General features: G+C 36.4%; 6 protein-coding genes and 1 non-coding gene across 9 annotated transcripts; 1 reads left to right on the top strand and 6 right to left on the bottom strand.

The window, feature by feature from the left end:
• Positions 1–3,364: 3,364 nt before the first annotated feature.
• LOC136251929 (uncharacterized) lies at positions 3,365–4,514 on the bottom strand. The gene is made up of 3 exons (XM_066044318.1): positions 3,936–4,514; positions 3,643–3,876; positions 3,365–3,586 (listed from the first exon to the last, which is right to left on the bottom strand). Exons 1-3 carry the CDS (start codon positions 4,089–4,091, stop codon positions 3,422–3,424), a joined length of 555 nt encoding a protein of 184 aa, XP_065900390.1. The 5' UTR covers positions 4,092–4,514; the 3' UTR covers positions 3,365–3,421.
• Positions 4,515–30,576: 26,062 nt separating this feature from the next.
• On the bottom strand, positions 30,577–38,411 carry LOC136249465 (uncharacterized). 2 transcript variants are annotated; one of them, XM_066041477.1, is made up of 4 exons: positions 37,206–38,411; positions 31,236–31,583; positions 30,932–31,183; positions 30,577–30,872 (listed from the first exon to the last, which is right to left on the bottom strand). In XM_066041477.1, exons 2-4 carry the CDS (start codon positions 31,419–31,421, stop codon positions 30,696–30,698), a joined length of 615 nt encoding a protein of 204 aa, XP_065897549.1. In that variant the 5' UTR covers positions 31,422–31,583; positions 37,206–38,411; the 3' UTR covers positions 30,577–30,695. The 2 variants fall into 2 exon arrangements, with proteins under 2 accessions (XP_065897549.1, XP_065897550.1); XM_066041478.1 differs by lacking the exon at positions 37,206–38,411 and adding an exon at positions 32,383–32,424.
• A 20,685-nt stretch (positions 38,412–59,096) lies between these two features.
• LOC136249463 (formin-like protein 2) lies at positions 59,097–94,727 on the bottom strand. Of its 2 annotated transcripts, none has more exons than XM_066041474.1 (31): positions 94,583–94,727; positions 90,164–90,301; positions 89,555–89,716; positions 89,292–89,374; positions 89,145–89,237; positions 88,931–89,087; positions 87,209–87,285; positions 86,878–86,971; positions 85,032–85,109; positions 84,224–84,334; positions 82,872–82,952; positions 81,285–81,353; positions 80,296–80,344; positions 80,068–80,192; positions 79,685–79,883; positions 78,637–78,846; positions 75,675–75,743; positions 75,527–75,584; positions 75,404–75,473; positions 71,516–71,593; positions 71,091–71,177; positions 68,971–69,039; positions 68,762–68,842; positions 68,584–68,713; positions 67,385–67,485; positions 65,863–65,925; positions 64,894–64,995; positions 64,738–64,782; positions 64,639–64,686; positions 61,053–61,116; positions 59,097–59,349 (listed from the first exon to the last, which is right to left on the bottom strand). In XM_066041474.1, the coding sequence occupies exons 2-31, from the start codon at positions 90,278–90,280 to the stop codon at positions 59,189–59,191; spliced, it is 2,931 nt and encodes a 976-aa protein (XP_065897546.1). In that variant the 5' UTR covers positions 90,281–90,301; positions 94,583–94,727; the 3' UTR covers positions 59,097–59,188. The 2 variants fall into 2 exon arrangements, with proteins under 2 accessions (XP_065897546.1, XP_065897547.1); XM_066041475.1 differs by having other exon boundaries at positions 64,639–64,683.
• Trnan-guu (transfer RNA asparagine (anticodon GUU)) lies at positions 74,881–74,954 on the bottom strand. The gene has a single exon. It is a non-coding gene; the product is annotated as a tRNA-Asn (tRNA).
• A 20-nt stretch (positions 94,728–94,747) lies between the features above and the next one.
• LOC136249464 (integrin beta-1-A-like) lies at positions 94,748–132,521 on the top strand. The gene is made up of 25 exons (XM_066041476.1): positions 94,748–94,907; positions 94,961–95,040; positions 100,093–100,194; positions 100,279–100,342; positions 101,060–101,191; positions 110,574–110,673; positions 110,728–110,815; positions 111,019–111,108; positions 112,048–112,128; positions 112,441–112,533; positions 112,819–112,914; positions 113,053–113,142; positions 114,365–114,441; positions 115,573–115,615; positions 116,905–117,051; positions 122,500–122,570; positions 122,907–122,966; positions 123,189–123,261; positions 125,136–125,327; positions 125,538–125,639; positions 125,696–125,864; positions 128,624–128,734; positions 128,953–129,068; positions 129,125–129,181; positions 132,263–132,521. Exons 1-25 carry the CDS (start codon positions 94,850–94,852, stop codon positions 132,362–132,364), a joined length of 2,394 nt encoding a protein of 797 aa, XP_065897548.1. The 5' UTR covers positions 94,748–94,849; the 3' UTR covers positions 132,365–132,521.
• An 812-nt stretch (positions 132,522–133,333) lies between these two features.
• Positions 133,334–135,329, bottom strand: LOC136248341 (tripartite motif-containing protein 2-like). The gene has a single exon (XM_066040130.1). The coding sequence runs from the start codon at positions 135,327–135,329 to the stop codon at positions 133,467–133,469; it is 1,863 nt and encodes a 620-aa protein (XP_065896202.1). The 3' UTR covers positions 133,334–133,466.
• A 5,007-nt stretch (positions 135,330–140,336) lies between these two features.
• LOC136248339 (uncharacterized) lies at positions 140,337–143,919 on the bottom strand. Its single transcript, XM_066040129.1, has 6 exons — positions 143,774–143,919; positions 141,903–141,987; positions 141,521–141,846; positions 141,231–141,378; positions 140,782–140,986; positions 140,337–140,723 (listed from the first exon to the last, which is right to left on the bottom strand). Exons 1-6 carry the CDS (start codon positions 143,917–143,919, stop codon positions 140,401–140,403), a joined length of 1,233 nt encoding a protein of 410 aa, XP_065896201.1. The 3' UTR covers positions 140,337–140,400.
• Between the last annotated feature and the right edge of the window lie 260 nt (positions 143,920–144,179).

Here is a 144,179-nt window from a genome sequence, read left to right as displayed (position 1 = left end):
TGGCAAAAGTACATAACTGGGGGCACATTAAAAATGACAATTTGTGATTTATGCGTTGATGAACTATATAGGGAAAACCAGGCTTATTGCCTATTTTAAAGTATCGAGAAATGCCAGTTTAAAGTGTTTAGTGTGTTGTAGCTGTTGAAGCTATGTGTACCAAATTTTCACATGTTTTACACCAATTCCTTACCTTCCAGAGCATCCAGTGTACAAGTAGCCAGCTGCTAAGTTTCCTGCCATTTTAGATAGTTTTTTAACTATATCAGGCAAGCTCCAAATGGGGCGGGGAGGCGGGGAGCCAGAAGGAAGGCAAGAGGCTGTTCAAAAAATTGAAGAGGAATACATAGGGATGAACTAGGCCAAGTTATGGGCCATTCAAGCCTCAAAAATACGTTAAATAAAAGGAAATTCACGACACAGCTCTTTAGTCAACACCATGGAGCTGTATAGCCACATACAGCCATCCCCAGACTTACCATAGTTCCATTAAGGCCCACGTCACACGTACAGATTGCCACTGGGCTTGGGAAAAGCAGCCAGTAAAAGAAGACCACTCAAGTCTAGCTGATTCTGATTGTGAAATTTAATAATTTATTCGTGTAGCTTTGTGTTCTTGGTGAAAATTGAATCTGCTGACATGGGCGATAAGACTGGTTTTCCCAGATCCAGTTCAAATAGTGATGTGTGATACATATCAATATAATTATCGGAATATTGCTGGCTGTATCACGATACTAGTACTGATATTATGCTGATATTTTGGTTGTTCAGTTACAAAAATATGAAGATCTTGGTTTTATGCAATTTAAACAGTGTAGCTTGGTTGTCTACCAGTTCCCTAGATTCTGTAAGCTTGTTATATAACAGTACAGTGGAGTAATAGCTGGTTAAAAATTTAGTGATGTGCGATACGCCCGAAGGAGTGTATCTGTACCAAACAGCTGCTTGTGCAGTCACCGATATGATACGATACATGATTTCAAACACACTTTATGTAACAACTCTAAACAGGCTATAGGACCAGGTGTCCTTCAGACCTTCAGCACTTGTGCTGTAAAGCCTTAATAAATAAAAAATATATAAAATGATATGTTACTTTTTTCTAAAAGTGCAATTATATGTATAGGTTGCTAATAAATTTTCAAAGCTAAAGAATCTCATTGCACTGTTGTATAACAAGCTTTAAAAGAGTTCAGGAAAGTGGTAAGCAACCCATGCAGCTACACTGTTACACTGCAAAAATACAGAACTTCATATTAAATTTAATTAATGCATGAGCAGCCGACAAATGTAAAGCTTGTTATATATAACAGTAAATGAGAATGATATGTAGCTGGGACTTAGCTATGAAAATTTATTAGCAGCCCATGCATTTAATTGCACTTTTAGAAAAAATAATGTATCGTATCGGTGACTACCATTCTTCTAGCACTGAAGAATACCTTTATAGTATATAGCACTAATATTGAAGTTTTAATTGTGTCATACTTTTAATGTGTGCAGGTTCACCAGTCATAATAATGTTACAAAACAGTAAACAAACAAGTACAAGGAAACTTAGGAAATTAAAGTTAGATTACAGAAATCAAAAGTAGTGAAACATGGGACACCTGAAGATGTACCAGTGGACATTTAATCCCCATGCATGGATATAGACTGAAGTAGGGATTAAAAGTCTTAAGACTTTATAGCACATTTGCCAAGTGCTGAAGGTCTGTAGGACACCTGGTCCTACAGCCTACACTTCATTAACAAATAAACTAACAAACACATTAACTTCATTAAGTAGTTGGAGAAAGAAGAAAAAATCCATGGGCAGGCTTGAAGTCCGCTTGTATATCTTCAGGTATAGGTGACCTTTATTTCTTTGATCCGTAATCGAACATAAATACTTCTAATTTTTCCTTGTACTTGATATCAGGCAAAACCCGTATGGCAATGGTATAACTATTACATGTAGATCACAATTGTGTGGAACCACCTATACTAGTTGATTAGAATTTACATTAATTCAAGACTCCCATCTACTAAAGCAGTATAGAGGTCTCTCCAAAAGATCTATTAGAGTATCTCAATCAGCTGGACATATGTTGCATCATGTACTATATATGTGGTTGTAGAAACTGATTGCGGATTTGAGTAGTTTATACAAAGTATAGTATTTTAATACGTTAACTGTGTAGCTACATTACGATGTACCTGATAGTAAACGCTGTTACATTTGCAGACTTATATCATGTTGTTTTCTTGCAGTAATAAGTTAGAGTCCTGTGATTGTAATATACCACAATGGATATAAAATGTTATCATTATTGCTGAAGTAAATTTAAATATTTTATTTGTATACAAGGAGTTTCTATAGATTTAAAAAATCTACTGTATAATTTACCTCTATACAGGACAGTTTCTATTATCTTCGAGGTGCCACCTGACAGTAAAAGTACATATCACATGTAGACAGAAAGTGTGTCATAAAATCTTTTTAATCTAGTGGATTTTATTCACAACACAAGATGGCCATGTTATTTGAGGGAGTAATATACAGCTGCCTGTGGAGAAGTTGTTTTGGTTGATGATATTTCACTCATGAAGCAAGATATCGACCAGTATCCAATAGGTATGGGTATGAAGTGCAAATGAGTGTCATTTCAAAAATTGTTCAGCATGCAATGTAAATTGTTTATTGTATTGTCTTGTAACTGTACCTGTTGCTTAATGCTCAATATCTCCTTCCATAGGCCTCTTGTACATTAGTCCCCCAAATAGTGTAGCCATATTGTGCTCATGACATCATTGTGGATAAAGTCCATAGAAGTTCATTTTTGTTACTACGTGCATGAAGTCCCCATGCTATCATGGCTGTTGTGTCAAAATGACATCACATGTTGTAAATGTTTCATATTAGTGCTTACGTTTGCAGTTTTCGCAACATGGAACGAATGGATAATGAAGGTAAGAGCTAATACTAGTAAACATGTTGTGGCAATGTGAAATATAACTTCTGATATGGATACTTAATAGTGTGCTTAAGTAGTAAGTATGTATTCACCCTTGCTGTGATAAACTGTATCATAGCAAATTCCACCTCTCCCAATATCTCTCTGTACAAAGTCCCCACACTAGCTATCGCTACCATTTATATTGTGACGTAAATGCGGATAAGGTCCAGTCTATCAAGCATAATTATAATTTTTACATGGTCGCCTATTTGCAAGGGTTTTTATCTTCTATGGGGTTTTTTAACACCTGAAGGAAGCTGTTTATTTCTAAGGATACGTAATTACTATTTCACCCCACTAGTGTTTCTTTTATGAAATTATAATTTTCTTCTTAGTGAAATAATTATTGCTTATAAGAACTATATGTGATGACATAAAACAATTAAAGCTATTTAATAGCTACAGGATATACAGTATTGTTAACAAGTACTGCCTTGGGTCTTTAGCACTTGCGCCCATGCCTTACTGCTGTTACGAGCTATTTCTAGTATGGAAGTGTTGGCAGCATCATCAAAAAGTGTGTAGTAGATCATCCTGTATTCATCATGGCCAAACTTGATGCATTGCTCATTGCATTCAGTTTTCTAGAATGATGACAAGACATGTTGCTAAGTTTGGTTAATGTAATTTCCCTATCTACCTTGACTTCTTGAATAATATCTGCTAAGGTTTGAAGATAACTCAAAGTAACTACAAGGCCTGAAAGCACGCTGTCAATACTACATATTCCATTGAATATGGAATGTTGTAGTTGATGTTTAATGGCCATAATAGTGGTAAAATTTTTACAGGCAATGTCAAATTGATGCAGTGTTGAATTAATGTAATTCTTATTGAATGTATCACTCATCTCTACACTGTAAACTCTGGTACCCTGAAAGAAGAAAATGCCATGATGATAGGCACAACTGTGTATTTAAAATGACCACTTACATTCTCAATGCTTCCTAGATGGTTAAATAGATCACGTGATTTACAGTAAAATGTATTACATTGTTCGTTGGTATCCCGTCTTGCTGGAACTGGTGCACTATGTGCACAAAGTATCATCATTGAGAATAGCACACTGCACACTGCCAATTGAGACATTGTTGTTTGTTAAAGCTTTTCTGGTCAAATTAAACTGTTACTTTCTTCTGTGATACTGTTCTCATGTGGTGGAGCTTTATTTTATATGCAGCATAACATCACATTCCAAGCTGCTGTGTTTCATTAATCCTGGAGACATATAAGTAGCATTTTAGTTTCATTCAGTTCTGAGTATTGGTAGTATAGTTTACAGGATGTTGTTGCCAGATATTTCTAAACACTCCTACATAGTAGACCCCTATAGGAAGATGGTATAGCAGTTAATAGAGCATGTTTAGTGGTTTTTGCATTTATATTATGACATAATGTGGTATTGTAGTCATTGAGCCATTTAGTTTCTAGGTAGAAGCTTTTACAACTCCATTCCATATACAGCAAGTGTGTTTATGAACCAGCAAATGGGTAATTAGGAAGTCTCAGGACTCAGACCACTCAATCATCCGATTGTAGTGCATGTGGGTTTGGTAGATGCACAGAGTGACATCACCATGGGTTGCTGTACATGCACGCACAAGCCACTCTACAAGTTTATAAGTTCTTGACTTGGGTGAAAGTGAGGCTAGGAATGGTTCAAGGAAACCTTCCATCCAAGAAAAGAAAAGATGTCACATGATTAGCGCACAAATTATTATCTTATATCACCTGTTAGCTTAGTTTGCCATGTGTAGATGAACAAATTTTACAGTTTTGTTCATGTATACTCATAAAAGCACGTTTACCTATTATACATTTTGCTCACAAATCTCAGAAGTACATGTGTACGTACATACGTACATATACAGGTGTAGTATGTGAAGACTCATATTTCTATATAACAAAAGATCCAAATTGTAAATTGCTATACAAGTAAATAATATGTAATTATTACTGAGGGCCAGCTGCTAGCACTTTGGACATGTTGGTAAGATCTGTGCAGGCATCACGTATACTTGCAAAGCATTTGATATTGATACTAGCAACTCTAGGTAAAGATGCAGTGCCAATCTGAAAACTATGAGCATTAAACTGCTGCTTCATGAATCAACTTTCATGCTAGGAGTGTTCCCTTGGAAAAGAGAACAGGCAACACAAAAGGGCATTAACTGAACAAACTGAAGTGTTAAGATCCTGGCAGAAATGGTCTTTGTCCAATTGTAACTTGAACTATGGTCAGTGAAGACCTTTTGTCTACTGCCACATCACGGAACAGCTGCAGTGAAGTTCAAAAATATATGCAAAATGTTTCCCAGACCATATAATTCTGTCATGACTCGTACCAGTACATTTGCAGTGTTATATATGCAGACAGTGCAATTAGTAATCCAAAAAGTGGCAATCCAGAGGTAGCCTGCATCTTATGAATTTATACATATCAGTATCTGTGTCACTCATTTTGTTTGTTACCTGAAACTTAGACTAGGACAAGTTTGATACTTGGCTGAAAACGTGGTCTGTAAATCCTGTAGTGCCATGCTCATGTCCACGCTTGATATGAAATACAGCAATTATACGTGCCTGTAACATTGGCAATGCATGGATAGTAGTGAGCCATAATGGGCTTGTTTGTACTAATCAACACTACATTTCTTGTTTACATGCAGCTGTCAACTCAAGGTACAATAACGAGTTGTATAGTCTAAATAAGTTAGACGTCAAGAATCAATGGATCACAATGGGATTTAGAAAACCCTGCAGGCCCTTAGTAGTGCCTGAGCACAATGAGAGTGTTACAACCCAAGGCTTTAATGTTTTCTAAATCTGGTTCTCGACATCTAAGTATTATACATATAAAGTTCCAACATGCTTTCACAGCCATCTGCGATTATTCTCCACAAATAAAGCCATAAAAGTTACTGTAATTATAATTATCATCATACAAATTAATTTAAAAGGTCAAGGATATATGCATGCACAGTTACACTACAGAAAGCAGTCATATGGCATTGTAAATATTGATGCATACTTTGTGCGGTGCATGATTTTGTATTTAAAGACACATACCCATAGCCAGCATATCCATGTACTTACAATGATATGTGAAAGTGCATGGGTTTATTTTACTATAATATACATAGACTATGATGTAATGAACAGTCACGTTGTCTGTTAACTATTCCAGCTTCACACATTCCCCAACCATTAAAATGAAATGCAATCAAATAACAGATTACATAGTACTGACAGTCATGAAGCCATTGAACTTGTCTAAAGCATGATTCTGCAAAACAGAAGCAAGTTCTCGACCGGGAAGCATTAATTATTAAAGGAAGTACATAACTGTCCGCATTTTTTGATGGTAGATGTTATGCTTACACACAGGGAGTTATAGAGTGCATGTTTGCGTATGGTATAGTCATGTGTTCATCATGACCAAACTCGATGTACTGCTCATCATCTAGAATGATGAAAAGACATGTTACTAAGTTTGATTAATATGTAGCTATTATACTTTGACTTCTTGAAGAATAGCTAACTTGGATATGATTGCAAACTGCTGAAACCACTTCTGCTTCACCATCAATTATGCATGTATTTCCCAGGATTTATTCCTTCTCCTTTGAGGAATTTGGGTGCAAGCCATAGTTGGGTGCATGGCAGATGGTACAGCTAGTTGGTAGAACTTCATACATGAGTTGCAATGATGAAGGTAGTTATAAAATCCAGAATGGAACCAATCGGGCACACGCCAAGCAGAAATTTTTTTATAGCAGATTGTTCACCATTTTCAACTGTCACACAGTAATTGTGCTAGAGTTCTACTTATATACATGCTAAAAATCGTATTTAGTGCCTACTACAAGAATGCATTTTACAATCGCCTACACTGAAAAACGATCATTTAAGCTGCTGAATATATTTTTGTAAGCATGCAATTGCAATTCACAGCCACTAACATACACTGTGGTTGTGTTTACCTTTTAGAATGGATAAAAACGGATTAAACAGAATTTGATGGATTGTTAAGGACACAACATGCCACGTGGTAGGAATCAAATAGAAACTTTAATTGAGTGATTCCTAGCTACATGCTTATAAATAGAAGCAAAGTAACTCTAGCACAGTTATACTGTGTGATAATTGGAAATGGTGCACAATCTGCTAAAAATGATTTTTCCACTTGGTATGCCCCAATTGGTTTCGTTCATCAGTTCCATTTCATTATGGCTTTTATAGCTAACTCTTCATGTATCCATGTATCGTAGCTATGTGTTGCAGCCATCTTCTCCTATTCTAAGTATAGCTGTTATGTAATACTATCATGTTATGTTATTTTGATAGTAATTAGTATAAGCTGTTCTTATTCAGTCACAGTAAGCACACATTGCCACACAACATAATTATATAGGAACCTCCAGAGGTTCAAATCATGTAGTTATACACTATTATGACTTCCCACATACATTTATCATCAGGCAATGGGACAGATATTATACTTCCTTTGCTTACTCATTCACTGTTTACTTGTATTTTGCAGAAGTTTAAAACACATATATATGGCTTTCTAAACATCAGTGCTATGTAAACTGTTATGAGATGTAGCAGCTATTACATATATACAATATACTAGAATATACATTGCCTACAATAACACATGACATAGCCTGCATTACATCATAGACTATGTATCTTTCTCAGACAATAATATGATTGTAATCCTAAATTGAAATTTGTCACTTTGTATCAGGGATAATCAGACTTTAAGATTCATTTGATTTATAAAGTGCAACATACTAGAGGGATTTGGGTGTATGTATTATTAAACACAAAATCAAATTTAGCCAGTTTCCACATAAACTTCCATAAAGAAGCATGCACACTGAAATGCTGAATTTTTCATGGTGTCACTTGCATGCCCCTAATTTTTAAAGTAAAGGGATGCATGGGTACACAAGGCTAATAACGTATATTATGTGCTGTAAGCATGTTATTTTTACGGTTACCTATAGTGCAAAAAGCCTAAACTATGAAAGACAGATTACAGTACAAGGGGACTAACAGATGGACCAATAAATGGGTCTTGATAGCATATAACTGTTAATTGGAAGGAACACACCTTCATTTGACTATTGCAGAATCATGCAACTGTATCAACATGGCTTCATGACTATCAGTGCTATGTAAACTGTTATGAGATGTGTTAGCTATATATATATATATATATATATATATATATATATATACTAAATTGATTACTTTATTTACACTCAGTACTGCATGTATGGGAATATACTAATGGAAAAATAATGTGCATTGCCGACATAGTCTTCATTACATCATAGGCTATACATATGCACAGTGTTGGAACAGCCAGTTACTTTGTAAAAGTAAATAGTTACATATTACTTGCTACAGAACTATTAAATTAGTTACAGTTACATATTACCCAAAAAATAAAGTACCTATAATAATATTACATATTGTGTCCACAGCCTTAAGCTGTCACGTGTGAAACTACCACCTTATCACGTGACATGATTTCGTTGTCGGGCTATGTGCAAATCTTGGTTATAAGTAAGAAGCCGGTGAATAAGCTCCGCTTCAATACTTCGTTGTGCCGGGCTAGGCATTACTCAGTGGATTACTAACAAGATTAGTAACTTCGTTACTTGTAGTAATAATATTACATAATATTAGACTCGTTACAGAAACTATATTACTTAGGTAACGCGTTACATTTGTAAGTATAGTAACTTTAGTTATATTACCTGTTTTTGTAGCATATTTTGTTAGGTACCACAAAAGTAATATTACGCGCGTTACTCCCAACACTGATATCATATGTATCTTCCCCTTTCCAATGTTATTTGTAACTATCACATTGTATTCATTCAATACTGACTTTAAGTTATATATAGCTACTAGTGTAAAATTAATTTTAAAATTAAAACATGCATGTGGGAATAGAGTTCGCTGAAAAGAGTAAAGAAACAAGAGTCAAACAAGCCAACATGTTAAACACACAGAGTTCTCTATTTGGACTCAATGGATATGGTAGAAACTAAGGTAAAAAAAACAGTAGTTTCTCCATAAATCAGGGGCAGGTAAGTACTGAGAATGCTTCTATATAAATGTTTATTTGAGTCCAAATAGAGATCTGTGTGTGTTAAACATGCTAGCTTGTTTGACTCTTGTTTCTTTACTTTTTTCAGCGATCTCTATCCCCATGTTTTAAATTATTTTTACACTAGTTTGTTTAGTTTTTATAAATCCATTTATGTATAGCTAACATGATAATAAGAGTTGCTAAACATGTATATCAAGTTATTCATCATGTATAGTATAGCTGTTAAGTAGTCATCAGAGTTAGCAAACACCAGTGCAATGTTTCATTACTGCTGAATGTACTTGTACTATACAGCTTTGACATATCCAACTATAGTGTATAGCATGCTGTGGTCAGCAATAGTATGGTTTCTGAATTGTGCAGCTATGTGATCACAGTAAGTCAAGTACACAGTGGTACACAACAACATTGCTGCTCTGGTATGAACTTAATATACTGTGGTTAAATGTAGGTAATGATATAAGGTTTCCAAATGAACTAAATAGATTGGATACTTATTAACACATTGGTCACCCTTGCAGAAACTAAGTCAGAAGATCATGCATGCACACTACCAGAGAACATGGCCATGAAACACCCATGATTTCTTCAATGAAATGTTAAATGACCCCATGAAAATGGCCATGAAAACAAAACCATGGGGTACCATAGTCATTTTCATGGTATCTGCGGATGCCTTGAAATTCCCATGAATTTTTTGAAGTTTAAATTTCATGGCCCATGAAACCAATCATTTCATGGTGCATGTCTAAACTATAGTATTTTCATGGACCTTTGATTATAACATTACTGTATATTAAATGGTGTATGTCAAAAATGTTTACATGACCAACTATAACAGTACAGTTAGCATGCAGAATTGTCATGCACATGTATGATGGAGCAATCACAAATAAATATGCATATAGAGTAGCCATCCTCAGTAGACACAGAGATAGATATGGTTTAATAATATTACAATAACCATATGCATTAAATGTTTATTTGCATACTATTCACTTCACACAATTACCTTTAGTATACAGTGACATGCTAAATATCACCTATATCTAATTCATCACAAAATCATGGTCTATACGTGCACATGTTTCAGGATTGCAAAACACAGTTATGTATCATACTATTTTATAGTGCATTTATGTCACTTGTTTGTAAGGATATACAAGCGCAGCACAGTGGTGTTATTACTCCATACCATTTTCAGGGCTTTTTCATGGCCCTTGAAAATATTTCATGGCATCAAAATTTCATTGGTTGATTTTTCATGGTATAAATATTTCATAGACATACCATGGGTTTAGGTATCCATGAAACGTTACATTTCATGGGGTTCAATCCATGAAATTCCCATGAAATTTCATGGCAATTTCATGGAGACATCATAAGCATTTCATAGGGTTGTGTTTAGTAATGAAAGTGAACCTACAAGAAGCAAATTTGCCTCAGAACTATGATGGGTGTTAACATTGTAATATGCAAATAGGTCATGGACATGAAGAAAGACATAGGAAGGAAAGTTATGTAGTTTTTATCCACAAAAAGTACTCACATTTCCTCTAGCCCTGTAGAAAAAAAAATAAGATGAACAAAATGGCATATTTCAGAAAGTTAAAAAAGACTTTATTCATTCCTTTTGACTTCATATTATTTTTCCAGTGGACCTAAATTTCTTCCAAATTTACTTCTAAGGCTTCTTTTGTTGTTGGGTGATCTTACTAAGGTGGTGTTTAGGTATGCATGTGTTCTATTAGGATTTTGGCCAAAAACATAGGCAATCTCTATATGAACCACTACTGTGGTTCATGATATAATTAACATGCTAGGAATTTGGGTACAAATACAAAATTTGAATCTACTTCAGTGCACCAGTTTCCATAAACTTCCATGCAGCTAAAGAACACCAGGGTAGCTCAGTATGAAGAGGACAAAAATAAGGCTCCCTCATGCAATTACACAGAAATTTAACATTTCCAGAGTGGTGTAGTGAGAGAAGCATACACTTCAGTGTCACTGAAATCTAGTTATAGATGGGCACACAAGGCTACAATGTATACTAAAATATGTTGCGCTCTAAACAAGTAATTTTACAATTATCTATTTGCCTATAGTCTTACTAAGAGACATATACTACAAGGAACTAACAGATGGACCAATAGTGGGTATAAAACTGCCAACAAGTGGAGGAAACATGCCTCATTAACTGTCATACATGTTAATGACTATTCTAATTTTCACAACTGGCAATTGTGTTGCTAGGATGTAACAAGGCTCTTTGAGACACTTTTATTAATATATTTACTGCACAAGTGCTGAAGGTCGACTGTCCCATGCAGGCAGTGTACATTCAAAGCATTACAGTTGCCCACATACTCTATGGTGATGTGAATGGTTTCCTTGGCATAAGTTGCTGTGTATATAGCGTTTTTGAAAGAGAGAGGTATACACTGATCACACTGTCCCCATAGTATCATTGCTTAGCCACTTACTTGGGAGTTTGATAGTGCCATTAGCAAAGGTTACCCTACAATCTATAGTCCTTTGGTACATTCACTCTACAAGCTTAAAATTCTTGACTTGGGTGAAAAGAATGGTTTGAGGGAACCTTTATACCATAGAATAGTATAATCGTATAGTAGTATAATTGTAGAATAGTACAATCGTAGAATATAGCTAAGTACGTAACAGTGATTTTAGTAGCGAGAACATGAGTAGCTATACATATTATTTTGTAACACCACGCAATACACATTTAAAATGACTTTTGATATTCTGTTAAAATACAAGTAATGCATCTATAATATTTATTTTCATCCCAACACATGCATATATGGAGGCATCACCATGTTTTAAAACTTCTTAGTTGGCTAATTTGATACGTAATTTCAATGCTTAATTTCACAAACAGTATAAGCTGCTGGTATAATAACATTTGTAAAGATGATTCCATACTGTAACAATGATGCTTGCTTTGCATAGAGTAGACATGACATTAGATATCAATGTTATACTTTCAAATAATTATATGGTTGAATTCTAGTATGCTATAATTTGCTGTTACAATGTTTTTTGATGTAAGGGGGTGTTTAAGCTTCCTATCAAGATTTTGTATACTATTAAACTATAACTACAGTATATACCTTGATAATTGGTGTCCAATTTATAACATATCTATATATAGGCACATGTACTGGAAGTCACCATGAACTTGAAGTTCCTGTATAATTATGAACAGTAGCAACATCGTCTGAGATTAATTTTTACAAGTAGCTAAACTTTTCACAGTTAAGAACTATTGGCTGGATGTAGCCAAGACTGTTGAAACAAGAACGAGATGTGATACAAGTGTAAATAAGCTATACATGAGATTTGGACTCACAAGGAAAGTAAAGGATTAGCACAAGGTGATGTCAGGAGCTCAAACTCTTCTCACTGACATTCATTTGGGTGAATACATGACATAGTCTTCAGTAGCTAGCTACAACATAGACTATATATACATCTTCCTCTTCTCACTTATATCCTAAATATATAGTAAACTATATGTATATGAAATTCACTTTAAGATCAACTGATCATTCAATACCGACTTTAAGGTTCTTTTTGATGACAATTATAACATACTAGGAATTTGGGTATGAATACTAAATCAAATCTACATCAGTGTGCCAGTTTCCATAAACTTCCATGCAGCTAGAGAACACCGGGGTAGCTATGAAGAGGACTCATGCCCATATATGCTCCCTCATGCAGTTTCACAGAGTAGTAGTGTAGTGAGGTTAGTGAAGAAGCATATATTTCAGTGTTCCTGAATCTTGAATCTTTTTACATGGTGCCACCTTACCCCTTGTTTTTTGTTGTTGTTTTTTTTTGAAGTGAAGAGATGGGCACACATGGCTAAATGAACAACATATACAGTACATGTTAACACATGTAATTTTACAATTACCTAATAAGGGGAGTTAACTGATGGAACGATAAGTGGACTACAGTGTCTCAAAGAGTCTGGTTGCCTGGTTACATACCAGTTCAGAAAATTAGAATAGTCGTTAACATGCATGACAGTCAGTGAGGTGTGTTTCCTCCAATTGTTAACAGTTGGAATGTGACATGATACTGAAATTCCATTTGAGAATGGTACAATGAAAAGTGAAATCTCAATCTGAACAGTACAGCTTTATACTAGTAAAGAACAGCAATGTCTCTACAATTCGTTTTCACTGTACTTCTCTCTATGATGATTTTCTGTGTACATGGTGCACCAGCTCCAGTAAAATGAAGCATATCTGAAAATAGCAGTACTGAAACAACAAGCATCTGTCCAAGTAACGGTGGTGAAACAACATTCTATTGTGTATCATGGAATTTCTCCAAGCTTGAAGGTACAAACTATCTAACACATCTGTCATAATTTATTCTATGTATAGGAAAAGGGATTGGTTGTACAAGCTGAAATTGGTAGTACATTCAATAGAGATAACATCAGTTCAGTGCTCCAGCAGTTTGACTTTATTTGCAAATTGTATACTTAGCTAATGCAATGGCTATTAAAACTGAATTGCAGCATTCTTTATTCCATAGAAATTACTCCATGAATGGTGGCAAAGACTATACGTTCTGGAAATATTCAAAATGTTACAGAGGCATTGATGTATTTTCAAACTGTAGCAAGTATTCTTCAAGATGTGAAGGTATTTACATACAATGTACACGTGTAGCTGTGTTCAAATACTGTACTTGGCTACTTTTCCAGAAAAAATATCCAATGAACAATGTATTGAATTCAGTCATGATGAGTACAGAAAGATCTACAATTGCCATTAACAAATCTGTGTTAGAGGTAACTCATCAGCACAGTTTAAAAAAGACAGAAGACTTCCCTGAGATACACCACACAGCACTACATGCATGGCTAACTTTTAATGTATATTGAACAAATTGAATATGTATGTATGTATATATTGTTAACCTATTAAATTTGACTATGATGAACTATATATAATTGCAGCAAACTCTTATCTAAACCAAAACAGCCAAGCGATGAAAAGGGTGCAGCCCCCAAGAAGGCCAGGGTGAAAAAGTTGTGAAATCAAAAGTGGTGGCCAAGAAATGGCTGAGTTAATTGGTAGGTTAATTTTAATGATGACAATTCAGGTGAATTTGTGTTGCCTTCTCCAGGTTTCACTAGGATTTGACACAAACTCACAAACTTCACCTGAATTGTCATTATAATTTTTTTTTACCATTAACTACCAAGTCATTTTCTTGGCCACCACTTTTGATTTCACAACCTTTTTCACCTTGGCCTTTTTTGGAGCTGCACCCTTTTTTACAGCTTGGCTGTTTTGGTTTTTGGTTTAGATATATATCACTTCTTTTTGTAATTGCAAGCCACATAAGCTGGCCGTAAGCTGGCTTCCTTTTAACTTATTTTTTTCTTTACTACTGCAAGAATTGTAAGAACGACATAGTCTTCATTACATCATAGACTATACATGCACACATCTTCCTCTTCCCTCCTATATCCTAAATAATGTCATTTGTATATAGTAAACTGAACTATATGGAACCCACTCTGTATTGTGTATATGATCATTCATTCAATATGATTTTAAGATGGCAATTATCTAGTATGAATACAAAATCAAGTGTGCTAAACTTCCATGCAGCTAGAGAATGAAGAGGACAAAAATGAAGCTCCCTCATGCATGCAGTTGCACAGAAATTTAAAATTTCCCGAGTAGTGTAGTGAAGGAAAGATGAAATGTACACTTCAGTGCCATTGAAATCTTGAATCTTTCTGCATGGCGCCACTTGCCCCTGTTTATAAAGTGAAGAGATGGGCACACAAGGCTAAATATACAACATATACTAAAATATGTTGTGCTCTAAACAAGTAATTTTACAATTACCCTATTAGCCTATATATAGTCTTACTAAAAAAACATACTACAAGGCTAATTTTCACCGTGTTACTAGGATGTAACCAGGCTCTTTGAGACACTGTAGTTTGGAATGTGAAATGATATTGTATACAAAAGAAACTCCATTTGAGGATGGTGCAATGTAAAGTGAAATCTCGATCTGAATACTACAATTTTATAGCAGCAATGTCTCTCTGTGTGGTTGTGCTTACATAGTTACAGTCTGCAATGCTACTGCACAATGGAATTGTACTTTTTCTTGTTGGCATATCCTTCATTTTCTGGTATTGGATTTTTATCCTATTGAAGGTACTACCATCTTTCACAGTGATCAGCTTCATGCAGCTGTTTGTTCTCCAAAATTCAATTTCATCTTGTATATCATGTTATCATTTTAGGACATATGGCCCAACTCATATTAAAAAAAGAACTCAGATAACAGTTTCTAGTGAAAACCCTGCTTCTTTTATAATTGAGGTCTGCTCTTGGAAACTTCAGCAGCCATGCATGTCTTAATCCAGTACCCTGATTCATCCTCATTATACATTATAATTTTAGAACTGTTTAATGGATGCATAAGCTTCATTGCTTGCAGGCATGAGATTCAATACCGTAGATATGAGAGCATGCACTTGCACCTCAACTTGTGTGAATCATGGAGGAGGGGCGGTGACAATGCATTATGTGGTCTTCCATGGTCGGGTATTCAATACAATGTAATAGTAGTAGACCCTCACAATTGTAATTGCATGTGTCACTTAAGTTTACTGTATGTGCATCTTTTCCATCCACACATTCTGTGCTGGTAGTGCACTGTTGTACTTGCCCCATTTGTAGATTGCCCCATTGGTGGTTGTATGTGTCCCAGGCCTAGTTAATAATATAATAATAATAAGTTCTATATACTGTATAAGAATACGTAAGTATAGAGGAGGAAATGCAACAGGACGGTTCTCTGCTTTAAATATCTCTAATAGAGCAGCCAGCTACCCTAATACAGCATTCATGTACTTAAATAAAGCTTAATGTTGCTTGTCAGTTTAACCCGGTCAGCAGGTCTTACCCTGTTGTGAGCAGGTTGCCACCGTCAACAGATGGTGGTTGTTTTGGTAGGTGTGCAGGGTTCCATGGTTCTCAAATAGGCCCATTTTCAACAATTTTACATGATGTATACAACATGTTTTACTACAAAGGCTTGGAGGTAGGAATGCTTGGGGATTCTAACATTCTCTGAAGCCACAAGAATTTCCGCATGCCACAATGTTCCTAATAGAAACCCTGCACTGTCACACCCTGAGCTAGCCTCAAGATGGAAAAGACAATGGAAAAAATGGGGGGATTTACTAAGCTCCCTGTTGGGACTGTCTGTGGTGCATGCTTCACCTCCCCACACCCCCGTTATTAATTTTATTTATTTATTTATTATTTTTTTGGGCAATACATTACTCCACCGAACAATCCCTTTGTGATTATCATCTAAAAATACTAATATGAGATAGTTGGTAGAGGGGAGTGGTATGGGTGGGACAAGATTCGCTATGCCATGTAGCACCATGTGTTCTAACACCTCTCCACGCGCCTTTTTCTTGTAACGCATGCGCAATGTTATTCTCCAATTATTGCCAACCCTTCTCACATGTGTGCCTGCCCAATCTTCCCCCTAGTCATGGTGGAGCTTCGGGTTAGTCACTATCATAATACACACACGCATGCTTGACTGCAACATTAACCTAGTTTAACTAGTTAAACTCCATATTCACATACATTTTCCAATAATATTTAGTCAAAATTGTCATGCACCAAACTCAACACAGAAGGATAATTTTCTGTGAGGGCATACTCCCATACCCTCTACCCCTTAAAAGACACACTGCACAAATGTGGCTGAAGCAATAATTAAGTCTATAACAATAATCTTGTGCCTCAGTTGCAATCATGTCCTACTGGTTCATGATGGTAACTTTATATATAAATAAATAAATAAATGATTATATATATATAGCTATGGTACTGAGTAGCCTTACCCCACGTGTCCTTCATGCATATAGGTGTAGTAACAGGAGGGCTCTACGTTTAAAGACCTCTCTAATACTGCTCTACCCTAATACAGCATTCACGTACTCAAATAAAGCATTTTCAATCAAAAATTATCATGCACCAAATTTAATTTCATGCAGAAAAGCATAATTCTTCAAAATTTCTTGTGAGAACATGCCCCAGAACTCCCCCTTAAAGAGACACACTGTACAAATATGGCTGAAAAATACAACAATTTCTTTTGCCTCAGTTGCAATCTTGTCCTGCTGTTTTGTTATGATAGTAATTTATATATATATTTTTGTTAAGGCTTTACAGCACAAGTGCTGAAGGTCTGTAGGACACCTGGTCCTACAGCCTATTTAAAGTTGTTACATAAGTAGTATAGCAGCATAGCCCCAATATTGTGCACAATTTCATAAAACCATGAAACTTTCCACATAAATAGTACTCCTCAATACATGTATTTTTAGATATAGCGCCATCGCTGAGTTGACCTCTGATGACCTTTACGGCCATTTTTGTACAGAAAATTGATCATTATTGTCTTTATCTCCCCGAGGCAGTAATTAACTTGTTGAAACATGGTACCAAACAAACGATCTTGCTGATAGAAACAACTTGGTTTTTATTTGAAGTCAATAGGTGATTTCATTACAAAGTTATGATCATTTTTATTAGCTGCAAAATTTGATATATTTACCTGCCATTGAGGTGTGAATTACCTGTGGGCAGATAATTATACAATGCATAAATTTATCAAATTTTGCAGCTAATAAAATTATCATAACTTTGTAATGAAATCACCTATTGACTTCAAAAATTAGCACACATCAGGATGTTGTTGTTTCCTAACAGGTAAGCATTAATGATACAGGTAAAAGTCCATCAAGGAATAATTGAGGTACTTCCTACACAACACTGTTTCAAAAAAATTTTTTTTTAAATTACCCAGCTGATGTAATGTTAAATACTGAATAGTGAGTATAGAAAATTCTTACTTTTGCCTCTTTGTGCACGTGGTTGTTGCTATGGTGCATGGTCCTGTATAAAAATAAACTTGTTCTACTGCAAGGTGTACATTTATGTCACCAATGTGATCATATATACATGATATAGCTATACCTCGATCAGATGTAATATAATAGTATATACAATTATTGTATATAAAGTAATTATGTCTCCACCTTTCAAGCACACTTTCTGCAACAACTTTAACAGGCTGTAGGACCAGGTGTCCTACAGACCTTCAGCACTTGAGCTGTAAATACCTTAATAAACTAAAAAAATAAAAGTATGTGCATGTATGTACAGATAGATATGCACATATAAGGCAATAATATAGTGAGTAGAATTATTGCCAAAATTTTTGCCTTGATTATATCAGAGTACACACACTGTGTGAAGAAGTGGCATTAAATCAGTAGTTGTATGCTGGTACATGTGCACACAATGATCAATACCAAATCTTAACTGCAGTCCACACCGATACGTACACCACCCACTCTCTGCAGCTAAATTCTCATGCATCCATGTGCTGCAGCTATGTGTTGTAGTCTTACTTATTCTTCTATTCTAAGTATAGCTATGATGTAATACTATCATGTTTTGTTATCTTGATAGTGATCAGTTTAGAATGTTCTTATTTCACAGCAAGCACACATTTCCACACAACATAATTATATAGGAACTCCCAGAGGTTCAAATCATGTACTTATACTTCAGATAAACACTATATGACTTCCCACATGGTTAATGTATCATTTACCACCAGGCAATGGGACAGTTACAAATTACGTAGTTATTATACTTCCTTTGTTGACTCATTCACTGTTTGCTTATAACAGTCATGTAAGTTAAAAGGAATGCATGCATGGCTTCCTAACTATCAGTGCTATTATGAGATGTGGCAGCTGTTACATACAGTATACCAGAATATACTAGCTAATGGAAATTATGCAATGCCTACAATAATACATGATGTAGCCTGCATTACATCATAGACTATGCATCTTCCTCAGACAATAATATGATTATACACATATATATCGTAAATAGTAAGACTGTATAGAATACACTTTGTATCAGGGATGATCATTGAATATGACTTTTGATTTATAAAATGCAACATACTAGATAGATTTGGGTATATGCATTGTTAAATATAAAATCAAATAAAATCTAACCAGTTTCCATAAACTTCCAGACTTAAAAAAAACATTTTTAAAAAGAAAAAGTGTACTAGGGTATGAAGAGAACAAAAATAAACAGGCTTCCTTGTACAGTCAGTTGCACAGAAATTTAAAGTAATGTTGTAAAGAAGCGTGCACACTGAAATCTTGAATCTTTCATGGTGCTAGTTAGCGAGCTACTCAGTTGCCCCTATTTTTTAAAGTGAAGGGATGGGCACTCAACTTGAAGGCTGTGCTCTAAGTATGTTATTTTTCACAGTTACCTATCAGTGTAAAAACCTATACCAGGGGCAGTTCTAGAAGAATATCTGACTGGTTTCCAACTTTAGACACTAAGAGGTGGGGTCCATACAGTGGTAATGGAATTAGAACCTACTACTTATACATTTTTAGTTAATTAAGAGTGAAAATCACTTTAAAATGTAGAATCTGCTTATTATAAGCTTACACAAAGAGATTAATACCTTTTTTATTGAGCAGCTACAGAAGTTCTGGAATCAAGAATGATATATATTTTAGAGGCACTTAATGAGCTGGAAGTTGCAGAAGAAGCAATAAATTTTTTTTTGTGATGTAGAAAGTAGTTTGATTACTAATAAACTATCCAAGTAGTAAAAAGTTTGTTGAGCATTTAAATTATTTTTTCGATCTCAAAAAGCTGACTGGTTTCCGGAAAACATTGAAACCCCCTTAGAACCGCTAACTATGAAAGACAAATTACAAGGGAACTTACAAATGGACCAATAAATGGGTCTTGATTGCATACAACTGTCAGCAATTGGCCATGGAAGAAACACGCCTTAATTTGGCTATTGCAGAATCATGTAACATGGCTTCATGACTATACACAGTGCTACGTAAATTGTTATGACATGTGAAGGTTAGCTACTAAATGGATTACTTTATTAACACTCAGTATTGCATGTATGGTAATATACTAGCTAATGGAAAATGTGCAATGCCAAGATGGTCTTCATTACATCATAGACTATAATATGCATCTTTCAGTCTTTCCAATGTTATATGTAACTGTCACAATTATATTTTGTGTGATGATTCAATAGCTACTGACTTTAAGGTTCTTTTTGACAATTTTATATGTATAACCATAGATTATGTAGGGAATATATAATCTATGGTATAACATACTAGGAATTTGGGTATGAATACAAAATCAAAAAAGTTTTCATGAACTTCCATGCAGCTAGAGAATACCAGGGTAGCTATGAAGAGGACAAAAATAAGGCTCCCTCATGCAATTACACAGAAATTTAACTTTTCCAGAGTAGTGTAGCGAGAGAAGCATACACTTCAGTGCCACTGAAATCTTGTTATAGATGGGCACACAAGGCTATAACTAAACAACGTATACTAAAATATATGTCGTGCTCTAAAATTATAACTACCTATTAGTCTATAGTCTTACTAAAATACATGCTACAAGGGAACTAACAGATGGACCAATAAGTGCCTGTGGGTATATAACTGTCAACAGTTGGAGGAACATGCCTCATTAACTGTCATACATGTTAATGACTATTCTAATTTTCACTGTGTTGCTAGGATGTAACCAGGCTCTTTGAGACACTGTAGTTTGGAATGTGACATGATACTGTATATAAAAGAAACTCCATTTGAGAATGGTGCAACGAAAAGTGAAATCTCAATCTGAACAGTACAATTTTATACTAGCAAAGAGCAGCAATGTCTCTACAATTCGTGTTCAGCATACTTCTCTCTATGTTGATTTGCTGTGAGCATGGTGCACCAGCTTCAATAAAACGAAACGTCCCTGAAAATAGTGGTGGTGGCATCTGTTCAAGTAGTGGTGGTGAAAAAACATTCTATTGTGCATCACTGAGGCTCTTCAATCATTCTGTATGTTTGAAGGTAGTCATTATGAACTGTAACACGTCTGTCATAATTTATTGTATGTTTAGGAAAAGTTGTTTGTACAGACTGAAATTGATAGTACATTCAATAGAGATACCATCAGTTCAGTGCTCCAACAGCTTGACTCTATAGTTAATTGCAGAAATTACATTCATGCAATGGCTATTAAAGCTGAATTGCAGCATTCTTTATTCCATAGAAATTACACAGAAATACTATGTTCAGGAACTATTCAAGATGTTACAACGGCATTGATGTATCTTCAAACTATTACAAACATTCTGAAGGTATTTGTATAATAATGTACATAGTGGCTGTGAATATTGTACTTGGTTGTTTCCAGAAAAACATATCCAATGAACAATGTATTGAATTCAGTCATGATGAGTACAGGAAGATCTACACACTGTTGGATAATGCCACGAACATATCTGTGTCAGATGTAGCTCATCAGTACAGTGAAAAATGGTTGACCCTTAATAATTCGACATCACATTCAAATTAAATGTACTAATTATATACTGTACACCAATTTTCACAGCACCATATGGCTAGCACAATTTGAAAATATATGTATGTATCCTTAATTAACTTATTACAGTGTAATCTTTACTATGATGAATTATTGTTACAAAAAACTTTATACACTGCAATTAATTGTGTTAATGGAAATTGTTTGTGGAAAGTAATTATGGTTGCAAAAGCACATTGGGGCTTTAAGCTAAAATGAGTGTTAAAATTAATGGTTCACAAAGACTCAGGGTATCTCTGGATTACCACAAATTATTATGCACATCTGCCATATTCAGCATAATTATATTACAGTGTAAACTTGTGTCTCAGACAGCATTATAATTCTTTATGCAGTAGTGCATAAATTTACTGTTCTATCACAAGTTGCAAATGATCTTCCATTTTGCACAAGATGCTTACGACCCTAACATTCTCCAACCGATGACTGATATGACAGTATAGACAATTGCAACAGGTCTTTGCTAACCATTATATAGTTCAAGAGGCAATTGAATTAAGACCCTTTCTGCCAACCAGGGTCTTGGGTAAGACCAACAGCTCAGTCATTACCTTTTCACCCTACCTGCTCTTGCAAAGTAGCTGCTGGCAGTTGTTTGGGCTCAATCAAATTTTGGTAGTTTCTTAGACAGTGTATTGAATAAACTACACGTAGAAGCCATAGGTTTTAGATTGGTTCTTCAGCTAGCTAAAATTGCCAGTGTATCTAATCTCCAATTTCAACTGATTTGCAAGCAGTGATGCCTATAGATCTCATGCACCAACCTGTACAAAGTGCGAGCAGCTGACCCTCAACAATAATTTTATTGTATAACTGCATGTTGCCATGATCAGAACTGTCATGCACATAACTCTATGAAACCTGTTGATCCAGCAACACATACCAAACTAAGCTAACATTTTATGTCATATAAACCCCATATAAGCTATTTTTAAGAGTTTGGGTGAAAATGTTCTCTCAAACCATGCATTCTTTTAACTTGTGGAGTGACTTATGCATGTGTGTTGTATCTACTGTATATAATGGCTACAGATTGTGGATTAACCTGTGCTGATGGCAGTACCTAACTCGAATGGTCCTAAGAAATCAACAATGATGCGAGTGGCTAAACAATGACACCACAGCAATGGTGTGATCAGTGTAAGCCATTCCAGCTCCTTCAATATATATATACATACACCAAATTCTATGTCAACGAGACTTAACTAGAGATGGACCGATACCACTTTTTACCGATATTTCCGATACGAGTATTTGTACTGAAATTATTTGCCGATACCGATACTATACATTGAAGCCTAGACAAGTTTATTATAGAAATTTCATTGTTGTGATACATAGCTAGCTATTAAAATATCACAGTAATTGATTGATCTCAGTTCAATCAAGTTTTAAAATATTCATTGTATAACAGCTAAACATGATAAACATCATGATAGATTACTAATTTCTTGATTCGAGGTAGTTTTCTTGTAAGCTTATTGATAAGGCAATTAATTGCGTGGGCGTCCGATAATTGTACAATGTTTGTTACAGCTTATCAACCAAACCTTTTCATGAAAAAGCAAGCCAAGTAGTCATAAACTTATTTCTTGAGGAACAACTGCACAGCCATTTGATTACAAAGGATTCACATGTTCTAATATATTAGAATACACACGGAGCAATTGCAGCAATACTTGGAAAAGAGTAACAAAGGCTTTGTTTCGCTAGTTAGCTCAACTAAGTTACTGATTAGCTCAACTAAGTTATTAGCTACTGGAAACTTAGCTTAGAGATGGTTAAATAAAAATGGTGAGTGTCTACTGTGGTATCTGTACCTTGTATTACCGATACCGATCCAGTACCGATCCGATACTGGTATCGGTATCGGTCCACCTTTAGACTTAACTATACTTCCTATAGTATGTGATTAACCATTTGCTGGTTCTTAGCACACTTGCTGTATATGGAATTGAGTTGTGAAAGATTCTAGCTAGAAATTTCATGGTAACATATCAAGACTCACGGTAGTGAGTCGCGCGGCCAGTAAAGCAGAAACGCGCGCCGCAGACAATAAATGACGCGACCACTACGTGAGGATTTTACAGGAACGAACGTTGTCAAATTCGGCCTTCCTGTAACTCACCCGCCACTTACGCTATCCCTCTGAAACTCTAGAGTTGAACTCATCGTGTCACTAGTAACTACCACACAAGCAGTGAAGCAAATCCATGCCGATTGTTGAGATTGCCGACATCAAAGGGGAAGTTTCATTTTTTTTTTTTATCGCATGCGGTTAGACGCAACCGCAGGTGTATGCCTTGCGTTCCTTTGTGCATTCCAAACATTGATTGCCCTGCTATCGCTTCAGTATTCACTCAATCGCCTCAAGATTCACATCATCGATTTCACCATACATGATTACCCTACCGTCGTAATTTCAGCACCAAACGAAGTTTCAGTCGTCCTCAGTCGACCTAGAGGCCAAATACAAATCCCAGATTGTTGTTTTCCGCAATACTCGCTTGGCATGTAGGGCAATGTATCTTTAAACTGTTCTAAAAGTTTCGTTCAGATTGAAACATATGTTTTCGAGAATGACTAGTTTGAAATTTGAATTTAATCGCCCCCACGTAATTTGCTCTCTAAGAATTTTACACGGAATTTAAAGAATGACGCAGAGCACAACTGCGGTCACCGGGTATTGATGAACTGGTGCTCTATGTAGTTAATCAGTGCATATAGCCACAAAGAAGTGTGCTGCCATAGATTATAGTCCACAGATATAATCTATGGTGCTGCATACCATCGTTCGTTTTTAAATTTGAATTTATTTGCCCCCACCGTGACGTAATTTGTCCTCTAAGGGCGCGGCTTAAAGAACGACACAGAGTACAACTGCGGTTACCAGTTGTTGACACAAGCTGCGAGTAATTAGCACATGTAGCTAGCCAATTGTCACCATGCATTATTGCATTTTATAACACCCCCACACAAAAATTACGCTTGTAATTACAACATACAGAGGACACATGAATACCAAACACTTTTCACAACAATAATGTAAGAATTGTACAATAATGACTGTAATATAACTGCTATGAAAATGTTTTCCAGTGGCCCGCCATGGTAGCAAGTCTCACATGACGGCATGTATATTCATCCAAGCACAATGGGAGTAACAAGTAGGTACGATGACAAGTTAATATGACTCCATTTGTAGAATCCAGATGCAGTACAAGATGAAAGGCAAAGTGTTATTAAGGGTTTACTAGTTAAAATGGGTGGTAGTTGACTGCAGTTGCATGCCACTAACAGGGCCGTCCAGAGAAATTAGAGAGCCCAGGGAAAGAGTTAAAGAGGGGCCCAGTGGCAAGGAAGGGTCTAGATCCTGACTGCTCTATTAGAGTATATCGATCTTTCTTTAAACAGGTATTCAAGGGGCCCCTTTTGGGCTGGGGCAGGGGGCAAAATACCCCAGTTACCCCCCCATGTGGGCGGCCCTGGCCACTAAAATTACAGTTATATTTTAATATTCTGTCACTGTAATCTGGGGTTTCTGTCAAAACTATGGAAACTCACCTACTGTTATCAACAGTGCATTGCTTATTCTAACAAAAAGTATTGAAATCCCATCCAAAAACAGCTTATAGCTGTAAAAAAAAGTGCGCGTCCAAGTAAAGCAGAGTTAACTGCGACAAAAAGTAATGATATCATAATGCGGCCATGTGCGAGGTGGGCAAGTTGTAAAATTAATATTAGTTAATCAAATAATACAATGTTATTGTTAAAGTGTTAATGAGAACTATGTGATGCTGCTATTTTTAAGTGTGTGAGCATCTTCATAAATGCCACACAAATTTAATTCTCAATAAAGCAATGTGTATAGATTCTCTGATAGCAATAAATAGTTTGAGTTTGGCTGTCTTTCCTGTATACGGCAATGCTATGAACAAAGGAAAGGTGGCCAAACTCAAACTATTTATTGCTATCAGAGAATCTATACACATTGCTTTATTGAGAATTAAATTTGTGTGGCATTTATGAAGATGCTCACACACTTAAAAATAGCAGCATCACATAGTTCTCATTAACACTTTAACAATAACATTGTATTATCTGATTAGCTAATATTAATTTTACAACTTGCACACCTCGCACATGGCCGCATTATGATATCATTACTTTTTGTCGCAGTTAACTCTGCTTTACTTGGACGAGCACTTTTTTTACAGCTATAAGCTGTTTTTGGATGGTATATATATACATATATATATCATTTGTATATTTACTGATAAAACCAAGAATAGTTTAAGTATTAAAAATCTGCTTTAAACCTTTCTCTTCTTCCTGTAGTAAAGAAAAAAAGATAGGTTAAGAAAGCCCCAAAGCCAGCCTATTTGGGGTATACAAATACAAAAAAGAACTGATATCTAATCCAAAACAGCCAAGCTGTAAATATAAGTGCAGCCCCCAAAAGGGCTATGGTGAAAAAAGATGTGAAATCCAAGGTGGCAACCAAGAAATGGCTGTGATGGTAGGTTAATGGTAAAAATTTAATAACAATTCAGGTAAATTTGGTGCCAAAATCTTTTTTACAGCTTGGCTGTTTTTGGATTAGATAGTCATTAACATGCATGACAATTAATAAGGTGTTTCCAGACAGCTATATACATACAACCAAAACCATTTATTGTTCCATCTGTTAGTTCCCTTCTAATCTGTCTATAATTAGACTAGGCTTATATTACTAATAGATCCCAGCTGTTATGGCTCCTTTGGCGCATGCCTTGCTGCATGGGGAGCAAGTCACCACTGGTTCTGGGATTTTTTTCTGCATTCTTCACATTTTAGTGACATGTTTCTGACTTCCTGTATTCACAGACTTTAAGTCTTCTCACAGTTCCCTGGTGGAATAGCATTCACAGAATAGGTAATTGTAATAACATCATGATGTTTAGAGCACATAATATACGTAACTTAATTATTAGCTTTGTGTGCCCATTAAAACATAGAAGCAAGTGACACTATGCTAAAGAATTTAAGATTTCAGTGACACTAAAGTGTATAATATTATGCTTTTTTACTGCAACTGACTACCCTGGCATTTTCTATAGTAACACGGAAATTAAATATGGAAACTGACCAGATTTGATTTTGTATCTACCCAAATCAACTATTACTTACTATACATAGTTAAGTAATAAGTAATTGTAATGTAATTAATGTATAGCTGTACATGTACATTTCTGGCTATGGGCACAGGTTGCCCACAGACCTTTGATGTAGGTTCTCCTGCTTCAAAAAGCATTATAATAAAATAAATAAAATAAAATAAAATCCCTAGCTATATGATATGTTGCAGATCATACACAACACGAAGTGAATTCCATACAGCTTTCACTACAAATGACAATTTAGGATATAGTATTGTATGAGGAAGATGCATAGTCTATGTTTTGTAGGCATTGCACATACAGTTTCCAGTATACTGTAGCAGATTCCACAACTCATAACAGTTTACATAGCACTGATATAGGAAGCCATGTGTTTCTTTACATGATTCTGTAAAATACAAGTAAACAGTGCATAAGTAAACATTATTACAGGTAGTATAATAATTAACTGTGCCATTGTCTGGTGATACATTAACTATGTGGGAAGCCATATAGTGTTTATCTGAAATATAGCTACATGATTTGAACCTCTGGGGGTTCCTATATAATTATGTTGTGTGGCAATGTGTGCTTACTATGAAATAAGAACAACTTACACTGATTGCTATTAAGATAACATAACATGATAGTATTACATCACAGCTATGTTTAGAAAAGGAGAATAAGGCTAGCTACAATACATGAATGCATGAGGGTTTAGCAAGCTGAGTATGTGATTAATGTATGGTGTGGACTGCAGTTAAGGTTTTGTATTGATGACTGTGAGCAGGAATGGCATACAATTACTGATTAATTTTAATGCCACTTGTTCACATTGTCTATTTGCATACTAATAATTTATACTGTCATCAGTGATGTGCATGCACTAATCAAGGCAATTGATTTGGCAATAAGTCTATTCACCATAATTATAATTATATGTACATATTTGTACATACATGCACACATCACTATTTTACGTACATACATATTATAGGGTATATCATGTACGTATGCATCATATTAGCTACTGTATAAATATATTCAAAATGTATATAGACTTGACAGTGTTTATGTAGAATGTTTATTTTAGACAGAGCCATGCACCATATATAGCAAAAACCATATAGAGACAGAAGTACATGACACTGTGAATCATTAAAGAAATTTACATGCATTCGTGTACTTTTACATTCAGTATTCAACGCTGGGTTCTTAACATAATTTTTTGAGAGCTGTTGTTAGGAAGCACCCCATAATTATTCTTTGATGGGGAGACAACAACATCCTGATGAATGTTTAATTATTGTTCAGAACTGAGAAAAACTAGATTGTAGCTAGGTTGCTTAGACATGACTAGGTTCTATGAAGTCAGAAAGTGATATGGTACTGCAGTCTATGAATGGAACAAATCTGCATGCATAATCAATTATGCATGGTAATTGGGGTAGCTAGTTACATCCAAATGCTATACATATTTGTTTTAGAAAATTTCTATGCACTGGTATGGTCTCTGATCTGAGCCAGTGTATAATTGGCACACATTCGATGTATTGGACAACTGCAATTGAAACTATTGCACAGCATAAACAGCACAGTCTATGTAATAATCTTGTGCCTCAATTGCAATCTTGTCCTGCCGTTTTGTCATGGTAATTATTTATATTGTTCTATATACTGCCCCAGCCATATTTGTACATGGGGAGAGGTTGGGGTACACCCTCACAAGAAATTTTGAAGTTAGCCTTTTGAAATTAAATTTGGTTATAACTAAATATTATTGAAAATTCATTAGCTTTATTTGAGTACATGAATGGTCTGTTAGGGTAGCTGGCTGCTCTATTAGAAATCTTTAAAAGCAGAGAGCCCTCCTGTTGCTATGCCAGTGCCATAGCTAGTGAATAGCTATGCATCGTTATGCATATTAGCTAGCTACAGCATTTATGTCATAATTGGTGTACTGTATTGCAGAGCCAGAAAACGAGAGTGCACTGGACAAAGATTGAGGATAGTAGGGTTGTGAGCTTTGACCACACTCAATTCTCTGTAGTCAAAGTGAAATTACCAATCCAGGGAAAAATACTACAAGCTAAAGCCTCTTAAAGAAGAAAGGTTTTGGCTCCAGAGAACTTGCAAACATGGAGGTGCTGCCAATTAAACTGCAAAATCATCAGACACGCTTTATCCATCACATATATGGAAATGACAAAGAAGATAATAGATTTTAGTTTGCTTTGTGTGTAGAGACTGGAGAGATTGAGTAAGCTAAGACGATTTGGTAGCAAAGAAAAAAATCAAGACAGAGAATTTATTTCCCCTCCAAGTTATAGTTAACAGCAGTATAACAAAGACGAGAGTAGTAAAGAAGTGTTATGTAGACACAATACTTTGTGAGGAAACTGGAGGTTGGGGCAAAAACCACAATCTTATGATAGAGCTTTCTGTCTCTTAAACACTGACATACGCAACCATATGAAAGCAATGGACTTGCTCAAATTGACCAGCTATTGAAAATTAGCAAGTGGAAAGCAGCTCAGCCTGTGTCATTATTTCATTTCAGGTCATACCATTCAGCTTAGGGTGCACAATTAAGCATAGAAAACAGGAAAATAATTAAGCTCAATATTTTTGAAGTGCACCAAGGTGCTGTACTATCCATTAGTAAACTAAAGTAGTGGATATGTTATAAAATGTTGTAAGTGATGTTTAATAATGTGACCACTTACGTACATTCTTAATGGGTTAAATACAGCACATGATATACAGTAAAACATATCATGCTTTTCATTGGTACCCCACATGTGCACAAAGTATCATCATTGAGAATAGCACACTGTACACCACAGTAAGTTGAGACATTGAAGTATTCCTGGTCAAAATAAGTTGTTACTTTCTTCTGTGATACTATTCTCATGCGGTGGAGCTTGTTTTATATGTAGCACCACATCACATTCTAATGTTTCATTAATTCTATATATGTAGTTGTATATAGTTTCATCCAGTTCTGAGTATTGGTAGTTTACAGGATTGTATTGCCAGATAATTCTATACGCTCCAACAGGAAGCCAATACAGCAGTTAATGATGCTTTCAAAAAGTTATTAGCATGTGATTAATAAATAGCCAGTAATGTGACCCTTAAAAAATATTTAGTATGTTGCTCAGTGTTGTGTACTGTAAATGTGCACACATCTCTTCATGCTTAATGTGATGAAGTTTCTTGATAACTCCTGTGATGATAGCTAAGCTACAGTTTATTTTGATTTCTTAGTGATGACACTGTCCCCATGGTATCATTACTTAGCCACACCATTGGAATTTAGTAGTGCCCTTAGCATACGTTACCCTACAATAGTCCTTTGGTATGATACATTCACACAGAAGCCACTCTATAAGCTTGAAATTCTTGACTTGGATGCAAGGAATTGAGGAACCTTTCTACCCTAGAATAGTATAATTGTACGTATAAGCATTTTGTGATGGAATTGTAAATTTAGCTCTATATACTGCATAGAAACTTTCCGCAGATTAATGCTGTTGTCATATGTAGTAATATGCTGAACATGGCAGAAGTAATAATTCATGGGAATCCAGAGGTAGCCTGCATCTTTTTGAATTTACAATTGTAACACTCATTTGTTGATTAGCATAAAGCCCCAACACATTTTTGCACCAACTCCACGAACAATTGTCACAATTAATTAATTGTACTATTATTTGCAGTGTGTATAAAGTTTGCTTTAGCATCATTGTCAAATTTAATAAGTTACATACATATTCAAATCGTGCAATTAAAACCAGCCATATATGGTACTGTAAATTGATTTACAGTACATAATTTATTATGGTTAACTACATAAATATACTGATAAATCCTGAGGGTAATTTGTTGTGTTGGCCCATTTTAAACTGTGCTGACGAGCTACCTCTAACACAGGTTTTTTCATGGCATCCTTCAACAGTGTGTACATCTTCCTGTACTCATCATGACTGAATTCAATACATTGTTCATTGGATATGGTTTTCTAAGAAAAAGTATCCAAGTACATATTTAAACACAGCTACACATGTACATTGTTAATACCTTCACATTTTGAAGAATACTCGTTATAGTTTGAAGATACACCAATGCCACTGTAACATTTTTGATAGCTTCTGTGGAGTAATTTCTATGTATGGAGTAATTTCCATGGAATAAAGAATGCTGCAATTCAGATTTAATAGCCATTGCATCAGTATAATTTCCACAAGTAAAGTTAAACTGCTGGCGAACTTTTCTGATGCTATCTCTATTGAATGTACTATCAATTTCAGTTTGTACAACCAATCCCTTTTCCTAAACATACAATAAATTATCACAGACGTGTTACATAGTTCATAATGACTACCTTCAAGTATACAAGATGATTGAAGAGCCTCAGTGATGCACAATAGAATGTTGTTTCACCACCACTACTTGAACAGATGCCACCACCACTATTTTCACAGACGTTTCGTTTTATTGAAGCTGGTGCACCATGCTCACAGCAAATCAACATAGAGAGAAGTATGCTGAACACGAATTGTAGAGACATTGCTGCTCTTTGCTAGTATAAAATTGTACTGTTCAGATTGAGATTTCACTTTTCACTGCACCATTCTCAAATGGAGTTTCTTTTATATACAATATCATGTCACATTCCAAACTACAGTGTCTCAAAGAGCCTGGTTACATCCTAGCAACACAGTTGCCAGTTCTGATAATAAGAATAGACATTAACATGCATGGCAGTTAATGAGGCATATTGCCTCCAATTGTTGATAGTTATATGCCCACATAGTATGTCTTCAGTAAGACTATAGGCTAATAGGTAATGTACCACAACATATTTTAGTATACGTTATTTATTTAGCCTTGTGCACCCATTTCTTCACTTTCTATATGTACGTAAACAGGGGCAAGTGGCACCATGCAGAAAGATTCAAGATTTTAATGGCACTGAAGTGTACTCTTCTTCATCCCTTCACTACACTACTCGGGAAATTTTAAATTTCTGTGTAACTACATACATGAGGGAACATGGAAGTTTAGCATGCTTGATTTTGTATTCATACTAGTATGTTATATAATTGCCATCTTAAAGTCATATTGAATGAATGATTACATGCACAATACAGAGTGAATTCCACTACAAATGACATTATTTAGGATATAGACTATCGAGATGACATGATTGTTTAGGATATATGACATCGAGGTGACATGATTGCTGTCTACAATATGCTACATGATAAGTATGATATAGACTATTCTAATTTTTTTACTTTTTCACCCATTACCCATACCAGAGGTCATACATTTAAGCTATTTAAATATTTTTCAAGAACAGATGCCAGAAAATATTTTTTTACAAGAAGAGTTGTTGAACCATGGAATAGTTTACCCAAAGAAGTAGTATGTGCAGCATCAGTTGATGATTTTAAGAAATTGATTGACCAGTATTCATCTAAAACCATGTATAAATGTATGTAATTAGTCTACTTGTACTTTTTTACCTGTTGATCAGGTGTAACAGGCTGTTTATCCTTATAAATTACCTGTAATAAATAATAATAAATAATAATATAGGTGGGAAGACGAAGATGCATACATGTAGTCTATGATGTAATGAAGACTGTGTCGGCATTGTACATTTTCCATTAGTATATTCCCATGCATGCAGTGCTGAATGTAAATAAAGTAATCAATTTAACAGCTGCCACATCTCATAACAGTTTACATAGTACCATGATAGTACTGATAGTCATGAAGCCATATGTGTTTCTTTTAACTTGCATGATTCTGCAAAGTTCCTGAACCAGTGAATGGGTAAGCATTATTAAAGAAAGCATTATCTAACTAACTTGTAACTGTCCCATTGCCTGATGGTAAAACTTAAAATCATGTACATAGCTAACTCTAAATAATAGTTAGACGTCAAGAACCAGGGTTCTACGGGATTTAGAAAACTCGAAGGCCCTGGGCTGTAGCGCCTGAGCGCAGCGAGGGCGCTACTAAGGGCCTGAGGGTTTTCTAAATCCCGTAGAACCCAGTGGTTCTTGACGTCTAACTTATTTAGACTACAACTCGTTATTGTACCTTGAGTTGACAGCTGCTTGTAAATAGGAAATGTATGGCTAATTACTAGAAACAAGCCCTCTACACCTCCCGACATGGCGGGACCTCAGCGTGGCTGTTGCTACCCGTTTAAACGCCCATGCGTTGCCAATGTTACAGGCGCGTGCTATGTATCGAAGTACTGGACTCAGCGAGTGGACTACAACTCATTGTTGCTGTTGTTGTACCTCGACAGCTGCTTGTAAGCAAGTAATGTAGTGTTGATTACTACAAACAAGCCCATTACACCTCCCTCTAATTCAGTACGGCTGTTACTAGCCATTTAAATGCCCATGCGTTGCCAATGTTACAGGCGCGTAATTATCGTGTTTCGTATCGCCTCAGAGCGTGGTCTCTATTGGACATGACCGTGGCTCTACGAGATTTAGAGACCACGTTTTCAGCCAATCAAATTTCAGTATCAAACTTGTTGTAGTCTAAGTATGTAGAATTCAAAGTTGTATTGCAATGATCTGAGTAAGTAACAATATGTTATGTGTTTACTGTACTGCATGACAACAGCTTACACTGATTACTATCAGGATAATTGTCATGATCGTATTGTGTCATACTTAGAATAGGAAAATGAGGCTGCAACACAAAGCTACAGTACATGGATGCAAGAGGGCTTAACTGCAGATACCAGCTTAAGAGCACAACCTCAAATTTTTGGTATAGCTATGCAGTGTAAACTGTGGAAAACATATGAGTTTGGTGACAGAAGTTTGGCAATTGGCATATAAAATTTGGGAATTTTTTTTCAATTTTGTGTTTCTATAGCTATGAGCTGTTCAGGACAATTGTGGTGAATAAACTTCACAGTCTGTTTATGCAGTAATAAACTAATGAAGCATCTCGGACCTTTAACTGCATCATTACTTAACCACATTGCTTACATCCTGATGTGTGTTAATTATTGTTCTTCCAGTTCAGAATTGGGATTATAGGTTGCTTAGACTATGAAGCAAATGGCTCAGAATGTGATGTGGTACTACACTGTATGGAACTGAATCTGACAAACTTGCATGTATAAACAATTCCCCTACAACTATGTGGTAATTAGGTAGCTATCTCTTTTTGAAACTTATCATAGGTGATAGTCATCTATGAAGTCACCTCTAGGTGACTATGTCTGTTCACCTCTTCTTTCACTACGTCTGTTCACCTCTTCTTTCACTACGTCTGTTCACCTCTTCTTTCACCTCTAGGTGACTTTTCTATGTCTTTTAAAGCTTTTCATATGTTGATATGGTTTGTGTTCTTTTCTTGACTGCCTTTGCATATTATTGAGACTGTCCTTTTCCTTTTTCTTCAAATATCTTTGTTCTGACTTGAATCAGTGTAGCTATTTAGCATAAAATTTGATGTATTGGACAACTGTAATGAAACTATTGCAAAGCATAAGTAGCACTAAAGCTTCAGTCTATGTAGTAGTCTTGTGCCTCAGTTGCAATAATGTCCGCCATGTTAAAATGCATAATTGTGATAGTTGGCCAATTAACATCAATGTATACTTGAGAACCTTCTGATTTACAGAACTTTTGTCAACCCCACATGCACAATAACAGAACTAGAAGGGATTTTTAGGATGTGTACTTGCATGGTATATGCGCAGTAAATGCTACAGGACATCTAGTGTATAAGAACATGCACTTATAGCATTGATCCATTGCATGTTTCATCTTCAACTGACTACTTTTTTTGTGAAATTAAAAATGACAGTGAAAATCTAAAGAGTTCAAATCAGTGGCTAATTTGAATTAAGCAAATGCTGATGATGATGATGATTTTGAGTTCATTTCACATTTTGTTGGTGACTGGTGCAACTGTGAATGATTTATATCATTTCCTTACTTTCATCATCCAAGTACATAGGTTCAGTAGCAGTTAGCATAGCTACCATAGAGGGTAAAATGTAGAAAACTGTATTCGAATGAAAGGAATTTGGTACCGCAAAAATCGAGATACTCTAATAGAGCATTCACCTAACCATAATTCTAATAAAGCACCTCGCCTTCCAATATTTTGCCTTGGTTAGAGTGCATTATCTTTAGACAATGACAAGGTTACTCCATTTTACTACTAGTTATGTTATATGTACATGTTTATGTAGCTAGATGTTGTTCTATACATGCTGGCATCCAAAATCACACCACACTTGTGGGGCATCACACTACTAATTATTAATGTAATTTATATATGTAAAGCTAAGTCTGTTTTCTAGAAGGACTATTTTTCTGTATATAGCTTAGTACAAGTTATGACCTGTCACTAATGTGGCTTGGAGGTATTGTGCACAGCACACGTGCATACAAGAGTTGACTGGATGCTTCTTTATGGTAATTTCACATGATCATATAGCTAGTAAAAAATCCTTTGTGTGGCCTTCATTTGTAATTTCCCACAATTTCAAGTACTTGCAAAAATACATTTCTCATATGTACATAAAGTTTAAACCAAGTTAATGTGAGAGCTGCAGGTGTATGTATCAGCAAATCCCAAGCACTGTGGGATTACGTTTCTTGGTACTATTGTGAAAACATTCTGAGGAGTGCCCTTGTGACTGAAATGGAGCTGTTTTTAATACAGGTGAGTTCTATAACATTGATAAGCTCTAGACACCTGTCTCAATGTCATGCAATAGATTGAGCAATTAGCAGTGTAGTGCGTAGTATTCATGAAGTGGTATTCATACACGACAGTAATTTTATTCATGGCTATAATTTACGCAGGGCCGCCCAGAGAAATAAGGGGCCTAGGGCAAAGAGTTAAAGTGGGGCCCCAGAGGCAAGGAGGTTTCCATTCTGAATCACAACTTTACTCAAGCTGTAAGTTGAAGACAAAAAAAAAAAAAGTCATGACCTGCTAACAATGACAATAGCTACCCCTTACCATGCAACCATATCTCCTTATCTATAAGCTTACTACACTGCTCCTCCGAAGAATACTGTGACTGCTCTATTAGACTATTTAGATCTGACTGCTCTATTAGAGTATATCGATCTTCTCATTTCAATGTCCTGTGTCTCTTTGGTGGTCACTGTATAAACCCACAATTGAACCTTTTGTACGCTCATGTCATTACGCATACACTTGAACTCTTACCATGGTGATGCCTTGTTGTTTTTCTTATGCTGTTTTCAGTGTGTACTATCAAAATTCACATAAATTCGTTCATGTAGCGTGCCAGCAGTTTCCCACATGTTTAGGTGATTAGCCCACATGGCACATATTAGTTATACCATGGGCACTTGTGCTTTCCTGGTATATACAGACTTGCACTTGGGGCCTGCAACCCTCCAGCAAGTGTGTATATATACCAGGCAAAGCACTTGTACCTGTGGTATAGCCATTACACATGGTAGATATATAGCTATTGCCCACAAATCATCTAAAGTGCACAAAAGCATAAATATTTGTGACTTTCATATCCAGAAGTAGCCCAAGGTATTCGCAGTGTTGGGCAAGTTACTTTGTAAAAGTAACTAGTTACATATTACATATTACTTGCAACTGAACTATTTAGTTACAGTTACATATTACCCATAAAATAAAGTAACTGTAATAATATTACATATTATATTACTTTGTGTCCACAGCCTTAAGCTGTCACGTATGAAACTACCACCTTATCACGTGACATGATTGCGTTGTTGGACAATATGCAAATTTTGGTTATAAGTAAGAAGCTGGTGAATAAGCTTTATTCAGTAGGCCTCGTTACTTCGTTGTGGCTAGCCGTTACTCAGAGGACAACTAACGAGATTAGTAACTTCGATACTTGTAGTAATAATATTACGTAATATTAGACTCGTTACAGTAACTATATTACTTAGGTAACGCGTTACATTTGTAAGTAAAGTAGCTTGCGTTATATTACCTGTTTTTATAGCGTATTTCGTTATATTACTTTGTTACCACAAAAGTAATAATATTACGTAACGCGTTACATAAGTAACGCGTTACTCCCAACACTGGGTATTCGATTCCTTTGCTGGTTACTGAGTCTTTTTCCTATTATACTGAATGTGCAAGCATCTCAAAGCAGTTTGCATGAAGATTTTGAGTCACGCATTGTAGGCGTTGTAACCTCCATATGAGTCCTATGTGTTTACAATGAGGATAAGACTGAAGGGCAAGGCCCATATTTGTGAACATAAGCATGACATGTAATAAAACTTCGCTTCATCTAGTGACTGATAGTAAAAGGTAGCTACCATACCTCTTCTGACTTCAATACTCCAGCAATGTCTCACTCCCTTGTCCTGCCATTATTTTCCTTTGTGGTATCCACTTTTTTTTTGTCTCTTTTTGGCTGTCCAATATGACTTTGTCAACTGTGACTCAAGCCAATGGCAGAATGGACGTTCCTATAGTTTTGTTTTCCATATAGTTTAAACATGTAACATGTGTGAGCAAATTAACACTACCAATAATCGATTGATTTCCATTTGAAAGCTAATATTAATTAGTATGAAAGAGTGTTCAAACCAGTGACTGTACGTAAACTATATGTTATGTATTCACCCAAATAAATGTTACTGAGAAGAGCATGAACTCCAGCCATTACCTTATGCTTTACACTTGTATCACATCTCATTCTCAGTGACATTGTTTCATTAGTCTTGGTTACATCCATCCAATAGTTCTTAACTGTGAAACGTTTACTTGCAGAAATTATTTCAAAGGATGTTGCTACTGTTTGTAATTATACAGGAACCTCAATTATACAGGAACCTCAATTATACAGGAACCTCAAGTTCAAGGTGACTACCGGTAACAAGAGTTTATAATGTGTTCCTTACACCATTATAAACTCTTGCCGGTAACCATGTGCCTATATGCACACCAATTATCAAGGTAGATACTGTAGTTATAGTTTGATAGTAGACAAAATCTTGATAGAAAGCTTAAACAACCCCTTACATCAAAAAGCATTGTAACAAGCAAATTGTAGCATACTCAAATTCAAACATACAATTACTTGAAAGTACAACATTGATGTACATACACTGTCATGTCTACTTGCATGATGCTAAGCAAGCATCATCTTTGTTAATCATTTTACAAATGTTATTATTCTGGTAGCAGTTATACTGTTTGTGAATTGTGGAGCAGATTAGGCAGCTAACACTACAACATGGTGATGTCTCCATGTACATGTTGGGATGAAAATAAAATTATTTTTAGATGTATTTTAACAGAAAATTGAAAGTCATTTTACATGTCAATTTATGTGGTATTACAATAGCTACTCATGTTCTTCATTAAATGAAGTTTACATGAAAATTTAAACTAAGTTAATTTATGAAACGGATGATGTAATTGTGGTATACATATAGAAATAACTGTAGGGTATACGCATGCGTGAAGTAGGTGCATGGCCATTATTTGTCACTTCGACACAGTGTTGTCACTGCTTAAGCCTTCAGCTGGTTTCTTTTCACCCTCCCACCCAACCCACAGAATAGTATTGCTGATGTCCAATACCACTCCCAGCATGTGGGGTAAGTGGTATAGTGTACCCCAATCAGTACCACAAGTGGTAATGTATATTCACTGTGCTCATGAACAATTGCTTTTCACGGTAGACTAAATACACTTATAGTATGTGTGACAGTCAATTTAATGGTTACTATATTATATTTATATGTTTTTTGGGTCAGTAGTAATGAAACTGGTTAATACCATGCATCACAATAGTAAGAGGCCTGTACACAGGTAAGACACCTAACCACAAACAAATTGTATACTTTGTGAGTTACCAACAAAATTTCAGTTATACTTGGGCCATTGTCTGAATAGCTAAGACATACATTACTAGGATTTTTTTTACTGGATAAACACCCTTCAGGAATGATGTAATAATTACCTCAGCTTTAATGGTGATTATTACATCATTATTACATCATTTCTTTGGAGTTGTTTATCCACTGAAAATTCTAGTACTACATGTCTTACCTATACATACAATTAGCCTATCTAAGTTTCAAAGTTTGGCCTGTGTACATGTGGCTACAAACAATGCATAACTGTCATAATAAAGAATTAAAATGTTTGACAAACCAGGCCTCCACACACATCCAATTTTATGATTTTGAAGGACCAAAACTAGAGCTTCAACATTTTGTTCTAATACTATGGAAGGATTCATAGAATTTTAAATCAATAGCATGCTGAATGGTCAAGCTAAGGTCAAAGCAGAATTGAATGTCAAGCTAAGGTCAAAGCAGAATTGAATGTGTATGGAAGCCTGTTTTTTCAATTCAGTCACAAATGGTATAATAGTCAGGAGAAGGTAAGTACATGCAATAAATGATTCTTAGTGACTTGTTTATTACTATTGTTAAGTTGTTAATATAGTTGTTATTACTAGTAGCTATCACATCTCATTCTCAGTGACAGTCCTGGTTACATCCATGCATGCGACTATGACATTTACTTGTGAAATTTACATATCAAGATTTGTACTTATAGTATACAGTTCATGGTGATTAAACATGTGCAAATAATCCTAAACTGTGTTAAGATTCTTATATACTTAACTATTATAGTGAAACCAAAGTTGTGTTTAGTGTATTTGGAATGTCCACATATCATTATGACATTTTCTTGCTCAAACTGTTCTGTGCTAAGTATGTATGTATAATTCTTTTTTGCAGTAAATATTCTCCTCAAAACAAATTATGTAAGAATATTATGCATACATCCAGCACCATTAGTTTGGTATGCCAATTGTACTACTAATTTTGTGAATTATTAAAATCTAATGGCTAGCCTATCTGTATCATGACTGCATGGTGAAATGTATGAAGTATCACCTATCACACAGTAAGGACCATATACAAAATGTGCATTACAGTCTGGTGTACTTACTGTACTATGGCAGATTGGATTGTCTTCTAGAAAAATGCTATTATTTGGCCTATGCTTTGCCACAAGTCTACAAAGCTACTTTAGTTTATTAATACGGTTATGGATTCCATTCTGTACAACACACAGGAAGCACGTACAACTTGGCTATTTCCAACATGTGATATGACATACTATATTAGTGGGAAAGTATGTGTATATTTATTGTACCCAGTCACGGTATTAAAGTTAACAGAACGTATGTCCTTCCACGTGCTGGCAAATTAGTTCTTATTAAAGTTGAAAGTGTTTATGATGTAGCGTTGCATTGGAAGCATATCTAAATATGATGATCTATGATCTCTGAACACTATGATGATCTCTGAATGGATAGCAGCTGCTAGATAATCTGATGCAAAATGTTGCTATGACGATGATGATGATACTCAATTGGTAAACCTGCACCCAGTATACAAGCTCAATTTTACTGCATTACAAAACCATGAAGCTAAGTAAGCAGAAAGCATCATTGCTTAAAACCCGATGCACAAATGTTGTCCTTTATATAATCTATCACTCCATTAATCATGTTATATCATCAGTTAATATACAATTTGCAAACTGAAAATAATTACATGCAAATTGAGATCTGAATACACAACAATTACTCTGCTTTGTTGTTCCATATTAGTATATCATTTATAAGGTTAATGAATAAAGTTACTTTTTATAGTTTTTCTCAATTTATCAGCAAACATATAATTTAAATTCATTGTTGCAGTCTTATCAATTTATGAAGAGAATCAAAGCGGGGTTATAGTGTGTACATAATAGACCTCTATAGCTAGTTAAAGCTTAGTTTGCTATGTACCTGAACTCTCTGTATTGCTGGCAGACAACTTGGCTACCCTTGCCTACACACTGTCTAAAGCAATAACCACAAGGTTCTGTTGCACTTCAGAGGTAACTATATAGCTACAATCATCCTTCAAACTGCACAATTCAGTTTGACTTTTTGTAAAATTAATGTGTAATAATGGGGAAATAAGTGCGACAGTGAAAATACATGTGAGTACTATGGAAAACAGAATCATTTGGCCTTATACTTGAATAATGAGGATAGTTAGGCCAAATCAAATTGTTTAGTAGTTGTTTCAAGGCAAAAATCTCAAAATTATAGGATCAGAAGGTTGGCATAGACCTATCAGCAGAAAAGGAGTGCCAAAAATAATGAATCTACTGAAGAGGGGCATGGTCTTGATGGAACAGTATTTGGTCTTGTTTGCACTATAGCAGCACAAATATATTTGCAGCTACGTAAACAGTGAAAAAATGCATTGGAAAGAATATGAGGCTGATACCTATGTGTGGTATATTAGCTCGATTGAACTTTATTCAACTTTTCAATCAAAAATGTGGGTCGAGTGAACCTGCAAAATGACCAATCAACTTGGCTTGGCCTTATATACCTAGTAATTAAATATCTAGGACATTGCTTCAATGGTTGCACAAGTCCATTTTCAATGACTACATAACCATTTAAATAATCTCTCCTTATGTTGCCATAGTAACCTAGAAATGTTATGCAATGAAATATCAAAATAAAAAAAATATTCACATTATAATAAATAAATAAAATATGACAACTATCTGAGTTGAACTTACGCAAGCTGTATTGCATAAAATGTTCCCATTAAGTATGTACATAAGGGAATGAATTGCTGCTATCCTTTAGACCTAATGAAATGTTCTCTTTAGACCTAAAGGCAAAAATACACTACTGTATGTATGATCAGCAGAGGTCAAAGCAGCAGTGGTACGGTGGTAGTGCGTATTACTCCAAACCTGGAGGTTGGTGGTTTGAGCTCTGGTTTCGCCACCTCTTTTATTTTCTTATAGCTATGTTTATTTGTGTTTTTCCAAGAATTTTTTTTAATTGCAATGACCGGCCAAATATCAACAGAATCATAAAAAATGTTTAGTTCCCATGCCTGCTAGGCAAACCGCTTATAAGATTGGGCTGATTATTTAACCTTTCAGTGGTTTAGAATAAAAAGCACTGACCAACTACATGTAATCAAAATACTCTAATAGCACACTGATGAGTCACTCCGCTATACTGACTGAGTCACTCTATTAGAACATTCAGTAAGTAGCAAGTCACCTTGTAGAGAGTTCAACTACAAGTTCAACAACAAACAATCATTCTGTGGAGATTTCAACTGCATTACATTACAAGTCATCATGTAGAGAGTTTAGTTACAAACAATTGCAAGTTACCCTGGAGAGAGTTCAGCTACTAACAAGTCACCTAACTAGAAACAAGTCACCCTATAGAGAGTTCAGCTACAGTTCAGTTATGATAATGTGTCAGGACATTACTATTTTCATAGATTACCAACTCTCTGGAACGCCATAACCATCCTTAATTTGAACTTATCGTTTCATTGCTAAAATCAAAACTGAACAAATTTCTTTGGGGATCATTTTCTAACTAATTTTGATGATAATAACTAACAACTGCACATTGCACTATCTGTGCCTTGTTCAAGATGCTATCAGTCACATCCACCCACCTCAAATCTGAACTATCTGTAGAACTGTATGCATGTGTATATATAAGTAAATAAGTATAGTAATGCAAATATACAAAATAGCTGTTGGTACATGTTACCATCAGACCTTTGGTGTGCAATAAATAAATGTAACAAGCCACTAACATTGCACTTGTCTGCCTAAACATACCTTCTGACAGAGTTAGATATTTCCACGTATATTTGTAATTTGGTTTGGGAGGACCCTAAAGTTTTTGATTGGTGTCAATCCATTGGATTTTTACTCACTGTATTGGGCTGGGTGTCCCGTTATGCACAAGGACTGGACCATAAGGTTCTTCAACTGTTCTTATTAATGCATCTCTTAATAACACATGTGCACACTTACACAGTTAAACATAATGTTTAAACAAAGTCCATAGCTCCATTACATAACATCACTTCTGGTACAACGCATGCATTATCAGGCTTCCTCAGCATTTTTCTCATTAATTTTACAACTATTCATCAGACTCATCACCCCAACATCTCCAACATATCCACTACACTCCCAGTCCTTGAGTTCACGATCATTTATATGACACTTTTGAGTTTACCACAACAGTAACTGGTTATCATGCACTGTATATTTTGTAGCTCCTTGCAGTACACTTCCATAATATTTATAACAGAGTCCATAGCTCTGTTAGCTACATGACACTGTTTTTATACTGATGCCAGTGGCAGTAGAGTTACAAATGTGGCTCTTATTGCAATGTCATGAAATATTATATAACTGGTAGCTATATTTAAGAGCTTTAAACTATTCCATACTGTAAGAAATGTACACCTCATAGTGTAAATGTACAAAGCTATACTCCTGAAAATGCACCAATTCTTCACCTTATTACCTAAATGATAATCATTTTATTCAGTGTATACAAATAGATCAGACACAAAGCCATATACACACAAATAATTCTTTTTTTGTTCAACAATTCCTGCAGTGGTAAAGAAAAATAATAAGTTAAAAGGAAGCCCCAAAGCTAGCTTATGGCCAGCTTTGTGGCTTGCAATTGCAAAAAGAAGTGATATCTAAACCAAAAACCAAAACAGCCAAACTGAAAAAAAGGATGCAGCCCCAAAAAGGTCAGAGTGGAAAAGGTTGTGAAATCATGTGATGGCAGGTTAATGGTAATAGTTTTATAATAAAAGTGAAGTCTTTGCTGAATCCTAGCGAAACTTGGAGGAGGCAACACAAATTCACCTGAATTGTCACTATTAAATATTTTTACCATCAACTCAGCCATTTCTTGGGCACCAATTTTGATTTCACAACTTTTTTCTCTCTCCATGGCCTTCTTGGGGGGCATACCCTTTCCTCAGCTTGGCTGTTTTGGTTGAGATAAAAGTTTGCTGTAATTATAGTTCATCATAGTCAAATTTAATAGGTTAACATTCAAATTGTCCAATTATATTTTTAAAAGCTATATAGTGCTGTGCAGTAGTCTCCCAGCTGCTCTGGTCCAATTTACACTGTGTTCATAAGCTAACTCTAACACCGATTTGTTCATGTCATCATCCAACAGTGTGTAGATCTTCCTGTACTCATCATGACTGAATTCAATACATTCTTCATTGGATATGTTTTTCTGGAAAGTAGCCAAGTATGGCATTTAAACACAGCTACACATGTGCATTGTTAATACCTTCTTATCTTGATGAATATTTGCTATGGTTTGAAGATCGATCAATGTCTTTGTAACATTTTTGATAGCTTCTGTATAGTTTAGTTCCTTAGTGGAGTAATTTCCATCTGTGGAGTAATTTCCGTGGAATAAAGAATGCTGCAATTCAGATTTAATAGCCATTGCATCAGTATAATTTCTGCAAATAAAATCAAACTGCTGGAGAACTGAACTGATGCTATCTCTATTGAATGTACTATCAATTTCAGTTTGTACATCCAATCCCTAAACATATAGAATATATTATGACAGACATGTTACATAGTTTGTACCTTCATGTAGCAGCTAAGATGGTTTGAGAGCCTCAGTGATACACAATAGAATGTTATTTCATCACTTGGACAGATGCTTGAGTCAGTACCGCTATTTTCAGGTATGCTTCGTTTTACTGGAGCTGGTGCACTATGTGCACAGCAAATCATCATAGAGAGAAGTACAGTGAAGATGAATTGCAGAGACATTGGTGTTCTTTGCTGTTCTTTACTAGTATAAAATTGTACTGTTCAGATTGAGATTTCACTTTCATTGTATCTTTCTCAAATCGAGTTTCTTTTATATACAGTATAGCATGATGATGCTGGTATGTAGCCAGGCAACCAGGCTCTTTGAGACACTGTAGTTTCCACTTACTGTTCCATCTGTTAATTCCCCTTTCATTGTTAGACTACAGCTTATTACTATTAGGTAATTGTAAAATTGCATGTATTAACATGTACGTTGTATATTGTTCATTTAGTCATGCATGTGTGCCCATCTCTTCACTTCAAAAAAAAAAGGGGGGGGGGGGGGGCAATGTGACACCATGTCAAGATTCAGGAACACTGAAATGTATGCTTCTTCACTAACCTCACTACACTCTCTGAAATTTCTGTGAAACAGCATGAGGGAGCATACATGGGCATAGAGTCTTCTTCATAGCTACCCTGGTGTTCTCTAGCTGCATGGAAGTTTATGGAAACTGGCACACTGATGTAGATTTGCTTTTGTATTCATACACAGATTCCTAGAATGTTATATAATTGTCATTAAAAAGAATCTTAAAGTAGGTATTGAATGATCAGTTGATCTTAAAGTGAATTTCATATATAAACTAATATCCATTTGGTTCTACATGGGGTACGTTGAGATAATAAGTCACTCTCTAGAGTTCCTTGGATACATATACATGAAATTGACAAGGAGAAAACAGGAGAAAACATCCTGACCGCCTGGCAGACTCCTGTAAGCGTTCAAGCGTTAATTGGATGGCTGCAGGTTTGAGGCTGCCTAGGTCCAGTCATGTATTTTTTCTCCTTTCTCCAACTTTTCAAACACACTTTCTGTAACAACTTTAAACAGGTTGCAGGACCAGCTGTCCTACATGCTGTAAAGCCTTAATAAATAAATAAATATACATATAGCTTACTATATGCTTTAAAGTGGGAAGAGGAAGATGTACAAGTATGTATATATAGTCTTAGACTATGTTGTAGCTATTGAAGACTATATCAAGTATTCACCCAAATGAATGTCAGTGAGAAGAGTTTGAGCTCCAGATCACATTGTGCTAATCCTTTACTTTCCTTGTGAGTATACAAATGTCATATGTAGTTTATTTACACTTGTATCACGTCTCACTCTCAGTGACATTGTTTCAACGGTCTTGGTTACATCTGTCCAATAGTTCTTAACTGCGAAAAGTTTACTTGCAAAAATAAATCTCCGAGGATGTTGCTACTGTTCATAATTTTACAGGAACTAAGGTCATGGTGACTACCAGTAACCATGAACCTATATAGATATGTTATAAATTGGACACCAATTATCAAAGTGTATACAGTAGTTATAGTTTAATAGTATACAAAATCTTGATAGGAAACTTAAACAACCCCTTACATCAAAAAACATTGTAATTGTAGCATACTCGAGTTCGAACATATAATTATTTGAAGTATAACATTACTATCTAATGTCATGTCTACTCTATGCAAAGCAAGCATCATTGTTACAGTATGGAATCATTTTACAAATGTGACTATGCCAGCAGTTATACTATTTGAAGTTAAGCATAGGAATTACATATCAAATTAGTCAGCTAAAACATGGTGACACCTCCATGTATGCGTTGAGAAGAAGAAAAATATTAGATGCATCACTTGTATTTTAACAGAAAATTGAAAGTCATTTTAAATGTAAATTTGTATGATGTTACAAAATAATATGAATAGCTACTCATGCTCTTCATTAAATAGAAATATTTTAGCTACTTTAACTATGGAAACACTGTTATGTAATTAGCAGCTATAGTTCTTAGAATGTTATTAATTTATATGATCCATTAAATGATTTTAGACATTGGCACTCAGAGAATGTTTAGATATTTGTAAATTATGCAGGGTTTTTAGACATATACACAGGTGTCTTACCCAGTGTCTTACTGGATAAGACACCTAGCCACAACAAATTGCACATATTCACTCTTGCTGTATCCTAAATTGATTTCTTTTAACTCTAATTGACTGGTAATTTGGCCACCTTTTTTAATATGTCAGTGTATAGAACAAAAACGGCAGCCAAATTACCAGCCAATTAGAGTTAAAAGAAATCAATTTAGGATACAGCAAGAGTGAATGTAGAACACAGCTGAAAGATAAAGGTTCAATGTTAAACGTTTTGTTAATTTCAACTTGATTATAGTTGTATATATATATGTCAACATTCATTCTTGGCCGCTTCAGATATCAGCTATTTCAATTACAAGTTACTTTCATGGGTGCACTCGTTTTATGGGCAAGATGTTCTTGCATGGATTAAAAACTTTGGCAAATATATATATAGTTAGTTGAATTCTGGGCCACTTCAGATATCAGCTCTTTCAATTACCAGTTAATTTCATGGAGTTTTTTTCTACAACTGAGCTGTTTTTACATGGGGTTACAGATACTTGTAGTTTCTTGGACACACCATTTTTTTTACAGCAAAGGTGTTTTTGGGGGGATTATAGTTACAGCGGCCATTGTCTGCTGAATAACTAAGACATGCATTGCTAGGATTCTTCAGTGGATAAACTTCTCTCAGAAATGATGCAATGATTACCTCAGCTCTGTTATTACATCATTATTACATCATTATTACATCATTCCTTCTGAGTTACCCTGAAGAATTCTAGCACTACATGTCTTACCTATACATACAATTAGCCTCTCTAAGTTTCAAAGTTTGGCCTATGTATGTGTAGCTACAAACAATACATAACTGTCATATTAAAGAATTAACAAACCAGCTTCCACACACAACCAATTTTATGAATTTGAAAGACCAAAACTCAGTGTAGCAGAACTTCAACATTTTGTTTTGTTATTTCATATAATACTATGGAAGAGTTCGTATACAATTTTAGATCAATAGCATACTGAATGGTCAAGTTACAGTCAAAGAATTTAATGTGTGTGGAAGCCTGAATTTGGTCACAAATGTTATAATAGTCAGGAGAAGGCAAATGCATGTAATAAGTGATTCTTAGTGAACAGCTGCATGGATTAAGCTATTATAGTGAAACCAAAGTTGTGTTTAATATATTATTTGGAATGCTCATGCACATAATTATCATTATGTCATTTTCTTGCACAAACTGTTCTTTGCTTATATGTACAAATCTTTTTTGCAGTATATATTTTACTCAAAACAAAGTCATGCATGCATACAGCACCATTAATTTGGTATGCCAATTATACCACTAATTTTATGAATCATTAAAATTTAATGGCTATAGCTTATCTGTATGATGAAATGTTTGAAATGTTGTCTATCTGTCACCTATATCATGCAGTAAAGACCATACACAAAATGTGCATGCATCATGATTCCATTCTGTACAACATTGTCAACAAACAGGAAATAGCTACGACCCTGGGTATTTCCAACAAGTGATATTGCATACTATGTTGGTGGAAAATATGTGTGTGTTGTACACAGTATCAAAGTTAGTAGAACATCTCTCACTTAAAGTTGTGATTTACCATCATAGTACAGTTCCAAAATATTATTGATCTTTTCTGATTTGCATGAGAATTTTATTAGCATGCAATATACATAAACTGATGAACTCATCATATAACTGGGCTATCTCAATATAACATATTTACCATGTATATCCAACTAGCTAGACTCAAACTTTTGTTTGTATTTGTATACTGTTCTTAAATTAATTTTAATTTAGAGGCATATAGTCTCACATAGCCATACCACTACTTTTTCTATGTGTGTGGGCAGGAAAAGTACTTTCCCAACCCACACATAAAGAAAAAGTAGCGGTCTGGCTACGCTAGACTACATAGGTACAGCACACAACACTACATAATGTTCTAATATGTAGTACAATTTCTCCACAATAAGTATCAGTGGAGGATTTTAAGAGGGGGTTTCAGGTTTAGGCAACAGGGAGATATCTACATGTGCATTGGTGGAAGTCACTCAACAATTGTGCAAAGCACATCAGCATGTATGCATGCTCTAACTATAGGGGGTATGCGGGGCATGCTCCCCCAACAGGAAAATTTTGAAAAATTAGCCTTCTGAGGTTGAATTTGGTAAACACTATATGAATTACTGCATGCATGGTGTTATATATTATCATCTCTAGCAGCAATTCTAAAGCTGACATGCAAGGCACAAAGCAAACCAACTGAATGTGTTTCACAGCCGACATTTTGGCCTTTAACTGGATGAAAGTTGTTGAATAATCATTGTAAGTGATCACATGTTTGAAAGAAAGTTAGTAGCTCAGTATCAGTCTCTAATAGTGGAAATTATGAATCTGCATGATATGCAATGCATTGGGGAAATTACTGTAGTAACTAGTATGATTTCATATGTGTTTCCTACTTTCCTTCTATGTGCAACTGGAATGATTGAGCTTATAGGCATTGGTTCTATAGGCCTGTCAATGTAGCTATAGGTTTTGGAGAAGTTTCAGAATAGTTACCAGGGACAGATCCAGACTTTTAAAAAGGGTGTGGATATTGTGCTTTCAGTCATACACTGTAAACACCAAGGTGTCTCCTAGACACCAAAATGTCTCAATATGGACACCATCATCACCAGTGGTGTCTGTTTTGGGGACATCCTTGTGTCCTGTAGACACTTCAGTTTTTTACAGTCCATGATACTGCAATATATTAGTAATAGCTATTTCATAACAAAATAATCACTCTCCAGCAATGTTTCACTGTTGAATACCATTAAACCTTTAGAAAATGCAAGTAAAGTCTTTAGAAAAACATTAATTCACACTAAAAACAAGTGTATGTGCTATTATAACACGTCCCCCAGTTTTAGCACACTCACGTACACATGTGCTCATATACTGCACACAAATGTGTGCATTGAGCACAGAATGTGTTGAAATCCCACACTTAAAACACCACATGTGTGAACAGCACAATGTTATGTTCAACTTACAAGTGTGCTAAAGTAGCACACTACAAAACAGCACAACTAGCTAGCATGTCAGGTTAACACATCAATAATGTGCATGATGTTGAATTAACACAAATGAAGTAGCTAGCATGCACATGTGCTGAAACTGGGGACATTTTAGTGTGCTGTTTTAACATACACATGTTGCTGTCAGACCTTCAGTGCTGGTCACTTCAAAGTGTTAATAACAGTAACATACCAATTTTTAATGTTAAAACGATAATTACTTTTAGAGGCGCGTATTGCGTACGAAGACGTAGGTGGTACGGGTGGCGTCAAAATAATGTCAAAGATTAACTAGTTATAGCTACCTAGCTAGTTATAGCTACCTAGCTAGTTATAGCTACCTAGCTAGTTATAGCTACCAGTATACATATAGTGAACGCTTGGCTGCTAGTCTACAACCTAGGTAGTTTCACGGCCCGCTCTTTCAGGCGCGCGCCTTATAGAGGACTTGCAAGCGTGAAGCAACGGTTGCTAGGCGGACATGTTTCGGGACAACTTTCTATGGCGCATGTTGGGTTTGAACATAGGTAACGAGATTTATTCACTAAGCACTGGGTATAGTGGCACTGGGAAGCGGGGCTGGTTTCGAAGATCTTATCATTGGCTTTGTGAAATAGGTGGCTAATTAAATTTCGATACATTACTCACCAATTCTAACTTCTTCGCTGTTTTTAACGAGCTGGGTGGTATTTACAACACAACTCAACACTGATTCGCTTCATTACAGCCCGTACCAAATCATTTGGTACGGGCATTTGGTACGTAAAGGCAACATAACGAGCAAATGCATTTATGTTGCCTTTCAGCAACATAACACTGTCCCGAAACATGGCCGACAGCTGCGGTTGCTTAGCAATTACGATGATTTACGTCACGCTGCAAGCGGTCCTCTATTGTCAGAGGGGTTTTCAGAACCAATGCAACCCCCCTGTACCCGCCACTGAGTGTAATAGTATTGGACAAATAGTGACAGAAGTTGAGTTTAATGAATTGGATTCTGTAAATGTGTTATGCTGAGATTGCCAAATTCTAAGTTAGCTACTTGAGTCTATAAGATCATGCCGCAATGCATGATGGTATAGTTAACAAGCTTCTCATACGGTATGCAATTGCACCAGCAAAATCACGAAAAGGGAATAATTGCTGCTTCCTACAACGGGAATAATTATTAGACTATAATTATGGTTATTTCCTTGATGGATTTTAACTACATAAGTCCGGCACAGTAACTTCCATGTTGTTTATCTGTAATATAGTTGGAAGGATATCAACATCCTGAAACTGTGCAAGTATATGAATAGTTTAGAACTGAGAGAGACTAGCATGCATCCATTATAATAGCTAGTTGCTTAGATGTAACTAGGGTCTATGAAACATATTAGATGTGATAGTACAAATGTAACTGACTCTGACAATATGTGTATTCATAACTCCTCATATAGTATGATGGTGGGCGGCTATTTATGTAAATCAAAAGTGCAATGTAGCTAGGGGCCTAGCCTATGAGAAGGCTAAACCCTGCAAGAAGTCAGGATCTTGCCGCTCTGTTGAATACTATAACATTCCTTTTATATCAATGAATGAGATGTGCAAACCTGAATAATTATCAGAACTGTCAATTCCTCTGTACTGGATAAATCAAGAGTGGGGCTGTTACAATTATACATGTTTGATTAATAATAAGTAGCTTGCTTAAGCTACAGACAATTTGGCCTTAAAAATCCAATGAAATTTTCGATTCAAAAGAAAAATCAAAATTTCATTGGTGGCCCCAATGAATGTTTATTTTCATAGTATTTTCATTGGACAAATCAATGAATAACCAATGAAAAACCTATGAAAAATTATTTCATTGGTAAAATATCAATTTTCATAGGTTTAGTACGTGAAAATGTACTGAAATTTTGACTTTTCAGAGGGTTTCAAAATTTTCAGAGAGTTAATTGTTTTCAATGGGTTTTCATGAGAACCAGTAGTGTGTTGCTTCAACAGTTGGTTTCATTATCTTGAATCATTGTCATATATATTCTGCAGTCAAAGGAATTTCAAGTTAATCTAATAGACCCTGCTAGTGGAAAATGTTTATCAGGACATTTTGCAATCTGGAGACTTGGTATTCACTATTAGTCCCCATAACATGCTATATAGCTAGAGTGTAAAAAAATTGCCCTGAAGAATCAGGGCACCTCGATCGAATATCCAGGACACCTGTGGTTGGTCTTATACAGATTTCACTGTATACAGCCTTCTTGGGGGAACAATCCCCCACTTTAGCCTTTTTATAGACTCAAAAATACTTTAAATGTCACTAGCATTAATTATATTAATTATATTAATGCTGCTGTAAATGGAATTATTCTATATAGCCTGAATGTCAAGTTTGTAGCTCATACTGAAAGTTGTATGGTCCATGACAGTTGGAATTGTTTAACTAACACAACAAAATAGCTATCAGTACATCAATAACATCAACAGCTACAATACAGCAAGATGCTTGGTGTCCCCAGCTAAAAACCATGGAGAAGATTTAAGCACATAGTGGTATCTATATAGCTACACACTGCACGTGTCTCATCTTTCTTAGAATTAATGCAGTCACAGGAAAGCTATAGCTTTATATTTAGATGGGTATATACCCTGCCTGCATGATCAGCTATCTGCTCTAAACAACTATTTCCAGTGGGTTGTAACTAATGATGCAGCTAAGAATTGAACTTTAAAAACATAAACAATTAATCATTTTGTTCTTGTGCCTTCCCAGAAATCTGCCACAGATAGCTATAGCTACTACTATTAAACTGGATGTGATCTAGCTACTAGGGGGGGGGGGGGGGGGGGGGGGATTTTTCAGACTACTTCAAGGGGGGAAATTTTTTTTTGATTTTGTATGTGATTATTTTTTAAATTTATTTATTTAAGGCTTTACAGCACAAGTGCTGAAGGTCTGTAGGACACCTGGTCCTACAGCCTGTTTAAAGTTGTTACAGAAAGTGTGTTTGAAAAGATGAAGAAAGGAGAAATTACAATACTTTAACAATGCCATTTTAGTAAATGCCAATTTTTCCCTCAGGAATATCCACTATAATAGCTATATGGTTATTTAACACAAGGTATTGGATAAAACTTCTTGGCTGAAGTAATCATGCCATTATCTATGCTACTATTGTAGTTGTATATACAAAACATCGTATCATGTGCAACACGCATTAAATACAAGGGATACATTAATCATAATAAAACTTACAATTATAATAAAAAATTAGCATCAATTAGTTTAACCAAGGTCTGCTTGCAGAATATGGATCAGGAGGAGGTGTTTCTCTTTTACTGGAATCGGTGAAATCTTTATCACGATCTCTGTAAACAAATGATTTTCTGAAAACTTTGCTTTTTTGATATCCATCTAGTCTAAAGGCGTTTGACTTCATTAATACAGTTATACAGAATTACATGATAGTGTTAACATACATATAATATTGCTACTATCCTTAGGGGAAGAAGGCAGTTACTTCAACTACATTATGTTGGGTACCAACATTGAAACTGGGTCACTACTGCTGGCCTGGATAGTAAGCTGGCCTGGATAGTAATCCAGGTCAGACCCAGATGTGACCTGGATAAGATGTGCACCATGCAAGAGCTACAGTTTGGGCACTCGATTGGTACAATGGTAGCAATATGAAAACTAAACAGGTGAGGTATGTATTGCCAATCATTCAGTAGGCATGGTTTCACATAGGTCTACTACAGCAATTACACTCCCTGTAAGTGGGCATGGCATGCAATAACAATTGATTAGTGGGTGTGGCTCCATGTAAGCTTGTAGACAGCAGCAGATTTGTGAATACCTACAGACTGCAATACTACCGATAAATGGGCGTGGCTGCACATATTCCTACTAGTGATGCACCAATACCACATTTTCACTACCAATCCAAAACTGAGTACATTTTAGATGGAAAGGGCTGATACTGATCCGATTCTGATACTTTGTCACACTGAGGCATTACTCATTAAATGTGACCCAGTTGACCCAGATGACCTAACATGGTTTCAATGCTGTTGGAGTGACCATCTCAGCAAAAGCCTACACATTTTTTTAAAATTGTTGTTATTGTAAAAAATTATGGTAGCTATCCAATATGTAGCTATATAGATTACCAAAGTTTCAACCTATTATTATGTTGTTTTGAAACTTATACAGTACGATAGGAAAGAAATTGATTTGCCTATACAAAAAAAAGAAAGCTAAATTATAAGTTTTGTTTGCATTGGTCTATAGAGTTGGAATTTGGCATCCACAAAGATATATAGTTATGTATATTCACTTGTGCATACAAATATGAAGGTGTTTCAAATGAAAAAAAAATACAATGACGTTTTCTTTTACGTCTGCTGCATCAACAATGAATGTACATATAATTCATAAGTACAGAAACGAAACAAAGACATTTGAACTTTCCATGAACAGGCGAATAAGATGTGCTTCCCTAAATAATAGCCTGATCAAAACTTGTGTATATTTTCTTTATATAGCATGAGTTGTTTTTTTTAAGTTTGCTTTATTAAAAAAGTCAGGAGATCATTCTTGCACTAGCAGTCAAAATAAGGTCCTTAGCACTTTCAAGTCAATAACTGAATAGTTTGTGTGTCAACCCAAAGACAAACAAACTATCAACATGCTAACACAAACCTGTAATAATCTCATCAAATGTTCCATCACGAATCTGGTTCAACACCTGCATTGTTTCATTATCCTGTGAAAGGGAGTATATATATATTCTCACATGCAGTTTATACAAATGATAGGTTACTGTATAGTAAGCTATGTATCAATGTCATAAATAAACAATTAATCTAACTCTATGCTAATCAGTAAAACCTGTGTAATAAGGACACCTTGGGACCAACCAAGTGTCCTGATTATCAGGATGTCCTGACTTTCCAGGTCAGTTTACAGGTGTCCCCATTTTCAAGAATTCTGACTAACAAGATACAATAAAGAAAACCTCCATAATAAGGACAAAATTTTGGTCCCAACAAGTCTGGTTAATACATTTTTACCTCTGAAAGAGGAAAACCTCTATACTACAGCAAAAAGTGGCCAAAAATTCTGGGTCCCAAAATGTCCACAACCCAAAATGTCCGTAACTGGGTCCCAAAATGTCCATCCCACTGTAGCATAAAGTATAGCTACAATGTGTATAGAATCAGTCATTTTATGCATGCATAATATAAATTGGTACAGCAATCAAATTCATCCTGTACAAATTAATGTTTTGCATAGTCAGCAAACCGACAAGGTTGCTACACTATGAGGACAACGTGGGCAAGGCTACCCACAAACTTAATTACCAAGATTGCAGGCTGAAGTAATTAATTGTGAGTAGCCAAGCCCACATTGTCTGAAGGGCTCTAAATAGCGTAGAAACTGATGTCGGCTCGTTCTAAGTGACATTTGTTTTTGGCTTTACCAATTTTTATTTGATTATTGTAGTAAACAACTGTAAACAACCACTAGTAAAGCCACAGGTTGTTATTTAGTAGCCCCGCCACAGGTTTCTATTGGATATTTAGCAACCTCAGACATCAAAGGAAATGATTATTATGTAAAATTTTCTAAGGACACTTGAAGTATTTCCATGGATGATTGACTCAGTATAATTATGGTAATCCCGCTCCCTGTTTTTCACCATTAAAAGTATCATTTTACCCAAATTTCACACATTTGTAACTTCCAATACTAGTTTACAAACAATTTTACATACAATTTTACAGTCGTAACCATACCTAACAATACTTTATCATTTTAATAGCTACTGTAATTTGCACAATGAATATTTTTTCCAAAAGCGCATTAAGTTAATTTTATTGCAAACGTGTTACGTTCTAGTGCAAAATGCAAAGAGGACAAATTTAATCACATTGGTAGATATTTTACAGCATTTTTGAAACACTTACTTCTTCCTTTAGTACAACATCTTCTACAGAAGGTTTTTGTTGATACATTTCATGTAATATCTTATTAATACATAATAAACAGCCTTACCAAAATCTGTAATTTCCTTTCGGTTTGAATATCAGAAATCGCTTGCTACAAAGTAAAATAGTGCTACGTATCAAAAACATTTCCATTTACAGAGCAAGAGTAGTAGAGTAATAAATTATAGAGTATCTAAAGAATTAGCAAACATAGTAACGTACCCGGTATGCCTTTGAAAATCTGTGGAAAATACCAAAAAAGTTGATGGTTGTGTGTGTTTAGGATTTTCTCCATAAAATTTGACAACATTTTCAAAAGATTCCTGTCAACAGATAACTATGTATCTGTACACTTTGTGAGTACATGCTCTGGTACAGTAAGCATACAGAAATGGTATACTATGGAATGATTACTAGTACAAACCAAAAACACATTGGTGAACAGCTAACGTTTGCATTTCTATAAGTTGTACAGCAATAGTTTCATTCACTTTCTCTGTCTGAGGGTGGATAGAAAAAACAGGTTTATAGAGCAAAATATTTTGAAGTGAGCTATACATATATACTACCTCCACATAATAAAATGACTCCTCAAGATTCATGACAGCTTAGTATAGTAAGACATATAGTGCTAGGATTCTTCAGTGGATTACAACCCGGAGGAATGATGTAATGATGATGTAATAATCCCTGAGGCAGGCCGATGTGATTATTATATCATTCCTGTGGGGGATTTATCCACTGAAGAATCCTAGCACTTCATGTCAACAGTTGATTTCCCTCTGGACATATATATTCTGCAGCAAAAAGTGTAACCTGTTTATCAGGACATGTACACTTTACCATCTGGATACTTGGTATTCACTATCAGTCCCCAACACAGCTATATTTAATAGTTATACCATGGCCACGAGGGATTTGCCTGATATATATATGCCCAAGCTTGAGGGCTGCAGGCCCAAGGGCATGGGCATATGTATCAGGCAAATCCTGAGTGGCCATGGTATAAGTAATATATACCACTCTGGTATGCTCACCTAATGGGCGAAGGAAGACAAACCTGCGTTCACCACATTACTTTTATACAGAGGTTTGCAAACATTAACTGCGGGTTTAAATTGTGGGCACGAAAAAGAAATGATTGTGGGTTTCACTGGTTGTAGTGATACTATTTTAAACCAAATAACCACTTTGTGGATGAATAAAGCTAAAATAAACACTTAGACATATAGGTTGGGAATGTTTGAGGCATCTTTTCATGCAGTTGAAATGTACCAAAAACAATCCTCACATTGCCAAGACGATTGTTTAGTGATACCTAGTAACTGAATCATGACTCATTCAATTCTTTTTGCTTCACAACAATGCCTCTAACTAAACCAATATGTTAAACTCAAACCCACAATCCATAACTTTAAGCAGCTCTATTCAACCCCACAATACAAACCTTTAAGCAGCTCTATATAAATAATTAAGGGAAATGATCCTTTGTAACTACCTCAGCATCAAAGGCAGTTGAAGTCAGGGCTACATCATGATATCGCCCTAACCACAGGGCAATATCTAGTTATCAGACATTGCCCTGTGGTCAGAGCAATATGTGAAATATAACCCTGTGGTTTCCTTTGATCTGAGGTGTCAAAGTGGTATATAGCTATAGATAGCATGTAAAAAATTGACCTGAAAAATCAATTTGTGAAGATGAGACATATATACATGTACAAGTACACAGAATTTTCAACTAGAGTAGTGACCATAGAACATCGATAAAAAGTACTGAAACAAGATGGAGTAGTGCACGATATTAAATCACAGTAAAACAATAAGAAATGGTATATCCCTACTGTGTATTTTCATTATGATATCTTGAGCACAGTAGGGATATAACAGTTCTTATTGTTTTACTGTGATTTAATATCATGCACTACTCCAGTACTTTTTATTGATGTGCTATGGTCCCTACTCTAGTTGAAAATTCCAATTTTTTCTGTGTACTTCTTTGTTAACTATTTTTGTAAATAATTATTATGACTGGTGAACCCATGTATACCGCATCTGAAATGGTGCCGCGCACCCCAACAATATTAATTATTGTCTGAAAAGTGAATTATCCATTATGTTTCGTTGTCAGCTATGTTCAATCCGTTACACAGCATTTCGGATCAATAACTGTTCAAAAAGCACCTCTGCAATCCATGCATACCAAAACAAAGAAATGGTGCCACGTGTCCCAGTTACATCAATTATCATCTGAAAAGTGAAGTATCTACTACACTTCATTGTTGGCTATGTTCAACCTGTTACACAGCAGTACAAATCAATCAAAAAGCACATCTGCAATCAAATTAGCACATCTGCAATCAAAATAGCCACTATGAAAAATACGCTGTTTCAAAGGGAAGTCATCATGTGCTACCGCCAAATCGACACTTTTCGCTATCAGCAAAGATGAATGGGACACAAAGGAGGACACTGGTAAGTCTATGAAGAATGCATTGTATGTACTGCGGTATGCCAAAAGGCACCTCTTGGGCCAAAGAGACATCAAACATCGAAAAAATCAAGCCCGTAGCCTTAGCCATTATCAAGTTACACTTGTCTAAAGGCATTAGTCAGTTACTCAGTCAGTCAGTAGAAAATTCCATTGAATAAATTTTTAAAAATTCTGTAGCAACTTGTTGAAAGCATTTCAGGTTGATCTGAAGGCTTGTTTGGGCTTAGTTTTACCTAACCAATACTGCCTCATCATCATCAGGGAAAAATGAGGTTCGTTTTTGGGTGATGTTATTTCATGGGCCATGCCCACTACTTTGTGGTCCCTACTATACAGTACGATAGTTGTTCTGGGGACACAATCCCCCACTTCAGTCTTTTTATAGACTCTAATTAATGCTGCTGTAAATGAGAATTATTCTAGCCTGCTCATAGTTTACACTGAAAGTTGTACGGTCACAAGTTATATGGGAATTTTTTAATAGACACAACAAATTGCTATTAGTTAATGACCAGTACTACACATCAAGATGCTTGGTGACAGCCAGCTAATAACCATGGAGATGATTTAAGCACATGGGAGGTATCTATATAGCAACACACTGCATTTGCCACATCTTTCTTAGAACTAATGCACTCACAGGAAATTAAAGCTATATATATATTTGGATGGGTATATACCCTGCCTGATCACTTATCAGCTGTTTTCAGTGAGATGTAACCAATGATGACCACAATTTATCATTAATCACTTTGTTCCTTCCCAGAATTTTTGCTTATCACTGATGCTGGTAACTATACTATAAAACTGGAAGTGATCTAGCTACAACGGGGAACTATTTTGCATGCAGATTGATTCAAGGGGGAGAGGGATTTTCCTTCTTAATAACAGCACCACTTTGATCGAGCTGCCAATTTTCCCCAGAAAAAATCTGCTATATGGATACTAAATACAAGGTATTGGATAAAACCTCTAGGCTGAAGTGATCATGCCATTATCCATACAACTATTGTAGTTGTATATACAAAACATCATATATATTAGGTTGTCATATGCAATTAAATACAAATTAATATAGGGATACATTTATCATAATAAAATTTACAATTATCATAATAAAAATTAACATCAATTATTTTAACCAAGGTCTGCTTGCAGAATATGGATCAGGAGGAGGTGTTTCTCTTTTACTGGAATCGGTGAAATCTTTATCACGATCTCTGTAAACAAATGATTTTCTGAAAACTTTGCTTTTTCGATATCCACCCGGTCTAAAGGCATTTGACTTCATTCCTAAAATACAAATACAGAATTACATGATAGTGTTAACATAGATAAAATATTAAGATAGAAGGCATTTCTTCAACTGCATTGTGTTGGGTACCAGCATTGAAACTGGGTCACTACTGCTGACCTAGATGACTTGCTGACCTTGATAGTAATCTGGGTCAGACCCGGATGTGTCCTGGATTAATTGAAACTGAGGTATGCACCAAGAGCTACATTTTGGGCACTTGATTGGAATGTTACAAGGGTAGCTATATGAAAACTAAACAGGTAAGGTTTATAGTTACTAATTGTGACCCACTGAGCGAAAACCCGACTTGTTTGCATCTTCATTTTATGAATTTGTGTTGCCTAGAGGGAAAAATCAATGGGCTATTGAAGTTTCTGATAAGGAGTTATAGTGATAGACAACAAGAAGGGACAATCAATTTGCATAGTGCCTATACAGGAAGAAAAATTATGGGCACTTGTTTAATTGATCATACGTCCCGAGCGCAATGGATTGCAGAGTTGGGACTTGTATCATTCTATTTACCATGAACTAGGACATTCATTGGGGTATAGATTTGGCCTAAATAGCTATACCCATGTTATCAAGCTATACAAGCTTAGAAACGGTGACAATAAAGTTACATTTTACTGCAATGTAAACAAACACACATAACTTGTGATTGCTTCATGGTATAGAAATGAAACAACTATATTCTTACTCTCCATGAAGAGGCAAATCCATTGGTATATTGAATACTGCAATTCGTGTTTTACTTTACTGTTTACTGAAGTGACTAAAACTTATTTATTTAGTATGCATTTCAAATAAGTCCGATTTTCGCTCAGTAGGTCACAATTATTTATTGTGTGTGGTTCCATGTACGTAAGTTTGATACAGCAAAATGAGCTTCCTGTAAGTAGGTCTGACTTTGTACATACTTACAAACTTCCCTTATTAAAGTGGGCATGGCATGCAATAACAATTGATTAGTGGGTGTGGCTCCATGCAAGCTTGCAGGCAGCTGGATTGTGAATACCTCCCGGCTGACCTAACCGGATTACCTGATCTGGTTTCAGTGCTGTTGGGTGCATATGTGAACATCTCAGTAAAAGCCTGCACATTTTTAAAATTGTTCAAATTTTGTGGTGCCCAAGGAATATGTAGATTACCAAAGTTTCAGCAAATTATGTAGTTTTGAAATTATAGTGCATGCTAAAGGGTAAAGAAATTGATTTGTCTATACAAGAAAAACAAACCATAGGTTTGCAGTCAAAACTTTTGTTTGCATTGGTCTACAGAGTTGGAATTTGGCATCTACAAGGTTATATAGTTGTTCACTTGTGCATACAAGTATGAAGGTGTTTCAAATGAAATACAGTGATGATCTTTTTTACGTCTACTGCGTCAACAATAAATGCACATATCATTCATAGCTACAGAAACAAAACGAAGACATTTGAACTCTCCATGAGCAGGTGAATAAGATGTACTTCCCTAAGTAATAGCTTGTTAAAGCTTGTATGTACTTCATGCATTTTATCTAGTTTTTTTTAAGTTTGCTTTATTAAAATGCATTATACTTGTTTGAACTATAGACAGGTTTTCCTGAGACAATAATCATTTATGTAATTCTTGCACTAGCAGTCAAAAATAAAGTTCAATAGTTCAATAGTTTGAAGATAAATGCATGTATAATTATCAACATGTTGACACAAACCTGTAATAATCTCATCAATTGCTCCATCATGAATCTGGTTCAACACCTGCATTGTTTCATCATCCTGCGAAAGGGAGTGTACTTATTCACACATGCAGTTTATACAAATAGTGGGTTACTGTATAGTATGCTGAGTTCATTACCAAAAATGTGTGTACTATGAAAGTCCAAGCATCTGCAACTTTTAACACGAACAATGTTATAACAAGGAAAATCCTAATTATTCAAGTATGAGGAAAAATTAAGAATTTAAAGATAGGAATCATAGAAAAAAAGTAAGGAATATATGACTGAATAAGGGATTAAATGTTCACTAGTATATCTGCAGGTGTAGATTACCTCCTTCTTTCCCTACTTTTTTTCTACGATTCTTAATTTTTCCTTTTTTGTGTACTTTTTTGCAGCATGCTGCATCTGCCAGGGGTAATGTTTTCTTTTGACTGAACATGAACTATCAATTACTGACTCGCAAGTGAAGTGGCCATTATGCATCGCTTTCAGCTATGTCCAGCCTGTTTCATAGCATTACAAACAAAGAACAGTAGGAGAGTCACCATGGTGATTCTCGTTCACAAACTTAGGGAAGCCATCAAGCTACTGCGATTGGCACATTGGGCTGTCAGCAAAAAGAAATGGAACACATAGGAGGACACAGGTAAGTCCATGATGCGTGCATTGTATGCCAAAAGGCACCTACCTGTCAAGCTGAAGCAATGTTGAACAGTGAAAAAATCAAGCCCGTAGCCTTAGCCATTATCTAATTATGCAGGTCTAAAGGCATCAAGCAGTTAGTCAGTCAGTAGAAAATTCCAATGAATAATTTGTTTAATTTTTTTTGTAGTATTGAAAGCATTTAGGGCCATACTGAAGGCACTTTTGGGCTTGGTTATACCAAACTAATACTGCCAAGGCGTCAGGATGGTATTGTGTAGCTGGTTTTTGGATTTTTTGGCAAGATAAATCCAAATCTCCATGATCCTATACAGAACTATTGTACCGTATGATGCTAGTGAAACCTGTGTATTAAGGACACCTTGGGACCAACCAAAAGTGTCCTGATTATCAAGGTATTTACATGCTAAGGGATACTTTGGGACCATTTCTTATTACCAAGTGTCCAGATTATTCAGGTGTTCTCAATTTCAAGAGTCCTGGTTCCACTGTACAAAAGTAAGCTGACTGTATAATATCACAATGGTTAATTGGTATGTATACAGATGACCTGTAAACTATATAAAAACAGCAGTGTACATTAAATAGTACAGTAGCACGGATCCCTCCAAAAGTGACACATGCTGCCCAAAGTTTCGCCTTTAAAAATCATCCTAGGAACATCTTATGTGACGAAAATCAACTATATGGAATAATATTAGTTCATCTAACATCAATACAGCATTAAAAACAAGAAAGCACGTAGATATAAATTTTTTTTTAAATCACCAAAACTCGAATTTTCATCTGCCTGCCAGCCTGCCTGAGCCTGCAGTCGCAAGGCTGGAGGCCAAACGAAGCTGCCCACCACCACCACCATTTGATGCTACAATAACAAACTAACCAGTGGGATGTGCCTGACAAGTGTGTGCCCTTTGCACTTTTATCATCAATCAAGCTGGTGTTCATTCCTCTTGCAATGAAACCATATTGAAACGTTAATTTTCCCTAACAACACTTTCCTTGAGCAGCATATTTAGATGCTGCAAACTTATTTAAGCACTTATGCTCTGTAGATACCTGTAACTTCACGATTTGACGTTCAGTGCCAGCCTATTAATGCGACCTTAGTTGATTAATAACGATCAAGCACCTAGACCACATCTCTTAACAATTTATCATGATAACACACCCCGTTATTATTGGCCTAGCTATATTCATAATGCTAGCACAATGAAAATATGAAATAGTGGCACACACCCTGGTGAAAGGCTGACTCTAATACAGCAGTCACCCTAAAAGAATAGTCACACAGAGCTATGCTGTATACCATCATTCATCTCTTGTTTTACTGTCTTTTATCACTTGGATCCCTACTTTATTTTTAAATTAATAATTTTTAATACATTTTCAGCTTAGAAGCACCATCAGTTAAGACAATAAGGGTATTAACAAGTAACAACGCTAGCCTCATTTGACAGGCCAAAATATAGCAAGTATGTAGGTAAGCAATACAGTGTTTCATTTGTGGGATGGGGAGAATGGTACTCACCCCCCTCCTCCTTCACCCTCCCTCCTTGACTAACTTCCACTCCCCTTAAATTTTAAGGAAAGTTTAAATAAAAGTCTAAAGTACACCAACAAAATCTGTAATACTTGAATGAAATGCATGACGTGTGTAGGTTACAACGTGTGTGTAGGTACATAAGTTGTATTAAAACAACATAATAGTACTTCTGGTCATTCTAAGGCCAATGATGAAGATACCATTCAACCAATACACTGTTTCCAAACCTCAATAGTAGTTATTGCATAAAGAAAGCAGCAAACAAGAGAGACTAAAGATGGTAAAAATAAATGCCAGGAGTCTATACGCTGCTGAGAATTTATCTGATGCTATACAGCTCTTGTATAGCTTGCGAGTGCCGTGCTGTTGACCTTGGCTACATCGCTGGGCTACCTGCATACAGTACTCTCCTTTCATGCTGTTTTAGTGAACGATACATAACTAGAATTCACCTAACATGGCAGAGATGGGATAATTACTCGCAAATTAGCACTACAAGTAACAATTCACCACTCACCAATGCTTATATATTCTTGTTAGCGATATATATATATAGCAGCTGCACTGCCATAAACATTGCCAGTATCAATGGTAATGTATTAGTCATTAAAGGCTACATCACACTCCGGAAGCCATGTCATAGACCAATTGTGTTGTCACACAACATTCCATCACCTTAAACAAAATAGCCTGTTGTAAAATAGCCTGTTGTAAAAATTACTTGTCTGTACCTGGCTGTGAACAGTCTTAGTTAGAATGGAGTGACAATGTTTCTACGCTATTTAGAAACCCAAGGACAATGTGGACAAGGCTACCCACAAACTTAATTTCCAAGGATGTAGGCCAAAGTAATTAATTGTGGGTAGCCAAGCCCACATTGTCCGAAGGGATATAAATAGCGATTTTTGTTTGATGAATGTTGTGAACAACCACTGATGACACCACAGATTACTAATTATTTAGTAACCCCACCACAGGTTTCTATTGGATAATTAGCAAGCTCATACATCAAAGTAAAATTTTCTATGAACACTTATAGTATTTCCATGGGTGATTAACCTAATAACTGGTTGTATAGTAATCCCTCTCATCCAAATTTCACACATTCGTAACTTCCAATACAGATAGTTCTTTTACAAACAAATTTACATACACTTTCACAGTTTTATATAACCATATCTCAACAATACCTTATCCATGTATTTTATTTTAATAGCTACTATAATTTGTACAATAAAATTTTTCTCGAAAGCACATCAGTTAATTATATTGCAAACATGTTACATTCTAGTGCAAAATGCAATTTTTGTAGCAAACAGGACAAATTTAGCTACATTGGTAAACAAAGTGAATATTCAACACACTTACCTCTTCCTTTAGTACAGCAACTTCCACAGCAGGTTTTTGTTGCTTCTGCTGTAATATATGTCATGTAATATCTTATTAATACATAATAAACAGTCTTACCAAATTCTGTAATTTCCTTTCGGTTTGAATATCAGAAATCGCTTGCTACAAAGTAAAATAGTTGTTATATATCAAAAACATTTTCATTTACAGAGCAAGAGTAGTAGAGTAATAAATTATAGAATATCTAAAGAATTAGCAAACACAGTAACGTACCCGATATGCCTTTGAAAATCTGTGGAAAATGCCAAAGAAAGTTGATGGTTGTGTGTGTCTAGGATTTTCTCCATAAAATTTGACAACATTTTCAAAAGATTCCTGTCAACAGATAACTAAATATTACTACATACCTGTACACCACATGCCCTGGTATGGTAAACATACAGAAACAGTACACGGTGGAATGACTGATTACTACTGTAAACCAAAACCACATTGATGAACATCTAACTTTTGTATTTTTATGAGTTGTATGGCAATAATTTCATTCAATTTTTTTCCTCTGAGAGTGGATAGAAAAAAAAAAACAGGTTTATAGAGCAAAATATTTTTAAATGAACTACTATCTTCACTTATAAGATGACTCCTCAAGATTCAAGACAGCTTAATATTGGTAGACATGTAGTGCTAGAATTCTTCAGTGGATTACAACCCTGGAGGAATGATGTAATAATGATGTAATAATCACCAAGGCAAAGCCGAGGTAATTACTGTATCATTCCTGTGGGGAATTTTATCGACTGAAGAATCCTAGCACTGCATGAATGCATGTCTTAGACAATGGCCCCTGTAACTGGAATTCTGTTAGTAACCAACGAAGTATGCAACTTGTTTGTCAAAGTTGTGGCTAAGTGTCTCTGGGGTAAGACACCTGTGTACAGGTCTTTTACCAGAACAAAAAACCCTACATACTTCAATTCACAAATATCAAAGCATTGCCATTGTCAAAATGAAAAAGCTTTTGTGCTGCCAGAAAAATCCCTTATTTTCACTGCAAAAAGGTCTCAGTTACCTCATGCACACAGATTTTAATGATTTCAAATATAATAGCTCTACCAAAATATTATTACACAGTATGTTCTCTCCTTTTGCAAGTACATATGTACCACCAACAGTATAGCACATTAAAAGTAATGATTGAAAGCAAAAGTTAGTTTCACTATTGTATTAATTTGCATACAGTACCTGGCCTGTCTCAAGATCATGTTCCAGTTTATTAACTTTAGGCTCTGCATCCAAAACAAATTCCTGAAACAAATTGTATTGTTATCATACAGTACGGTAGTAACTGTACATATATAAGGGGTCATAGAAGTTTGCACTTTCTTATTGGCCAGAAACCAGCCTCACAGTACCTTCATGGTGCCCTTGGCAGTACTAGTTAGCAAGCCCAAAAATACCTTCAGTATGACCTGAAACCCTTCCAATAGGTGCACAAAATTTTATTTCTTTTTTGTTTAGAGGAATTTTCTACTGCCTGCCTGCCTACCTGCCTGCCTGCCTGACTGACTGACAGACTGACTGACTGACTACTGCCTTCAGACAAGCATGACTCTATAACAGCTAGGGCTACAGGCTTGATCTTTTCACTGTTCAACATTGCTTCAGCCCGACAGGTGCCTTTTGGCATACCGCAGTATATTCAATTTGTCCCCTTTGTGTCCCATTTCTCTTTGCTGACAGCACAAAGTGTCGATTCACAGTAACTGGCGGGTGATGGCTTCTCTATATTTGTAACAGGAATCTTCCATATTTTCAGTATAGTGACTGGATTGATTACAGAGGTGCTTCTTGTACTGTTCTTTGTTTGTAACACTGGACAAACAAAGTGCAAGGCCACCTGGCACTTTTCAGCAATTGATTCTTGGGGAGTATGTTCAGACAAAAACATTAAATCTGGTACCATTCTTACTTTTGATACAGTATGTACATGTTCACCAGTTATAATTACGCAGTGTTAGGACAGTTACTTTTAAAAGTAACTAGTTACATATTACTTGCAACTGAACTATTTAGTTACAGTTACATATTATCCATAAAATAAAGTAACTACATATTATATTATTTTGTGTCCACAGCCTTAAGCTGTCACGTGTGAAATTACCACCTTATCATGTGACATGATTGCGCTATTGGACAATGTGCAAATCTTGGTTATAAGTAAGAAGCTGGTGAATAAGTTTCATTCAGTAGGCTTCATTACTTCATTGTGGCTCAGTAAATCACTAACGAGATTAGTAACTTCATTACTCAAAGTAATAATATTACATAATATTAAACTCGTTACAGTAATTTCATTACTTAGGTAACGCGTTACATTTGCGAGTAAATAACTTGAGTTATATTACCTGTTTTTGACAGCATATTTTGTTATATTACTTAATTACCACAAAAGTAATATTATTATGTAACGCGTTACTCCCAACACTGTAATTACGTGACAAAAAGTAAACACACAAATGCACGGAAACAAAGGAATTTTAAGTTCAATTAGAGAGCATAGAAAAAAAGGAGTGAAACAAGGGAGGTCACCTATACCTGAAGATCAAAATTGTCATTGCCACTTATAGCTTACATTTACCCGCACTATCCTTGAAATGCAATTTTTTTTTTACATGTGTGATTACTGTAGCAGGAGCTTATAAGCTCCTTTGGTGCTTATGAACTTCTGACTGTGTAGGTTGTAGCAAACACACACATAACATACCTTTAATCTGGTATTTGCTTTGTTGTGCACTAGTTCACTTGCTCCAACACTAAATCCCTTCTGCATTTGTTTGACATCCTGCTTCAGCAACTCTAATGACACTAAATCAAGCAAATATGAGACAATTAGGACAAAAAACAGCTAATCTACTATTGTTAGGACAAATGTATGTACTTAATAAAGTGGGCATTAAACTGTTGTTACTAACTATTCATATTAATCCCACATGTACCATAAAAGGATATTTAGTACACAGCAGCACTAAATCTCCTCCTTTGTTGTTTTGTGGAGCACTAAGGAGTAGTATTTACAAAGTGGCAGTAGTCAATGTTGTCTTGAATCTGCATAATAAGATTAGTTAATAACAGCATCCATCCATAATTTCAAAGCAAATATTTCGCATCATTACTATACCTCCTCTATTATCATTACTATGCCTCCTCTATTTGGACATATCTTCCTTTTGACAGCAGCTAATATCCATGTGTATTAGCTTTTTTCATTACAATCTTGTACTAGTGCTGGGCAGTATTACAGTTTTGCTCCCGGTACTGAGAAAATATAGCAGTACTTCACAGTATCCTGGTAATCATTTTAATACAATTTTTAAATCAAGCCGGCATTATTTATTTATGATAAAACAGTCAACTGTTTATCTGTAGTTACTATCCAAATAGTTGGATACATATTTAAGATACTCATGGCTAACAGGTTATAAATGCATTTTGCTAACTGCTGTACAGTTGATACAAGTAGGGCTGGCACTGCATTGTAGGTAATTGGAAAAGGAGGATATGGGTGGGCAGACAGATATTTTTGGTGTACTTTTACACCAGTAATTTTTCATACCTAACATTTTTCTGTATAGTAATCTTCATTTTCAACACAGACGCTGTCTTCTAGTAGCACTTATCCATTTATAAAGCCATGTGTGGAGCATAGGTTAGCACGCTACAGAGTACCATACCCCATTCACTGTTGTACACATGCCCTAGAAATCAGACCCAGCTGCATGCCCCGACCTAGCCGCCCCTGTGTCTTATACTAAAGCTATGAGTTCCTGGATCTGGTCAGAAAGTAAATACCTTTGAACTGGTTTGATGACAATACAACTATCTGGTATACCTAGTGTACGTATATCCGGCATACCACCCAGAACTATACCTTATACATATGTACATCTACCACAAGATGAATACCTGATGCGGCTTTGTCTAAGTAGAATAACTCATCAGTAAAATCACTAAGATCTTTGAATTGCTTTTCAATTAAAGAAGCAATGTAATGAAGTAGTGTCATTCTTCCATCTGTTGACTTCAACTCACTTAACTAAGAATACATTTCTGCAAACAAAGCTCTACACCACAACATACTTACAATATCTAAGGACTGAAGTCTGAAACCAAATATCCCTCCTCTCTTACTACTATTCATGTAATTTCCAACTGCCAATATTATCTGAACATACAAACATATGTATCACATGACTGTCTACAAGTGGTGGCCACATGCACACACACACACGCATGCACGCACGCACGCACGCACGCACGCACGCACACACACACACACACACACATACGTACCTCAATAACTTTCTTGAGTTTAATTGCTGTTAATACTGAATTTGATGCTGCAATTACTGCATCAACTTGCTAAAAAGATATTGAAAATAAAGAATTTTAAAAGGCAATATTTATGTCTGTAGTACATTATAAATATGTAACTGCATCTGGGAAAACTGGTCTTATCACGTATTGTACAGTACAATAGTAACTGTACAGTAGGGACCACAATGGAGTAGGCGTGGCCCATGAAATAACATCACCCAAAAACCAACTTCAATTTTCCCAGACGACGATGAGGCAGTATTGGCTGGGTAAAGCTAAGCCCAAACAAACTTTCAGATCGACCCAAAACGCTTTTAACAAGTTGCTATGGAATTTAAAAAAATTTTATTCAATGGAATTTTCTACTGACTGAGTAACTGAGTAACTGACTGACTGATGGCTTCAGACAAGCGTAACTCGATAACGGCTAAGGCTACGGCCTTGATTTTTTCACTGTTCGACATCGCTTCGGCCCGAGAGGTAGGTGCCTTTTGGCATACCGCAGTACGTACAATGCATTCTTCATGGACTTACCAGTCTCCTCCTTTGTGTCCCATTCATCTTTGCTGACAGGGAAAGGTGTCAATTTGGCAGTAGCATGTGATGGCTTCCCTTCGTAACGGAAATCGTCTGTATTTTTCATAGTGGCTATTTTGATTGCAGAAGTGCATTTCAAACAGTTCTTGATCCGTACTGCTGTGTAACGGGTTGAACATAGCCAACAGCAAAGTGCAATGGATACTTCACTTTTCAGACGATAATTAATTTAAATGGGGTGTGCGGTGCCATTTTTTTCGGTATTCATGGATTGCAGAGGTGTTTTTCAAACAGTTCTTGATCTGAAACGCTGTGTAACGTGTTGAACATAGCTGACAGCGAAGTGCAACGGATACTTCACTTTTCAGACAATAACTGATATATAGATGGGGTGCGCACCATTTCAGATGCGGTATGCGTGGGTTCACCAGTCATAATAAAATCATTTACAAAAAAAGTTAACAAACAAGTACATGAAAAAAATTGCTAGAGTAGGGACCATAGCACATTGATAAAAAGTACTGAAATAAGTTGGAGTAGTCCATGATATTAAATCACAGTAAAACAATAAGAAGTGAATTTTTTGAAGAGCATTTCGTAAAATTAATTGCGTAGGTTTAATTTTTGAATGCCTAACATCATGCGTATTTAACCGAGGGGTCCAACACCACCCAAAAATCATGTGTAAGATTCCAAATCTCACCATTTTTTTTGTAAAGATTCTGGATTCCAATTTTCAAATTTGGAAATTTAATCAACACTTTTTATATACTTGGCTGGCTTTCAAGCTAATTGGATCACTGTCTAGGCCAGACGTTCAAGTATTCCATTCTATCAGAGATTCCAGATTTTTGACCAAGATTCCAGATTCCATTTTGGGATTCCAAGTGATTTGTGTTGGATTCCAGTTGGTGTCAGACTGCCCACGTTAAACCAAGTGGTTTGTTATCAAGATAGTGACCACGTGTACCAAATGATAAGGGGTATCATCTCTTTTATTATTTACTCTTGGTATCATGTCTACAATGAAATACGGACCAATACATTAGGGGAAATTTTGTTTTGCAGACAAGACTGAGATTACGAGAAGACGAATGGTTGTACATGTCCACAGGTGTGAGGAAATCTCAAGTACCTTCTATAGGGTCCAGTTGCTTACCAGCAATTGTCTTGAAATAACAATGCAAAGCCATGACATGCCGGTGCAATCGTAGTTCAACAGTTACAGTCTTCTGTAGCACGAGTTCACACATTTAGTAACAAGCATGCATGGAGCTACATCAAGTTCCAGGCTTAGCTACGTAAATCTTAAAGTTTGTAAAACAACAGCTCTTGAAAATTAAACTCATTCAAAAATAACCCGTTATACGGTATACTTTCAGTATGAAACAACATTCATTAAGGGCATTTATGGAAACACACAAGCTGAAAAACTGTGTAGATATGAATTTATAACTTAGCTATGTACATGTAAAAGAGATTGACATAGTGTACAAGTGTAACACTGTCACATCTACATGTTTGTGTGTTATTCTCAGGTATTACACTATCTTGCTTACTTGAGACAAAACATTTAAATCATCATAAAAGTTCCCCATGTACTCCATTACTTGAAGTTTGGGTCCAAGTCTTTCCACCATATAGAGCTAACAGAGACATGGAAATGAAATGTGTAGTAGATAGTATTAATGTACATGCATCTTTAAATGTCCTACAGCCAAAAATCATCATGCAAACCTTTACACAACCAATAATACAGTCATGTAACCACTTAATGGAGAATTGTAACATTTATCAGAATTTTGCATGGCTGCAAATAGAGTACCGTAACCCACGAATCAGTGATTCTGTTTTGTAGTATGCTATCAACAACAAGTAGAACAGAGTTCAGAATGCCACACATACATACATGCACACACATGCACGTACGCACGCACGCACACATGCACCCACACACTACGTTATTGTTTTCAAATTTGTGTACCTCAAACACAAATCTGTCTTCATCTGGTAAAGTCTCTGGGTTCTTTTTATCGTCTAAAAATGTCCGTATCTTTTTAACCTGTATATGCCACATGATATACATCTCACCAGACTATAATAATGACCTTACACTGGTAATTCACACACACACACACATACAGAAGTGACTTAATGAAAGTAATATATTACATATTACTTATATAATATTAGTTACATATTACTTAGAATAAAGAGTAACTTAATAATATTACATATTAAGTTACTAACTTAACAATATTAGCTACTAATATTAAGTTACTAATTTATATTCATGCTAAGTTACTTTTTTATTAAGACAGCTAAGTTAAAGTTAACATATAAACCACATGCAGTCACGTGATGCACATGCAGTCACATGATGCACATCAGTCACATGATGCACATCAGTTACATGATGTACATCAGTCACGCATGCAACACTTGAGCACCATTATAGATGAAAGGTTAATGGATTAAGGTGATGAATTAATAGTAAATGGATAATAGGCAGTAAAATCCATTTATAATGCGTTACTTGTTCATCGTTACTAGTAGTATCACTCGTTACATCGCGGTAAAGTTACTCGTTACTTTTGGCTTTTAGCTGCTCGTTATGTAATAATATTACTTTTTCGTTACTAGTAACAAATTATAGTTTTCAAAAGTAACTTAAAGTTATACTACTGCATTCCGAAAGTAACGTGTTATATTACTCAAAATAGTGAATTGTAATATATACTACGTAACACGTTATATTACATAATGCATTACCCCATCTCTGCACACATATATACAGAATGTACTAAGTACGAATCCCCCTGAAATGACGCATGCCGCCAAAAATATCGCCTTCTTAGAAACTTCTTATGTGACGAAAATCACCTTTACGGAATAATATTAATCCATCCAACATCAAATGTAGCGTTAAAAAACAACAAAACACAGGTGGCCGGATATAAAATTTTTAAAAATCGCCCAAAATTCCAATTTTAGTCTCACTGCCTCACTCACTGCCTGACCACAGTCGCAAGCCTAGAGCCCAAACGAAGCAGCGTACGGTCACCATTTTACACCACAACAACAAACTCACCGGTGAGATGTGCCTTTTGGGGTTCCAATGAGTGTACGCCCAGTGCGCCTTATCTTTTCAATCAGGCTGCTTGTCTTCTTCTTCATCCAACGAAACCATATCGAGGCGTTAATTTTCCATATCAACACTTTCTTTAAGCAGCATATGTAATCGGGTATAAAAGATGGAGACTACGCTACTGTACGGAGGTACTGGTACTCCACGATAGGTCACAACATCACGCCCATTTTTTATTCTACATATTATCAATCTATCGATCGAGACCACTATGACCACGCCCCTTTTACGCTAGCTGTATTTGTGACCACACACCTTCAAGTTGGTAGGCTGATTCAAGATACTCTACTCTAATACTATGAGTTGATCAAAACTACGATGACTACACCCCTTTTGGAGCAAGCACACATCACAGGCTGACTCGAGATACTCTAATACAGCAGTCACCCTAATAGAGCAGTCACATGTTTACAGCTAGCCGTACACTTTATCAAAAACTAAAAACCTAGTATATTAAAAATTATATATTTAAAAATGAAGTAGGAATCCAAGTGATAAAAAGTAGTGAAACAAGAGATGAACAATGGTAGCTATTACAGTATAGCTCAGTGGGAAATCCCTACGTTGACATGGTATAACAATTATTTTGTGTTCAGTGCCAAAGTGGGGATTTCCCACTGAGCTATACTGTAATAGCTACCATTGTTCATCTCTTGTTTCACTACTTTTTATCGCTTGGATTCCTACTTCATTTTTAAATTTATAATTTTTAATATACTAGTTAGGGGTGTGCGATATCAGGATTTTGATTTCGATTCGATATCGATAGATAATTAGTAAAATATCACAATATTGATTTGATTTCGATAATACTGTGGGCGGATTAATTGTGTGGACGGCCGATGTTTATAGATGTGCTTTAAATGCAATAGATCTACTAAAACCATTACATAGTACTGCTAACAAGCCTAGGAAACTGGTAGATAAGCTTTTAAAGTGGCTAAATTGCACACAACTGATTTTTATTTCTAGCGCGATTGCACAATCACAGACCAAAATACTGTTACTTTATTTAAAGTTTATCGATATATCGATTAATCGATAAAATACCAAGATCAGCATTTGCAATATCGAATTTGATACAATAATAATATCAGAAAATTATCACGATATCAATAATTTTCCGATATATCACCTACCCCCTAATGCTAGTGATAGTTATCACAATATACACAGTTTTGTACAATTAAATGATTCCTGCGAAGTAACGTTCTATTGGGATGACTGCTCTTCCAAACATGTCTTTTGCACATGATTGGCTTGTGCATTATAGCTTTTAGCTTCACTTCCAACCACCAAAGGCTCAGGTAGATGAACTACACACCAATTTTCAACTGATTCCCATAAGTAATTTGTCTTGTAGGTGTGGCTAACCAATGATATTTTTTTACAGATTGCACACTTGTTGCCTATTAACGCGATCTTTGGCTGATTAATAACGATCGAGTACCGAGACCACACCTCTTAACAATCTATCATGATGACACACCCCGTTATTACTGGCCCAGCTGTATTCATAATGCTAGTACAATGAAAATATGAAACAGTGGCACACTCCCTAGCTGACTCGTGATACTCTAATACAGCAGTCACCCTAATAGAACAGTCACATGTGTAAAGCTGTATGCTATAACAAAAAATCAAACAAACTAGTATATTAAAATAATTAATTTAAAAATGAAGTAGAGATCCAAGTGATAAAAAGTAGTGAGATGAATAATTGTATTACAGCATAGCTCGATGGGAAAATTCCTACATTCAATGCCAAAGTAGGGGTTTTCCCACCGAGCTATGCTGTAATACCATCATTCATCTCTTGTTTCACTACTTTTTATTGCTTGGATCCCTACTTCATTTTTAAATTAACAATTTTTTAATATACTAGTTCTATGTATATCACACAGTTTGTAAACGTAGCATGGAGCTAAGCATGCATGAAAATTGTATTTAACGCATACACTCTTGTGGCACGCCAGCTTCACCCACAAAAATTGGAAATTTGCAAATAGGGAGCACTAAAAGCATTATAACACTAGCAAGGCTACTAAGCTGACAGTTGCACTGACAATGTTGACCCACAACAATGACTTGAGTTAATTATGTTTACTAAGTGTTTCTTAGTGAGCAGTTTAGCTGCTACCACCATTTACAGATGGTGGTTGTTTAGGTAATGTAAGAAAAAATAAAAATAAACACACCTGCACACCTAGGTGGACTTGAACCACCAACCTTTTGGTTAACAGCCAAACGCGCTAACCCTTTGCGCCACAGGTGCTCTTGAATGAATGTGCCTCTAATACTGCTTAATATTGATGGACCCTGCCCACTTCTTGTGTGTAACTGATAACAAAATAAACACTACAATGTACAGGAGATTATGGATGTTTGATCACAGTTAACCAGCCTCCTCTGGTGAGGAATAGCAAATCATTTGAACATGGACCAATTTTAAGGCTAAAAATAGAAGTTATAAACCCTACCTTACATGGGCTTTTAGAATTTCCTGGAGACCACACCATGCTGTAGCCTTCTCACAAGTCCTCAATGGGATAGCATGTGTTATAATATAAAAATTAATAACATTATTAATTTTTAAAAGGAAACCTGAAACACAGCTTGTCCATAGCCAGTAGTAATAGGGACACAGGTTTCAAAAGAAAAGTAGGTACACTTGTACATCATGATATCAGTAACAGACAGGACAGCTTGGTAATAAATACTGACCTCATTATCATTTGGTATTAAATGGCTGACGATCTCAACTGATTCTAGAGGAAGAACATCCAGGTCCATCCTACCATTAGAACATGTGATGTTTACTGCACCTCTAATGATGGTGGAGCTCACTTTGTAATTGCACTAGATACCAAGTCTGGGTCAAAATCAAACTTTCGTCTGGCAATTGCTACACAAACACACAATCAATGCAATGAAATGTTCACACAGACAGTAATCTTAACCACAACTACAGTACATGAAAATGTACAAACTGTACCAATATTTTGAGCTCTATTAGGTTCCAATAGTCCATCAACATTCTTTCTTTTGACTGACGAAGAAGAAACTAAGAAAATAATGTATTTCAATATACTGTACATTCCAACACCTGCATAAAATCTACACACGAGCACCATAATTTTGCATAATACAGATACCTTGAAATACAGCAAAGCAATATATATATATATATATAATATTTTTATATGTGACCAATAATCACTGATCTTTACAGTCTTTACCAGTGTCATAAAATTAGTTTTGTATCTGAACATGTGCCCCAACAATCAATTACAGAAAAGTACAGTGGCCATTACACTTTGTCTTCAGATATGTTCCGCAGCGATACGAATGAATAACAGTATAAGAAGTGTCTTTGCAATCAATACAGAAAACATGAGCAAAAAGTGTAATAGCTACCACTACACAGCCATGGGGAAGCCATACTATGCAACTGCGAATTGACACTTTACGTTGTCAGCAAAAATAACTGGGACACAAAGGAGGACAAAGGTAAGTCTGTGATGCATGTATTGTACGTTCTTCAGTTGGCGAAAGGCACATCTTGGGACAAAGCGACATCAAACAGTGAAGCCTGTAACATTGTAGAGTTATGCTTGGCTGAAGACATCAGCTGGTTAACTAGTTAGTTAATTAGTTAGTTAGTTAGATAGTTAGCTAGTTAGTTAGCTAGTTAGATAGTTAGCTAGTCAGTTAGTAGTAAATTCAGTTAAATAGGAAATTTAAAATTCCATAGAAACTTGTTGGTAAGATTTCTGAAGGCATTTTTGGGTTTGGTTATACCAATACAAGGAAAACTGAGGCTGTTTTCACCACGATCCCTAATATACAGTACTACTATACTGCATGATACAAGTACATAAGCAAGTCAGTCAGTCAGTCAGTCAGTCAGTCAGTCAGTCAGTAAAATTTTCCCAGGTTTTAAAACTATAGCTACCTATTGAAAGCATTTTAGGTCGAAAGCATTAACACCCATGAAGGTATTGTGAGGCTGCATGGTTGCTGATAACCAGTAATGTTTTGTTTGTGAGAAAGTACAACTCACTGTGATCCCTATACAGTACTACTTTATACATTTGTGACTAAATTTTAGAAAATCATTGATGTCTCACATTTTTGTCAATCATTGTATTGGTTCTCTGTTATCTTTAGGGGCAGAGGAATGGACAGGTAAAGCTTTAGCTTCTTAAGTGTGGGAGATAAAGTACTGGGTAGCAGCTGGATGACCAAATAGTACAGAAAATGTTGAGAAAACAATCTACATCTGCTTAAATAAAAAATCATAACTTTCTGGTGCAATGGTGCACAGATACGTATGTACCACTCTGCGTGGGCAGTTCAAAGGCACCGCCAGCGCCATAATTTGTATATTGCACTGCTGCAGACCACAGCGAGTGCATTATAACTTATAACGCACTGGTTGCGGTTTTGTAGACCACGATGAGTGCATTATAAGTTATAATGCACCGACCGCAGTACACTATACAGATATTGCACTGGCTGCGGTTTTGTGCAGCATAGCACAAGTGCCGGTGGCGAAGACCACTACGACACCTCACCTAATAGGTGGAAAGACACTTCACAGATCACTCGAATTCTTTTATAGCCTGACATGTAAAGGTCGATTGTGGGCCATAACGTCACCAATACGTATAATGTTTACAAGCAGCCAATGGCGATCGAAAAAGCCAACACGGGTGGCCACAACTCTAGTCTACATATATATAAACGTAATTATACACCTTACTAGTCTGGTGCCATCTTAGCCCAGATTAAACTGTAGTCCACTTCGACAATGACTCAATAAAACAAATATATTCTAAATAATACTAACCTTTACGTTCGATTGTGGGAACCAGTTTTGTCATGCCACCAGATTCGAGTTTAGCCAGTGTCAATAGTAAGAATTAGACTAGTATCGTTTAGTAGTTAGGTTTAGTTTACTTAAACCGTCTATTTAGCTGCTTTTTTTCGCTCGAGAGAATCACTATGGTGATTAGTCTGGTGCTTAGTCTATATGGTACACTGGCATACTGAGCACTACATGATGAGAGTCGAACAGCGAATGCAGGTTAGTGATATAACCCATAGCGTACTAGCTTTCAATATCTCAGGTGGCTGCAGTACTACAGGGGGAACGTCATCGCAACGTCTGGCTTGGTTACCCACAATCGATGTTAGAAACCTGGCCTTTATAAGTGTTACAGCTGTCTTGTGAGACTCTCCCCACCTATTAGGTGAGTGGTACATAACAGTTATACAACGTGCACTCGTGCTCTGCCTGTATAAACGCACTTGCCTTCGGGCCTGACGGCCCTCAGGCTCGTGCATTTATATCAGGCAGAGCATTCGTGGCCGTTGTATAACTATATAATGTACAATAGTACGTGTGTAATAAAGTGCATTTTGAAAACAATGGGTAGTTCCACAACAAGTTTTTATTGTCTTACTAGTAGGTGAATTAACACATCATTTGGATATCATAGTGTTTGCTTGTCCACGGGGAGGTTGGAAATCTTGGTTTTATCTCTGTACATGGATGGGTTTTCATGTTACATTGTGCAATTGTTTACATTGCAGTGACAAAAAAAAATTACCAACGATCTTTCTTTAGTGAATATGCCTTCCTTCTCAAACACAGGAGTGCAAAACTATACTTTGGTAGATTCACAAATTCATGGGGAACACAAGATTCAACCATCATCAATTTTCTAAAATCTATACTAGTATCTTTGTTCTTTGAAATATGATTGAAAATTGAAAAGGTTACAATGCTATTTTGCAAAGAATGTGCTTCCCTCATTTATGTCTACACACACACACATGCACGCACACACATGCACGCACACACATGCACGCACGCACACACACATGCACGCACGCACACACACATGCACGCACATGCACACACACACACTACACAACACACACATTCTTACCACTCATAGCAGTATGCTTTGGGAGAGATTCCCCTTGAGATTTTAGTTTAAATGTTTCCTCAAATTCAGTGAAATCCACTACTTTATGTACATTCTCATCATCAAGGTCACTAAAAATTGTTCCATTTATTTTCGTTGGAGGTAATGCCACCCAGTTTAACAATGGTAGTTTGTACTTAGTCTCTATCTTCTTTTTTAGTGGACGCATGACTGTAACGAAACATGCAAAAGTAAATACATAATTTATTTTCTTTCTTCTGGTTCTAATAGCACACTCTCCTACCTTCAAATTTTGTGCAAACTCTTTTCTAGCTTTTTAGTTAAAATAAACAGTACCATAGACAATATTTCAGGCCAGGTCAATTCTCACAAACAACATGGGGCTCCAGTATCAAGTCCAAGCTCACAAGAACAGATACCATAGTATGAGACATTGTTTACTTTACTGTTGTCATCCATACTCAAAATTTTAACTTATTAATAGTTTATTCATTCCATTGTACAATCCTTAAATGTACAAATTCTTTGATGGAATGTTATAAATGAGATAGGCTTGCCTAACTTCATCATCACCAAATACCAGACATCACTGAACAATGCACAACTTAGTACCACTTGTAATCTCTTGTTGCAAAAGAGTTACATTTCCATGGTACACTTTTAGATCATGTGAACTTAATTTGCCACTGAATGGCAGCATTTAGCAGACAAGGTGGACTACTAAAATTATTTTCAAATATTTCCTGGAATGATTCTTGAAATACAGCAAAATTCTTCTGCAACTGTAAGGCAAGTATAAAATTTGCAACTTAAAAAATCAAGATATTCTAATAGAGCAATCATGCGAAAGTAATTGCTTTATTAGAGTACCTCGATCAGTTTTATGCTAACAGTATTTGACAGGTGTCTCCGAGAGAATTTAAAAATTATTCTGAAAACTAACTGGTTATTCTAGAAGTTTTTTTTACTACTATTGCTCCTGAATTATTTTGTCATATTCTGCAGGTTCCTATATTTCTAGTTTAATGCTAAATATGATAATACTCACAGCCAACTCCAGGTAAAGGCGGAGCATTAGGTGCTGCAGGAGCAAATGGAGGAGGAGCTAGTGGAGGTGCAGGAGGGGGAGGGGCTGGTGCCAGCACATCATACACTGGATTTTCAGAGTCTTCCTCTTTGCTATTTTCTGCTTTACTACTGTCTGAGGATTTCACTGAATCACCACTTTTTTCATCTTTACTTGTTTGCTACAAACACAAACATGATGACAAAAATGTTTTACAAACCTCAAGAAGAAAGTAGTAATTAATTAAATGCTCTTAGTAAGATATAATTATCAATTAAATGTGTAGGATGTTTATGAAAATATCTTTAAAATTTAGCAACCATGATTAATACCATTCTGAGATGAACAGCAAAGTGCATACAAACCTTAGACAATGATGATGTCTTTGAGAGACCAGCCCTTTCCATATCTTCTTGTAACCATGTAGGCAATGGTTCTCCTTCATTCTTCACATATTTTTGTAGTTCAGAAAGTTTTTTTTCTAATTCAGCTGTAATACATTCATATGTACGGATGAAATCAAATCCACTGACAAAAATCATACACTACTCATTGATATACAGTATACTGGTAGTTTGTAGGTTATTACTTACCAATTCTCTTTATAGACTGGTACTCTGATCGATGGTATTTATCCTGAATCTTTAATATAAAACAAGAAAGTAACCGTGCACTACATACATATTAACAACAGTGAATAACATTATTGTACATGTTCAATTATTTCTTCTATATTCATACATTGTTAAGTACTGACTTACAACATATTATAGTTATGTAATAGGTCCAAGATTAAGACATGCCTCTACTATCTTAATCCCCTATGCATCAATGTAATATCATGTAAAGTTCACTGAAAAGATGACTGCTTTATTAGGACACCTTAACTTAACATCTCATGTTATAATATTTATGTTAATAATGTTTTTAAAAACCACCTATACTCTTCTGATTTGCTCATAGCAAATTCATGGCTTGTGTCGTTACACTACTTTAACACCTCACTTCAAAGAGAAGAGAAGGTGTATAAATGCCATGCAGTGCTGCTATCAGTGCTCAGAAATGCAGTTAGGAAGGAGTATATTTTTGATATATGTACTACCTCCATTTCTTGTTAATGCATTCCTGGAATGATGTCACATATAGCACAGGGTGTGGCACTTAATGGGTTCAGCCATTAGCACTGTAAACATATTCACAACTTTATGGCTATTAAGGTATGTACTTTGGTGCACGGAAAACATTGTTATTATCTTGCATTTCAGTTTTCTGGGCTTAATTACATACCCACAATCAAAGCTTTCTGCATGCTCGTGTCATTACACTTACGTTCAGACTCGTTAACACCTTTCAAAATTCACATGGCCCAATACCCGTGAAGCATGCCTGCAGTTTCTTATACTTGCAAGCAAGTGGAACATATCAGTTTTAACATGGGAACTTGAGATTTGCCTGATGTATACGTATGCACTCACCTTAGGGCTTATGGCCCTTATGTTTGTGTGGAAAATTGCTCGTTCCCATGTTCAACTATTACATAGTCATGCACTCTGTATTGGGTACAACCATATGTTTTGCTTACTTCTTCTATTTCACTCTGCAGCTGTTCTAGCTTAACTACAGCCTCACTCTTAGTAGCAGACTCTTCAAGCTACAACAGAAATAGTATCCTCTACAACACATATTTTATGTAGCAGTAAATGCATACAACCACTTGATACATAGTATTTCTTGCTGATACATATACTATACATATAAGAATGATCATTAATGTGTACATTTTATGAAAAGCATAAGGTACCTATTTGTGCCCCAAGGGTACTATTTTTTTTTCCAAAAATAAGGTTATACCCTTCAAATAGTGCCGCACTGAGGTATTATTCAAGTGTGAGCTATTAATATTTTAAACCTGCCACTACTATAGCTTATATGCTAACTAATATCCGGAATTTCAATATGCGACAGCCTTTTAAATTTTACCAGGACAATGCCTTCCTTAAATCGAGATGGAAATTAATACTAAAGGTTTGAGAGCACTAGTAAAGAGTAATTACAAAAGTATAGTACGGTACTATTCGAGGGTGTGCTACAATTAAAATTATTTTCAGAAGCAAGGATAAAGACCCTCGAATAGTACCACACTGCGGTACTATTCGAGGGTGCGGCCACAAACTGAGTAAATACAGTAATGTAATCACACTTGGTACATGTGCTGAGTACTACCGAGTGGTGCATTAATTGACAGGCTCTTGTAACTGTAACAAAGCATTTTAAATAAAAGCCATGCAGCAACATATTAAATCCCTCGCTTAAAATATGGAACAATTTCTGGTGTTTAGAAAGAATTGTGTTTCCCAGACAAATGTTCAAAGCAGACACTAATTATGTATGACAATAATCCAGCACCGATTTTATATAGTGCTTAGGGTTTGTGACATCCCTAAGTTATAGTTACACTAGCCTATTTTAACCAAGTACCGCTTTTTGCTATGTGATGTCATGTTACTGCCCATCGAACAGGCAGAGGACAATAGCCAGCAATTACAGTTGTTTTCACAGTAGGATGGAAATGGGTCAAATGACTATATCTTAAATCATTTAGTAGGATCACTCTTGCACAGCTACTGACAGGACTTAATCCCTGAACTCTGTAACAACAACTTATAATGGCTCACAAATATACATGTTTAAACATACATACATTAGAGCTGAGCAATACTATCAATACTACAGTAGGACCTTACTCTCAATAAGAGACTGTTCTATTAGAGTATTTCATACATTCTATTATTATTATTAGAGAGTAGTTAAAGGGACTCTTTATCTGAACCACTTTGCATCACAGATATTTGGATAAAGGAGGCCTCGTACTGTGATACCAAGTAGTACATATCAAGCTTTGGCATCGTAGGTACGAATATAGCCGGACAGTTGATAAATTAGGGTCACATTTTCAATCAAACTTGTTGATTACAATCTCTACTAATTTGAATCTTCAAATACCAAATCATGCAAGTTTTATGTACACATTAGTTTGGTGTAGGTGAAGTATTGATACCTAAAGTATATTGTAGTACCCTAACTATTGTATCATGATATGCAAGTCAGCTCTAACGTACATGTATTGATTCTACTATTAAACAGTATCAACCCTTATTGAAATACTTACAAGTAATTGAACATTAAAATAATTATCCTTGTATGCTTGTATCTGAGCAAGCAATACTGTCGGAGATGAATCCTCTATTTCCTGCATTATGTAAAACAGTAAGAACACACATTGATAATGTTACAGAGACTGCATTAAAAACAAGAGAATAGGTATACACTACTGAACCATTGCAACAGCACATTATTATACAACACTACTAAGTTACTGTACTAATGATTGTTCTATTGGAGTGTTTGATTGCTTTACTATAGTATCTTGATAGACAAACTCAGGGTTAATACTGTTTTCCATTTCCTGAAGTTTGATAAGAATTACATATCTTGTGTGCATGTCTGTATGTAGCCACATCCATTATGTTTCCTCTACAAAACAGAATTTTCCAAAACAACAAGAATATCGTACTGGATAGTGATGCACTAATAAGAGATATTGCCAATTAAACAATGCATGACTACTAGTATTGGAGATACAAAATGGTTTTTATGTGCTATATGTGACCCGCTGAGCAAAAATCGGTTGCTTTCGCAAAATTTTATTTTGCCATATAATACACTGGGTAAGAATACACGTGCTATATGAAAATTTACACACACTTTAATCACATTTGTATGCACTGAAATTAAGCTCAAATCGATAAAACCTATACACCACTGGATTCGCCTATTTATGGAGAGTAAGAAAATTTTTGTTTCTTGTTCGCACAGCAAAGGATACATGAGTTATGGGCGTTTATTTATGATGCGGTAAAAACAACATTAACCGTCGTCATTTCTTATTGGAATGACCTTCTTCTTTGTCAACACGGAGGAGTACAGTATACCTTGATTGATTTGCCAGTTCATGGTGCACAGATTGCCCATCTTCGTAGCTTGCTTAAATCGTGAGTTATGATCAATTATCTAATTTATTTCCCGTATTGTTGCTGTACAAATCGAGTTTATCACTGTTCCAACTGTCAAGTGCTATAACTCCAAGACTGTTCATTATAAAAGGCTGAAATTTTGGCTGTCCACTCTTAAGTTACTATAGATTACAGAGACACAATAAAATGGAATTCGAGGAATGTGCGAAAATGGCTGGTTTTCACTCAGCGGTCACATATAAGAAAACGATTGGTGCTGGACTCTCTAAAATAATAGCTTTCCAAGAGTTCATGGGTGCTCAATGGCATTATTGGCTTTGTAGGCTACAAATATATGTACCAGTAACAATGAAATGCTATGAGCTGAAATATTATGAGAGGTACCCATAGTGATTGATATAAGCTTACCATATCCCACTGAGACTCAAGCTTTTACACAAACACATATGTATTCACTGTTCTTACTGTACAATACACACTCACGTACCTCTAAGTGTTCATCAAGACCAAGCATAGTAAACTCATGTTGAAGATGTACTCTAAAGTTAAGATTTTCAGCTGAATGAACTATGACATTAATAAATGCCATACAAGCTGCCTACATAGAGAAATAAATGCATTGTGAAGTTGCAAAACATACACATACATATGTACACATGAAAGTCCATTGACACTGCCCTTATTAATCTGAAATTCATTAACCAGCCATATAAAACAATGTAGTGATGATGTCCTTGGATGTGTGTGTTCAAACTAAGACAGGGACAACAGCCCCATCCTTTGTTATTTATATACATAAGATACTGTATACAAAGTTTACTTACAGCCCGTTTACACTACAGTTCGATTCATGTGAGATCGATCCAGCTCGATCCGGGATCGGTTGTTGAATTGCACAACCGCTACTTTAGTAATCTCTCGTACCCATACTCCATTTATAACAGGTGAGTGCGAAGCAGGTAAGTGGATCGACCCAGACCCACATCCCTAGCAGGTCCATCTCAGGTTGGTTCGGTACGGTTCGGTTCGATTCGTTACGCGTTTACATTAAGCTAGAAATCGCTCTGATTTGAAACAGTTCGAAACAGAGGGCTAGTGTAAACGGGCTGTTAGAGTCTTTGCAGGTACGTAATAACTGCTTACATAATAGAGAGGGTTCAGATTGCCTAACATGTTCCCAGCTTAACTTTTACTTGGTTGAAATTACTGCACAAATGTACATATGTGTACCAAATAAACAAATTTTAAAAATGAGAGCTAGCTGTATAAGTAACCATGTGCATACAATGAAGTACCTTAAAATCTGCATAATTTCCTTTGGATTCTTTGAATAAGGTTACCAATCTTTCAAACCTTCTTGACTCTTTGTGCTCCTGTGTAGCACATACCAAAAACGAAAATTATACACCATGTCACACTATATACCATGTCACACTATACACCATGTCACACTATACACCATGTCACACTATACACCATGTCACACTATACACCATGTCACACTATACACCATGTCACACTATACACCATGTCACACTATACACCATGTCACACTATACACCATGTCACACTATACACCATGTCACACTATACACCATGTCACACTATACACCATGTCACACTATACACCATGTCACACTATACACCATGTCACACTATACACCATGTCACACTATACACCATGTCACACTATACACCATGTCACACTATACACCATGTCACACTATACACCATGTCACACTATACACTATGTCACATTAATGTGTATAATAGGTTAGCTACTACACGCTCAGTAGAGATTAGAACGTGCACGTTTGCTGTATGTAACCCATCAATTTAAATATGATGTGCTCACTTTATGAAAATTGCAATTTGATTTTTTAGGTAGCTGTGGCTCCCCGCAAAGCACCTTGTAGCTACCATGCCCATGAAATTCATACCACAAATAAATCTTTCCATCTAGACATGGTATAGTGTACACAAAGATACAGTGGTGTTGCCATGTACTCACATGGGGATGGAATGTAGAGGACATTATGTGAGCAATTAATAACACAATAAAATGGAGACAGAGACTAACGTCATACAAGCTTACAAGAACCACATGAGGCTAGGATTTGAGTAAAATATATCTACACAGTTTTCCACCGGACTCAGAAGCTCATACAATGCAAGACCTGAAAAGCAGTTAGGACGGGATAGGGAAAACTAATGTCATACTGTGTTGTAACACTACAGTCAGTAGTGACACGAACATAGCTGGTTTTCACTCAGCCAGTCAAAATGTCCACTGTTTTAAATTATACTGTACTTGGCAATGATCTCAAAACACTACTGCAAGTATTTCTGAATGGTAAAGTGTTGGTGCAATTAGAGTATTTTCATATGTTCTATATGAGTAAATGAATGGGCCAAAAAATCATAAATGGACAAAGTTTCTACTGCATATACCATTAGCTATGTAAACTTCAGATAAGTCCAGAGGCGGAGGAAGGTGGAAAAGTCGGTGGGGTCAAAATTTTTTTGAGCTGACACTTGTATGGAAGCTGGAGGCTCGTTCATGATTGCAGTGATTACAAGTGTGCAAAGCATACATATTTCTTTAAGGGGGATCTGGGGACATGCCCCCCAGAAAAATTTTGGTACTACAAGATTGAATCTGGTAGCACTTTTGCAAAAGTATTGTCAATTAAATCTTTCAGGTACAACATATGTACAATGAATCCTTCCACTATATGATATACATATACCTGCCAGTTTTGAAACCACGACGATATTTAATCACATAATACACTTGTAACGTCACACAAGGTAGTTATTGGAGGTGCTCTGCCCCTGTCATCTGAAAGTTGGGGTTGGGGGGGCTCCAGCCCCTCTAGCCTCCACCTTCCACCGTCACTGAGATTAAGACTCCCAGTATAACCTTACAACTTATGTCTTCCACATTTGACTATATAACCAACCTAGCTGAGTATTACCAGCTTAAAGTTTAAGACTGGGTACTTGTTTATTGAAAACCAAGTGTCTACTTTCCTTGTGTCCTGGAAATGTCTCCCTCCAACTTATAACCAAGATTGAATGTGGTTGGTAATGTACTTATTTGCAATTATCTACATGCATGTATGTATGTATATAGCATACCAATTTAAACATATCAACGGCTTCCATGATCTTTGTGTGTCCTCCTTTCACTAAGCAAACAGCTGCAAGCAACTCCATAACTGTAATCACTGTTCTGCAAACAGAGAACAATGTACTAAAGCAACAGCATGATAAAATTGCTAACGTTTATAATGCAGTTGAATTTCAGTGACAAATTTATGAGGTAGTGATTAAACTCTAAGGTTGAAAGTGCTGGTAAAATAGCATGGTATTTTAAAACATACTTTTTAGTCTCCTTTAATTTAGTCTACCAGTCTATAACACTATAGCACAGTATGTACATTGCTACTACGTTTACATACATACGTACCTCAAAGTTCCATAAAACATGGAGTTCACTAAGCAACTAACAGCATCCTTGTCCATCATAACTGCTGTAAATCCATGCTGTAGAAAAACATGAATAGTAATAACAGGCTTGTGTCTATTAAGCGCATATTATCATACACATTAACCATGGCTGATAAGCGCACATGGGCAAATGTGAGGCTCAACACATGGCAAAGCAATGGTAAAAAAAAGGCTGGAATTAGTGGAAATGAATGTCTCCTCAAGCGCTTACATCTCCCTTGAGGTCTCCCTTCACTATGTATACAGCAAATCAGCCTTCTGGATTGTGATATTCTTGTTAATCACAAAGGATTTCACTCAGACATACTCTACACTTGGCGTGGTGACCGACACAAACTACTTAACTACTCTATTATAACATAGTGATTCTGTGTTAACCACACCATTAATGGGCATCATTATGTGCCTAAAAGATAGTATGATTTTTACAAAAGTTTTCTCCAAAAATTACACTTGACACTACGATATAGGACAGATACCATTGGCAAACTATGAAATGTGCACTCAACATACTGGCATGCATACATCACAAAAGCTATCAACATACTAGGCGGATAAGTGATGCAAGCAAAAACACATGTGAGATACAGCACTTGCTTGTATTTCATATGTAAGACCCATGCATGCAAGACATGATCCACACTTGTACTACTATAGTATGCAGCTGAACCCTCAAAAACATTTAATAACTCATGGATGCAATTACACACGATCTTGAAATTTGGCTCATTCATAGTACTGCTTGACCCACTAAAAATGTTTCGAAATCGTTTTGTTCAAATATTTGACATAATATTTATGGCCAATCAAAATTCTCACAATACATTTCCTATGGGGAAGCCATACAAGTACAGTGTCCATTACAGCCCTTTCCCGAACTTGTAATGGAGCCAAACCGTACATGTCTGTTGTTGACACCTTTGCTGTTACCAATAATCATCTGGTTGGCTGAAAGGTTAACTTTGTTGAGAAAAAATCCACTTTTAATTTTTAGCTGTTTTCAGGATTCAGCTCAACGTGAACATACTATAATAGTATTACACAGCAGTGTAAACAGGCTTGTATACACACAATGGATCCTCAGCTCTTTGAGCCCCTGGGATCACCTAGCTGTTTAAGTTTACCAAAAAGACTGTGTTATGTCCAGCAGAATATAATAAAGTTTAAGGTACTCTACTAGAACACTCAACTGATCTAATAGAACAACCATTTTAATAAATGCATATTGCTGTCTTTACATTTCAGTGTGCTGCTTCTTATACAGAGCATCAGTTTCTAAATTACCATGTTGCCTTGGCTGATGGCCTAGGGATTCATTTCTGTTTCACTTAACAAGACCAGACTATACAAGGCTATTATATATGAGACAAGCAGATTCGAAAAAACTTTATACCTTACAGTAGTATGATTATAGTTTTCCTCAGCATATGCATCATTCATGGAACATAACGGAATATTTGAAATTATGACTCCATTGGAAATATATTTTGAGACCTAGCATCTAATTGAAACTCAGCATTTATGTGTGATGCTCTACACCCCTGGTGACTAAACATTATATGGGACTGGACTAATGCAGTAGATACCTAACCATATGCATGTACAGAAAACACACACAAAAACACAAGTATATACATATATACTATACATATATACTGTACAATATACCATAGAAACTTACAGAGTTGTTCATTAATGCTTTAAGACATAAAACAGTGATGTGGATGTCAGATTCTTGACTTGACGAAGGTGGTTTAGTCAACAGTAGACTGCTATCTAAAGAAGATACACTTGAACGAGGCAGGGACTTTGTATTTCGATTCTTCTCTTCTTTTCTACTACAAAACAGATACTTGTAAAGTTAATTAACTATTCCATACATATACGGTACTGACGTTAATTCCTTCTCAATTGTAAACCGAAACTGTAAAAAGTACACCAGTGTTTGCAATCCATTGTTGTGTTTATTTAAAAATTCTTTCACCCAACTAGCAAACGAGAACATTGCTTTAGTGCATTTTACTACAAGTGTTTATACCCACCTTATATGGTTGGTTCTTAGAGATATCTCTAACCCTTGTAAATTTTGAACAAAAGTTGGATCAGTAGCTTTCTTCTTTGCTTTCTATACATGTACATGGAAACATATACATACAGTTGCAATGACAAGACTGTTCTAAGGGCCAAGACAGAACATAACCTTGGACTGGTTAGGCAATTAAATAAATTTTTTTACACCAAGATGTTCATTTCTTTGAAATTTCTCCTATAGTTTGGATTATATGGTAATATAGTCAGTGATCACCTTCAAGTTTTCCTCATCCATCACAGGTTTAAATTTGGACAGATATTCCATAGGAGGTAACTGAGGTCTTCTCTTTTCCATATCCTTAATCATTTGCCACTTCTTTTCAATATTATATTCCAATACAGAACGTTTCTTATCCTCTGGTAAGTTCATTGAACCCTGTAATAATAAGTATCACATTACCTCACTAACAAACATATGTCAGAGGCAGCTCCAGGGGAGATTGTGCACGCATCAAATATGTGACAGACATTGCTGTGTTGGGAGATAAAATAGGTCAAAGCTTTCATTTTAATTCAACTGGGTTTAGTGCATCATGTACTACAGGTTAGTATACCACAAAAAGAAAATTCTCTTTCGTACACGACTTTAGAAATAGGGAAATTTTTCGCTTCTTCAGGATTTGTTATGCACTAAACAATGCCATTTTAACCAAGCTGCATATTTCGAGGGAGCCAATTTATGAAAAATTCAAAAATCTTCCCCCTCAGAAATTTCCCGCTATTCGGTTGTGAAATATAAAAAGCCATCTGAGACCACCATCTTATTGTTTGGCTGTGCCTATCTACAGTATAATTAGCACTACATGTCTACATTACGGCTTACCATTAGTTTAGCAAATCTTTCCTCCACCTCATCTCTCAGTGGCATGGACTCATCCTTGGCATTTAAGCTGCTAGTATATTTGCCACTGTTACCATCCAATCCTTGACTGTTTCCCATTGTTGGTTATGCTGCGGTGACCTATAATTGTACAACACATGTAAATTATATGATCACTGTCATCGTGAGAGGCACATGTACAGCAATACTGAAACAACACATAGCAAGGATCAAGCTTTCAAGATTCCCAGAAATCAGCTATACAAGTAGTTAGTTCTGCAAATTAAAGTGTAGACAGTATCTCATGATCACCATAGTGGTGATATTTCAATCAACAAAACAAAATTGAGTGTTTTCTAAAACAGTTTTTTTTTATTGCTGAGAATCTATCAAGAAACTGAGGTAGTAAATCATGTCATTCCCGTATACATGTATGAATCCATTTATAACAAAGCAATAACTAGTGAATACATTGTTATACCATATTTGCTATAGTACAGACTGGCTTCACTACAAATATAGCTGTCTGTTGATCATAGACCACACACTTGATAGAGGAATTTGGGAATACAGGTATTTATGGATCATGTGAGCTGTTACCCAGTGGGGCCTGCTATGGATCGGAAGTGTTACATTTAGGGGACATACAGGCTTTTGCCTGATATGTATACCCTCATGCCTGTGTTACAACTATTACATGTACTTGAGCTGCAATGTGATATGTTATAATTATAGTAACACCTATCGTTAACAAGAGCTAATTATTATTATCTCTAGTTTTTAATAACTGATATGGATATAGCATCTCCTATTTCAATATCTATTTGAAGAATTGTATTGGCTTACTGCTGACAGCGTATGATTTATAAGTTATCGAATTAGAATCCTGAATAAATGATAGCAATGGTTTCAATATGATAATATACTATTCCATTTCTGATTGATACAGTGCATATCAGATGTTGAAGGTGAGTCTGATCATACAGATTATCTCGGCCATTTGGGTCATCAGAACAAATACGTAGGTCTTATCTGCTTTATCCAGTTAGGCAGTAATAACTACACTATAAGTAGGGAAGAAGTAAATGGGTAACCTATGTTAACCATACAAATAATCAATGGTTGATAAATGAGCATGGCTCATGTAGGTCCACCGGCAGCAACACACAATTCCAATTACTGGGCCATTTATGCTTGCAGACTGCAACACACAATTTAGATAATTGGGTGTGGTTGTAAATTCAGCAACACATTCCCAATAAGTGGGCGTGGTTCACATAAATTTCTGTAGTATGTACATATAACATCTTTAACAGGCTATAGGACCTTCAGCACTTGTGCTGTAATGTCTTGATAAATAGTACAATCAAGTTTGCTTATTTATAAGTCACATATAGTCTGATCCCAGTCGAGATCTTGTATGTAGTCTCAAACTAGTAGTATCTCCTGTAACTTTTCTTAGTAACTAGACATTAATTAAGTTACTAGCTACTCTTATAAAATTATATTCGTTTGTAACATGGTCATATGTTATGTTGCTTTACTTGATATGCCTTAAGTAAAGTGGCCATTTCAGCTCAGTTTCAACTATCATTCTGTCTGTATGTACAGTACACAGAATGTATTTGGTTATAGTGTGTATGGTGCAAGTGCTTCAAATTTTTTTTTTGTAAAGCATAACTACTAGTAACTATAGTACTAGTAACTTAGCTACTTTTTGGACAGTTGTCAGTATAGTTACAAGCTAGCTACTAGCTCCAGGTATCCTGCAGTTAATCAAACTGGCAATTCTATGATTGTGTGTAATATCATAGGTGAGGGTCCTAGCTACTCTTTTGCCAGAAGAAAGCAAAGATACACATACCAGAGATTTTGCACAGAATGCACCCAATCACTTAATTTCTTTTTCGGATGGCTACTGCACTGGCTATGAATTTCCATCTTCTATTTTACATGAAAGAGTCTCCAGTATACAGGCCAGTATGTGGTAACAAAGTAAGCATCTATACATACTTGCACATGAGAAACCATGTAGCTATAGCAACACAATGGGACTACACTTTATTACAGACCTTCAGCACTTGTGCTGTAAAACCATAATGAAATAAAAATTAGACACACATTTTGTCAAATTAAAGGTTTGCCAAATTATTATTAAGCAAATGCCAAATATTCTGCTTACCAAAGTTTCTGCTTATACGGTAATAGAATATGTGTCTGTTCCAGTACATCATAGACATTTGTATATACGTATCAAAACGAGGAGCAAAGCACCTTAGCATGACAGGTAAGACACTGTTCATTTCCACACAACCTTTCCACAAAACTGGGAGCATGATATTCTAGTTTATTATTCAATTTCTAATATATACATCTCTAGACTAAAGAAAGTATGGAAGTTTTGACTGCCACCAGCTAAAATGTCTGAAGCCAATACATCTGCTATAATCTATTATGACATGTTTGTCACACAAATGTTGACAGAGGCACATTCCTCTAACAAGTGATGAACATGGCAAATGCAACGGTTTGCCTATAGTAGCCACCTTCTACTGATTATTTACATACTCCTCGTGGAGAACCCCCAGGGCATTAAACTTTACATATTTTGTGCAATCAGCTAAACACATTGATCAACATGACTGTCTAGTCAATGAAGCCAATTAAATCTACAATAAAAAGAAACCTTCCACATGACTGTAAACAGAGCTCACAAGGCTCTGCAGTGTAATGGTAACTGTTTAGTAAAATAAAATGATGAAGGATACGACCTATATCACTTGACTACATGGGCATCAGTAATAATAAGTGAAGTATGGAAGTGGGCGTGGTCTCAAACTGAGGGTGATTCTGGACTTATTTTCATGCGAAACTCTATTGAAACAAAACAATCATATAACCAAACAACCTTTATAAAGTTATTGTCAATGGTTTAATTGATAGTCTGCATGCTTGGTTAGGTAAAAGACATTTACTTATTCTCCAAAGGCAGTCCAAGGGACCAACATGAATAGCATCAATGGATCCAGTGATCACCAAGCATCTAAAATTTTTAAACATAAAAACCCAGGTGGCACCAACATAACACTGGAACTTCTTAATCAATCAGTAGCTAAGTTGACAAAAAATTACTGAAGCTTACAAGGTTAATCAAAAGGCATATATTGCGTACTATATAAGGAGTGATCACATGTACCTGAACTACTGCTGTTAACTGAACAGCCAGTGCAACTCAATTCCTTAGCATCCCGGCTACACAGCTTGTGCTTTATTATCCATATGTATAGCACACACAGCAGTGCCGTCACATAAATAATGTGACAATATCATAAAGAACATTATAATGCATACAGAAACTGAATCAGAGAGAAACATCTGAAAGAAAACAAAAACTAATACTTGCATTATATCTATAGCTATTGAAAAATAGATATCGCATAGCTGTATTAGTATTCTCGTATGTGCTAGGCAGGGGGGCAGGTAGAAGTCCGGTTCTCTCAGACCCTTTTATACTATTGTAATGTAAGACCATGTGTTGGAGTGTGCAAATCAATCTTGTGGTAATGAATGAATGAATATATTTTGTGCACACATGCAAGCCTAGTCATATGAATTCACTTATGTGTAATATTTCTGAACAAGCCAAAAAAAGTTGATACAAAACTAATTTAGTTGGACACGCATTGCTCAGCTAACATGTTTGCATAAATATTTGAGACATTACAAGTACCCAGCTCTTAAGCATGTGCAAACCATTTGCAATGCCACAATCTTTCCTGTTATGTTAAAGGTCATACCCACCAATTAATAGCTAGGTTCAAATTGTAGCTGTTGTCATACATATTCACATAGCAATAGCTACACAAATGACAAATTATTGGGTACGGTATGGTACCTATATCACCTTGGTAACAGGACACCGTGTAGGCTAGGCTAGGCCAGGATAGGGTGAGATGTGTATATCCTGGTAAGGTTAGAACAGTGAGTAGTGTAGTGGCTAAAGCGTGCATAGTGATAGCTATAGCAAAATCAACAAGAATTGAATACACCTGATCAGTTGAAATCACTGTTCGAACACAGAAATACATGGAGAAGTTAGATGGTAACATACTGCACTTCAGGGTTTGTCTGACTGAATGGGGCGTCACAGATAATTGTAACAGATATCAAGTGTTTGTAAATCTCACTTATACAGAAACAGGTTGGCTACCTAGTAGCTATTTCATTTCAATAAAGATATTCAGCACATTTGGGGACTAAATATATAGCCATCATGACATCTCCAGTACTAATAAATACAATACTTTACTTTGTACTTCAGTCTATTCGTTGCGTTATAAACTCTCAAGAAACAAGCACACATTACAATCAAGCTGACATACAAACTCACGATTGTGGTACAGAACAATACAAACAACATACCCGCGTAATGAAAGCTTCTATTGATCAGTTGTCTTGAGGCTTTGATTGCACCTGTCAACGAATGTTCGCACTTGCCACACACCTAGTCATTTCATTCCGGATATCTTCAGGATACTGTAAAGTTTTTTGTTGAAAGATGGGCGGGGTGTTAATCTTGTAATTCTGGTCACGTGATTGCTGGCCGCATTGTCAGCATTTTAGCCATAATTTACTGACCTCAGATTATTTCATCTCCCCCGAAATTGATTAGATTTGTTTAGTGTTGCCATGTTGGTGAAGTTAGCATCGTTATTCGTCATCTCTGTGTATATAGGCTGTGGATCAGGTTTGCACATAGATTTATCACGTTACAATACTTCTAAACACTTTCACCGACAGCGCAAAACATTTGTGCTTCCGCTGAGACTTGTGATGATTGCTTACGGACAGCTCCCGATTGTGTATGGTGTAGCCAAATCGTAAGTTCACTGTGTTTTGGTCAGTGTAGTCGAATGTACAATGAGTGGTATATATGTGTGATCAAATTATTCGTATTTGTTTGTGTACTGTAATACACGGAGATTGTATATCAAGTTGCAGCTACAGGATCTTATGGCTTAATAAACTATATTCTTCTAAGCAATGTTGTAATAAATTTGCCATATATCCACCAGTGATGTAGGTGCATATATACAGTGGAACCTGTTAATCTGGACATATGGTATACCCAAGTCTCGACCAAAGTATCCCCTAGTCTGACGCCGCCCACCCCTTCGCAAAAAGTAATGGTCTGTTGAAATACAAATACCTAATCATTTCAAAAGGAGTTCAATTAGCACACATAATGCTTGTTACGTCAGATGATTGCACTTCAATTCGAACAAAAACATTGTGTTGCCAAGGGGATTTCTGTGTGAACGTCATTGGCACGCATTAATTGGCTACCGCCGAATCTGGGCAGTAGAAATGATTTAGTATTTGTATTTCACCAGACCCTTACTTTTTGCGAACGGGCGGGCGCCGCCAGACTAAGTATCCCCTAGCAGGACACCTTGATAATCAGGATGGTTTTGTTTGGTCCCAAGGTGTCCTTAATACACAGGTTTCACTGTAAGTAGCCAACAGTACTAGTGATATAATGTATGGGGAGTTTGGGCTCTGAAACTTTAGCTAAGATATCAAACTTTCACTGCTTATATTGTCAAGTGGTTGTTCATTGTGTAACAAGTGCATCGCTGCTGCTACTACTTATACCCATACAATAGCAGCATACAAGAACTGCCATGTTTTCTTCAAAAGTAAGCAGATAGGGTCATTAATATATGTGACCATCTCAGCGAAAACCTGTCTAGTTCACACAAGCATGTGTATTGAGAAAATTGAAATTTAAAAATAATTCGTAAAATTATGCATGCTACACGAAAAGTTTTTATTGGGCCAGTACTCGAAGAAGGAAGACTCAAATAGATTAAAGCTATACACCATCTTATTCGCCTACTCATGAAATCTTTTTCATTTTTGTAGCCCCAATGGTTTGCATGTCACGTGCGTTTGTTTACGATGCGATAGACGTAAACAAAATTATCACTGTTTCTTCAACAACAAAAAACCACCTCCATACGCCTATGCACAAGTGACTGCAGGGCGAAAACTATACCTTGGTTGATCTGCCAATCCATGGTGAACATTGTAAACCAAATTCCAACTCTGTACACTAATCCAAACGGAAGTTATGGCTGCAAATGTAAGCGCCTGTAGTTTATTTTTAGTATAGTCACTGTACAAATCGATTTCCATGTTCTTCCTACTTTCTAGTGCTGTAATTCCAAAACTACTCACCACAGAAGGCTGAAACTTTGGTGAACCATTTCTTGGACAATGCAGAGAATGCTGAGAAATTTTACAAAATCAGAGGTTGTGCGAGCTAGATGGGTTTTCGCTGAGATGGTCACATGTTCTGTGTTTGATCCCACTTCTTACTACTTACATCCACACATTACACTGCACATTTTGGGTCATTTGAAATTTTAATTATTGAAGCAACTACTGAATTATAAGGAATCACATGAAATTAAAGTACTTGTTTAATGGTTCATCTTAGTAGCCAGGTGTACTTATCCATGAAAAATTACACACCGAGCAGTATAGCTATGCAATGCTCACATGTCTAGATGTTGTAGGATTGCCCCTGTATAGAGGCTTGTATATCATGGAAAGTATTGTCACAAAACAGGGTGAAGTGTAAACAATCAACTAACTACTACAATCCCACTCATATGGGGCGGTGGTCTACATATCATTGTGCATTGAGTTATTACTAAAAATAGTTGCTTTTGGGAAATTAATTACTGTTCTGCTGTTGCTAAAGGTGAGGAGTAGATAAGCAGTGCACAGAAATCTTCTAGATTTTTTTAAAGTTTGTCTATCATGACTCTTACGAAGATGTGGTCACTCTCGAGGCTGCTCTTCATTTACATAAGCATATGGAAGTAATTCGCCCCTTTATTTCCTTCGTACAAGTTGTTTTTAGAGGTTTTACTCACATGGGTACAGAAGGGCAAACATACATACACACATTTTTCAGAGAAAAAAATTCAAGAAACTGCACTCACAGCTGGCTTTGTAGCTGGTACACAGTTTAAAATGTCCTTAGTAAGTAAAGGCTATGTTCTTTTAGCAAACCACAATCTGAGTGCAATGAAATGTTTCAGTAGTTTTGTAACATCATCCTACTGTACCTTTGTTGGGATTGTTACTTTGTAACACTTTGATAAATTTATTGGAATGTGGTTGTCGCATTCTATCTTCACATGATAATGTGTCTACCATGGAATATATTTGGCCTCCCTGATACTGCTGTTACACTCTTGTTCACAATGCTGCATCTAACAGTTCTGACTTAAGATAGCACACACTGAGCTAGAAAAATATCACCATTTATGGTAAGTTCTATGATTGGGTACAGTGTAACAGTATGTTGTAGCCACAGTATGGAATATTTTTATTGTAACATCAAAACTAGGTGTCCAACAAATGCAAATTATTATCATTAACTTGAATTGAGGAATATGTTCACAAGTTACAAAGTGCAAGTCAACCTGTGTTATCTTATGCCACTCTCAGCTTAACATGGTTTGCACTCTAGTTTGTTCTGAACTATGCCATAGTTAGAAGGTACTTATTACTATATAACAGGAAGGTTTGGCAGGAGGGAAGTTTGATGAATTTGGCAAATAAGCAGTGTTTTGCCAAACTAATATCCATCAAATTCTTTGTCCAATACGAACTACATTGGCTAGTAACAAATTCGCCAAACCTTTTCCTTGCCAAAAATCCTTTTGTGGCAAATTTAAAGTTTTCTCCCACCATACTTCCTGCTATACTGTATAGTGAAGGACGGTGATAACTCATGACAGCATAACAGTTTGTGGTATGCTTAAATAAAGAATCAAAGTGTACAAGCTAACTTTAAACTACAACATTAGCATTGTCATGTTCCCATGACTTTGCTTTACTTTACCTACACAAGTACACTGCTGACTCAGAACTCTATACTGCTGTGTTTGCACAAGTTTTAGGTGTCACTGGTAACATCTATAAATGAGTTTTGATTTGTGATAGTTTGAAATAGAGGGATATTATATACAGGCTGTGTTAGATACAGTCCAAGTAGTTGGAATAGTATAGTGTCATATTCTTGTAGGTATTACTGACTTATAAATAGTGTCCCATGTAAAATGGGGCTCTTATTTTATATGCTACAGTGAAACTTCAATGAGTAGCCACCTCTCTAAAAAGACCACTCCATTATAGTGGCCATGTCAAGCAGATCCCAAAAAAATAGCTATAGTGTTTGATATGATCTCACTGTTATGTCTTTGTGTTGAAGCCATGCCACAATTTCTCATCACGGAAACACTGGCTTCTCCAGAATCCTAAAAATGATTCTATCAAGGGCTTCATCATCATCATTCCATAGTACAAACACATTTATGTGGTTATGACACAGCCTGTGTGGTATACATGACTGTACATGAAGTATTGTACTCTCTTCTAAGTGGATTAACATTTCCTTCTATGGTTTCCATATTATGTAAGGTCCAGAAATAGTTAGTTGGGATAATGGAATTTCGGCAAAAATATTGTATTCATTGATTAGGCACTTATAAGCGCCCCAAAAATAGGGTCTGATCTGTCTAGCATTCAGGACTTGTGCTTTGGAATTCGTAATTACACTGCGGCTCGTGTTAACAAACATATTTAGAGATCACGAATAGCGAAGAATCCAATCACGACAGTGATGCTCTAGGGATTTCAATCAGTTACTTTCTATGGGCGGTTGATGTTTAGGCTGTGGAGGCGATATTTCTACTTTCCGAGGGAAGGCATCACGAATTTTAAATGAAAAATTGTCCCTGGTTTATTCACCCTGACACAAAAAGAACTCACACAACTTTCGTTTCTTGACTTTCATCCCAGTATTTACTCATGTCGTGCGGCCACAATGCATTTAATTGGCAATACTGCGATTTGATTGGACGCACCAGTTCGGTAACAGTGGCACAAATCCTTGATTCTAGACAGACCAGACCCTTTTTTCGGGGTGCTTATAAGCGCCTAAATAGGGTCGGTGGTGCCAGACTATTCATTGACAGTGATGGGAGTAACGCGTTACATAATATTATTACTTTGTGGTACCTATACTACCTAAGTAATATAACGAAATATGCTATAAAAACAGGTAATATAACTCAAGTTACTTTACTTACAAATGTAACGCGTTACCTAAGTAATATAGTTACTGTAACGAGTCTAATATTACGTAATATTATTACTACAAGTAACGAAGTTACTAATCTCGTTAGTTATCCACTGAGTAACGCCTAGCCACAACGAAGTATTGAAGCCTACTGAATGAAGCTTATTCACCAGCTTCTTACTTATAACCAAGATTTGCACATTGCCCAACAACGAAATCATGTCACGTGATAAGGTGGTAGTTTCACACGTGACAGCTTAAGGCTGTGGACACAAAGTAATATTATATGTAATATTATTATAGTTACTTTATTTTATGGGTAATGTAACTAACTAAATAGTTCAGTTGCAAGTAATATGTAACTAGTTACTTTTAAAAAGTAACTTGCCCGACACTGTTCATTGATATGGATATCTGCCATCTTGGAATTGTCCTGATTATCTAGTTTTCCAAGTCAGTTTGTGTGTTAACATAATACAGTATGTACCACTCAAACGCAACGTTGTCTCGCAAGAGTGTGAGCAATTAAAAAAACTCACTAATTAAAGGGCGTGGCATCCATTTCGTTTGCAAGTATTCATCCCTAACAAAATGGGATAAATACTCGCGAGCGGAATGGTGCCACACCTTTAATTAGTGAGTTTTTTAATCGTTTGCACTCTTGCGAGATGACGTTGCATTTGAGTGGTACTGTATATTGGCTCAATGCAGGCATCTGTAATGTATTTGATGTGTTCCTTGTTGGTTTTCAACATTGTCTTGTGTTTTCTAGTATACAGACCGGCCAACAAGATGTTTTCATGAAACAGATAATAAAGGCAACTGTTCTAACAGTGAATTAGTGGATGCTGTTGGAAGTGTTTCTTTTATACGAGTATGTACTTATTTTATTTGTATGTGTGAATTTGTGTCTGTCTTATTCACAAGTATGTACATGCCAATCTTTTACCGTATACAGAATGATTCAGTTAACAGCCAAGTGCTAGTGAGTCCACAGCAAGTTAAGATTAAACTGAGACTGGGTATGTTTTTAGCAACCCTGATTGTATTACAGTTCTGATACTCTTATGTGTCTATATCAGCAAAGACCTGCACAGTTTTGAACCAAGACACGAAACTCCACAATTTCTTTTGCTAGTATTTTCTCATACGCTAGTTTTAGCCATTTTTGTTCACTGGTGCTTCATCTTCTTTTCTGATTTTTACAAGCCTGTAAAGAAGCGGATGGTATCAATAGCATGTAACCATGTACCATCTAGTGTAGCCCATAGGATAGGAGAGATTATGTAAAAACAGAGGCTAGTAGGTTAATGTGGAGCTCCCTAAAAATAGGCAGAATTAAAACACAGTGTTGTCCATAACTTGGTGTCTAGTTTGTACCACTAGCTTTTGTGTGTATATAGACCACTTCAACTTGATCACTTGTTTCACGGGCAAAAAAATATCAAGAATATAGCATCGGTGGGGCAGTATATAAATTTTTAAATTTAACACAAAATCAGAACAAAAGGAGTGCAGAAATAACAAACACAAGTGAGCATGGTCTTGATGATGCAACTTGCATCCATAGAGGATATTGCAGGTGAACAGTAGTAATAAAGAAAAAGCTATCAAGAGTTTTATAGTGATTTTTCCTTGTGAAAAGTTTTAAACTCACTAAATGTGTAGGTGGGTCGGTTGGGCCAGTGAAAAGTTATGCATCACTACAGTGACAATCATTGTTTGCTGTTGTTGTGTAGGTTCTCCAGAGTCATTCAATATACAGGTTAACAGGGTTAGAAATGCTCCTTTGGACTTGTATTTTGTGATGGATCAATCACTGTCAATGGAAGGCTCCCTGAACACCTTCAAAACTGTGACCAATACACTTTGTAAGTAGTTACATGCGTTCCTGATGTATGCATGTGAGCAATACATAGGATGACATACATTACACGTATACTGTATGTTCTGTAAGGAATCCTGTCTGTAAATGTCTGCTGTCTAACTGTTTTCTGCTTGCCCACTGACAAATGTATAGAAATAGTAACCCGTCAGTGATGGTGATGAAGTTGATGTTAACCAATATCTGATCTCAAACTGAAGTCCAGCACTATTATGACTGTATGTGTTAGTGGTCAACATAAACTAAAGTTTCAGTGGTAACTCCATTTTATAAGTAACTTTGCGTGGGCGAGATAAAGGAAAAAGCACACTATAAATTTCATAAAGTACACTTTAGGGCAAGCAGACCACAAAGAGTGCTATATTGGACCGTAAAGAGTGTTTTATTCGTACAATAAAGCACTCTGTGGGCAATAAAGCACAGTTTCCCACATGCCCTAGTGCAAGCTAATACCCCATGGCACTCACACCAGTATGACTAATCACCCAAGCCGGTGAAGGCTGATAGCCTCGCCACGCTGAGTGATCAATCACCCAAGCCAATGGGTCATTCCATATCAAATCAACAAAAAAAAATCCGGACCCCTTTCAATTTTCATGGAATTTAGCACAAACGTGGACCCTTTCAAGAAACTTTCTCACACCAAAATTTGGCTCATTTCATTGGTCTCCCTTTAAATTATGACCACTCAAAGTTTCTGCTGAAAATTTTATTTTACTTACACATCTTCAATAAAAAGACCATAACTTTGCTTGTGATTCATGTAGAAACTTCTGGTTTAGATTTTTGAAATCCTTATTAAATTGTCTTTCAGGTGATATGTAATATTTTATAATTGCTCAAAGGAAAAGGTCAACCTACAAAAATGTAGCTTTTTCCTTTGATCTTAATTTTCAAAAACATATTCTTTAATTAAATTTATTTATGGTTTACATGTTGTTCTAATACCTATCATTCATCACTGTGAGTTTAAAGTTGGGACCTATAGTAGATCATGAGTTATTAGTGTTAATGTGTAGCCTTGTAATCACTGCTGTTTGGTATTTTTACAGTGTAATTTCTAATACCAATTGCAAGTAACCTTATATTGGTATGTCAAATATCATTTCATGCATTAAAATAGTTAGGGTTTGTATTGACAAGGGCTCACTACAGTGAAATCAAGACACACGGTAGTGTGTCGTGCGGTTCAAGAAGCCGGCACGCAACACCCGTGAGTATATTAACAGGAAGAAAGAAAACGCGATTTTCGCACCTCCGTAGCTCCGTGCTGCCTTGACAAAACAAGACGATTTTTGCTGTGGGCACTCCCTCCAACTTCAGTACTCCACATTCCAAATTTGAGCGAAATCGCTTCAAGCGTTCCGGAGATATGCGACTTCAAAAATTGGCTTAGTTTCTTCGTTTTTTTTTCTTCTTATTTTTCTTCCTCTTTTCGCACACTTACAAAAACTGCTATAAGACGCGAACACCATATCCGATTGCCTTGAAATTTGGCACACAGAAGGGGGGTATAAAGGCGCATCTCGGTACCAACTTTGCCTGGAATACGATAAACAGGCAAAGAGTTATGAACGGTTATTGCCAAAAAAATAACACCAATATGTTGTCACGCCTACAGGGTAAACCGCGTATGGGAAGAAGCTGAAAATTGGTGGGTGAATAGGTTAACTATTGAACCTCAAACCTTTTGTGGTTTGAAAGAAATCGAGCTAAAAGCCAGGAAGATACAACGAAAAAACCAACAGTATGTAACAATTATGCAATCGAGATTAGCTAATAAAAAAAACGACTGCTTGCCACGCCTACCAGATAAACCACTGGGGGTAATGCTTTGAAAATCGTTGTACAGATGGAGTAATCATCTTAGAATGGCTCTTCAATGGTGTAGAAGAATCAGACGTAAAGCCACGGAGTAGTGGTGTGCGATATCAGGATTTTTATTTCGATATTATATCGATACGATATTGGGGTAAATATCGAAATTTCAATACGATTTTCGATAATTTTTAATTGTGTGGGTGGTGTAATTGCGTGGGCGGCCGATATTTATAAATATGCTTGAAATACAATTTGCACACAAACTATTACATAAAACTAATAATAAGCCTAGAAAACTGGCAGACAAGTTTTTAAAGTGGCTAGATAGTACAGAACCAACCTTCATTTCTAGCGTGATTATGCAATCATACACTAAATGCTGTAGATTTATCGAAATATTCTTCGATATTTCGATAATTATCGCAAAATATTACCTTGTTGATAAATATCGAAATCTGCTAAAGCAGTATCGAAAATCGATACGATAACGATATCGACAAAATTATCGCGAAATCGATATTTTTTCGATATATCGCACATCACTACCACGGAGTTATAACACGAAATCCAACTTGGTGCAGCAAGTGCGAGATCGAGATACTCTAATAGAGCAGTCATCCTAATAGAGCAGTCACCCTGAAGAGAATTCAAGAGATCAGCTAGAAACAAGTAACCTGTATAGAGATCAGCTAGAAACAAGTAACCTGTATAGAGATCAGCTACAAACAAGTCACCTTGTGGAGAGATCAGCTACAAACAATTCACCCTGTAGAGAGATCAGCTAGAAGAAGTTATCTTGTAGGGAGTTCATGCAACTATGGAAAGAGATAGTTCAGCTAGAAGAAATCACCTTATAGAGTTCAGCTACAAACAAACCACCATGTAGAGAGTTCAGCTACAAACAAATCGCCCTGTAGAGAGATCAATAGAAGAAGTTACCTTGCAGAGAGTTCAGCTACAAACAAATCTCCCTGTAGAGAGATCAGCTAGAAGAAGTTACCTTGTAGAGAGTTCAGCTACAAAGAAACCATGATGTAGAGAGTTCAGCTGCAAACAAATCACCTGTAGAGAGTTCAGCTACAAACAAATCTCCCTGTAGAGAGATCAGCTAGAAGAAGTTTCCTTGTAGAGAGTTCACCTTCAAACAAATCACCCTGTAGAAAGATCAGCTAGAAGAAACCACCATGTAGAGAGCTCAGCTACAAACTAGTGACCTTGTAGAGACAACAGCTAGTAGAAGTTACCTTGTAGAGAGTTCAGCTACAAAAGAACCATTCTGTAAAGAGCTCAGCTGCAAACAAATCACCTGTACAGAATTCAGCTACAAACAAATCACCCTGTAGAAAGATCAGCTAGAAGAAGTTACCTTGTAGAGAGTTCAGTTACAAAGAAACCACCATGTAGAGAGCTCAGCTACAAACTAGTGACCCTGTAAAGACATCAGCTAGAAGAAGTTACCTTGTAGAGAGTTCAGCTACAAAGAAACCACCATGTAGAGAGTTCAGCTGCAAACAAATCACCCTCTAGAAAATTCAGCTACAAACAAATCACCCTGTAGAAAGATCAGCTAGAAGAAGTTACCTTGTAGAGAGTTCAGCTACAAAGAAACCATTCTGTAAAGAGCTCAGCTGCAAACAAATCACCTGTACAGAATTCAGCTACAAACAAATCACCCTGTAGAGAGATCAGCTAGAAGAAGTTACCTTGTAGAGAGTTCAGCTACAAGCAAATCAACCTGTAGAAAGATCAGCTAGAAGTCACCTTGTAGAAAGTTCAGTTACAAAGAAACCACCATGTAGAGAGTTCAGCTACAAACTAGTCACCTTGTAGAGACATCAGTTAGAAAGTTACCTTGTAGAGAATTCAACTACAGAGAAACCATTTTGTAAAGAGCTCAGCTGCAAATAAATCACCTGTACAGAATTCAGCTACAAACAAATCACCCTGTAGAGAGATCAGCTACCTTGTAGATAGTTCAGCTACAAACAAATCTCCCTGTAGAGAGATCAGCTAGAAGAAATTACCTTGTAGAGAGTTCAGCTACAAAGAAACCACTATGTAGAGAGTTCAGCTGCAAAGAAATCACCCTGTAGAAAATTCCGCCAGAAACAAATTGCCCTGTAGAAAGATCAGTTAGAAGAAGTTACCTTTTAGAGAGTTCAGCTATAAAGAAACCATTCTGTAAAGAGCTCAGCTGCAAACAAATCACCTGTACAGAATTCAGCTACAAACAAATCACCCTGTAGAGAGATCAGCTAGAAGAAGTTACCTTGTAGATCGTTCAGCTACAAAGCAATTCACCCTGTAGAGAGAGCATCTAGAAGAAGTCACCTTGTAGAGTGTTTAGTTACAAAGAACCACCATGGAGATTTCTGTAATCAATATAATATTATGTATTATATATATAATTTGTACATTTACTGATAAAATATTTAAAGTACATCTACTTCATCTTTTCTTCTTCCTGTAGTAAAGAAAAAAGATAGGTTAAAAAAGTCCCAAAGCCGGCCACAGGCCGGCTTTGAGGTATACAAATACAAAAAGAAATGAAATCTAATCCAAAACAGCCAATCTGTAAAAAAAGTGTGCGGCCCTCAAAAAGGCTATGGTGAAAAAAGATGTGAAATCCAAGGTGGCGGCCAAGAAATGGCTGTGATGGTAGGTTAATGGTAAAAATTTTAATAATGACAATTCAAGTGAATTTTGTGCCGCTTCACAAAATTTACCTGAATTGTCATTATTAAAATTTTTACCATTACCGTACGACAGGAAAATTTGACGAATTTGACGAATTTTTGGTTTAGTCAATATTTAATTCGTCAAACTTTACTAAATAAGCACTTCCAGGCTATATTAATTTTTGGATGTTGTGTGCGTATTTAGCAGTGATCGAAGCTTGGATCAAAGTGTGAAAGGTTGTTGAAAGGAGGCACTCAGCCCGTTAACTGTACTATGGATAATGTCGATTCTACAGTACTTTACAGTTACCAAGAAGTCGAGGAGCAGTGATCAACTTTGTTCGACTTTACCAGATCCACGTGGTCCCCTTCAGATAAAGTGCCGACAGATGCTATTACATCTGCTAACGCTGCTGTTGCAAAGGCCATTACGAAGAGTGAAACTTCACGAAAACAGAAGGGGCCGTATTTATACTTGACGGACGCGCAACGTTGCAAAGTGGGGAAAAAGGCTTTTGCTATTGGAACAGCTGACACATTGCGGTACTACGCTCATAAGTTTCCCAAACTTGGGTTGACAGAGCCCACAGTTAGACGGCTTAAGGATGAATATAATGATTTCGTGAAGGATCTCCCTCAAGACAAAATAAAAGAACTTAAAGAATTACCTCGCAAAAAGAAGCAGGGCAGACCACTTTTGTTGGGCAATGAGTTGGACATGCAGGTGCGAGAGTACATCAAGTACCTTCGTGAACGAGGGACTGCCGTTAATACTGCAGTGGTAATGGCATCGGCGGAAGGGATTGTGAAAAGCAAAGATGCAAATTTACTAAAAGGAAGTGGCGAATTTGGAGGCATTGAAATCACTAAGGGCTGGGCTCAAAGTTTGTTGAGCCGCATGGGGATGGTGAAACGTAAGGCTTGTAGTAAGAATAAGGTTTCACCAGAACACTTTGACAGTGTCAAAGAACAGTTTTTGTTGAATATCAAGCAACTGGTTGATTTAGAAGATATTCCACCTGCCTTGATTATTAACTGGGACCAGACTGCCATAAATTATGTTCCACCAGCATCGTGGACAATGGAAGTTGAAGGAAGTAAAAGGGTAGGCTTGGCTGGAAAAGATGATAAAAGGCAGATCACTGCTTGCTTTGCTGGCACAATGGAGGGTGACTTTTTACCACCCCAGTTAGTGTACGAAGGTAAAACACCTCGCTGTCTACCACAGGTTGATTTTCCCAATGACTGGCATATAACATATTCTGGTAGTCACTGGTGCAATGAGAGCACTATGCAAGAGTACATAGATGTAATCATTTTACCCTACATTAATATGAAGAAGAAGGAGATGAAGCTGCCATCAAATCATCCTGCACTGCTGCTGTTTGATAATTTTAAAGCACAGTGTACAGAGACACTGCTAACACACATAGATGCACATAATGTGTACGTGGTTCTTATCCCTGCTAACTGCACAGATAGGTTGCAGCCATTGGATATCAGTGTCAATAAGCCTGCAAAAGACTTCTTGAGAAAGCAGTTTCAAGAATGGTATTCAACCAAAATCTGCCGCCTATTTCAGGGAGTGGATCCTAAGGAACCTGTTGACCTCAGATTAACCATCATGAAGCCACTGGGAGCCATGTGGATGATTTCTTTGTACAGGCATTTCAAAAGCAACCCTACAATAATTAAGAATGGATTCAGCTTCATAGCTAAGTACTTAAAGCAGTCATGATACTTTTTGTACATTGAACTTTTATTATACAACAGCAATCATCAAAGTTATTTCAAATAGTACTAATTTCAAACACACTAAAGAATTTCTATATTATGTATATAGCTAGCATTGTACAACTGCATGTGCGATATATTTTTTTTTTTCTTTTATGTTAGATTAGATTAGATAATATGCAATGTCAATATTATTATCTACAACACAGGAAAAAGTGAAAACAATTCTTTGTTGAAACAATTTACCAAGTGGGCTCTCATTCTGTCCTGTTGGAAATGAACTTTACTTGGATTTAATCCAAAAGCAACTGCAACAGCGATGCCAATAGCAAAAACACCACAGTCATTCGAACCTTTTTGCTTCTGTGAAGGACTTAATCTTACCCTTGGTTTATTATCACCAGAAGAAAATAGCTTCATAGTGGTACGCAGTGATTCCTTGTCAAGAGAATTAAAAATAGAGTCATAAACCTTTACTTCACCAGTCTCACATCTGATGGTTGTGGCAAGTATCCAGTGGCTTCGATCTTTGAAAAAGACTATTTGAAGTTTATTTTCATTGATTTGGTGATCTACAGTGTATGGCTTGCATTGAAGCAATGTCGATTGAAGTCCATTGATCCTTGGAAATTGCGCCTTCAGAATTCTTTGTGCAAAATTTATCTCAACATCTGATAACTTGTCTCCCATGATGATAGCTTCTTCATTAAATTTCTTTGCTCGCTTTTTAGGTGGAGAACAAACAACTTCCTCTACCATAATGTTATTATGTACACTATGTGGTACTACCGTGGATGGTGTTGAAGTTGTGATCTGGCTTTTCTCATCACATACTGGCACAATATGTGTCCCATCATCATTACTATCTGAGCGGGGTACTGATAGAGATAAAGATGGTGACTCTGATTCACTTAGGCTCTTGCAGCTTTCTTCCATCTTAACATCTACAGCCATGTCTTGGTCTTCGATCATGGAAGTTGACTTTTCTAAAGAAAACGTAGCAGTCGTTGATAATGTGGTAGACACTGAAATCTCAGTCTTTTTACAAAATTCCTGGGATGAATTGATTGCGAACCGCAACTTGCAAGGAACTTCTAGTCCACCTTGGATCAAATCAACGTTGTATCTTCTATTGCCAATTACGGTGCACTGAATGATGCTGCCACGCCTAATGAAAGCACTGCAAGAGGCAGATATTCTTTGAGAAACATGCCCAATAATTGTGTTGTGTCCATCGATTCGTTTTAGGACAGCGAGAGGGTCGTGCGAATTTCCTATTTCACGCTGGCATTTCAGCTCTTCTCCGATTGTTGGATTCTCCCAGATATCTTTATATACATGGTGTCCTTGAATAGCTGAACAGATAATAAATTCAAACATCGCGTCGCGGTAGGGTCATCACAAGCACCTTCGGTCACAAGTATGCACGTGTTCAATCAGCACGCACAAAATATTTTTAGAGGCGCTTAACCACTGCAAGCTTTCGTCAACATTAAATTCGTCAATGCTGGAGAATTGCAAATTCGTCAAATTTTCCTTTCGTCAAAATTTCCTGTCATACGGTAACCTACCATCACAGCCATTTCTTGGCCGCCACCTTGGATTTCACATCTTTTTTCACCATAGCCTTTTTGAGGGCCGCACACTTTTTTTACAGCCTGGCTGTTTTGGATTAGATAAGCTTTTACTGGGTTTCTTACAAAACATAAACAAATTAACATTACTTACAAACCAGCAATGTATAAAATGATTGTGACATGGTATTATATAAAAGTACTTGCAATTGGTATTGCATCTTTGCATACTTGAACCATACAAACAGCAGTGATTACAAGGCTACACATTAACACTTATAACTTATGATCTACTATTGATCCCAACTTTAAATTCACAGTAATGAATGATGGGTATTAGAGCAACATGTAAACCCAAAATAAATTTAATTAAAAATATATATTTCTGAAAATTAAGATCAAAGGAAAAAGCTACATTTTGTGGTTTGACCTTTTCCTTTTAGCAATTATAAAACATTATATATCACCTGAAAGAGTATTTAATAAGGATTTCACAAATCTAACCCAGATGGTTCTATGTGAATCACAAGCAAAGTTATGGTCTTTTTATTGAAGACATGTAAGCAAAATAAAATTTTCAGCAGAAACTTTGAGTGGTCGTAACTTAAAGGGAGACCAATAAAATGAGTCAAATTTTGGTGTGGGAAAATTTCTTGAAAGGGTCCATGTTTGTGCCAAATTTCACGAAAATCCAAAGGGGTCTGGATTTTTTTTGTTGATTTGGCATGGAATGACCCCAATACGAGTTCTACCACTGGATTGCTTTTATAGACATACCTAAATGCTTCGATGATGGGTGGGAGAAGGTAATGTTGCTGTTATGTTTGTTAATGTAAACGGACAAATCCTGGAGATATCACGGAAATACTTCACCATGTGTCGCAATAGAATCGATTGTGGGTTTTTACCAAAACCTGCCAAAATACATGATGAACGTCTACTATGCCAAACTATGGTGAACTACGCTTGAGTTACTTTGTGAAACTACTTTGTGTGCATTCAGGCTTCGTGCATCGTGTGTTAATTATGAGTCCTAGTGTATGGTGAAGCTACACAACTAGAAAGTTCCATAAATCATTTAAAAGCATTGCCTTGCTCGTGCTGTATGAAAAATAAAGCACTTGGCCTCCCGCCTCGTACTTTATTTTTTGTAAAGCACTCGCGGCAATGCTTTAACACTATACTTAGCTGTTTTCTTAGTACAATCATTACAACCTCCTCAATACTATATCTAAAGACAAAATACATGTTGCATTTTGCATTACTATCTTTGCACAACCATAGTAAATCACTTACCATTTGCCCCAATCACATAAAGACTGAGTAGATTTAGGGAATGAATGCTCTGCCTGTCTATAGTACAAGTAGGCCTACCATCAGGTACAATACAAACATACATTATTGTGCATGGCTAACGTTATGTACTTAACTCATTAACAACCTGGCCAATTCCAGGATGATTAGCACTATACTATACTGCAGCATGTGATCAATGTGTGTAGTGTGTGTCTGTTTGTATACTTTAGGATATTTTATGTACATGTGTGTTATATTTTTTTAGTGACGCACATAGCTTCAAATATCACAAACAATTATCGAGTAGGAATGGGACTGTTTGTTGATAAGCCAATTGCTCCTTATATATCAGAAACTCAACTATCGTAAGCATACATTACTTGAATAACTTTCGAGTTAACTACACTTAAAATTCATAGGTTCGATGATCCGTGTAGACGTGGCTGCCGACCTGCGTATGGATTTAGGCATATAGTGCCATTGACTAGTGATTCTAATGTATTTCAGGTTTGTTATAATAACTAATTATACACAAGTACTGTTAGCTTTTTAAACACAGCATGCATACGTGATTTGCCACTGTATAAGATGCATGTATCAGCTTCCAGTGTCTGTAAAGTTCACTCAGAGGTCTGATTACAACCATATTGTCATGTGGTATGACAAAGAGACTAGATTATTGTATAATATGTATATCTGGTATGCTGTAGGAAACACTTAACAACCAGACGATTTCTGGTAATTTAGATACACCAGAAGGAGGAATGGATGCAGTATTGCAGGCTATTTTGTGTGAAGAAGTAAGTTTGTGCACCACACACAGAGATGTGCCCAGGTTTAGAATAGTGGTGGCTACAAGATACTTTAAGTCCAGAAATGTTTGTATGGGGGCCTTAACTTGTTATGTCAGAGGTGAATATGTAGTGGTTGTTGAGTGGTACTGGTGGCTATTTTATTTGAATGGTGGTCGGTACCGACCACTGTGGGCATATCCCTTGCACAATGTCATACTGATGACTCACGTGAAAATCAACCAATGAAAGCCGAGCAGACACATGTACATTTCAAATCCAAATGAATCATCCTATTGACTGTATTTCATGTGATATCACTACAAAATGATTGTAACTGACAATCGTCTTGCAATTTACTGTACTTGTAGTTGCACGTTGGTATTGCCTACACCTCTTTGCAATCTAGCAGCACCAATAATGATCGAGCACTGACACACCCTTAATGATCTAGCCATACTTATTTCTGTCTTTCAAGTCTCTTACTAATAGCATGGTGAAAAGGAAGCATGGAGAGGTGCTCACTTCTTGGTGTGTAGGTCAGTTAGGTCCATTCAAGATACTCTAATAAAGCAGTCACCCTAATACAACTGCCATGTTCAATATTCTAGTCATACGTGTATATCATACATATATTTAAAAAACTAACCAACTTTAAATTAAAATGAAGTAGGGATCCAAACTAGTGAAACAAGATTATATGAGATTTTATTTTGTGTTATATAAATCTCCTTCAGTGCTAGAAATGAAAGTCGGCCATTTGTCATTTTCTGACCAATGTCAACAGTTAGATGGCCAAAATTTATTCTTACCAGACAAATTTCCTGTACATTTTCAATGGAAAGGCCATTTGTAACCTACACTAAAATATTTTGTCTTTCAATAATTCCAACCAGATTTCTGTCTCTTACGTATTTCGGTTCTATGAATTGTGCATAATTTACATAGATAATTGGTTGGAGGCCACCATCACTGAAAATGTTGATGCACATTTCTGATGCTCCAATCCATGTTGCTGGAGATGGGAAGGTATGTATGTTGTAACATGTACACTATATACACATTGTAACAAAGAAATCACTGACAGCCAACACTTTCAACCAAGTTCTTTTTTTTTAATGAAAGATGAAAGCAACCATGGATCAGAATTTCAGTTTACTGAATTGTGTTTTTTTTGTTTGTTTGTTTTTTTAACTTGCATGCACCTAATAATATATTAACCAGAGTCTGCAGTATGCTAGTTGGTATGCTAGTGTGAACTTGTATTATTGTTACCACATATTAAACAAAAGTGCATAATATGCAGTAATCATAATAAATTGTTATGGTTTTATTCTGTAGCTTGCTGGTATTGTGTATCCGCCTGTTCGTGATTGTCTACTTCAACCAGAGAGTGAATCTAATGCTTACTTCTATAATGGGACCATCACTTATGTTCGTATTTTGTATTTGTAATACATATAATTTCATTGTAATGCATTTAATTTCAAAGGCACAATTTGTCTGTGTGTACATGTTGGACTGCATGTACAGTACGGACATCTTTAAATCCTATCATACTTATATTAATATATTTCACTACAGAATTTGTTTTCATAGCCTGCCAGAATCATACATACCAAACTACCGGCCTTTTTTAGCTTAATAATTGCTATGTTCTTCTACAAGTGCAGGTTTCTGGAATGTGTTTTGTCATTATAACCTTGTTACCTTGTTTAGGATTATCCATCTCTTGGCATGATAGAGAGTCTCCTGAGAGAACGGAATATTCAGTTGGTTTTTGGTGCATTACTAGATTCCGGCATTATTTTGGAGGTATGTACATACACTCCATACCATGTGTCCATTGTGAAGGAATATATAAATATGTAGCAATAAAATATGTGCTAAATATTGTAGTTGTTACTGTTTAACAACATGTTTTTGTTTTATCATTGTGTTCTTTTCTGCTAGGATATGAGGGAACAATTGCCAGATGCTATTATTTTGCAACTGTCTGCTAATTCTTCTGACATAGTTGACATAGTTGAAAGAGCATACAGGGTGAGATGAAACTTGTAGTATAGAATGACAATAGTCCCCCCCCCCCCCCCAACACAGTGAAAAAATAGTATCCCAGAGTTTTAGTTAGTTACTGGCCTCACAGAATGACATCCAATCTGTTGTATATGTTTCTATTTCCCATTTCCTTGTCTCCTCCACTCTTTAGCCTATTCGATTGCCCCTGTTTGTAATTGTACTAGCTATTAAAAAATTAAAGCATTTAAAAGGAAGTAGGGATTGGCATAGAAAAAGTAAAAAAAAAAAAACAAGAAAAAGTAAGTAGAAAATGTTACAGCTGAAATGAGAATGATCCATGCAAAAAAAAGGAAGGAAACAAGTCGAACAAGATTAGATGGCTACTTGCTAAAATGACACATTTTAGTACCTACTTTTGGTGAATATCTTACTATGTCAGAATAGGGATTAAAATGTGTGTCATTTTAGCAAGTAGCCATCTAATCCTGTTTGACTTGTTTCCTTACTTTTTTTGCATGAATCATTCTTATTTCAGCTGTAACATTTTTGAGCTTGTTTTCTTACTTTGCGTATGCCATTCCCTACTTCCTTTTAAATGTTTTAATTTTTTAATAGCTTTATAGTTTTCCACATAGTACAAATATGACTTGAAGTTGCTATCTTTTACCATCGTATGCAATAAGCGCCTCTAAAAATAATTATTGTATTGTCTTTTCAGACTATTACAGTAACTGTTAAAGGCTTCAGCTGCATTCCTGAAGGCCTAAATATTAATGATTTATCAGTAAAGCATCGCTGGAGAGTCGACCATTAAGAATGAAACCTCTCTTTTAGAACACTGGATCCACCCCTCAAAGGTGATGCGCTTTACTAGCTATCTCGCAAAAAATAAACTAAACTGGTAACAACTACCTGGCATTAATAAATGTTATAGAGGACTCCTTGGCTGCTAGCACCAGTTTACCTTCGTCTTACACACACGTATTCACACTTCGTTAAAATCACGTGTTTGGGTAGTGACGCGCACCACAAATATTAAACGCCGGGTCTTAGAGCAGGCAGATGAAATTCAGGTCAAGGTACAGCAGTACTAATGCATTCCAGGTGGTTTTTTCTGGTAAAACTTATTGCAAGGCTGTTTTTTTAAGTACAAAGAGTCATAAAGCCATATGATTTCTTACCAATCCCTACTACACAGTACTATCGTACTGTATGATACTGCATACTTTACTTTATTCTTTTTCAGGAAATCACGGATGATATAACTCTGCAAATAAATGAACCTGAAGGAATAGATGTCACTTTTGTTCCCAACTGCCCAAAGTAAGTGTGAGAATGTTACTGAAGTGAAGGAGGCACTGTGGTAATAGGTATAAAACAGCCATGATATTTGTATCTTAATTGTGTTTTAATTACAAGTATAAGAAAAAATTAGGAATTTTAAATTAGAGTAGGGACAATGTCTGCAATGAAACAAGCTGGATCGGAGTAGTACATAATGTCCAAATAAAACAATAAGAAGTGAATATCCCTTCTGTGCTACATTCAAAATGCACAGTAGGGATGCTCCCCTTTTAACTCAAAAAGATAGGCTATTCCTGGTAGTCTACGAGGCCTGCTCAAAAAGATAGGCTATTCCTGGTAGTCTACGAGGCCTGCACCATTGTTTTTTAGTTGTTAAACGCCTGTAGAACCCAAAGGGAGGGTAATTCACAAAGTCTAAGGAGAGTCACCACACCCACATTTCAGACTGCCAGAAAGAAACCACCTCTTTTCACCTGTTCGGAAGTTTAATACATTTTGTTTTTACGTACAAACTGCTTTCACCATTAACAATTTTGCTCACATGAGTGTGTACAGACAAACATATGTACACACACACACAAACGCACACACACACACACACACACACACACACACACACACACACACACACACACTTTTACGAAAACAATTTCAGTAAACCAGGTGTGCCCACAGCCGTCCAAAGTAAACAAATTTGTTGTAATGACCCGGCCCTTTTAGTTTATAAAATTTCCGTTGTTGTTAATTAACTGAAGGATCGGCTATATTGGCCTTGTTTGCATATCGGTATCGGATTGGTAACATGTGTAAACCATCAGCAGATACAGACATGCACATCCATTTATGAGTACTCATGCTGTAACAATATCTTAGTAACACCTGTTTATGTGATGTCAATTGTTGATTGAAGTCCCACACTGTCACATTATAACTGAATTTAGAGTGTAATAATTTGTTAGAGAAAAGGTCTATGCCACCATATTGGATCAGCTTTGTTTATCAGCTTGATAATATTATTTTATATCAGTTATCGGAATATCAGCTAAAATTTGTATTGGTGCACCCCCTAATTGTTTGTCATCATTGTATGCTGAAGTGTAAACATTTCTTGTTTGTTTAAAGTAGTACTCTTATTTACTTTTTATTTAGCACTGATGGGAAAAGCTGTCTTAATGTTGAGTTTGATCAAATGGTGAGTATGTTACATAATCATCACACACACACACACACACACACACACACACACACACACACACACACACACACACACACACACACGCACAGTTTTTTGCTCACAGCATTTGTATGAGTACAATACATAATATACTAGTACATTAAAAATCATTAATTTAAAAAGTAGCGAAACAAGATGAATGATGGTATTAGAGCACAGCTAAGTGGGAAAATCCCTACATTGGCATATAGCAATGATTTTCCCATCGAACTATGTTGTAATACCATCATTCATCTCTTGTTTCACTACTTTTTATTGCTTGGATCCCTACTTCATTTTTAGATTAGTAATTTCTAATATACTAGTATGCTTGGTTTTTTTGTTATATATAGCATACAGCTATATCACATGTGATTGTACTATTAGGGTGACTGCTGTATTAGAGTATCTCAAGTCAGCCTTTCACTTCCAGGGGTGTGTCACTATTTCATTGTGCTAGCATACAGATAGGTCAATAATAACAGGGTGCGTCATCGTGATAGATTGACAGGTATGGTTTGGTGCTTGATTGGTACTGATCAACCAGATCGCGTTAATTAGTTAATATGCATGGCATTGAGCCTATCGTGAAATTACAGGTATCTACCGAGTATAAGTGCTTCAATAAGTTTGCAGCGTCTAAATATGTTGCTCAAGGAAAGTATTGATAGGAAAAATTAATGCCTCCATATGGTTTCATTGCATGGAGAAGGAGAAGACTAGCCTGATTGAAGATAAAAGGAAAGACAAGGTGCAGAGGGCACACACTCATTGGAACCACAAAAGGCACATCCCATTGGTGAGTTTGTTATTGTGGCGTAAAATGGTGGTTGTGTGCTGCTTCGTTTGGCCTCCAGCCTTGCGACTGTGGTCAGGCAGGCTGACAGTCAGTCTAAAATCTGAGTTTTAGCAATTTTTAAAAAATTTATACCCAGCCGCCTATAGTTTTCTGGTTTTTAATGCTGTATTTGATGTTAGATGGACTAACACTATTCCTCATGTAAGATGTCTCTAGGTTGAAGGCGGAATTATAGGCAACACGCGTCATTTTTGGGATATCCCTACTTAAATAGTACTACTGTACTATTTGATAAATAAGCTCACTTAGCACAAAGCAACACTTGACCATATGGTAGGCATATCATTGGGTATGCTAGTAGTCCCTCACTACATTTACGAGTGACATAGCACCCAAATTTGCGTATGTATGCTGCAGTTGTACTTTCTGTATATTATAATTTATAAAGCATAAATGTACATAATCATAGGTGGAATTTAATGTAACTGTGACGGCTGCTACATGCGATGCTGCGTTTGTTTCAAATGGTGGCAATTTCAGTATAAACATCGATGGATTTGGATCAGTCATGGTTGACTTTCAAGGGATTTGTGAATGTGATTGTACTTCCAATGCCGTAAGTTTGACTTGATCTTCCACAATATAATAGTCCAGTCATTTTATGGTTTAACCTTTAACTAATTGCAACACAAATGGTTTCAACAGTTTCTAGCACAGAAAAATGTGCTCTATAACATATCAAAAGTCCCGGAAAATCCCATAAGGGGAAAGTGACCTTTTGCATGACCTTTTTTGCCATTTTTAGCAAAAAAATTAGGATTTGTGCTTCTATTTCAATTGTACATTATCCAAACTATTTATATTTGGTATCAAATGATTGCTCTCACTATAAGGAACAAGATGACACTTGTTTGGTATCCATAGCTTAATCTGTTCTAAAGTTATCATCATTTTACTGGACAAAACTAATATAATTTAGTCCCGCCCATGCACTTAATTAAATTTTGGTTTAAGCTATTTATTGCTTGTCTAATGATAGTTTTCCCATGGCAAGGGACTATTTTCATAACAGAGGGTCATAATGAAGACTAGTCTGGCGTAGCCGACCCGCACGCGTAACGCGAGGGTCTGGTGACAGCCGCATTCAGTACCTGTGCCAGCATTACGAAAAACTGGTGCGTCCAATCAGATTGCTTAGTGACCAATTAACAACATTCTATGACGTTATTCCGATTTGGCCACTGATTATGGCAAGCTTCTTATGTCTTTTCTACAACCAGCACAAATGTAAGGGTTTGTAGAGGAAATAGACGTCATTCAAGTACAAGTACAGTAGCTGTCGCGCTCTGTTACCGGAAATTGTCCAAGTGTTTCGCGCGTATTTTCAAATTTAATTGCATTCCATCTGCACAGGTACTGAATGCGGCTGTCACCAGACCCTTGCGCTACGCGCGCGGGTCGGCTACGCCAGACTAAATGAAGACTAGAAGGTGCATGTGTTACCATGGAAACCGAGAAATAGCATAGCTTTATATACAATTCGGTTGTTTTCATTCTCCATTGTCATGAAGATGGATTTAATTCTTTACAACTCGAAACCTGACATTGTACAAGTTAAGTTAGGTACATACACAATGACACACGTTAACCATGGCCGTGGTAGGGGAAAATCTATTCCCTTGTGTATATAAATGGTAAGTTTCGCTTTCATTCAGTGTTGGTATCTGCATCATCTTCTTCATGGATTGAGGTGTCTGAGTTGGTGCAGCCTGTTACCTTGCAGCTGCCACAAACAGAAGAGCTTGTATTTCTTGCAAATGCATCTCATGCTGCTGCAGTCAGTGTGGCAGTTACATCTAATCATTTTCAACAGTTCATCTGGAGCAGGTGATAGATCAGTTAGCACAGGCATCAGTTTACCATCATAGTCTTTCTACCCCCATGCAGTTGGCTGCATTTCACTGGCATCACCTTTCCACTCTTGTGTTTGGAATTATACATGGAAACTGTGATATTTAGCAGCAGCTGAAGTAGGTGGCAAAGTTTATGGAAGAACAACTGTAGTGTTTTTAGCTACCTATTCACAAAAACGCTTGTATTGGAGAGAGTTTAATCCTTCCTTTGGACTTCCACTGTATAAATCCACTAGTGCCTGCTCTCCTGCAGCCACGATGTCATTTGGTGTAGATGCTACCATAGATAATGTATGCGTTCCTACTGGATTGGAAACGCCAGTTAAATTATTTTCCTATCCTAGTTTCGGTGCGCCAAACATTGGGAAATTTGTTGAGTGGCTGTTTGGCTTTCTCTTGCTTGTTTGAAGGCCGGTTCGAAGGCGTGGACATTCCTTTTACATTGTTTATTGTGTTGCGTTGTGTACTGAACAAGAACACAGCGTGTCTGTGGGCACTGGGAGAAATATTATTTGCGACAGGTGATAATGGCAGGTACGCACCAGCTAATAATTCAACAGCAGTACTATTAGCCAACTTCTCGTCACCGCATTTGCACAACCAAAGAAATGTGTGATACATTGAAATAAATTTTATGCTTCAGTACTGCTTAGCTTGAGCTAAACAATAGCACAAAGTAGTGCTTGTTTTCTGAAGTTTTATCGAGGCAGTGGAAATATACAGTGAAGCAGTGAATATCTAGCTAGCCTACTACACTCTACCTGCTACAAGTGGTGTAAACAGCAGCAAAGAAACGATGCTACACTTTCTGTTTCTTCAGGAAATTTGCACAACCATTTTGAAACACCATATTTCACCTTTGAACCTGAATTTTCTTACACTGTTGTTTACTGCCCTCCAGCGTCCCTACCCAGTCCAGCCTCCAATTAGTGTAGGTGATAACTAACCCAGCTGTAAACAACAAACACTAATTTGCTGGTTACAAGAACAGCGAAATCTTCCACCTGTCGAGGCCATGAAACGAGGATGGCCTATGACGTCACTCCGTAAATAATACGGGCGTTTCCAATCCAGTAGGAACGCATACATTATCTATGATGCTACTGCACTGAACACTTTGGCCTGCATTTGAAAGTATTTACTGGACTTTACCTTTCCCAATGTCATATAGCTGTGGTGTTGTGTCACATCCAAGTATTGCATGTAGGAGGAGAATGTTGCATATAGCATATTTCAAAGCCAAGTTTCTCTTTGACAACAGTTATGTTCCACCATAGATATTAGAGAGAAGGGATAGGTAACCGAGCGCGCGCCGTGTATATCTACCATTGATTGTGGTTGAAGCACTCCTCGGTATTGATTAAATCCATGCGGACAGGATGGCAGTTTGTGGTTTAGTCGTCTTACAGTTGATTTCAACCACCTTGTGGTATTGTAGTTGATGTACAAGACTTTTAATGCTTCTGGCTTCTGTTGTTTAATCGTCTTGGGTGGTTTTCATCGCCATTTACGATTTTGATCATCAATGGGTACCTTCGTTTTTTGTCTACCTGTTACGAAGAACAGAAGTCTAGTTCCACTGGGGAAATAGTGCTGAAGTCTTCGCAATACTTTGAAGTTTTGCACAGTACCACTGAAAGATGTTTCTCGCATAACAGCGCTTGTGTTGAAGTTGATAAATCATGGAGTAGTATTTTAAAGAACCGAGATGAGACTGCCAAAGGGCATTAATCAAGCGGAATAACAAAATGAAGTACACCATGCAAAACTGTGTTACTTTAGGGTTACTGTGGCATTGTTTGCCAGTCGAAAGTGAACTTACCATGAACGCAACAGGTACACAAAAAAATCGTGTCAACGGAGATTAAAATGATTGATGGCGGCAAAAACTCACAACAAGACTTACAATAGGAGTTTGCCTAGTACTTGTAAAACATAAAGAGATTGTCATGAAATACTCCACGCCCGTAGAAAGTAGTCCAGAGCAGAAGACACTATTTTGGCCTCATGAATTCACCAACGGCGGAGTGTTTCAGGGCGCGCGCTAGTTTCTAATCCCTGTACTCTAATATCTATGGTTCCACAGCCTGGGTTTCATAGTGGCTTTTTTGGCTCTGATTTGAAAAATGTGTTGTGTGATTCCAAGCAGGCATGATAGCACAACAATACAAGAAGATCGGTGTCATCACCAACTAGCACAGTGTCTGTTACTATGGCTAATTGTACTGCTTTTTTGTAATGTACAATCATCACATCAGCATCTCCTGAAGCATGGTATACTTTACAATTTCTTTCCAAGAAGCAGCTAAGCATATTAACGAACTGCTACTTGTTGGTGCTGTTCAATAAAAAAAGTACCCTTCTTCATGTTCAGCTTCGTATCTTTGGTGTATGACACAGCCACTCCGGAGTACCCTTTGGCCCTCCTCAGATGTACCATATCTTTTGTTGATGACCTCTCACATGTCATTCACCAAAGATACGAAGCTGAACATGAAGAAGGGTACTTTTTTGAACAGCACCAACAAGTAGCAGTTCATTAATATGCTTAGCTGCTTCTTGGAAAGAAATTGTAAAGTGTACCATGCTTCAGGAGATACTGATGTGATGATTGTCAAAAAGCAGTAGAATTAGCCAGAGTAGCAGACACTGTGCTAGTTGGCGATGACACCGATCTTCTTGTATTGTTGTGCTATCATGCCTGCTTGGAATCACACAACATATTTTTCAAATCAGAGCCACTATGAAACCTAGGGTGCGGAACATAACTGCTGTCAAAGAGAAACTTGGCTTTGAAATATGCTACAATGTTCTCTTCCTGCATGCAATACTTGGATGTGACACAACACCACAGCTATATGACATTGGGAAAGGTAAAGTCCAGTAAATACTTTCAAATGCAGGCCAAAGTGTTTCAGTGCAGTAGCATCTACACCAAATGACATCGTGGCTGCAGGAGAGCAAGCACTAGTGGATTTATACAGTGGAAGTCCAAAGGAAGGATTAAACTCTCTCCAATACAAGCGTTTTTGTGAATAGGTAGCTAAAAACACTACAGTTGTTCTTCCATAAACTTTGCCACCTACTTCAGCTGCTGCTAAATATCACAGTTTCCATGTATAATTCCAAACACAAGAGTGGAAAGGTGATGCCAGTGAAATGCAGCCAACTGCATGGGGGTAGAAAGATTATGATGGTAAACTGATGCCTGTGCTAACTGATCTATCACCTGCTCCTGGTGAGCTGTTGAAAATGATTAGATGTAACTGCCACACTGGCTGCAGCAGCATGAGATGCACTTGCAAGAAATACAAGGTGAAATGCTCTTCTGTTTGTGGCAGCTGCAAGGGAACAGGTTGCACCAACTCAGACACCTCAATCCATGAAGAAGATGATACAGATACCAACACTGAATGAAAGCGAAACTTACCATTTATATAAAAAAGGGAATAGATTTTCCCCTACCACGGCCATGGTTAATGTGTGTCATTGTGTATGTACCTAACTTAACTTGTACAATGTCAGGTTTCGAGTTGTAAGGAATTAAATCCATCTTCATGACAATGGAGAATGAAAACAACCGAATTGTATATAAAGCTATGCTATTTCTCGGTTTCCATGGTAACACATGCACCTTCCAGTCTTCATTATGACCCTCTGTTATGAAAATAGTCCCTTGCCATGGGAAAACTATCATTAGACAAGCAATAAATAGCTTAAACCAAAATTTAATTAAGTACGTGGGCGGGACTAAATAATATTAGTTTTGTCCAGTAAAATGATGATAACTTTAGAACAGATTAAGCTATGGATACCAAACAAGTGTCATCTTGTTCCTTATAGTGAGAGCAATCATTTGATACCAAATATAAATAGTTTGGATAATGTATAGCTGAAATAGAAGCACAAATCCTAATTTTTTGCTAAAAATGGCAAAAAAGGTCATGCAAAAGGTCACTTTCCCCTTATGGGATTTTCCGGGACTTTTGATATGTTATAGAGCACATTTTTCTGTGCTAGAAACTGTTGAAACCATTTGTGTTGCAATTAGTTAAAGGTTGACCCCTTTTTTTTCATAAAATGACTGGACTATAATAAGCAACTACATAATAATAGTTCTACTGTGCCTTCATTTGATTGTGTTATTGTAGGTACCAAATAGTGATGATTGTAGTGGAAGTGGAACCCTGAGTTGTGGAGCGTGTCAGTGTCAAGCTGGAAAGTTTGTTTACTCTTTTTGTAATTAGATACTGTGCACATGCAAGCATACTTGAAAGTGCTAAACTCTGTGCATACATGGAAAGTTTCATTGTTACATGAGATAACGTTAAACCATTGGTTTGCTTCTTGCAAAGCTAAAGTATAGAAATCAGACATTCATTTTTTCTCCTGTGATACACAGAAAAAGCAACTCTAATAATTTTCAATTAGCAATGGTAAGTTATACTTGTCTGAAAACTTTAGTTTAACCTAAGATTTTTAAAGGGAAAAAGCAAACCTTGGTGATCCCTACTATTCAGTAGTACTGATGATTATGATGTTATCATGCATTACTTAGTTTTGGGAGCAAATGTGAATGTGACGCAACTGCAGCAATGACCATGTCAAATAATTGTCCGTGAGTCTTACACATGTATGTATGAGTGTGTGATGTATATACCTCTACTATAATATCTATTGGACAAGAAACACAAATATATAGTTCTTTCCTTCAATGATCCTACAAGGACAGCAGTTTTCTGGAAAATTACATCTGTAACAGATAGGCAATTTTTGAAATGTTGCCTCATGTGTTAACTTTTTCCATGCTGGTAATTTATCTTATAATTTACTGTTTTAGGATGGGACCAAATGAACAGGTGTGTTCTGGAATTGATCGAGGAAATTGTCAATGTGACGAGTGCATTTGTACGGTAATGAATACCATTGATAATTCTTTGCTTGTGTATGAAAATTGTCAGTAACAATAATCATAAATTACTCAAAAGTCCAAACGAGTAGTAATTTGTCTGTGTCATAAATTGTACTCACGAATATACATGTCACCTTGCATGGAGGCGACCATAGCCTGAAGTGAGTAATGCTGTACAGTCCTGATTGCACTTAACAGCTTCCTTCAGTGTAATGTAGTAAAGTTTTGCATTTAACCACAATGCATTCAACCAGCAAGAGCAGCACTGTTGTTTAAAAAACATAACTGATAACAACACCATTAGAACTGTGCCTGAGGAACAGGCCACTCCAACTTGATTTCTTGTTTTCCGTTCTGGCTATGCCATGTGGGCGGGTCCACCTTGTAGTTGTGTAATAAACATGTGTAGTTGTTTTCATGTGTAGCTGTTTTTAGCATAATTGAGTAATGGAATTTGCTATAATCCATGTTAACAGCATTCTACATTAAATTATATTCAAAATGCTTTAAATCCTTGATTGTGATCTTGTAATTCCTCATAAATAACCAGCAGTCTTGCCTAGGAACGAGTCTACTTTGCTTTATTTCCGACTATTTTTCTTTCCAGCAATTCTTTTATTCACCTATTATGCTCCATATTTTGCTAAAGAATTGTATATTTGCTCAGCCTTTGTTAATTGACCATTTCCAAGTGCCAATTATAATTTCATCTTAAAGTGACTGTTCTATTAGAATATCTTGATCTGCACTTGCTCTTACAATGTACAGCAAGAAACAAGCTAGTACTGTGACTGTTCTATTAGAGCATCTTGATCTTTTGTATAATTTTTATGTCCACTTCACAAAAATTGCACCTATTATGCCACCATTTTGCTCATTGCTTTTACCCACCCATTATGCCAAAATTTTTACTGGCAAAATCAACACATTCCTACCTGCGCCATATGTTCCCCTCGTGTCTAAATTAGAATCCAGACTAGAATAATCAGTTTACGGAATAATGGAATTTACTGGCTTGACAAAAAAAAATGTGCAGGTGGTGGACGGGAAACGGAAAGAGAAAATCAAGTTGGAGTGGCCATAAATATCAGAGGGCAGAATATTGGTCGGAATTTCACCATGTTATCAAATGAAACAGGCCTTTGAGCATACTGTAACTGGAAGGAATATTATCCTTCCTCAGTGTTGGTCAGTTCACTAGGATAACACCCTTCAAACACATTCTCAAACGGTACATTCATCACCATGTGGCGACTACGTAAACTAATACTCTATAACAACTAATTTTGGCAAAGAACTAAATTTGGCAAATCGTCTCCAAATTTAGCTTCCACCAGTATTATTTTCATACCTTATTACTTGTGACACCAGTCCAACTTTTGAGAGAGTTATTGACTTGGTTTTGACAAGCCATAGTTTCATTATAGCTATAATAACACATCTCTTGTTCATGACTCGGTCCAATCCCTTCATAATGGTTAGCCCCCCTTCCAAATGATTGCTTGAAAATTCAATTCCGTGTAACATATAGACTTCTAGTACTGTATAACAACAAATATTGGCAAGACTAATATTTGGCGATTTGCTAAAATAGTTGGCAAGATTTTAATTTGACTGTCCTGTAATTTCATAAATTGGCACTGCATTGTTGCACACAAAGTTATAAATGTTGTAATATATGTAAACTGACAGAAGGACAAAGCGTGCTGCACCATCCTTCTTGAGCTGAAATGTCTGTTTTGTGGATTTAGTCAGTCACTACATGCATCAATATCATGATCCATAATATAACAGTTACTCTTGCTGCCATCTTTCTGTGTCATGCAGTTTTCCTGCCCATGTTCAGAAATGAGATGTACATGCATGTTTTTGTAGGATCCCCGTTATTTTGGAGAGGCATGTGAATGCGATCAGTTCTCATGTGAAACAGATAGTAATGGTAACGTTTGTGGAGGACTAAGCCAAGGGAACTGTGGCTGCAATGGAACGTGTGTGTGTATCAATGGATGGACAAGATCAGCCTGTGATTGTACTCCAGATCAGAGTGCCTGCAGAGACACAAATAATGTACGTGAGGCTTTGAATTTATGTAACTGTGTGCATGTATTTTTGCTCCAAACTCAACATTATATTTACAGTACGTAGCTCAGATTACAAAGTTAAGGGAGCCAGTTGTTGAAGATAATGTTTTAATGTGTGTAGTAATGTTGGGTAGAAGTCGTGTGTATGTGTGTAGTAATGTTGGGTAGAAGTCATGTGTGTAATTTTTGTTTGCAGCTTATTTGTTCTAATCGAGGAGCTTGCGAATGTAATGAATGCATTTGTAACGACGCCATTTTCACTGGCCAGTTTTGCCAGTTTTGTACCGGAACTGGTGCAGTAAGTTGATGAACTTATGTGTGTGCTGAATGTTTATAAAAATAAAATCAACTTAGGATTGTCCAGAACCTGCTTGTTTGGCATTCGGTGATTGCATTCTCAGTGAATTTGGAAGTTCCGGTAGTCTTGACTATAGTGATCCGGTTTGTAGTGGGATTAACATAACACAACTTGACATGAGTCAACGAGCTAATTTTGATCGCACCGATTTCATGATTGATGGAAGTGAGTTGTTTGCCCATTCTGCAATAAAGAATACATTTTTTTTAAATTAGAGCACAGATGTTTTATTAGTAGTATATGTACAGTATATATATGCACTTACATGATAGTGTATCATGTTGCTAAGAGAAGGGTGCATGTAAGCATTCAAGAGATATCTAAGATTTTATTATCCAAGATTTTTTTATCCGATGGAGTTGGTGTTGTGCTACTTCTAAAAGCTAGATGCCCCTGCAGTTAATTCATAGCCAAATAGGGAATTAATTAACTATTTAGTTATTATTTACAAATACCTTACTATTTTACAGTAATAATAATAATAGCTACCAGTAGATAGATACCTGTATGCTGTATGTACACACACATTTTTTTACAAAAGCAATTTCAGTAAAGCAAGCGCACAGCCAGTCGAAGGCTGGCTGTGGGCGTGCGCCTGATTTTAAAAGAATAACAGACTATTTTTGCAGTGAATCCTTCCATGTAATTGTTACTGAATATAGGAGTCTATTTTTTTAATTGAATCAAATTGTTCATCTGCATACGATCATTGTTGAGATACTTTTATAGAGCATTCTCATGAACTCTCAGGGAGTCAATGGTTACTGTAGTTGTCTTGTGCGGCTCTGTGCGAATTTCTGTTACTACTTTAAACTGCTGTGTAATTCATTCATAGGTTAAAAGCAAAGTGCCATTAGGCTTCTCTTGATAAATTTAACAATCGAAACATGTGGATTGCTCTGTAAGCACTTTGTTCAAAAGTTATGGCAATATTTGCTGTTCATCTTGGCCTTCCTCTCTTCTTGATGAACTCTTGAAATAGCAATAAATTCTTTTCAAGTGTAGTACATCTAACTATACTCCACTGATTCAGACAAGGGATCAATAAACTCAACAAAACCAGAGATGAAATCTTTAAAATTTCAAGTGAGATAAGATTCCATAACCACTTGAGACACTAGAGAGTAATTGAAGCTGGTTATATGCGAAGCCATTAGCTGTCTATCAAGTTAATTAGCTTGTTTGTGAGTGACCACACCCATCGCCAATGGCGAAGCACAATTGTGAATGTTGCTGAAGAAGCCATAGCAGAAGAATTATCGCTTTATAAAGAGTTAAGATCATGGAGCAGCTGCTACATCTTGTTTTTGTGTTTATTGCAGCTGCCAATCTTGTTACGGATGAATTCTTGTACAAACACTACAAATTCTAATGCAAAAGCGAGTAAATAAATTGCAAAACCGACGAATTCAATTGCAAATGGGACAAATTCTACTGCAAAGGCAGCGAACTCTACTACAAACAGGACGAAGTCAATCGCAAAGGCAATGAATTTAATTGTAAATGGGACGAATTCTACTGCAAAAGCGACAAACTCTACTGCAAACGGGACGGATTCAATTGCAAAAACTTGTATATTCACTACAAACATGTGGTACTGGTTCTGGAGCATAAGCGGAATTTTTTATTTTTTATTTACTCTGTAAAGTGCTATTGTGCAACCACTGGATGCTCTGGTTAGCCATAAAAAATATACAAACACTATTGTGGGACACAGACAGGCATGAACTCTTGTTATACAGAAACTAAAGGAAATACTCAAGATTTTGTTACAAGATGCTAAAGTTGAACACACTTGGAGAAAAACTTTTCTGGTGCCAAAGCATGCAAAAAGTTGCTAGTTTCTATGTTTTAACCCTAAAGGTGTATAGTGGCAATATAAAAAAAGACGTACCAAAAACACATGATGTTTAACCAACAACTGTTTTCTTAACAGAAAGTGTTATATACTTACAGATATCAATATAAAAATCAGTTGAAAATCTGTCCTCAATCGGCAAGAATCGCCATCAGCTCACTCAAATGTTTCATTTGTGAAGAGGCGAGGGACTTGTTGAAAGCGACGCTGCTTGAAACGTGCCACAGTGGACCATACTACTTGTAGATTGACAGAAACACTTTCCACATGACTTGAGTCCAAAAGATATCTTCTTCTCTAAAACATTATGCAAATTTACACCCCTGTGTTTCAACCGTCTTAACTTGGCGAAGGAGCTTCAGAATCAGTAAAACTTGGACACCATTTTATTCTTTATGATGCCAGCATTCCGAAAATCTTAATTGCAAGTCCATGTGATGTTCCATATACAAGTGATCGATCGATCAATATTAATAGCCACTATAGTGGCTTATGTAGATGCAGTACATGGGTTTTGTAAAGTTTTATGTGGCAATCAATCAAGATTACAATACAAGAACAAGTGTTAGAATCACCTACTACCTTGTTAAACATCTTGTTTGCTTGTTGGCTCGATTATATCATATCATTCATCTTCAATATAGTCCATGAAATTATTGTAGTACTAAGTTTTGCCAGTCTTGTATAGTTTTCAAGTAGAAACTCACGAATATCACTCATTGAAAGCATTGTTCAACAAAATCTTTAACCTATGGCATTATAGCTCACTCATCCTTTATTCTACTCAACAGCTCACTGTGGACAAACATGAAACAAAAGACAAATCAATGTAGTTTCTATCTATTGGAACATAATATCAACATACAAGTATAGCTGTCTGTTATCATTTTCCTGATGGTGTCAATATTTATGAGTATCCAGTGGTTACACAATATGCTATTAACACTAACTGCATTCCAGATACTAAACTAAACTTATCTATTGTTTACTTGTACACTTATCTATTGTTTACTTGTACACTTATCTATTGTTTACTTGTACATTTATGTGTATTTATTCTCTGTAGGTACTCGAACTGTGTCTTGTGTGGCTAGCCAAGGCAACTGTGCTTACAGATATTTTGTTGGTACCCGCAGTGAAGAAGGAGGCCAAGTTCCCATTGTATATGAGAGACAAAGTACAGTGTTGTATATGTAGTGGTATATTGAAAGTAGTGTGTGTGTGTGTGTGTGTGTGTGTGTGTGTGTGTGTGTGTGTGTGTGTGTGTGTGTGTGTGTGTGTGTGTGTGTGTGTGTGTGTGTGTGTGTGTGTGTGTGTGTGTGTGTGTGTGTGTGTGTAGTGTGCATGCATGCGCGCGTGCTATTCTGTTTTAATATATACTTTTCACATTAACAGGTTGTAGTGAAGATTCAGAATTTCCAGCATGGATCATAATTGTCATAATACTGGGAGCACTACTGTTAATAGGAATTTTAGTATTAATTGGAATTAGAATATTCATGGAACTGAGAGTGAGTCAAAATGCTGTTGATAAAGTATCATACTATTACAATGTTGTATTGTTTAGTATCGTTATGAGTACCAACAGTGGCTAAAGGAGAAGAACGATGCTAAATTTGGACAGGTAACAACATAGTCCTGTTCATACCAGTGTATGTAATACATGACAAAGGAAACAAGCCATAAAGTAGTGTCAGTGTGTACGATGTATGTATGTTCAGCTGCCTCTGAAGTCTGGGTGATCATCGGTTAGTATATATAGTACATCGCATTCTCTAATTAAGACACACCGTAATGTGTTGTTAGACCCAAGAAGCCAACACGCCACAGCAGTGTGTTATTGACAGAAAGAACAATAATGCATTTTTCACACATACGTAGCTCTGTGCTGCCTTTATGAAACAAAACATTTTTGCTATGGAAATACCCTCCACTTTCAGTAGTTTCACATACCAAATTTGAGCAAAATTACTCCATGCATTTCCTAGATACAAGTCTTCAAAATTAGCTTAATTTTTTTCTTTTTTTACACTTCTTTTTCTTCGTCTTTTTGTACACTTTATAATACAAAAGCTGCCATAAAATGCAAATGCATTTATTACCTGACTACCTTGAAATTTGGCACAGGAGTTTAAAGGTAAATCTTGTTATCAAGTTTGGTTTAAATACGATAAATAGTCATGGTGTTAATGATTATTTACCCTACAAGGTAAACCACTTATGGAGAAGCTGAAAAGTGGTATATGGATAGTAGAGTTGCAATGATACAGTATGTAGACGTATCGATATATTGCCACTGGTGTATCACGATACAACGATATATTGCACGATACAAAGTGGAGTCTTAACAATGGTCTATGTCATTTTTAAGGGCAATAAGTGGGCTGTTTTTTCTTTGAGAAACATTACATACTATTTAGTTTAACCACAATGTACAATATTTTGATTGTCAGCCATGTTAACAAGCCACGATATGTCGATATATCACGATACACGATATATCGATACAGTTTGACTGCGTATTGATACAGCGATATCGTATTAAACAATACGATACGCGATATATCAATATATTGTTGCATCTCTAATGGACATCTCCAATGGATAGGTTAACTAACAAACCTAAATCCTTTTTGTGGTTTGGAAGAAGTCAAAGGAAAGACCATGACCATGAATGAAGGTACAGCACAAAACCCAACAGTGTGTAACAATTGTGCAATTGAGTTTTGCTAATAAAACAATTACTTACCACGCCCACCAAGCAAACCGCTTGTAGGAATCAGCCAAAGACCAGTGTATGCCATACAGCGGGGTTTTATCATGAAGACTTTATTTTCGCAAACAGTGGCTAGCCACGGTAATTACGTAAATTCAGACTTATTTAATCTCATGTCTTCTTGCCTTGTCACTCTATGTGTTATTGTGCTACCATAAAACAAAAATGAACTGCATATCCTCTAGAGGGTGTGCAGTAAGCGCCCCACTACTGTTGGGTCATCACACAGCACACATCCCCACTTTTCTATTATACGAGTAGGTTCCTCACCAATGACAGGAGTTCAAAATGTCATGGTAGCCATGTATACGACTACTTAACAATGCTTCCCTCTCCTCTTCCAATGCATTTCCAATAATCGAAATCAAAATTTCAACAGATTTTATTTTCACAGAGAGCTGCATTTGTGGAAATTTGTGTCGCAAACTTAAGATTCATGACAAATTATAAGCACGGCAAAGACTTGCTATACAGTAGGTAGGTCAGTCATCATAGAAAGGCTTAAAGGAATCAGTTTTAAAACCACCGAGTTGTAAAGCAAAAAGTAACCATGTATGGTAAGGTCACTTAAACTAAATCTTTTGTTTCTTGGGCCCAACCGACCTTTTTTTTTTCCAGAACAAAAGATTTATGTTAATCACATGATCATCTTGTAAGCAGCAAAAAATGCCACAAAGAGGTTGCAAAGTTACCTTTAAGCTCTCATAGAAGTAAATAATACTCACATATAGGAGCCTACTCAAGCAATCCTGATGTAGCTTAGCCACCATTTGACTTGCGAAATCATTCTTCAGCTGGCAAAAATTAATGTTTTTATTTTAATTTTGCCGACTTTCCAACCCTGTACTTAGCTGAATTTGGCCTGAAGTAAGCAATCAATATACTTTATTAGTGCAGTCACCCTATTAGAGCAGTCAGCTATGTATAAGTCACTGTAATGAGACGTTCAGCTATGTCGCAAGTCATGTGTAGACAGTACATAGAAAGACTGAGTTTAGCTACAAAAAAAAAGTCCAGTGTTCAGCTATGTTACTACAAGTCTCTGTAGAGAGTGTAGCTACAAATAAGTCACCAAGGTCAGCTACAGTATAAGTTACCTTGTAGAGAGTGCAGCTACAATACAAGTCTCTTTTGTATAGAGTTCAGCTATCCCAACCCTTTAAACTGCATAACCCTTAAAGGCACATTAGTAGTGGTTTATATGACTATCCCCAAGTAGTAGACTATCCCCAAGTAGTAGACTATCCCCAAGTAGTAGACTATCCCCAAGTAGTAGACTATCCCCAAGTAGTAGACTATCCCCAAGTAGTAGCCCAGTATAGACTTTCGATCAATGTGTTAGAGATGTATCAACATGGGTTTTTGACATGTAGCAATATTCAATATTGTTATCACCAAAAGAAGCCAAGACTGATAGCAAGAGTTCCATAGTTCATATATGGAACATATTAGTTGTAGCATAGGCACATGTGATTTCCTGAAACATGCACACTCGTACCTGCGACCCTCATGCTTGTGCGTATATATCAGGCACATCACTCATGCCCATGTTATAACTATTAAAAATAGCTCAAATAAACAAAACTATAAATTCAAAATAAAAATAAGAATCTTCACTCTTCCTCATTCAAAGAAAGTAGACAAATCAAAAAGAAAGCAATGGGTAGTGTCTACACAAAAGCAACAAAGATGGCAGCCAATCATGACGTTAATACTGATCATTGACATTAATGTCATTGCAGTCATGTCTTGGCTGCCGCTTTAATTTCACAACTTTTAGAGCCGCACCCTTTTTCACAGTTTGGCTGTTTGGTACACAGCTACTATCCACATACTCTTAAGTGATATCATTTTAGTAAAAGCTACCTGTAGGGTTAGTACATAGCCGTACTGTAACCATACTGCATTTGTTGTGCTCTTTTTCTACAGCAACTAAATCCCATATACAGCAAAGCTACAACAGATGTTGATAATCCATTGTATGATCAAAAGAAGAGAAAACAAAAGGAAGCAGAGTCAGCAGCTCAGTAGGAATCACACATTTGTTTTTGTATTCAAAACTGTTTGCTCTTCTCCTTTGTCAATATATACTGTGTTATAAATGCATCACTAGTGTAGTTTATCTAGAGTGTAGTTTATCTAGTATACTATTAATGTAGTTTAGTATACTATTACGTATAGCACAGAACTGTCTTGATATGTGCGTAGTAGCTACAATTATGTATCTAGGGTTTTGTTGCAAGGGACCAGTGGATAGATGATGGCATAACTACATACACATATACTCGTTTTGGTTTTGAGCATTACTTGAGAGGTAACAATACTACTATTTGATGAACTAGCAAAAGTGTAGCTTAGAACTGAACATATAGCTTACACTGTTCTAAATTTGTATGACCTAAAGTTGACACACGCACCAACCCACACATGTTTTAAACTACACGCAATCTATATTAGTGGCCACCTGTGTTAGGTAACCTATCAATATCACATGTGCAGCCAATAGCATTTTGAAAATTATGCTTATAGCTACACACAGCAAAAGCAGCCTTGATACTATCATTATAGCCCAGTAAAATTTCCAATTAAGGTGCACCATTATAGGAAAATTTTGCTGTATATTTAATCAATTTCTTTGCACATTCCATAGCTACAATAATATTAAGCATGTGTCAATAATGCTTTTGTTCTATATGACAAATTGACATTAATTTTACAGAAAGTCTATCATCTTTAATATACTGTTTCAGTTATGCAAATTTTAATTAGCTAGCTAAAAGCAAACCATTCTGTAAATATTGTTTTCTCCCGGTAAACCTCACAATTTTTGAGTGTAAATTGGGTATATAAGCCTATTGACAAATCTCCATTATGCAAAGTGGCAGCATGCTTTTATCCATAAGTGCTATTTGGCTTAGTAGAAGCTTCTCTGCAGACAGAAAAATCCACTATTAGGGACATCACTTTGCTATACGTAAGGCATAGTATTGCTCCAGTGTGTACAAGTAGCATGAACAATATAATTATTCACATTTACTCCTGATTTCCACAGACCTCATATTTTCTAAAAAGGAAGTACAAATAATGAAAAAAAGAAAACCCTTGACTAACTCATGATCATGTAGCTCAAAAATTAAAAAATCTGAATTCTCATGTTGTTATAGTCAGCAATGTACACATCATTGTATGGACTAATAGCAATTCCACGTGGGTAAGAAAATTGACCTTCAGCTGAACCACTGGACCCAAACTTATGTATGAATGTTCCATCTTTGCCGAAGACTGACACACGGTGTTTACCATTTTCGCTCACAAGGACAAGGTCGTGCAAATCAGTAGAAATTGCAACAGGACAGCTCAAATGACCATCACCAAACTTGTCCACATATGCACCATCCAGTGTAAACCTGAATATACAATTGTTGGTATAATCAGCAACAAGTAATCGGTTGTTAGTAGTAACTGCTACACCCCAGGGTTTACTCAAGTGTCCTGATCCAATAATGCGGCTGAACCGACCATTAAGATGAAACACCGAGACACGACCATTGTCCCTATCAGCAACAAACACCCTATCATCACGGACTACAACACCTGTTGGACCATTCAGTCGACCTTTGCCTGATCCATAGCATCCAAACTGCAGCAAGTATATACCATCAAAGCTGAATTTCTGTACCCTATGGTTACTACAATCAGCAACATACAAGTGATTGTTGGCATCAAACGACACCCCAAATGGCTCCTTAAACTGACTATTGCCTGTTCCAGTTCTGCCGAATTTTCTACTCGACTTGTCATGACTGTCAAATATGTATACACAGTTGTGACTATAGTAACCATCTGTGACTGCCCACACACCATCCTTACCGAATGCAATGCCAATTGGATTACCTATCTTGCCATCATCTTTTATGACCTTCCTGGGCTTGTTTAGAGTTTTGTAATCTTGGTACACCAAAATAATGTTGGGACTTCCTTTAATATGATCCCCTTCAATTGTAATCGACAACTTTACTTCACCAACTTGTTTGGGTACAAAAGACACAGAGTAGCTTCCATCATCGTTATCCTTCACTTCTACTGGAACAACATTTCCTCTGCTTGATTGTGCCAGCACAATAAAGTGGCTACCTCCTCTGTAACAACGTTCATTTTTTCGGTTCTTGGTGATGATGGTGAAATCTATTTTGCTACCTACAAGTGGTTGAGTTGGAATACCAGTGACTTCACAATTGTTTGGTATGGCAACATCATCAAACAATTGGCCAAACCGTGGAAATGACTCCTTGTATTTCTTTGCAGGAACAAACTCCATTATGGGTAACTCAACTGGCTCAGTCTCCAACTTGCTGAATGAATTAGTTAGTCTCCTCACATCAGCCCCTACTTGTTTCTTCATGAACAAAGCTTCCTGGTCTGATCCACTCTTCACTGCATCATTTACCTTTTTCACACTCAACAGTTGTGTTTCAGTGAAATCTAATTGTTCCATCTGCAGCAAGATTGTCTTTTTCTTCCTTGCTGACAATTCTCGTAACTCATTCTTTAGCTCTTGTCTTTGTTGTTGTAATTTTCGGTCTAGTTCCTCATAATACAGGTCAATCTGTTGATCAACTTCAGTGGCCTGTGATGTAATCTTCTCCCCAACAGCTACCACCTTCTGGCGCGTGGTAAACAATTTGTTGATCATTTCCTCAACTGGTTCAATCATCTTCTCCATTTCCTTCCTGTGCTTGTTGGCCATCTTTTTCACAGAGTTATGTACATGTCCATTGTGCTCATTGGTTGTGCAGTAATGACACACTAGCTGGTCACATGTCTCACAGAAGAAATTCATCTCCAGATCATGGTCGGGACATAACATGGACTTTACTTTAGGTCGAATGTTAACTTGTTTCTTCTTTGACTGCAATAAAGCCAGCTCAGTAATGTCGTGATCCTGGTAGATGCAGGGATCTTTCCGCCATCCAAATACTATATCTATGCAAAGCATAAAACTTTAGCGCTTGGCGCGCGCAGCGCGCCAAGCGCTAAAGTTTTATGCTTTGCATAGATATAGTATTTGGAAGTTGGAATTAATGAATTCCAATTTCCAAAGTTTCAATTTAAAGTGCTTCCAACCTTTAATAATATGGTGACAGTGGTTGCAGTGGCTTATAGGCGATAATTGAAGCCATTGAATATAGACATTACTGTAAGATTTACTCTCTACGATATGGTTTCCTTGTGGCTATTGCTTTAAGGAAGCATGCTAAATGTATTATCTACATTATATATCTATATTATACAGGTAGCCCTTGCTAAAGATCGAACTACCCTAATAGAACAGTCGGTATATTCGTAAATGACCAGTCACTGAGTTTAATGATTTAACTATAACTTGCATGATCTAATTGCAGAAGTGGTCACTAAATGAGGTCTCAGTGTACTGTATAGTAGTGACTCCCTAAAGTAACACCCCACCACCCCCCTTCCAAATGGACATCCCCTTAAAACTACACCATAGAAGCATCTTACAAAATTTTTATCTACAAGCCTCTATATGATCACAACAAGGCTAGAATTTAAACAACACAGTATATGGTCACCGTATTCTGCCTGTGGGATATACCTTCCAGCCCTGCATATATATATTTATAATGCTGAATATTTAGCTTCGGTAACAAAGCCTTACTGTGTTCAATATTAAGATTGCCACTACATTATTTATGCACACGCAGTATGCCTCAGAACTTGTGAATCTTGTATCAACCAGCTAGGAGCAAGATGACCATGTCTTTTGATAATCAATTAATGCTTACGCAGCATAATCACAAGTTGACCTCATCTCCTTGGTATTGGTGACTGGTAAGAATAAAGAGACACAGAGAAACCCCACTCCGTGTAATGATGTACAGATCAGTTGTGTAAGGTCCGCTTGAAATACACTGACAATCAGTCACCCTATTTACCCAATTGCAACAGTCAAGCATGCATAGTATCATAATAGAACACTCACCATATAGCTATATAAAGAAAGTAAAGAAATTGAAGTAGTATTTTGGTAGTATGTAGGATACAAGTGATAAAAGTTTCTAGTAAAAGCAAGTGATATTCTTGGGACATTCCTTGGACCAAGACAAGTCCGTCACCTCATTTGAACACAGTAACTTATTAATTCCGAATTCTGGGATGAAGACCAGCTTGACTTCCATATCGTACAATGGAGACCAAGAACAATCCAACAGGTCATTCATTTTTTAACATATATTATTATATTAAAGTAGCTACATGTATAAGTTAGGGACTATGACTTTTTATAAACTATTTACGGATGTAATTATCACATTGTATGACCAACTGTTGGTATAATCCATGGACCATACGAACATCCTGAACATCCTTAAATCACTATAGAAGGCAAAATTGTATCTACGAATGTGGCAATGATAAGAGGACTTGAAGAGATAGCTGAATGGACAGTACAGAACCCCTGCCGAAGTGCTGATGATGACAAATACTTGCTAATCCAACTCTCTCTATTCTATTATTTTGTCTACAATAATTGAACTAGGCTCTGTATAAGTATGGGTCACGGCTACTTTTGAGATGATGAGATATGGATTCGAAGCCTGTTAGGCCTACTAAATTCTAATAAAGATGCAAAGATTAAATGCATTTCTATAATTATTCTTTTTTTATAACCTAATCCCCTGAGTAGTGGGCCCCAAGTGCACAGTGTTCTATTGTTATTTTTATAATACCAATCGTCCATTGTTTTCCCAGTTATTTTCGGTCTAAAAGTAGTTCAGTGTCCCAAGTACAGTTTAGGTTACGTTATGTAGCTAAGGATGTAGAATATTTTGCAGTCAGACCTTCAGTGCTGGCCAATGTAAAGTATACTAACAAACAAATTTTGTTTTCTGGAGGGAGTACACAGAAGGTAGAGCCTGTACGAAGTATTTACCCATAGCCCAGGCGCCTAAGTGAAAATCTTAGAGCTAAATCACTTTAAGTGAAAAGGGACAAATATCTCAGAAGGGGTGTAAAAAACCAACCAAATCTCCACACCATGCACCCAGAGAATTAATTTGTCTGAAGTACTCTGTATCTTCTGCAATTAGATGCAATTGTAAGGTAATGACAGATGGTAAATTATTACCATCCATTATATGCTTCCATATATATAGTACACCAGAATTAAAGGCAGACGCGTATAGTCCATAGAAACACACTGGGGTGTGTTGTTTAAGTATGAATGGAACCATGCATGCAGTTTGATAAGAAGCATTGATTCCTAAATAGTTCTAACAACAGGTGATAATTTAGAATGCCATTTAATGTTTACAAGAATGTAGATATCAGCACTTTTATGCAATTTTTTTTCCGGCCCACCATGTATATACAAACCGTGTTAAACTTTACAAGCTCCATGTAATAGTATGCACAATGTAACCAAACTGCACTCAACATTTGCAATACTAGTTGTAGGAACTCTGTAATTAGAACATGAACAATGAAAATCATAGATGCACACACATTTGTAAACGTATTCATATTGTGTGTACTTTCACATGATTCAATGATATGCTCTGTGTCATTCTTACATGATGCTGCAAGCAGGGCAATGTCGTTCATACACTTGTAATCACAGAACTTAATAAAATGACATTGTTGTGATATTGGACCAGCAATCGTCTTTGAATTATGCATGTACACCTTGCAGTTGGATGTTGGCAGTTCATGATTCCCTCCTTAAAACCCCATATATGGCGGACGTCAAATTTATTAAATCACATGTACAGGGGGTCAATATTTATCTAAAGTTTTTAAGGTGTGAATAACGTCAATATCACTATTGTATTGTACATATGTATGTATTAATCACACAGCCCTGCATAACCATATTCATGTCATTATAAAGCACATGTACAGTTTCAATTAAGATCACTCCTGCAGGCATTACTATTAAGGCTGTTGGTTGTCACCATCATAATTATAGTATGTTCACTATACGTTATGTTCACTATACGTTATGTTCACTATACGTTATATACATACGTTAGTTTGGTGCTCCACATATACGTATACTCCATTAAGGTAAATACAGCTATATACTCTCTAATACAACATTCTTACAGATGATGCCACTTTCAATACAATTATCACTAGATATTAATTTCTGTGACATTCGTTCAGTAACAATCAGCATGTGCATGTGTGTGTGTGTGTGAGTGTGTCTTAATACGTCCTTGTGGTCGCAGTTTGTGGAGGAAGAGTAGACATCGCAACTTTTGTGGAGCTACCAATTTGTCACTGGTTCAGGAGGAATCATAGAACTCTGCTATAGCAGTGCACTGTACAGCGGGCAGCTACCAAGTACCAATTGTCTTAATACGTCCTTGTAACTGCAGACTGCATGCAGTGAGGAATTGCATGGAGGCTTGTTGATCAGATTATGAATCACATCACTCGTGTCACCCTAGCTGAATTAATTCCCACACTTTACTGGCAAATCCATTAGCTGCATGTGTTATTGAGTGTATCATCATTACCCTCTGCATTCCACTTTATGTATGTTATGTTGGTGTGGTTTGTGGTCAAGCTGTTAAAACCCCAAACTTTCCAAAAAAAATTAATTATATGCCTGTGTATACTGTTCTTTCAAATCTATGTATAGTCATGACATGCTGCTTTAACATACTACTGTACGTTAATGTTGGACAAGTTTTGCATACCCCATTAGCAACAATATTCCCTATAGTGTATAGGCAATATTATGCGTAAATACATATTCTCACATTCACGAAGGTAGTTTTCACTTTAGCTCTTCTAGATCTAAACTAGAGTTTGATATCCAAGGATTTGTCATTTCAAATCACTAGCTATAGCCTCCCCCTTAATAGTGAAGATAAACACATTACATAACAGAGTGACAGACATGCACAGATGGATGGTCTGATGTTCATGTAATAAAAAAGAGGGGGCACACACTATAACAAAATATCCCATATATATGTGTCTATACCTTTATTTAATATGCCCCCAACCACTCCAATAAAATCATTCCAATACAATATTTATTTTGTCGTGTTCTACACTGTATATACAATTTGTTATTTTGTCAATGTTGGTGAGTTCACAGCAGGGGTTATGCTTTAGCAGTTAGCTATCAACCGTCAATCAATTCACAACACATTTAAATGTAACTGTGACAATAGCTCATCTCATATTGCTTAAAATCAGTACACACCCTCCACCCACTCCCACAACAGACTTTAGAGTACACCAGCACTGTCTGGTCACCAAACTATCTAAATAATATCCAGAGAAGATCAGCTAGGTTTACTGTTAACTGCTACTAGATATACGAGTGTGTTACAAGCATCTTACAACAGCTAGATTGCATTTGGCCCATTTTATATTGAAGAAGAGATAAGATGAAACTGATAATGTTGTACAGAATCATCCATATACTTGCATATAGTCAGCACAATTTACCATTAAACCATAATAACATCTCTCGACGCCATTCATGCAGATTCATTTAGCCAGCTACCAGGCTATAGACTGATACAAATATTAATATTGATTCTCTCTTTCAACCATTCTTACGTGGAATAGCCAGTTACCAAATCAAGCGGCAATACTGTATCATAAACATCCCTCCCATTTATAAGAACAGTTTAAGCGATAATTAAATTAAATTTGTACTTTTATGCTCAATTCTAAGTCTTGTACAGTAACTTCTCATTATATAAATGAAATTATGCACCATAATGTTGTATAGTTGGGAACCCAGAAGTAATAGGATTTATTGTGGAAACTTTGTTATGCTCTTCACCAACATTATTTTGAGGTTTAATCCCTACAACAGAATATTGGTATATCACTTCAAGTGTTGTTTTTATGCAAAAAAAACAACTGATAACTAGCCTACTATACAGAGATGGAACCATTTATACAAGCATCAAACATGCAAAATGCAAGTGTCAATAACCATAACATGATATATCTTAGCAACAGATAAATAGAAATGAAGTAAATAAAGTTAACAATAAAATACAATTGCATGTAAAACTCTCTCACAGCTGTGCTGTTAGTTGCATGCTTATATTAATAAAACATAGCAGTCCATCATGGAACATTGTATTGTCACCATTTACAAGTGAATGAAAAATATTGCCAAAGCTTGGCCATTGCTCAGCAAATCGTTCCTTTCTAATAGTTATTAACTCTTGTCTTCCTCTTAAAGGGTCTTGTCCAAACTCATTGAATATAGTTATATGTCCTCCGTTTTCTTCGTACATTCTAACAGCTTCATCTGCTGCTGGAACCAGAGTGTTATCAATTTGCTTGGTCTGATTATTTCGTGCCATCATCACATTCGGGATGCCTTTGTTTGTACCTAAAGTAATGGTGATAAAAATTTCATAAAGTAGCTAGCTATCTATAGTGAAATATACCTGATATGCGATGCTCGTTCCAGGCTGTCACAAACATTGTAGTCCCAACTTGGCTGACGTGTAAAGTGTACCAGGAGACGCAATGTTTAATGTGATCGTCTTCCAGGTTGAAATCGCCATTTTCTTGCATTTCTATTAGAGCGGCCTTTATGGGGTAGTTGACCCTTCCGTTGACCTCTACCCATATCCTTTCGATCACATGATTCTATTACAAGACACCAAAGCAAATCAGTATGAACATCACATGAAATGAAACAACAGTTATTGTATGTGTGTCCCACTCTTATATCATTGTTTTAGAATGTCATCTAGTCAGCATTAATATATTGTTTTTTTTTAATTTGGGGGTTTACCCTGCTTATCCAACTACAATAGCTGCTGCTAAACATCAGTAGTCCACTATAGGTTATTCTTGTTACATCATGATAATGTGACAAATACAATCTCACTTGAGTAGAGGATGTCTGCAGGTGAGGTGGTCCAGAAGGGTTTCGTCTATATCCTGCCAGGTGTTCTTGGATGTACAACATAAGATACCACTCCCTTCCATGGTCAACCCTGATCTGATCCCACATACCATAATGGCATATGGTTTGCCTAAACAATTCAAATGCTAATAATTAAAAGAAATGTGATTCTAACAATACTTCATAGAATTTTAATAATCACTGTTAACGTTATGGATGAATGTGTGGGTAGTAATGCAGTGCTAGTGTAGTTGCTACAAGTAATGAAGTACCTGTACACTATATCATAGATCACACTGTTGTTTTTAATAGGCATAGTGCTAAATGCCACAATTTTCTGGCTAAAGCCATCCACTGCACATATGTGGGTCACATCAAACATAACATTTTTTTCATTTTGGTCGATGTGTAGTTTGTGACCAAAATAATCTGCCCTGTATGTTGTAGGATTTGTCATCCTGGCAGTGGAGTTTGTACGGGCACGGCAGTACACAGGTGAGACATATCTCAATGATTCGCCAACTCTCTTTTCTCCTGTTCTGATTCCCCTTGATGCCAATACCCCTGTAAATGTTCTGCGTCCATACACAGGACCCACCTATATGTATATAACACATAGTATGGTTTTAAATAAATGGTTATATCATGTTGTACCTCACTGACAGCAGCGGCTACGACCTCATCTAACTCAGGTTTTGTCAGCCGGCTTGTTTTGCGAATGTTCCTTTCACGGCAGAACCTATATATAGGATGAACCAATCTAAGGACTATATTACTTTTGTATGCTGATTATTCATAAACATATATGCAAACCCTATATATAGCTACAGTGTACATTGAATGAAGCCTACATTTGGGTCTCTAAAATTTTGCCATGCATTATATAGCAATGTAGCTATACTATTAAATAAACTGGTAGTGAATTACTACACATATATGATTCTCAGTCTTAAATTACTTAGCCAGTAATAATTGGAATCAGTGTATTAGTTAGACTATTCATGATCATAATAATGGTGATCGTCTGGTCTGGTATACAATATAGTACCTAATGTTTGCGCTTCAATGTGGGGCTAGACTGGTCAATGGCGGATCCAGGATGGGGCATTTGGGGCAAATGCCCCCCCCCTCTCCTCCTTGTGGAGGAGCCAGCCATGCTTCTGATTAAAACAGCTAGTAAATTTTATGTCAGGCCAACCAAGATTAGTTTAAAACTTACAAAAATATGCACATTTTACTAGCATTTATTACAAATTCACCTGAGACCAAAGCGAAACGGAAGTCAAACTAACTGTAAAATAGTCACCCAGCACCTTCGTGCGTACTAAGCGCCTCTAAAAATAATTATCGTGTTGCTGTTATTTAAGACATTCAGAGCCTTTTAAACAGTTTTAAGACTTCACAACCATCTGAAAAGGCCAAAATGGCAAATATCAACAGTGAGACACCACTAAGAGGTGATTATTTGCTGCTTTAAAAAAGCAGCACTGAACTATAGAGAATATGGTTCTCCCCATGCATGCAACCACCTACAACTTACCCTGTTTGTGCCCCTCCCCTAGCCAGCTCCTGGATCCGCCCCTGCTGGTGATATTCACTGTAGAGCATGCATGCATGTATACATACAAGCTACACAAACACATGTGGACAAGTAGGTAAAAAACTAAAACTAAATGTTTAGCCTACACCAGTATAGTGAGACCACTGTTGGAGTATGGATCGGCAGTATGGGACCCCTACTTGCAGAAGGAGATACAAAGTATAGAAATGGTACAACGACGTGCTGCTCGTTGGGTCAAGTCAGACTACCGATATAACAGTAGTGTTACATCTATGTTAGCAGATCTACAATGGCCATCACTTCAATACCGACGATACGTGACTAGATTAAAAGTATTCTACAACATTGTTTACTCCTCATCAGTCTTAACAGTCCCAAATTATTTCACCAACACCACATATCCAACCCGCCACCACCACCCCTTCCATTTTGAGATTCCGTTTGCTAGAACAGATCATTATAAATTCAGCTATTACCCCAAATCTATCTGCGATTGGAACAATTTACCAACTGACACAATAGAATCCCAATCTCTACAAGTATTTTTAGATAAATTATAACTGACTCTCATCTATGTGATTTGTAATGTTTTTTCCTTACCTGAACATATCAGTTTGTAACTGTGTTTTCAGTAATCATAATCATAATCATAATCATAAAAAATAAAAAAAATACTAGCTACTTAGGCGGTAATCTAGCTTGTTAGCCCGTCTCAATCAAACATGATGCAATTAATTATTGTTGAAAACTGAATGCACGGACCCTTTATATAGCTAGTTATATTATCTATAGTTATATACCCATAGCTATTACCTACGTATGCAGCACTAGTGAGCTCTTTTTGCAACTGTAAGTAACTATATATATAATACAGTTCTGACTCTGCAACGGGCTTGCAGCTGTTTGTAGCTATATACAGTAGGTTCATGTACCAAGCTACTTAGCTAGCTATATGTATACAAACCTCTCCAATGAGCGAACACTCAATCCTTTCCTGCTAGGATATTTGTATTGCAGGTGAAGACTCATACGTTTGTGGGTCCATCGCTCCTTCTCTATTTTCTCCCTTATGAACTCTTCCAACTCATCCAGCAAGCGTATCCCAGCCATGGCTATATATTCGAGGCTATATACCTGTAGCTACTTATTTGCATGGTGCCAACCAATTAGCTATTGTTGAACTGCGCCTCTCGCGTCTATACAATGAGTGTAAGCGGCTGGCCCTGAGGCTAACTAAGGCCAATGAAACTTGATTAGCAGTTTCGCGTCACCGCCCACATCCCTTCACTAGCACCCGCATGGAATTTCATTATTGGCAATTTAGATCGAAATACTCTAATAGAGCAGTCACTTTTACTCTAATAAAGAAG

The sequence above is a fragment of the Dysidea avara genome, chromosome 3 (assembly GCF_963678975.1).
Source record: "Dysidea avara chromosome 3, odDysAvar1.4, whole genome shotgun sequence".
Taxonomy (NCBI): domain Eukaryota; kingdom Metazoa; phylum Porifera; class Demospongiae; order Dictyoceratida; family Dysideidae; genus Dysidea; species Dysidea avara.
Note: the sequence above shows the minus strand (reverse complement) of the source record. Positions and strands in the feature narration are given on the sequence as shown.

Excerpts from the sequence above, each read along its gene's own strand:
- LOC136251929 (XM_066044318.1), bottom strand. The coding sequence starts at position 4,091 with ATGTCTCAATTGGCAGTGTGCAGTGTGCTATTCTCAATGATGATACTT. Across the intron at positions 3,877-3,935 it reads ATCTAGGAAGCATTGAGAAT|GGTACCAGAGTTTACAGTGT; the intron begins GTAAGTGGTCAT and ends TTCTTCTTTCAG. Across the intron at positions 3,587-3,642 it reads ATATTATTCAAGAAGTCAAG|AAAACTGAATGCAATGAGCA; the intron begins GTAGATAGGGAA and ends TCATCATTCTAG.
- LOC136249464 (XM_066041476.1), top strand. The coding sequence starts at position 94,850 with ATGTTGGTGAAGTTAGCATCGTTATTCGTCATCTCTGTGTATATAGGC. Across the intron at positions 100,195-100,278 it reads GAAGTGTTTCTTTTATACGA|AATGATTCAGTTAACAGCCA; the intron begins GTATGTACTTAT and ends TACCGTATACAG. Across the intron at positions 100,343-101,059 it reads TAAGATTAAACTGAGACTGG|GTTCTCCAGAGTCATTCAAT; the intron begins GTATGTTTTTAG and ends GTTGTTGTGTAG.
- LOC136249463 (XM_066041474.1), bottom strand. The coding sequence starts at position 90,280 with ATGGGAAACAGTCAAGGATTGGATGGTAACAGTGGCAAATATACTAGC. Across the intron at positions 65,926-67,384 it reads AAGCAAATACCAGATTAAAG|GAATTTGTTTTGGATGCAGA; the intron begins GTATGTTATGTG and ends AATTTGTTTCAG. Across the intron at positions 59,350-61,052 it reads AATTGATGAGATTATTACAG|GAATGAAGTCAAATGCCTTT; the intron begins GTTTGTGTCAAC and ends TTTGTATTTTAG.
- LOC136248341 (XM_066040130.1), bottom strand. The coding sequence starts at position 135,329 with ATGCTTTGCATAGATATAGTATTTGGATGGCGGAAAGATCCCTGCATC.
- LOC136248339 (XM_066040129.1), bottom strand. The coding sequence starts at position 143,919 with ATGGCTGGGATACGCTTGCTGGATGAGTTGGAAGAGTTCATAAGGGAG. Across the intron at positions 141,988-143,773 it reads AGTGTTCGCTCATTGGAGAG|GTTCTGCCGTGAAAGGAACA; the intron begins GTTTGTATACAT and ends TCCTATATATAG. Across the intron at positions 140,724-140,781 it reads GAACGAGCATCGCATATCAG|GTACAAACAAAGGCATCCCG; the intron begins GTATATTTCACT and ends CCATTACTTTAG.
- LOC136249465 (XM_066041477.1), bottom strand. The coding sequence starts at position 31,421 with ATGTCTCTACAATTCGTGTTCAGCATACTTCTCTCTATGTTGATTTGC. Across the intron at positions 31,184-31,235 it reads ATCATCTTGTATACTTGAAG|GAAAAGGGATTGGTTGTACA; the intron begins GTAGTCATTATG and ends TTGTATGTTTAG. Across the intron at positions 30,873-30,931 it reads GTATTCTTCAAAATGTGAAG|AAAACCATATCCAATGAACA; the intron begins GTATTAACAATG and ends ACTTTTTCTTAG.